The following is a 144,179-nucleotide window of genomic DNA, read 5'->3' as shown; positions in this document are numbered from 1 at the left end:
AAAACAAAATGGATGAATTCGATACTTGGCAACAGAAGTGCCGTTTCTTACCGATCTCTACAGCTTCTGTCCAAAAACAAATCCTGTGAAATTACATCAACACATACTGGCGGAGTTACTGACTAGCTACACGTGGCTAGCTTAGGTAACGAACTAGCTACGTCGGTCACCGTACGCATGACCAGAATGAAACATTGAAGAACCACCAAAAACATACCCCATTAGGAAAGAGGAGGAGTTTGACCATTTTTCGTGACCCAAGTCGACTGTTAAAACTAATTTCCTGCAATTCTACACATTTTGAAATTGCTTATGATGTGTTCATATGCTATCTGGGGGAGCCCCCAACCTGTAGGGTGCCCCAACCCTACAGAGGCATTTGGGGTATGTTATGAATTTTGCTATATGAATTCTGAAAGTATTTTTTTTCATGCGGGGGTGCCCTTTTCTATTTTGAGCACCTTTCAGGGGGAAAGGTCTGTGCATGGCCCTCAGCGCAGGCCTATCTCAGACCTAATTAAGATGAACAGGGACGCACAATGGAAAGGACTTTATTTTTTCCCCCTACTCTTTGAGCCTGTCCCCACCATGCTTTATTTTTTAGAATCTACGGGGGGATCGCTGCAATTAATAATCTCTAATGTAGCATGGATGAGTGCACATACTGTACATCCAGAGATGGATGAATCTAATTAGCTCTCATCCACGTCCCCACTCTCTCGCCAACTCTTTCTAATTCAAGCCTCACTTTTCACAGCCAGTCAACTCTGTATTCTGAATTTAAGTTCTTAATCAAATTAATTGGGTCATTTTTACAGTAGCATGCTGGCATACCAAATTGCCTGAGTCCAGAAGAACACAGCTCCAGACTGAACGCTCAATTACCAGGTCTAAAATAGCCAGGAGTCCAGCCACGCATTGCACAGCACGCCATGCTGCTGATCATAGGGTTTACTGTCTCCAGACAATGCTTACATTCACTGGACATATTGGCAGGAGGCAGGGAGGCGAGGAAGAAGACACATATGACTGCTGCCTGTTGTTGATGTCGGTTAGCATGACTCTGGGAGAGGGGAAGATAACGAACAACAGTGTTCATAAGAAATGATGCCACTTTAATAATGACTTGAGATTGTCCCTCTGTTATTCTGAGAGAACAGGACCTGTGGGCCAGACAGCTAGTTGCCCCTTATTACTTTCACTTCTCCAGTCCTGGCAGATCAGGCAAAGCTTATACATAGGATGTGTAGCCGGTTTTAAAGTGTAGTATTGGCATTTCGTCTAGTGGGTGTGTGCTGTGGAGGACTGATTTGAGTCTGGTTTGACCAAATTGTGTTGACTGGCCCTGCTCCACTCTGCAGCAGTGTGGTGTCCCGTTCTCCCAGAAGTGCAGGCCTGCGTGTTCAGATATCAAGCCTATCCATTTCCTGCCATGTGTTATTTCCAGGACACCGTGCTTCTGAACCCCCGCCTCCCTCCCTCATTCCTCCTTTATTCCTCCCTCTCTTTCCTCATAAAAACGCCAAACCCCAAGAGGGCTGTATAACACTGGCCCCGGCCACTCTGCTCCAATCACCTCCCTCGTGGTGACTGCCAGTGCACGATCCCAGCTTAGCCTGGCCGCCCGTCTGGCCACACCACACTAGCTGTGAGAGCTCAGGTTCTCTGTGGTGTCTACCTACCTCTGGGAGGAGACAAACAAATGAGAGCAGGAGAAAGCACACCAACCAGGATGCTGTCATTCCGTCTAAGGTTTGCCCATGCTGAGGCATAACTCAATGCTCTCCCTGACGTGGCCCATCACTGGTTGCAGGGCTGAAAAATGAATGGACAGGTCTTCCATTAGTGCGGAGAGCAGCCATCATTTCACTGGGCCTGACAATTACTCACGCTCAGGGAGTTGGGGACACACTGGGCTCAGTGTGAAGGAAGGAATTCTGCTTGGTCTACTGGTGTCTGGTGTGATGATACCTATAGTTTAAGAGTGAGTGTCTCTGTGTGCATGAGGAGGAGGCGTTAATGTGTAGGCTATGTGTTTGAGAGAAATTATGTACAGTGGGGCAAGAAAGTATTTAGTCAGCCACCAATTGTGCAAGTTCTCCCACTTAAAAAGATGAGAGAGGCCTGTAATTTTCATCATAGGTACACTTCAACTATGACAGACAAAATGAGAAAAAAAATCCAGAATATCACATTGTAGGATTTTTTATGAATTTATTTGCAAATTATGGTGGAAAATAAGTATTTGGTCAATAACAAAAGTTTATCTCAATACTTTGTTATATACCCTTTGTTGGCAATGACAGAGGTCAAACGTTTTCTGTAAGTCTTCACAAGGTTTTCACACACTGTTGCTGGTATTTTGGCCCATTCCTCCATGCAGATCTCCTCTAGAGCAGTGATGTTTTGGGGCTGTTGCTGGGCAACACAGACTTTCAACTCCCTCCAAAGATTTTCTATGGGGTTGAGATCTGGAGACTGGCTAGGCCACTCCAGGACCTTGAAATGCTTCTTACGAAGCCACTCCTTCGTTTCCCGGGCGGTGTGTTTGGGATCATTGTCATGCTGAAAGACCCAGCCACGTTTCATCTTCAATGCCCTTGCTGATGGAAGGAGGTTTTCACTCAAAATCTCACGATACATGGCCCCATTCATTCTTTCCTTTACACGGATCAGTCGTCCTGGTCCCTTTGCAGAAAAACAGCCCCAAAGCATGATGTTTCCACCCCCATGCTTCACAGTAGGTATGGTGTTCTTTGGATGCAACTCAGCATTCTTTGTCCTCCAAACACAACGAGTTGAGTTTTTACCAAAAAGTTCTATTTTGGTTTCATCTGACCATATGACATTCTCCCATTCTCCCAATCTTCTTCTGGATCATCCAAATGCTCTCTAGCAAACTTCAGACGGGCCTGTACATGTACTGGCTTAAGCAGGGGGACACGTCTGGCACTGCAGGAATTAAGTCCCTGGCGGCTTAGTGTGTTACTGATGGTAGGCTTTGTTACTTTGGTCCCAGCTCTCTGCAGGTCATTCACTAGGTCCCCCTGTGTGGTTCTGGGATTTTTGCTCACCGTTCTTGTGATCATTTTGACCCCACGGGGTGAGATCTTGCGTGGAGCCCCAGATCGAGGGAGATTATCAGTGGTCTTGTATGTGTTCCATTTCCTAATAATTGCTCCCACAGTTGATTTCTTCAAACCAAGCTGCTTACCTATTGCAGATTCAGTCTTCCCAACCTGGTGCAGGTCTACAATTTTGTTTCTGGTGTCCTTTGACAGCTCTTTGGTCTTGGCCATAGTGGAGTTTGGAGTGTGACTGTTTGAAGTTGTGGACAGGTGTCTTTTATACTGATAACAAGTTCAAACAGGTGCCATTAATACAGGTAACGAGTGGAGGACAGAGGAGCCTCTTAAAGAAGAAGTTACAGGTCTGTGAGACTTTATATTTTTTTATTTCTTTAATACTAATAATACCCACCGTTCCTACACTTTGGGGTGGGGAGGCATAGAAGAAAAATTACAGCTTAAATTACTATCGGTCTTTCACTTATTACATTTTGTTATTATGTGATTGCACTTGTTGTGTATATAGAAAATAATTATAAAAACTGATATATACTAATGGTTAGCATAGATGCTGGAATTAGCACCATACAAGACTGTCCCTGACATCCCTATACTTCCAATATTTCCAAGATGGCATAGGAGTCAGACGTCCTTTGTCCTCGTCTTTACATATTTTCTTTGCATAACTTTTTATACATTTCTTTCTTCTAAAAACTCAACTTCAAAACACTCTCCTGCAACCCGCCTCACCAACTTAAATTTTTTTTATTATCCACAACAGAAGCTAGCCAGAAGCTAGCCAGTTCACTGGCTAACGTTAGTATTCAGCTAACCACGGTTGGCGGTCATCAGCTATCCTTAAGCTCGAAAAGCTATCGCCAGTTTTGCATAACGCGACTCCGACTAGAGCATACCGGACCTATTTTCTCTCCATATCCCCGGATTTCTACCGCAAGCTGTGGACATTTACACCTGGAACTTGCAGCTAGCTAGCTGCTATCCGAGTGACTATTGGCTTACGTCGGTCCCGGAGCAAACATCAATTATTCCGGAGCTAGCCAGCTGAAGAGTTTCATCAGCCACTCCTGGGCTACAATCACCTATCCGGACCCATTTTACTGCCGATAAGGAGCCCCACCGGGCCTTCACGACTGGACTACCGACGTTATCTGCCCGAGGGAGTTATCCAACTGGCCCCTCCGTCGCAACGTATCCTGAACGCCCATCTGCGGCCCGCTAATCGTTAGCTGTCTTATCGGCTGCTATCTGAATAGGTCTATCAGACAATTTTCTTGGGTCACTATATCTAATTTGCCAATTGGATTGGTCCCCTCTACCACACGGAACCCCACTAATCTACCGACGGAAACACACGAGGTGGCTAAAAACAGACCTCCATCCTTTGCCAGCTTGCTACCCACGGCCCGGCTAGCTGTCTGAATCACCGTGACCCCAACCAACCTCACTACTCACTGGACCCTTATGATCACTCGGCTAAGCATGCCTCTCCTTAATGTCAATATGCCTTGTCCATTGCTGTTCTGGTTAGTGTTTATTGGCTTATTTCATTGTAGAGCCTCTAGTCCTGCTCATTATACCTTATCCAACCTTTCAGTTCCACCACCCACACATGCAATGACATCACCTGGTTTCAATGATGTTTCTAGAGACAATATCTCTCTCATCATCACTCAATGCCTAGGTTTACCTCCACTGTATTCACATCCTACCATACCTTTGTCTGTACATTAAACCTTGAAGCTATTTTATCACCCCCAGAAACCTGCTCCTTTTACTCTCTGTGGACGTCCTAGACGACCAATTCTCATAGCTTTTGGCCATACCCTTATCATACTCCTCTAATCCTCTGGTGATGTAGAGGTGAATCCAGGCCCTGCAGTGCCTAGCTCCACTCCTATTCCCCAGGCGCTCTCTTTTGATGACTTCTGTAACCGTAATAGCCTTGGTTTCATGCATGTTAACATTAGAAGCCTCCTCCCTAAGTTTGTTTTGTTCACTGCTTTAGCACACTCTGCCAACCCGGATGTCCTAGCCGTGTCTGAATCTTGGCTTAGGAAGACCACCAAAAACTCTGAAACCTCCATCCCTAACTACAACATTTTCAGACAAGATAGAACGGCCAAAGGGGGCGGTGTTGCAATCTACTGCAGAGATAGCCTGCAGAGTTCTGTCCTACTATCCAGGTCTGTACCCAAACAATTTGAACTTCTACTTTTAAAAATCCACCTCTCTAAAAACAAGTCTATCACCGTTGCCGCCTGCTATAGACCACCCTCTGTCCCCAGCTGAGCTCTGGACACCATATGTGAACTGATTTACCCCCATCTATCTTCAGAGCTCGTGCTGCTAGGTGACCTAAACTGGAACATGCTTAACACCTCAGCCATCCTACAATCTAAGCTTGATGCCCTCAATCTCAAACAAATTATCAATGAACCTACCAGGTACCACCCCAAAGCCGTAAACACGGGTACCCTCATAGATATCATCCTAACCAACTTGCCCTCTAAATACACCTCTGCTGTTTTCAACCAAGATCTCAGCGATCACTGCCTCATTGCCTGCATCCGTAATGGGTCAGCGGTCAAACGACCTCCACTCATCACTGTCAAACACTCCCTGAAACACTTCAGCGAGCAGGCCTTTCTAATCGACCTGGCCCAGATATCCTGGAAGGATATTGACCTCATCCCGTCAGTAGAGGATGCCTGGTTATTTTTTTTTAAATGCCTTCCTCACCATCTTAAATAAGCATGCCCCATTCAAGAAATGTAGAACCAGGAACAGATATAGCCCTTGGTTCTCCCCAGACCTGACTGCCCTTAACCAACACAAAAACATCCTATGGCGTTCTGCATTAGCATCGAACAGCCCCCGTGATATGCAGCTTTTCAGGGAAGTTAGAAACTAATATACACAGGCAGTTAGAAAAGCCAAGGCTAGCCTTTTCAAGCAGAAATGTGCTTCCTGCAACACAAACTCAAATAAGTTCTGAGACACTGTAAAGTCCATGGAGAATAAGAACACCTCTTCCCAGCTGCCTACTGCACTGAGGATAGGAAACTATGTCACCACCGATAAATCCACTATAATTGAGAATTTCAATAAGCATTTTTCTACGGCTGGCCATGCTTTCCACCTGGCTACCCCTACCCCGGTCAACAGCACTGCACCCCCCACAGCAACTCGCCCAAGCCTTCCCCATTTCTCCTTCTCCCAAATCCAGTCAGCTGATGTTCTGAAAGAGCTGCAAAATCTGGACCCCTACAAAACAGCTGGGCTAGACAATCTGGACCCTTTCTTTCTAAAATTATCTTCCAAAATTGTTGCAACCCCTATTACTAGCCTGTTCAACCTCTCTTTCGTGTCGTCTGAGATTCCCGAAGATTGGAAAGCAGCTGCGGTCATCCCCCTCTTCAAAGGGGGGGACACTCTTGACCCAAACTGCTACAGACCTATATCTATCCTACCCTGCCTTTCTAAGGTCTTCGAAAGCCAAGTCAACAAACAGATTACCGACCATTTCGAATCCCACCGCACCTTCTCCGCTATGCAATCTGGTTTCAGAGCTGGTCATGGGTGCACCTCAGCCACACTCAAGGTCCTAAACAATATCTTAACCGCCATCGATAAGAAACAATACTGTGCAGCTGTATTCATTGACCTGGCCAAGGCTTTCGACTCTGTCAATCACCACATCCTTATCGGCAGACTCGATAGCCTTGGCTTCTCAAATGATTGCCTCGCCTTGTTCACCAACTACTTCTCTGATAGAGTTCAGTGTGTCAAATCGGAGGGCCTGTTGTCCGGGCCTCTAAAAGTCTCTATGGGGGTGCCACAGGGTTCACCAAAGCCCCATATACTACCCACCACTGCGACCTGTATGCTCTCGTTGGCTGGCCCTCGCTTCATACTTGTCGCCAAACCCACTGGCTCCAGGTCATCTACAAGACCCTGCTAGGTAAAGTCCCCCCTTATCTCAGCTCGCTGGTCACCATAGCAGCACCCACCTGTAGCACGCGCTCCAGCAGGTATATCTCTCTGGTCACGCCCAAAACCAATTCCTCCTTTGGCCACCTCTCCTTCCAGTTCTCTGCTGCCAATGACTGGAACGAACTACAAAAATCTCTGAAACTGGAAACACTTTTCTCCCTCACTAGCTTTAAGCACCAGCTGTCAGAGCAGCTCAGTACATAGCCCATCTATAATTTAGCCTGAACAACTACCTCTTCTCCTACTGTATTTTTTTTATGTATTTTGCTCCTTTGCACCCCATTATTTATATTTCTGCTTTGCACATTCTTCCACTGCAAATCTACCATTCCAGTGTTTTACTTGCTATATTGTATTTACTTCGCCACCATGGCCTTTTTTGCCTTTACCTCCCTTATCTCATCTAATTTGCTCACATTGTATATAGACTTATTTTTCTACTGTATTATTGACTGTATCTTTGTTTTATTCCATGTGTAACTCTGTGTTGTTGTATGTGTCGAGCTGCTTTGCTTTATCTTGGCCAGGTCGCAGTTGTAAATGAAAACTTGTTCTCAACTTGCCTACCTGGTTAAATAAAGGTGAAATTAAAAAAAAGACAGAATAATAAATTATATACAAATAGTCATAGATATAATACATGATAGACAGTATACACAATAAATAATTGTATCTGATACATTACTCTACTTGGGATGTGCAGAAAAGACATGCCGTGCTGTGAGACTGTGTGCACGCGTGTGTGTGAGAGAGTAATGGACAGAGAGTTAGAGCAGGTTGGTCAGAGGGGGGGATGAGTAATGTAATCGCTTGATGGACTCAGTATTCTGGTGGTGAATCCTGAAGCTTGCCAAGGTGTTTATACTTGCCATGCATTCTGGAAATCAGACTGTTACCATCTGTTCATGTTTCCTTTACTGGTTCCCTCTCTTCCACAGAGAATGGTAGAATCAGGCTGGAGAAAACTCAATGCCAGTCGAAACAAGGATGCATCTTAAAATAGAGACTCCAGCAGCTACACAGACTGATTTAGTAAAGTGGCAAGTAACTACTGGTTACATGAAGTGGAGCTTGTGTTGTGTTTGTTGGATGACTCTGAGAGGGAAGATGACAGGCTGTCACCACTGTGTCATCTCCCCACCACTGAACATTTGAATAATGCATTTATAACACAGGGCCGACATTGTAAACAGTTGCATGTGATACATGAATGTACCACATTGTGCTGGCTGCCTGCTGTACTGCCACCTCTTGCTTCGCTGTGGAAAGTTACAGAGGATATGCTTTTAATCTTGGCTGAGGATCACACAGTTGCTTGGAACGCTATATTTCTTCCTCTACAAAATACTGTAGCTCACATGCATGGATCTTATTTGCCAATTTTCCATTCTGACTCCGTGCACCATAAAAGGCAAATGCCCTTTCTCTTCTCCTCCATATAAACAAATCTTGGTGCAGTGGGTATACAAAGCATAAAACCCAGCCTTTGGACAAAGCTGAGGCTGGAAATCCGCTACCGACCCGGGACCTGCACAGCATCGCACACTATTACACAGAGCTCTTCACGGATCCACGAATACCCGAGAGGGTCCAGATCCAGAATTCTAAATAATGTCACCATTCTGGGTCAGATCTGATATGATTGTCATGGTTCTCAGGTATGTAATTGTAACTGACTTGTCTGGAAGGATCCATACACTATAAATCCGAACACGACTGCTGCAGTAGAGAGTGAGAGAGAAATTCTATAATTGTACATATTTATGCTGCAGCTCTTTGCTTCTCATGTGTGTAGCCTGTTGGCCAATCAGAAGTAAAAGCGGCAATAGGCTACATTCATAGAGCCACCATGTGGTGCAAAGGTTAGGAGATATTTCATCAATGTAAGATGTAATTAAAATTATGGAATAGGCTACAACAACCAAATTTGTATGTTATGTTTGTTATGGTTACATAAGACAGAAGGTTACTTAAGGCAAACATTAAAAGGAGGGTGGTTGGTCAGGGTGGATGGCTAGACATAATGTGAACGTCTAGCAATCCAAAGGTTGCGTGTTCGAATCTCATTACGGAAAACTTTAGCATTTTAGCTAATTAGCAACTACATACAATTTAAAAACATATTTTACATCTACTTGGCATGTTAATTAACCCTTCCCCTAACCGTAACCCTTTAATCTAACTCCTAAACGTAACCCCTAACCCTAACTCCTAGCCTAGCTAACGTTAGCAACAACAAATTGGAATTCGTAAAATATATGAAATGGATGATGGACATCCACAAATTAATACATACCATACGAACACATCATACTAAATGGAGTGTCTCGGATTTACGCACAGAATAATATGAAATGCTCTGAGACCAGGTTGTGCTGTTGATATTCTGAATGGACTTGTTTGTAATCGTGTAGGACGAGAAAGCGCATGCATCCTCAATTAGCCTAGCTAGCTAGCTAGCCAGCTAGCTTAACTAGCTTCTCCCAGTTTGATGCAGTCAAGACAGGTACTACATAATCATATTGGATGCTAAATAACCTAGCTATGGCAGCTATTAAGCTACTATAGTGCGATTTGGCTTTGTTGGTTGTGGTCTCTCGTCTATCCCTCCTCCCTGTTCCCCTGTTCCTGTGTCACTTGCTCACAGTCACAGACAGCATGGCTCCTCTCTCTACCCCTCTCCCTCACACTTTATGAGTTTAAAAATGTTTTTTTTCTGCTGCTTCCCCCACTCAGACCGGGTCTGGAGCTGACCAGGTCTTTACGGAATGGGTCTAGTTGTCCTAGGGTCCGTTCGGAATGGATCTGTCACACCCTGATCTGTTTCACCTGTCTTCGTTATTGTCTCCACCCCCTCCAGGTGTTGCTTGTTTTCCCCAGTGTATTTATCCCTGTGTTTCCTGTCGCTCTGTGCCAGTTCGTCTTGTATGTTTCCAAGTCAACCAGCGTTCTTCCTGTTCTTCTGCCTTTTGCATTCTCATTTTACTAGTCCTACCAGTTTTGACCCTTGCCTGTTACTGGACTGACCATTCTGCCTGCCTTGACCACGAGCCTGTCTGCCATTCTGTACCTCCTGGACTCTCATCTGGTTTTGACCTTTTTGCCTGTCCACAACCATTCTCTTGCCTACCCATTTGGATTAATAAACATTGAAAGACTCCAACCATCTGCCGCCTGTGTCTGCATCTGGGTCTCGCCTTGTGCCTTGATAGATCTCTATATTTAACACATTTATTTGTGCATATTTTGGAGTTTGGATGGGAAAGCCCCAGGTCCATTTTGAAACGGGTCCAACTTTTTGGACCATGAAGGCCTCTACTACAGTCCCCCCAAACCTCTGCCTTTTTCAATATTCAATGTGATTTTATTAGCTTGTCTTTGCCAATTTCTTGCGCCACCCTTGGTGGTGGCCAATAAGTGGGACCATGGTTTTTAATAGAGATGATTGATGCAGCTCAGCCTTGGCACGGCCCCATATCCCTCCTCTTCTCACTCACGCTGGGTTATTGCACTCTCAGCCAGGGAGGAAAGACTGGGCAGTTTGATGTACTGTATTCCACTCATCTCCATCTGGGGAAATGAGTGAGAGAGAGAAAGACAAAGGGGAAGGAGGGGGGGGGGGGGGGCACTGTCTAGCAACTCCATTAAGGAATCAGTGTCCAATCTCCTGGATTGCACCTCCTGACCTGACACACCAAATCCCCTATTAAATAATTTAACAATTGATTTTATTTTTCTATGTTCCCCTCCCCTAACTGGCTTATTGACTCTGGTGTGCTCTGTGGGAAGGCCTGCCTTTAAATTGGCTAAAGGGGAGCTTAACTGCTTCTGATTGTTATTAGAAGATGCAGAATCTCATTTATTTGTTCTGGTGAAATGCACCATGGGTTATGATCAGGTCTGTGTCTTTTACAAGGGTTTCCATGGTCGGATTAGAGATGGTGCTCAAATTCTCGGCTCATAATGTTTCACCTGAAGATTTACACCATTAAACGAGAGCAATAAAATGTCTGAGTTTAATGGATGCGCAGCCTGAAACGCTTGTTCTCATCACGTCGGGATGGTTTTACCCCTTCTTAACCCCCCCTCCACAAGCAAACACACACACACGTATTTAGGACTACTCACAAAAACATACCTTTCGTGTACCATGCTTTCTGACATCATTGCACAGAAGTTAGACTAATGAGTTTGGAATAAAAAAATAAAAAATCACTTAGTGACTTACTCCTTGAAAGAAGTACACTTGAAATTTTACCAACTACCTGAGACCGTACATTGCATTGCACTGCAATGCCATCAGCCAGAGGGAATGCCTCCTATGAAAGCTATCCAACTGCCCGTGTTGCGCCAAATGGAAGCGTACAAGAATTAACAAGTTAAAATGTTCGATATTTGATGCACACATTCATTCTATTTTATGACTGAAAATATTGATTAAAAAAGTAGATATTGGTTTGTTTCTAGTGTAGCAGGTAGAATGCCATAATGATGCGACACAAATGGCAACGCAACGGCTGTAGTAAAATTCTTCTGTAAAGTGGAACAACCATTTCAGTAATGGATTCAATATATCCAAATAACAGATGAAGAGTTTAGAGTTTTTATTTTTGTGTAACATTCAGTCATCAGATGGCTTCCAACATTGAAAAAACCTTTAACTATTCTGAAGAACCTTAGTCACTCCAAAAGTGAACCATCCACCGTCAAAGGAACCCAGCGGTTGCGCCCCTCCCTCTCATACCCTCACTACCATCTCCCACCACCCCCCTCCCCATCTGTCGCTCCCCGAGCCGCGACACAGGATTTGCCACACCAACTCACCCTCGCAGGAGCTCCACCCACACCTGCACAGCCAACCAACCAGGTAACACATACTGGTGTCTACCACGACAACAGCCAATAACGCTCTGTTTCTTCACAAACAGCCCAATGGCCAAGTATGTCTAGTTCTGCAGGGTCTCCTACCAGTCAAAAGAGTTCTCGCTCCTTTGCATATAGATTTTTGCACTACATAGATGCTTCACAAATATAACCGTATATCATGTTCTATAACTAATCAGAATGTGGTATAACTGTTATGTAACCAATTTATTGTTCCCCAATTTATCCATTTTCTTTAAAGAATAAAACCCATTTAGATGATTGTGACACATTTATATATTGCTTACAAAGCCTATATATGAATTTATGAAACATTCGTAAGAACTTCAAATAAAGCAGAACCGAGTTCTCTCAGGAACCTTCAATCAAATCAAATGTATTTGTCACATGCACATGGTTAGCAGGTGTTAATGCAAGTGTGGCGAAATGCTTGTGCTTCTAGTTCCGACCATGCAGTAATATCTAACAAGTAATATAACCTAACAATTTCACAACAACTACCTTATACACACAAGTGTAAAGGAATGAATACGAATATGTACATAAAAATATATAAATGAGTGATGGCCGAACGGCATAGGCAAGATGCAGTAGATGGTATAGAGAACAGTATATACATATGAGACATATCGGTCCCTTGAGAGACTGAAGAACTAAGGAATAACCATTTAAGAACCTTTTGTTCTCCAATGGACTACAGGCTAAGAAACCCAAGAGCACAAACAAAACAAAAATTACATTTCAGTTGCTAGGTACTGTATAAGATATGAAAATCTGGATAGCGCACAACCCTAGTCTACACTTTCTCTGATCTGCAATTATTCTGTTGTGTACATAGAACTTTACTGCTCTCCAGTCCCTGTTTACTAGTGCATGGGGAGAAGCAGCAATGCATTTCTCACAGTCTTGTTTTCCAGGTGTTTTTCCTATTCGGATAAAGTTCATCAAGGAATCTTCAACTGCATCTTCCTCTGTTGACCAATACCTTTTTGTTCCTTTGGCACCTTTGGAAAGAGATTACATTATACATGACTACATTATGCCACAACCATTTAAATAAAGGTTGACTACAATACAGTATTTGAACCTCTCTATTAACTCTACAAGGTTGCAACTGTATATGCAGAGTGTGTTGAGGTTAAGTTAACAATCCCAACTAAATAACTACATAGATAAGTGTGTGGGAGAAGAATGTGCAATGCTGACATCAAGGCAGGCTCAATCTGTATGGAATCTAAGTCCAACAATCTGTTTGCAATGTAAACCTTTTAATAAAAGCAATAAGTATTAAATCAAGGCCTCCCCCAAGAGAAACAATGGTAATCCTTCTGTGTTAACATCTATCCTAACACATTCATTCCAGATCTAATGTTTTGACTTGTGACCAATCCAAACTGAACCATTCTGTGATGGCATGCACTAACTGATGAAGACAGAATTGATCTGGACCTAGTTGGACCATATGTTGACACTACAGAGTGAAAATGTACTGACTTAAGGCAGCAGGAAACATGTTTACTGTGTGAGCCTCTCTTTTGTCCCAGCTTTTCCTTGGTTATTGGCCCAAATCACTGACATCTTTCCTTGAAAACATCAGTGGAAATCATGTCAGTTTCACCCAATCCAACTTCCTATCCTATGAACCGATCCATAAGCGATAACTGTTGGAGCAACTCAAAATGCAGGTTTATAACAGCTGTGCCATTCAAGCCTATTGAATATGGTATAAGAGGGATGGCTACAGCCACCCAAACCCTACAGGTTGATACAGCCATGTAGTGAGAGGGGAACACGCAATACAATGCTGAAATGAAGGCTCCATCAGGGTGTATCCTAACCTTTTTCACACCACTGTACAATCCAAACTGAACCGTTCTGTGCTGGCATGGTTGGAAGTACACTAACTGATGAAGACAGAATTGATCTGTTGTGAAGGGTTCTCAAATAATTAAAGAGCAGCAGTAAAATAACTGGTACAGAGTCAATGTGCGGGGGAACTGGTTATTCTCTTATAAGTATTTGCATATCGCTTCTTTCTCTTGTTCTGATTCTCCAATCGAGCTGTTTTCTTCTGAGGAACTTCTGCATCTCGTTAGTCTTCTTGTATTGCTTCTTTCTCTTGACTCCTGCAAATTTATCTGAACTGTCTCCCTCTGAGACTAAATCAACGTGTTTACTGCTGTCCCCCCTTGTCTTTGGTTCTGAAAATTCATCCGAATTGTCTTCCTCTGATGATCCTGATGACCCTGGGACATAATCATCTTCACTGTTGTCAATGCTGGTTATTGAGTCAGTCTTGTATCCAAGCAGAGCTTTGGTCAACTGTATTGAGGAAAAAAAGTATCAGGATAACTAGACAGATAAAAGTATTTGGACACCAGCACATTTTGATTAGTTATGACTCTGGGCCGTCTACTTTAGATTTTGTTATAATACAATGAATATGGGATGGAAGTGCAGACTTGCCAATCTTTCATTTACAAAGCTGATTCACTAGAACTTACAGTATGTGTTGGTGATGAATGACACTTTAACTTACGTATATGCTGGCTGTTCTGATCAATAGCGGTGCATCATCCAACACATGGACTATCGACCCAGAGGTACTGGCAGCCTTGTTGTCTGACATCTAAGGATACAACAAAATTATTTTAGTAATCTGCAAATTAGGCAATAGGATATGAAAATGATTCAACCATCCCCAATATCCTCATTCTAAACAACGGACAAACCTGAGCTTCAGGATGTTTTTAAATCCTATTTGCATTTACCCTCCCCTAGACCCCTGGTTTCAATATGTGGAATAAAATGTAATGATAAATGATTTCAGGTTTGTACTGCTGTGAAGACATAGGCCTTAACATCGTCATTTTGGCTTTGCAAAAAGCATGAAGATAACTCATAATAAACTTTGGTTGCTGATGTTCATATCTTAAATAGTCTAATGGACAAGTCCCTATAAGCCTTTGTCAGGAATCAGGACTAGGTTAATAAAGCCAATGCAACTGCATGTTTTACAAATGGTAGGCTATCTTATGATAGGACTAGTTATAAAATGACATTATAGGCCAACACTGTACACTATAGGCCTATTTCTTTGCCGGATTGGATAAGGTCTGCAATTGTCTTGCCTAGTGTGGCAAATTGGCAAAACATGGCCTGGTCATGGATGAGAAGCACATTTTCAAAATGGGGTAGAACTGAGGGAACATAAGGCGGACTCCAGGATTTCAGCTTCCTGTATTAGCCGTTGTAATCCTCTTGCCCTTGCTGCTTTTATTTGTAGATACTCACCCCAACAGGGAGTTATGGGGAGGGATGTATAATCAAAATGTAAAAATTGTCTGCTTAATGCTTTTGAGGGAGCAGCAGAAAAGTTTATCCAACCTGGGCCCCCTTGCTAGAATTGGTAGTTGTAGCACTTGTATTAGCCATGTAATAGCAGCAGTGTTGTAGTCGAGTCACTAAAGCATAAGTCAGAGTCAATTCACAAGACCCTATGGCTAACTCTGAGTTGAGTCAAAGTCACCAATGTTTGGGTCATGAGTCAAGTCACAAGTCCCTTTGGCTGAAAATCCCTTGAATCCCTGTCCAAGAGTTCAAGTCTTAGACAATGGCCCCACATTAATTTAATATTAAGTTATTAACCCAGTCAGATAGTGGCAGGAGGAATTTGATCAATCATTTTTGATATCCCCTTTCTTTCTGTGCCAACAAATGTTTATATGCTACTGGTGAACCCGATTGTCAGCTCGCTAGCTAATCTGGTAACATGATTGAACATGGTGTAGCTGCACAGCTTCTCTATCTTTGATGTAGTCTAAACAGAAAATGACAGACACAGACAGACAGACTTTTATAAACTATAGTGAAGTCAGATAGTTGTGGCTAATGTTAACATTATGTGGTCAACTGATCTTAGATCTGTGAAAAGGTCTAAAGCAACATCAACACGTTTTTATGTCAAATCAAATCAAATTTCATTGATGTTATTGTGGTAGCGAAATGCTTGTGCTTCAAGCTCCAACAGTGCAGTAATATCTAACGAGTAATATCTAACAGTTTCACAACATATACCCAAAATACACGTAAATCTAAGGAATGGATTAAGAATATATTTACATATGTCAGAGCGGCATTGGACTAGGATACAGTGGCATAGTATAGAGTACAGTATATACATATGAGATGGGTGATGCAATATTTACAAACAATTAAAGTGACTAAGAAACCGTAGAATAGTATAGAGCACAGTTTACACATATGAGATGAGTAATGCAAGATACGGAGACATTATTAAAGTGGCTAGTGTTTAATTTCCTAAAAGTGGCCAGTGATTCCTAATCTATCTCTATAGGCAGCAGCCTCTGATGTGCTGGAGATGGCTGTTTAACAGTCAGTGGTGTAGTATAGAATACAATACAGTATATACATATGAAATGTGTGATGCAACATGTAAACACAATTTAAAAGTGACTAAGATACAGTAGAATAGTGTGGAGTGCAGTTTATACATATGAGATGAGTAGATGAGATGCTAGATACGGAACATTATTAAAGTGGCCAGTAATTCCTAATCTATGTCTATAGGCAGCCGCCTCTGATGTGCTAGTGAGAAGCTGTTTTTAGTCTCTCGGTCCCAGCTTTGATGCACCTGTACTGACCTCACCTTCTGGATGATAGCAGGGTGAACAGGCAGTGGCTCGGGTGGTTGATGTCCTTGATGCTCTTTTTCGCCTTCCTGTGACATCGGGTGCTGTAGGTGTCTAGGAGGGCGGGAAGTTTGCCCCCGGTAATAAGTTGGGCAGACCACACCACCTTCTGGAGAGATTTGCGGTTGTGGGAGGTGCAGTTGCCATACCAGGCGGTGATACAGCCCGACAGGATGCTCTCAATTGTGCATCTGTAAAAGTTTGTGGGGGTTTTAGGTGTTAAGCCAAATGTATTTGTTCAAGAAACACTACACTACAGTAACAAAAAAAATATATATAATTAACTAAATTGATTTGGAGGCAGCAGCCAATAAAGATGTATACACCCCTCATCCTGTCGCCGGCTTGCTGCCTTTTCTCCAACCAATCGCGCCCTCCAAACCATAGGCCTAGGCTACCACCAAAACATGATATTTTTGAGTATTGTCTAACCAATAAGCCTACAAAAAATGGACACTTGAATATTAGCTAAGAATCAAATTGTTGGTGTGTACTTCTGAATTTATGCTATGGAGAGTGGCAAGACCAATCATTTCAGTGTATTAGCTAGAGGAGCCACACTAATGGCAGCTGTCCGAAAGGATCAGAGTGGGAATATAAAAGACGGAGACAAACATAAATGAACAGGCACTGCAAATTGACAAAATAGCTTAATTGTCACCCTAAATGCATGACAATCACTAGTGGAAAGATTTCTCAGAAGAGTGGAGGCTGTTATACCAGCAAAGGGGGGCCCAGTCCATATTAATGTCCATGATTTTGGAATGAGATGTTTGATGAGCAGGTGTCCACCAATAGGCCTACATGCTGACAAAATGCACCATATGTGTGGCCTGCAAACGTACCATTCTGGACCTTCTAAGATGTCGGAATAGACCCAAATGAATCAAAATGATTACATAAAAAGGACTAGTCTCAATGCAGTAACAGTGATTTTGGTATTGCCAGAGAAATTATGTAAATCACCCTAAAACATACAATTTAGGTCAACAGCGTAGATTGTACGTAGACAATACTGTTTTGATAATGTGTTGAAGCCCAGGTAGAATAATTTTCTGGTCAAAGAATTTGGCCCATACATTTCTTATATGACTAATCAATAGCGAAAGCACAGAATGGTCTTGTGTTATCTCCTTATAATAAAGCCTATCAGGCACACTGCAGTAGATATGTAAAGTGGTGGTCTAATCCATTATGTCCGTTATGTGGCTTTGCCCATTGCAACGTTTGAAAATTAGGTGGATACCTTGTAGAACTAGTTAAGCTACATGATTTCGTCAGACAGGCCTGCAGCATTGACTGGCTAAATAGGTTGACTCTATAAATGTTACATTTACGCCATTTAGCAGATGCTCTTGTCCAGAGCGACTTAAAGTAGTGAGTATACACATATTTACAGTTGACATTTTTAGTAATTCAGCAGACACTCTTATCCAGAACGACCTACAAGAGCAATTAGGGTTAACCGCCTTGCTCAAGGGCACAACGACAGATATTTCACCTTTGTCAGCTAGGGTATTTGAACCAGCAACCTTTCGGTTACTAATGCTCTACTAATGCTCTAACCACTAGGATACCTCTGGGGAGAAGAACAGTTAAAATGGTGACAGTTTTAGAAGTCATCATTGTGAGCTGTACAGTAATATGGGTTGGGCCTCTCTGTTGATAAGAGAGCGGCATTCTCTTTCATTTATTTACAAGGCAATTCTGCAAAAACGTTGTTTTTATATTACTTCAATACTAAACTGAACATTCAGTAAATACCAGACTCGCTCTCTGGACTGGTTGGCATCAGAGTTCCGGCGGGTTTCCTCCCTATAGGGGGCTCTTGATGTTCTCTGCAGTACTGTATGTTCTCCATAGGGGGTGCTAGCTGGTTCACCATTTTGGGGATCCCAAGTGGCGCTGCGGTCTAAGGCACTGCATCTCAGTGCTAGAGGCATCACTACAGACCCCGGTTTGATCCCGGGCTGTTCGTGATCGGGATTCCCATAGGGCGGCGCACAATTGGCCAAGCGTCGTCCGGGTTAGGGGAGGCTTTCATTGTAAAATAAGAATTTGTTCATAACTGACTTGCCTAGTTAAATAAAGGTTCACATTTTTTCTCTCAAATTAAGGTATAGCAGGTCAAATACACCCACCCACAAAAATACCACCTTTTAAGGACCCTGACATTTTTATTTGATTTACAAACCAGGCATATTAGCATGCTATTTCCAGGCAATTACTGTGGTTTTCATCGCGAGGACCATTTTTTTAACCTAAATTGTCCAAAGGCTCTAATATGGAAGATGTTTATGCAAGTGGAGGTCCCAATATGGTCTCAAAAACAACACACACACACAATCCAACCAAACTCTTTCAACCCAACCAACCAACCCAGGTCTTCCAAACCAAGTCAGCCAACCTCTAATTGAAAGCACTGTGAGGCATTTGAGCAGAGAGAAGACAGAACTTGGCTGCGTCTCTAACTGGGGACATCTGTCTAGCTGTGCATATCATGCCTCCTGCCTCCAAAGACCTTGCTGTTTTTAAAGGGACAACTATCTGCCTTCCTGATTCCCTAATCCCCTCTCTCTCTCTCTCTCTCTCTCTCTAGGCTAATGTCTGTGTTGTGAGCAGTGTGTTCAGACTTTACCATGGTTAACCACGGCTCACAGTCTCTTTCTATCTCTCTGCTCTCCAACAGGCTACACTCGTAGGGCACATTCAGATTTTGGGGGCACTAGAATTTAAAGAACAATTTTAATGGTTTTCCACCATGAGTAGCTGAAAATCTCTTCAACATGTTATACAATCATACGTTTCGGCACCTATTGCCTTTTGTCAATTCATGTACCTCAGTTGGTCCGCAAAGTTACTTTTTTAAAACTTTTATTTTGTAGGTATTTTCTTAAAACTGCATTATTGGTTAAGGGCTTGTAAAGTAAGCATTTCACTGTAAGATCTACACCTGTTGTATTCGGCGCATGTGACAAATAAAATTTGATTTGATTTGAGGTTGTGGCAATATTCTTGTAAGTGTGCGCTCCCATCCAGAAGTAATGGAACTCTACTTCTGCCCCACTGGGTCCCTTGTCACTGGATTAACCCCTGGCTATTCTGCAACAACAGAACTCAGGGAGGGGCTAAAGGGTCAGGATCCTGGATACAAGACTGACCCTTGACCTGTTGACCCAGGGGTGTTCTGGGACAGGGCTGTTGACACCACCCTTGTGGGGGAGGGATAAGCATACTGGTCACAGGGGCAAGAAGGGTTCAAACCAGCCAGGCAGGAACACAAACAGCCATGGAGGACAAAAATCAGACATGGCTGATCAAATGGTCCAAAGCCCCTGTAACCAGACACACGCTGTAGTGACTTAAACGTCTATGTAAATCATGCATTCATGTTATGCTATTGTGGTGGCAGAATTTGACAAGTTTTTCACAAGACTATGCTTAAAGCTATGCTGTGTGGGGGAATCTGCACTCTAAAAAGAGATTCAAATGTTCTTTCAAGCCTCTCATGCTTTAATCATTCGTGTTGCTTTTTGCATGCCTCTCATGAGAAAAAAATACTTGAAAATCTATTTTTGAGCACCGATCCCCCACACAGCATTTGATGCTACTATTTTCATCCACACACCCCAAGTTCTGAGTGAAGTGGTTTCAAGAACTTTTGCATTTTTAATGCTTGATCTCAAGTTACCATTCAGCCCATGTAGTTCAGCCAGAAGTGCTTACTTGGACAAATATATAAATTCATTGTTCAAACTTTTTGTTTTTGCTTTGCACAGTACAACAAAACTATAGAAAAAAATATATACGGTATATATTATTTTTTCCCCCAAACTGGGAGTAACCGCTTACTCTGATCTCTTTTCATTTCACTGAATTGTGCTATGTATTAATCAAAAAGTCCTATTTTTTAATAGCGCAGTTGAATGACAAAGAGTGGAGCCATCCATTTGATCCAAACAGGATGCACAACACCAGCACCTGATATAATTGGCTGTATTTCATTCCACGTCAGCCATAAAGTGGGCACCAGATCGTTTATGACCTCGCCCTTGCCAAAGCATGCATCTCCATAGGTTTTGGTGTTACGTGTGTTTTTGCTTCCCCATGCTTCACTTGTGCCTGTGAGCTCTAAAGTGGCAAATAGCCTATCGCCACTGATTAATTTGTGTCCCCTGGGACTGGCTTGTATCACTGTGGGCTATCAGCGCATACATTACTCAGTTTAAGAGAGAATGATTATCACCATTAACAATTCAATTATCTAGTGTGGTGGGTAGTAGTGGTAGCAGAACATCACTGATAGACAGAGGGTGATACAAATACACACCATTATCAAACACACACACATAACGGGGGGGGGGGGGGGGTATAAATAATATTTATTTAACTAGGCAAGTCAGTTAAGAACAAATTCTTATTTAAAATGACAGCCTACCCCGGATGACACTGGGCCAATTGTGCACCGCCCTATGGGACTCCCAATCACAGCCAGTTGTGATACAGCCTGGAATTGAACCAGGGTCTGTAGTGACGCCTCTAGCACTGAGATGCAGTGCCTTAGACTGCTGTGCCACTCGGGAGACCAAATATAATATAAAAGGATCAAAGGATCTATTACAGTATTGTGGGTCTGTTCTGTTCCAGGCTACTGCACCCACTCAGCTGGAGAGGATGTCTTGCTCTTAGCTGGTACATTGGAAATCAATACCATACATCATAGATTTAAAAATGCAACATTTGAAGAAGTCAAACGAGTACGAAGAAATCTCTGTCTGTGGACACCTTCATCTAGACTGTCCTCTCCTATCCTCAGTTCAGTGGAGATGACGGAGAGGAGGAGACGAGGAGATGAAGCCAATTGTCCTGTCCTCCTTCTGTAGCTTCTTGCTGACTTTGAGGTTATGGTGCCCCCTAGAGGGTGGTAGTAAAAACAGAGAGAACCAATCTGCCTCTACTCCCGGCCTTTGTTTAAATACCACATTAATCCCGATGACTGATAACTCATCCTCATGAATAATTATGGACAGTTATACTGATAATGACTGGCCTTTCAAACCCACTTTAATCTATTCAAAGAAATGCTATGTGTCTCAGCATTATCTATTTTTGTCCTCATAATTCAGTCCTGAAATATTGTTTTGGCCTGTTGACCTTTGTTTTCTTTAAAGGTGAAACAACTGTATTAATGAATTGTGCAATACATTTTCATTAACTGTATCTTCATCCTAGCTCATTCCCACAGTTAGAAATATATTTGGATCAATAAAGTTTACTATTTTTACGTGACTTCTCTTGGAGGGGAGGCAGACTCATATCTACACTGGTTAATTCTTCAACAATAATCTGTAGCTTTGTGCTTAGTCAATGTCACAGACACATTCTATCATTATTGGGTTCCCTAAATAATTTGTAGACGTGTTGCCTACCCTGACAGTCACAGCTTTATACTAAAATAAGATGCCAGAGAAAGGAGAGAAGGCTGCACTATCCACGCTCTCTCTATTTATTACTCTCTCATTCCCTTCCATCTCTCTCTCATTCCCTTCCATCTCTCTCTCATTCCCTTCCATCACTCTCTCATTCCCTTCCATCACTCTCTCATTCCCTTCCATCTCTCTCTCATTCCCTTCCATCTCTCTCATTCCCTTCCATCTCTCTCTCATTCCCTTCCATCTCTCTCTCATTCCCTTCCATCTCTCTCTCATTCCCTTCCATCTCTCTCTCATTCCCTTCCATCTCTCTCTCATTCCCTTCCACCTCTCTCTCATTCCCTTCCATCTCTCTCTCATTCCCTTCCATCTCTCTCTCATTCCCTTCCATCTCTCTCTCATTCCCTTCCATCTCTCTCTCATTCCCTTCCATCTCTCTCTCATTCCCTTCCACCACTCTCTCATTCCCTTCCATCACTCTCTCATTCCCTTCCATCACTGTCCCCTCTCTCTTCTCCTTCTCCCTTTTCCTCCTCCCACCCTCCCTCAATCCAATTTTCTTCACCTCCTCCCACCCTCCCTCCCATTTTCTTCTCCTACCCTCCCTCCTTCCATCCATCCCATTTTCTTCTCCTCCTCCCACCTTCCCTCCCTCCATCCATCCCATTTTCTTCTCCCTCCCTCCGTCCCTCCCTCCCATTTTCTTCTCCCTCCCTCGATCCCATTTTTTTCTCCCCCTCCCATTTTATTCTCTCTCGCTCTCTCTCATGATGATGATGTGCTCCCTCCCTGTTGGCTGATGATTATCAAGGCAGTGTGTTGCTGTCTCAGCTCTGAGCTATATCAGACACCTCACCAGTCTCCACAGAACCCCCTAAAGGGGTGTCAGATCACCCTCATCCTCTTAGCAAAGATGTCCAATACCTAACCCAACAATCTACCCTCTCCATGTCACAAGGGACCACCACACATGCAGTAACACAGTGTTCACACAGAGTATTGCCTTGGCTGAGGATTACAAAAGATGTCTCCAACAGTTGAATGTAGCCTAGGTGATATTTAAAATATCAAAATAACTATTCTGCGTTGTCTTATACAACTACCTGGAAACTCATAGCAATGTGAAGTGTCCAATAATATAAAAAGTAGAAATGGTCTACATTGACATTTATGCACTATTTTGGGCAACTCATCTAAATGCTTCCCTCTAAGTCAGAGAAAGTGAAAACAAAAATCATATTTTAGGCCTCCTAGCATTTGTCCACATAAGATTCAGATCATACTTTGGTCAGCTTCTCAGAAAACCGCTCTGTGTTGAAAAATGAGTCTATAGAGACTCATAGCTCATAATCAACAGAGTGAACAAGGACAGCAGGCCTGTACTTAGCCTAGGTCCCTCAAAACCCAAAGGTCGTTAAGAGGTTTCAAGGCATTCAGAAAATCAAGAACTGGCTCAAATGACTTATTATATACAGTGTACACAAACCTTGCTTTTGCACCACAGACCCTAGCGGTTTTGGGTGTACCAATCCTGGCTGTAAACACCAGGCGAGCGTTAAACTGACTGACTACACTGTGAATACCATGCTGGTCCTGGCATGGCTACAGCTTGCCTTGTGTTCAGAACCTCTGCCCACACACTGAGACAAGCAACAGTTCATAAAGTCCAACTATTGCCACAAGAGGGTGATCTGGTTCCAGAGGCTCAGGCTGAGGAAAGAGTGGTAGTAATGAGCATTGTCCTTCTTTTCTCCCATGGGAATTTTTGTAATTACTCTTCCTGGGGTCCAAACACATTAATTATATTACCTATAAAACAGTACATCATATAACATTATTACACCACTACATATCTACAATACAAAAGGTACGTAAAATACCACTATACAACAATATTACAATGTACGTGTGTGTAGAATGTGTGTGCTAGCACTTATATGCGTATCTGTACCTTTTGTGTGTGTCCCTCCACAGTCCCCGCTTTTCCATAAGGTGTATTTTTACCTGTTTTTTTACATCTGATTATACTGCTTGCATCAGTTACCTGATGTGGAATAGTTCCATGTAGTAATGGCTCTATGTAGTATTGTACGCCTCCCATAGTCTGTTCTGGACTTGGGTATTGTGAGGTGACCTCTGGTGGCATGTCTTGTGGAGTATGCTGGGTGTCTGAGCTGTGTGCTAGTAGTTTAGACAGACAGCTTAGTACATTAAGCTTGTCAACACTTCTTACAATAACAAGTAGTGATGAGTCAATTTCTCTTCCACTGTGAGCCATGAGAGATTGACATGCATGTCATTAATGTTAGCTCCCTGTGTACTTTTAAGGGCCAGCCGTGCTGCCCTGTTCTGAGCCAATTGTCCCTCTTTGTGGCACTTGACCACACTACTGAACAGTATTCCAGGTGCGACAAAACCAGGTGCGACAAAAGGACTTCCAAAAGGACAACCATCTGGGCAGCACTCCACCAATCAGGCCTTTATGGTAGATTGGCCAGATGGAAGCCACTCCTCAGGAAATGGTGCATGATAGCCTGCTTGGAGTTTGCCAAAAGGCACCTAAGAACTCTCAGACCATGAGAAAAGAAGATTCTCTGATCTGATGAAACCAAGATTGAACTCTTTGGCCTGAATGCCAAGCGTCACTTCTGGAGGAAACCTGACACCATCCCTACGGTGAAGCATGGTGGTGGAAGCCTTATCATGCTGCAGGCATGTTTTTCAGCGGCAGGGACTGGAAGACTAGTCAGGATTGAGGCAAAGATGAGCAAAGCAAAGTACAGAGAGATCCTTGATGAAAACCTGCTCCAGAGCACTCAGGACCTTAGACTGGGGCGAAGGTTCACCTTCCAACTGGACAATGACCCTAAGCACACAGCCAAGACAACACAGGCGTGGCTTCAGGACAAGTCTCTGAATGCCCAGCCAGAGCCCGAACTTGAAGCCGATCAAACATCTGTGGAGAACCTGAAAATAGCCTTGCAGCAACGCTCCCCATCCAGCCTGACAGAGCATGAGAGGATCTGCAGAGAGGAATGGGAGAAACTCCCCAAATACATGTGTGCCAAGCTTCATGCACAAGAAGACACGAGGCTGTAATTGCTGCCAAATGTGCTTCAAAAAAGTACTGAGTAAAAGGTTTGAGTACTTCTTTAAATGTGATATTTCATTTTTGTGTGTTTTATAAATTAGCAAAAATTTATAGAATCCTGTTTTTGCTTTGTCACTATAGGGTATTGTGTGTAGATTTATGAGGGGAAAAAACAATTTAATCAATTTTAGAATATGGCTGTAACCTATCAAAATGTGGAAAAATTCAAGGGGTCTGAATATTTTCTGAAAGCACTGTACATTAAGTTACTTACATTGTGTCTGCCATCGCCCCTGGGATAATGTACATTTGATGCAGCATTATGACAACTCAGCGTCACAATGGAGGCTGCACCATTGAGAGCATCCTGACTGGTTGCATTACTGCCTGGTATGGAAACTGCTCAGCCACCGACCGCAAGGCACTACATAGGGTAGTGCGTACGGCCCAGCACATCACTGGGGCCAAGCTTCCTGCCATTCAGGACCTCTATACCAGTCGGTGTCAGAGGAAGGCTCTAAAAATTGTCAAAGACTACAGCCACCCTAGTTATAGACTGTTCTCTCTGCTACCGCATAGCAAGCGGTACCGGAGAACCAAGTCTAGGTCCAAAAAGCATCTTAACAGCTTCTAACCCCAAGCCATAAGACTCCTGAACAGCTAATAAAATGGCTACCCAGACTACTTACATTGTCCCCACTTAACACTTATTTTTCTTAAAACTGCATTGTTGGTTAAGGGCTTGTAAGTAAGCATTTCACTGTAAGGTGACAAATAAAATTTGATTTGTTTTGATTAACTGAGCTGGTCTTGGGTCATTGATAAGTCATTGTCTCAACGCAGCCTTGAAATGTGTGGACAGAGTCCAGGAGAACAGATGATTTGGATGGACACCTGTAGAGTATCTTCTGTTTCCAGAAGGTGTCAAAGTTATCTATAAAAGTGATTCCAACAGAGCTACAGTAATCTTTTAGCCAGGTGTGTAATGCCAGTAGCCTGCTGAATCTTTCACACCCACGGCCCAGCGATGGTACCGGACCTGAAATTATTGTCCGCTTTTTGGAATCTTTCAGTACTAGAATCAGTTCTTTAAAATCAATTTTCAGTTGTTCTGAGCTAGCCCTCCTGATGTTGTTTGACCCCACATGGACTAAGACAGTGTCAGCTCCCGGCATCTGTCGTGGAAAGGTTGTAAGCATCCTTGTAATGTTCTTGTGCTCCTGGGTAGCACAGGGTTTTTGCACTGGGAAACGAGATGTTTCTCGCCATAGAGCTGCCGATGATGACAGCTGGGGAAAAGCTGAGGAGGTCCAGCCGTTCTTTCGCCTCGAGTGGTTTAGAAGACCCCTCAAGGACCTAAGGGTGGTGGGGCCCTATGGACCTGAGACGGGTGTAGTATCAATCATGGATGATGAATGGGACAGTTTCTCAGGCAGCCTCAAGTTCTGATGAGGGTGGGAGCTCTGAGGTTCTGAACCCCGGCAGAAGCCACTGGAGAGGGAGACAGAACAGAGGACGAAGGCGCAGGTATCTCCGGATCTAATCTCGAAACGGAAGCCCCAAAGGAAGAAGGCACCGGAACCTCTGGATCCAGGGTGGGAAAGCCGTTTCTGGTCTGTGTCCAGTCCGGGATTAACATATCCATAACACTTCCATGGCGAGTGACATATCTCCATGGCTGTTTGGTAGGATCAAGAACAGGAACATCCCCCAAGTCATCCGATCACCAGGGAAGGGGTAGACCGCTTCGGGAGGGATCCCTGCAGAGTACTGGCCAGTCGGCTGTGGAGAGCTGACACGGCGACAATACTTCCATCAGACCAGAGCGGCATCTGCCTACTGAGGTAGAAGAAAAACAAAAAGTAGGCGGACGTGGATTCCCCAGTAGCTTGTGTCAGGTTCGCTACTTGTTTGCTTAGAGTAGCCACTTTGCCCTTGTAGTCCTCTGCAAGCAAACAGTTGCTACATTGAAAGTCCGGGTGGTCCACATTGTCCCGGAATAAAGCAAAGTAAACACAGCTCCTGCAGCGTTGAAAACGTTCAATAGCGACCTCCATTTGAAACAGCTGAGCCAGCTAGGCCACAGAAGCTGTGTTTCTGTGTCTCTCTCTTTACATGGAATCTGTCAGGATCCCGGGACAGATAGTAGCGTACACAGCAACTGAGCCGCGGGACCCAAAATCCAACCTCCCCTCAAAAAAGTATATAAAGTCACATCTTGACAAAAACAATAAACCGATAAACTGAGGTCTCTCGTTCAGCGTTCAACAGCGAATCAAGAAGATACAGGAGGTTAAAGGTGAGAGATACTGATGTACATGCTAGAGATTATATAATTTGTGTTATTGTGATGTCGTGTTTGATTGATCACGTTTGATTGAGGCTGTGTAATGGAGGAACAAAACACATCTATCAATCGTGGACAATAAATCAGTCAAACTTTGGACTTCAACCATTACCTCAGAGATTGACGTCTTTCTATACAACCATAGCCCATTGCAATGCACTGAGACATACGGTAACTCTTCCTCTAATATTTAGTCAGGACACAGGGATACCACCCCAACTCTTATTATGATGATGGATAACCCACCCAGAAACAAGATAAAAGATTAAAGCAAGTGTACACAGACAGACAGACAGACAGACATGAACCACCACACACAAACCAGTTGGGTGAAGATCAGCTGAGGGGAGGACTGCTCAAAAAAACATTCTGGAACGGAGCAAATGGAATGGCATCAAACACATGGAAACCATGTGTTTAATGTATTTGATACCATTTCACTTATGCCACTCCAGCCATTACCACAACCTGGTACGGCAACTGCACCGCCCTCAACCGCAAGGCTCTCCAGAGGGTGGTGCGGTCTGCACAACGCATCACCAGGGGCAAACTACCTGCCCTCCATGACACCTACAGCACCCAATGTCACAGGAAGGCCAAAAAGACAATCAAGGACAACAACCACCCGAGCCACTGCCTGTTCACACCGCTACCATCCAGAAAGCGAGGTCAGTACAGGTGCATCAAAGCTGGGACCGAGAGACTGAAAAACAGCTTCTATCTCAAGGCCATCAGACTGCTAAACAACAATCACTTACTCAGAGAGGCTGCTGCCTACATGGAGACCCAATCACTGGCCACTTTAATAAATGGATCACTAGCCACTTTAAACAATGCCACTTTAATAATGTTTACATATCTTACATTACTCATATCATATGTATGTACTTTATTTTATACCATCTATTGCACCTTGGCTATGCTGCTCGGCCATCGCTCATCCATATATTTATATGTGCATATTCTCATTCATCCCTTTAGATTTGTATGTATTAGGTAGTTGTTGGGGAATTGTTAGATTACTTGTTAGATATTACTGCACTGTCGGAACTAGAAGCACAAGCATTTCGCTACACTCGCATTAACATCTGCTAACCATGTGTATGTGACCAATAAAATTTGATTTGATCCTCCCCAATTAAGGTGCCACCAACCTCCTGTGGTGTAGATCCACCCACACCCCCTGTTCCAACATCAGCAGAATGTGACTGATCGTCCTCTGTTTTTTTTTTTTTCATTCAATTTTTGGGGTTCGTTAACTGGTTCTGTGAAACCAAGGTTTGGTCCTGCCAACAGTTCCTCACCCACCCAGATTCCACTGGCTGTGCATATGTCACCACCAACTGGGTGAGATCATTGCCCGCTTTCTGCGTAGACTCACGTGACATTATTACCAATAGAAACCAATAACAAAACATAGCCGTGCGATCCAGACTTGGGTTTTGCTGAAAAGTCCAGGATAAAAGGACTTTAAACTGAGAACAGAGACAATGACTTTGCTGTAATGTCTTGGAGTGTCTGGACAGTTTTGGGTGGTGTTCCCTTCTTTTTTGGTTTGACAGCTTCCAATTCCATTTTCTCACCCTCTCTGTAGACGCACACACACGCAAGCACACAAGCACAGACGCACACACAATACTTTCACAACCCACCCATGGGCATGTAACACACATCCATATATAATTACCAATTTTCCAAAGTAATGGCATAGGAATGGTGGCCCACCCAAAACAGAACTGGAAACAAAAAAAGGGACATACAACATGGAAACTTTGTTGCTATGGTTAAACAAAACAAACTGTTGAGTGTGAACCGTCTGTCTGCTCCGTTGTCTCTGGCTGTTCTCCAGTACAGGCTTTCAAAACACACAGACATGCTCAGGGTTCCTCTCGGAATCTAGTTCAAAACAAGGATGTGGGGAAAAAGAGAAAACAGGCTTGTATACAGCAGGGTATGCAGTGCCTGTTGTGAAACTGATGAGTAGGGGCAAGAGTTTACACCGACCATGTGACCTGACTGGTAAAAACAACCCAACCGATGAGCACGAAGGGACCAGAGGAAGCAGTGGCGTGTGCAGATACCTCGTGGCTCCCTGTAGGAACATGTGGCCGTGCCAGACGGAAAGACTCATTCCTCTTTCTCTTCCTCCTCTTTTCCTCTGTGTGTCATTCCCTCTCGAGAGTGCTCCTGTCTTTCAGGCCAGGAGTTCGGTCAGCAGTCCAACCGCTGGAGGAAGTCAGTCTCCTCTCTTTCTTCTTAGACCCCCCCCCCCCCCCAGAGAGACACAGTATGCCCTGGGGGTCTATTCCAGATATAGTTTTAGTCAGGGGAACTACCTAATAACTACCCACTAAGAAGTTCAGCATTTATCTCCAGGATAATCTTCAGATGTACTGTATATACTGTTCCATTCAGCTGTGTAGAGGTGTTCTGCATATCTCCAACAGTATGAGGTCTGCAGTGCCTTGCGGTCGAGCAATTGCCATACCAGGCAGTGATGCACCCAGTCAGGATGCTCTCGATGGTGCAGCTGTAAAACCTTTTGAGGATCTGAGGACACATGCCAAATCTTTTCAGTCTCCTGAGGGGGAATAGGTTTTGTCGTGCCCTCTTCATGACTGTCTTGGTGTGCTTGGACCATGTTAGTTTGTTGGTGATGTGGACACCAAGGAACTTGAAGCTCTCAACCTGCTCCACAACAGCCCCGTCGATGAGAATGGGGGCATGCTCGGTCCTCTGTCCTGTAGTCTACAATCATCTCCTTTGTCTTGATCACGTTGAGGCAGAGGTTGTTGTCCTGGCACCACACGGCCAGGTCTCTGACCTCCTCCCTATAGGCTGACCCGTCGTTGTCGGTGATCAGGCCTACCACTGTTGTGCCATCGGCAAACTTAATGATGGTGTTGCAGTCGTGCCTGGCCATGCAGTCATGAGTGAACAGGGAGTACAGGAGGAGACTGAGCACGGACCCCTGAGGGGCCCCTGTGTTGAGGATCAGCGTGGCGGATGTGTTGTTACCTACCCTTATCTCCTGGGGGTGGCCCGTCAGGAAGTCCAGGATCCAGTTGCAGAGGGTGCTTAGTCCCAGGGTCCTTAGCTTATTAATGAGCTTTGAGGGCACTATGGTGTTGAACACTGAGCTGTAGTCAATGAATAGCATTCTCACATAGGTGTTCCTTTTGTCCAGGTGGGAAAGTGCAGTGTGGAGTGCAATAGAGAATGCATCATCTGTGGATCTGTTAGGGCAGTATGCAAATTGGAGTGGGTCTAGGGTTTCTGGGATAATGGTTTTGAGAATTGCCATTTCAGTTAGTTCAGTTTAAAAGTGTAATTTAGTCTAGGATTAGGTTTAATCTGTGCCCGCGAAACCGCCCCTATAGTATAGACTATTTTTTTGCCTTTTATGAATGTGTTATTCAATGCATTTTTATTTTTTATTTTTTTATTTCACCTTTATTTAACCAGGTAGGCTAGTTGAGAACAAGTTCTCATTTGCAACTGCGACCTGGCCAAGATAAAGCATAGCAGTGTGAACAGACAACACAGAGTTACACATGGAGTAAACAATAAACAAGTCAATAACATGGTAGAAAAGAAAGAAAAAAAAAGAGAATCTATATACAATGTGTGCAAAAGGCATGAGGTAGGCAATAAATCGAATAATTACAATTTAGCAGATTAACACTGGAGTGATAAATCATCAGATGATCATGTGCAAGAAGAGATACTGGTGTGCAAAAGAGCAGAAAAGTAAATAAATAAAAGCAGTATGGGGGGTGAGGTAGGTAAATTGGGTGGGTAGTTTACAGATGGACTATGTACAGCTGCAGCGATCGGTTAGCTGCTCGGATAGCAGATTTTTAAAGTTGTTGAGGGAGATAAAAGTCTCCAACTTCAGAGATTTTTGCAATTCGTTCCAGTCGCAGGCAGTAGAGAACTGGAAGGAAAGGCGTCCAAATGAGGTTTTGGCTTTAGGGATGATCAGTGAGATACACCTGCTGGAGCGCGTGCTGCGGGTGGGTGTAGCCATCGTGACCAGTGAACTGAGATAAGGCGGCACTTTACCTAGCATAGCCTTGTAGATGACCTGGAGCCAGTGGGTCTGACGACGAACATGTAGCGAGGGCCAGCCAACTAGGGCATACAGGTCGCAGTGGTGGGTCGTATAAGGTGCTTTAGTAACAAAACGAATGGCACTGTGATAAACTGCATCCAGTTTGCTGAGTAGAGTATTGGAAGCTATTTTGTAGATGACATCGCCGAAGTCGAGGATCGGTAGGATAGTCAGTTTTACTAGGGTAAGTTTGGCGGCGTGAGTGAAGGAGGCTTTGTTTCGGAATAGAAAGCCGATTCTTGATTTGATTTTGGATTGGAGATGTTTGATATGAGTCTGGAAGGAGAGTTTGCAGTCTAGCCAGACACCTAGGTACTTATAGATGTCCACATATTCTAGGTCGGAACCGTCCAGGGTGGTGATGCTAGTCGGGCGTGCGGGTGCAGGCAGCGAACGGTTGAAAAGCATGCATTTGGTTTTACTAGCGTTTAAGAGCAGTTGGAGGCCACGGAAGGAGTGTTGTATGGCATTGAAGCTCGTTTGGAGGTTAGATAGCACAGTGTCCAAGGAAGGGCCGGAAGTATATAGAATGGTGTCGTCTGCGTAGAGGTGGATCAGGGAATCGCCCGCAGCAAGAGCAACATCATTGATGTATACAGAGAAAAGAGTCGGCCCGAGAATTGAACCCTGTGGTACCCCCATAGAGACTGCCAGAGGACCGGACAACATGCCCTCCGATTTGACACACTGAACTCTGTCTGCAAAGTAGTTGGTGAACCAGGCAAGGCAGTCATTAGAAAAACCGAGGCTACTGAGTCTGCCGATAAGAATATGGTGATTGACAGAGTCGAAAGCCTTGGCCAGGTCGATGAAGACGGCTGCACAGTAATGTCTTTTATCGATGGCGGTTATGATATCGTTTAGTACCTTGAGCGTGGCTGAGGTGCACCCGTGACCGGCTCGGAAACCGGATTGCACAGCGGAGAAGGTACGGTGGGATTCGAGATGGTCAGTGATCTGTTTGTTGACTTGGCTTTCGAAGACCTTAGATAGGCAGGGCAGGATGGATATAGGTCTGTAACAGTTTGGGTCCAGGGTGTCTCCCCCTTTGAAGAGGGGGATGACCGCGGCAGCTTTCCAATCCTTGGGGATCTCAGATGATACGAAGGAGAGGTTGAACAGGCTGGTAATAGGGGGTGCGACAATGGCGGCGGACAGTTTCAGAAATAGGGGGTCCAGATTGTCAAGCCCAGCTGATTTGTATGGGTCCAGGTTTTCCAGCTCTTTCAGAACATCTGCTATCTGGATTTGGGTAAAGGAGAAGCTGGGGAGGCTTGGGCGAGTAGCAGCGGGGGGGGCGGGGCTGTTGGCCAAGGTTGGAGTCGCCAGGAGGAAGGCATGGCCAGCCATTGAGAAATGCTTGTTGAAGTCTTCGATTATCACGGATTTATCGGTGGTGACCGTGTTACCTAGCCTCAGTGCAGTGGGCAGCTGGGAGGAGGTGCTCTTGTTCTCCATGGACTTTACAGTATCCCAGAACTTTTTGGAGTTAGAGCTACAGGATGCAAATTTCTGCTTGAAAAAGCTGGCCTTTGCTTTCCTGACTGACTGCGTGTATTGGTTCCTGACTTCCCTGAACAGTTGCATATCGCGGGGGCTCTTCGATGCTATTGCAGTTCGCCACAGGATGTTTTTGTGCTGGTCGAGGGCAGTCAGGTCTGGAGTGAACCAAGGGCTATATCTGTTCTTGGTTCTGCATTTTTTGAACGGAGCATGCTTGTCTAATATGGTGAGGAAGTAACTTTTAAAGAATGACCAGGCATCCTCAACTGACGGGATGAGGTCAATATCCTTCCAGGGTACCCGGGCCAGGTCGATTAGAAAGGCCTGCTCGCAGAAGTGTTTTAGGGAGCGTTTGACAGTGATGAGGGGTGGTCGTTTGACCGCGGACCCGTGGCGGATACAGGCAATGAGGCAGTGATCGCTGAGATCTTGATTGAAGACAGCAGAGGTGTATTTGGAGGGCAGGTTGGTCATGATAATGTCTATTAGGGTGCCCATGTTTACGGATTTAGGGTTGTACCTGGTGGGTTCCTTGATGATTTGTGTGAGATTGAGGGCATCAAGCTTGGATTGTAGGACTGCCGGGGTGTTAAGCATATCCCAGTTTAGGTCACCTAACAGAACAAACTCTGAAGCTAGATGGGGAGCGATCAATTCACAGATGGTGTCCAGGGCACAGCTGGGAGCTGAGGGGGGTCGGTAGCAGGCGGCAACAGTGAGAGACTTATTTCTGGAGAGATTAATTTTTAAAATTAGAAGTTCGAACTGTTTGGGCATAGACCTGGAAAGTATGACAGAACTTTGCAGGCTATCTCTGCAGTAGATTGCAACTCCTCCCCCTTTGGCAGTTCTATCTTGACGGAAAGTGTTATAGTTGGGTATAGAAATCCCAGAATTTTTGGTGGCCTTCCTAAGCCAGGATTCGGACACGGCAAGGACATCAGGGTTGGCAGAGTGTGCTAAAGCGGTGAGTAAGGCAAACTTAGGGAGGAGGCTTCTGATGTTGACATGCATGAGGCCAAGGCTTTTTCGATCACAGAAGTCAACAAATGAGGGTGACTGGGGACATGCAGGGCCTGGGTTTACCTCCACATCACCCGAGGAACAGAGGAGTAGTAGGATGAGGGTGCGGCTAAAGGCTATCAGAACTGGTCGCCTAGAGCGTTGGGGACAAAGAATAAAAGGAGCAGATTTATGGGCGTGGTAGAATAGATTCTGGGCATAATGTGCAGACAGGGGTATGGTGGGGCGCGGGTACAGCGGAGGCAAGCCCAGGCACTGGGTGATGATAAGAGAGGTTGTATCTCTGGACATGCTGGTCTCAATGGGTGAGGTCACCGCATGTGTGGGGGGTGGGACAAAGGATGTATCAGAGGTACGGAGAGTGGAACTACGGGGTCCATTGCAAACCAAAACAATGATAATGATAACTAGCCTGAACAACAGTATGCAAGGCATATTGATATTTGAGAGAGACATACAGTAAGGCATAAAGTGATTGCAGGTCTTGATTGGGAGAGCTAGCTAAAACAACAGGTAAGATAACAGCAGCAATAACAGGGTGCTAGTCTAACACAGCAACAACAGGTAAAAATGGCGACGACTAGGCAGAGAGGGTCGGATTAACTACACACAGATCCTGAGTTAAAGCACAGAGCCGACAGATAAAACACAAATAAACAGAATGGAGTACCGTGAATTAATGGACAGTCAAGCATGCATCAGCTATGTAGCCAAGTGATCATAGTGTCCAGGGGGCAGCCGTAGATGGAGCAGGGAGGCCTCCACTAAGCTAGCACGCGGCGTTTAAAGTTAGTAGCCCGGGGGGAGGTCTGCTCAGACGGAGGGGGTCTGCTCAGACGTGGTCGTGTCGACAGAGAATCCAAGCCGGATGGCGGTGGCGAAAGAGAGGTTGTGAATTGTAGAATTGTGTTTGCTAACTGGTGCTAGCTTCGTGGCAGTGGCGCTAGCTGCAAGCTAGCTGTGAGGATCAGAAGTAGTGGCTCAGGGATTACGGCAGGAATCCGGCGTTGTTGTCGAGAGACAGTCCGATGCTGGTAAATTGGTGAGTAATATCCAGGCTAATAACAGGGCTGGTGTCTGTGCAGAAGGTAAAAGCTACTAGCAGCGGCAAAAAAAATGGCTAAATTAGCTTGTAGCTGATTTAGACCAGTTGTGATGGATTGGCAGGGCTCTGTGTCGGCAAAAAAAGGTCCAGTCCAATTGGCAAAAAGAGGTATTGTAGCCCAAGAATTCGCTGGTAGACCTCTTCGGCTAGCCGGCAGATGGGCCTAGCTCGAGGCTAGCTCAAGGCTAACTGGTGCTTGCTTCGGGACAGAGGCGTTAGCCAGCAGTAGCTACTCGGTTGCAGTTAGCTAGCTGCGATGATCCGGTGTAATTGTCCAGAGCTTGCGTCAGGAATCCGGTGATGTGGTGGAGAAAATCAGTCTGATATGCTCTGGGTTGATATCGCGCAATAAACTGGTTGATATCAGCTGTTAAGAAAAATGGCTATAGTAATAAAGGCCAAATTCAATATTTTATCAAATAATTTTCATACATTTTTGGGACACCTAAATGGGTCCTAAAATTCTAAGTCAAATAGCTTAATGATCCAAAACAATTCCATGTCAGTTTAGAACACTCCCCCCCCCGACTTAGATTTACCGGGGTTAATGTCTTTTATTGTGTATTTCACTGTAATATTGATTGGTGTATGAGTACACTTCACATACAATTAGATTTAATTAGAGACAGTGTGAGAAAGACGATCCATGCATGATCCTCATGTATATCCTATGACTATATAACCATGGAAACGAAACTCTCTCTCTGTCACAAGACACTATGATTCGATTTCTTGATATTAAAACCACATGGGTTCCACAGGCTCAACCCTGTCTCATCTGACCCTGAAGTTCACATTAACCTCTCAAGCATCTTTTCGAACAATTAACAGGCTATTAATTATGTCCCTCCTCTAGCCTTCTCTGATAGGCTACTGTGCTCACTTACAGTCATTCCAGACACTGAACCAAGCAAAACTGACAAAAGCCCCAGTAAATAATTAAGCCTCCCTCTCTACCAAAACCATGATAGTGCAATGTGTGTTTGATTGGATTGACCTTATAGCTTCTTTATAGCTCCCTATGAAATTAAGTTCAAATCCCAGGGGTGTTGGAGAATGTGTAGGTTACTTCGTAGCGCTTTTCCCCACACTCTTAGAAAAAAGGGTTCAGAGAGTTCTTTGACCTTCCCCATAGGAGAACCATTTTTAGTTCTAGTTTGAACCTTTTTTAGTTCCAGGTAGAACCATTATGGGTTCCATGTAGAACCCTCTGTTGAAAGTGTTTTACATGGAACCCAAATAGTTATCAGGAACCAAAAGGGTTCTAGCCAGAAGCAAAAAGGGTTATTCAAAGGGTTTTTCTATGGGGACAGCCGAAAAACCCCTTTAGGTTAGATAGCACCGTTTTAAACCTATTACCATGCTGAAGAAAACAGCATAAACCAGCATATGCTGGGGGCTATAGTGCTGGTTTTGCTGGTGACCAGCCTTCATTGTGCTTTGTACACTTGCTGACCAGCTTATGCTGGTATGCTGGTGATATCATAAGCTGGCCACCAGCAAAACAACCATCAAACTGCTTAATCATTCAAGACAATAAATTACATACACTGAGTGTATTGGGCATGGACTACAAGGTGTCAAAAAAGCATTCCACAGGGATGCTGGCCCATGTTGACTCCAATGCTTCCCACAGTTGTGTCAAGTTGGTTGGATGTCCTTGACCATTCTTGATTCACACAGGAAACTGTTGAGCACTCAAACCGGTGCTCCTAGCACCTACTACCATACCCCATTCAAAGGCACTTGAATATTTTGTCCGAATGTCACACATCCACAATCCATGTCTTAATTGTCTCAAGGCTTAAAAATCCTCCTTTAATATGTCTCCTCTTCATCTGCCCTGATTGAAGTGGATTTAACAAGTGACATCAATAAGGGTCATAGCTTTCACCTGGATTCACCCTGTCAGTCTATGTCATGGAAAGAGCAGGTGTTCATAATGTTTTGTACACTCAGTGTATATCATAAGTCCTAGTTTTTCCCTAATATAGTTGCTGCCACATCAGCCTGCAAGTCACATTATGTTGGCTTGCAAAGCACTGTTTAACCTTCCAAGGTCGATGTCCACACACCTGAGGAAATCAATTAGCATAATACATGCGTCTCAATCCACCGCATCCGTTTATGTCGAACTTCCACTTCCGGGTCTTTAGATTCAAATTAAAATAACAAAATGATTCTTGTTATGACCTTCTTAAAACAATTCCATATAGCTTAGTAGAACCCACCCTCACCTGGCTTAGTCAGGGTTTATGGGTTTATTCCTATTGGAATCCTGCCAGAGTGAGGAAATCCAACAATTGAAACTTTTATTCAGCCACAATCTCCATTCAGAATGACTGCCTGGTTTAGAGAGGTCAATTGAGACCACTTAATCCATTGAAATAAAAAAAGTATTAAAATTAAAATGTATTCACTCACTACTGTAAGTCGCTCTGGATAAGAGCAACTGCTAAATGACTAAAATGTAAACTGGAACAACCATTTCAGTAAAAGGTGCAATAAGTCCACCTAACAGATTGGATTAGTTTAGAAAAATTTGTTATTTATCTTTGTGTAGCATAAGATTCCAAATTCCCAATCTGGCCCTCAACCATCACGGTCACCTAATAATCCCCAGTTTACAATTGGCTCATTCATCCCCCTCCTCTCCCCTGTAACTATTCCCCAGGTCGTTGCTGCAAATGAGAACGTGTTCTCAGTCAACTTACCTGGTAAAATAACGGTAAAATAAAAAAATAAAAAAAAATTAATGGATCAATATCTTGTTATGGCTGCAGGGGGCGTATTGAAAAACTGGAAAATATGTGCCAATTTTCAAACGGCCTCTTAATCAATTTTTGCTCTTACAATATGCATATTATTAGTACTATTGGATAGAAAACAGTCTCTAGTTTCTAAAACCGTTTGAATTATTTCTCTAAGTGGAACAGAACTATTTTTACAGCCCATTTCCTATCCGGAAGTGAGATTTCCAAAATCGATGTCGCTCTTCAAGACCTTGTCTATAAAAGGGCATGTCACTTAGGACTGTAGAAACACGTCATACGCCTTCCTCTGGGTGTCATGCGGAAGTGAGAGCAGAAATGACTTGATTATCTCGTCCTGGGATTGAACACAACCTCTTGGAGTGAGACTTGCGCACTTAATTTTATTTTCTGGGCGCGAAGTAGGACCTGGACTCGGCTCCTGGAAAACACTCGTTAAAGGTGAATATGATCTCTGGCTTCGATTTTATTTGATACATGTCACAATATCATCCTAAAGTATGTTTTTTCAATATAGTTTCATTATATTATTGAAATTTATTCTGGACTTTAGACGTGATGCGACGCAAGAATTGGTTCAAGAACGAGAGGTTAGCAACGCACGGCCAGTGTGCTTGCTAATTCAAGAGGGAAATCGTTCGTTCTGGATCGAAATAAAGACGTTTCTGAACAAAGGACCCCTTGGAGAACATTCTGATGGAAGATCAACAAAGATAAGGACCCAATTTGGGATGCTTTTTCATATATCTGTCGAACTGTGCTATGCTACCGTTTGACTAGAATCAATGCTGCTGTGTGCTAGCTATTGTAGTAAGCTAATATAACGATATATTGTGTTTTCGCTGTAAAACACTTCAAAAATCGGAAATATTGGCTCTATTCACAAGATCTTTGTCTTTCTTTAGCTATCCACCATATATTGTTCTGAAATGTTTTATGATGTGTAATTAGTAGTTGACGTTGGTGTCTGTATTTTCTCTGGCTACTCCCGTGCGATTTCTGACTGTAGCTATGATGGTAGCAGTAATGTAAAACTGATTTATAGCTAAAATATGCACATTTTTTGAACAAAACATAGATTTATTGTGTAACATGTTATAGGACTGTCATCTGAGGTAGTTTTTTCTAGGTTATTTAGGTTGGTTCTAGGTTAGTTAGGTTGGCTTGTGCATGCTACTTGCATCCTACTTGTGCTGTGAAAAATGTCTGTCCTCCTTTTTTATTTGGTGGTGAGCTAACATAAATATATGTGGTGTTTTCTCTGTAAAACATTTTAAAAAATCGGACATGTTGGCTGGATTGACAAGATGTTTATCTTTCAAATGCTGTATTGGACTTGTTAATGTGTGAAAGTTAAATATAAAAAAAAAATAGATTTTGAATTTCGCGCCCTGCACTTGAGCTGGATGTTGTCATAGGTGTACCGGCGACGGGCTGCAGCCATAACAGGTTTTAAACATGCAAAAAAAAAACAGATATTGGTTGCTTGACAACTCAAACTTAATTCTTCTGCAGCTCCATGTTCGCCATTGTACATACTTCAGACTGAGACTGCCATTGTTTAAGTTATTTGTGGTGGTGTACAAACCAACTCAGAGTATCAAAGTCAATGACGAATTTTCAAAACTGCACTTTACCCACAAATGCTTTCTGGATCTGGCCCAACCAATCAGTTTGTGGGACCAATCAGAATGGTTATGTGTTTGCATTTTAGTAACCTAACGTAAAATAATTAAAGAAACGCTTCCAACTAGATCCCCTACATATTGGTCTTGACTAGAATAAAAAAATCTGTCAGGGAAGGTCTCCTCTGCAGTGTTCAACCAATCCAGTAAAAAAATATATAATAATTGTTTATTATGGAAGAGGAGTTAAGATGGAGTGTCGCCCTTGTTAGCGTCCAAAAGTGGAGGTCGCGTCAGTCTCTTTCCATTTCCCCTAAAAACCAGAACATCTGGTTGCTGGGTACTCAGCAGAGGTTAGTACTCAGATCCAGACTCACTGCAGAGAAAAAAACTGACGTTCGTATACGTGGCGTAGCCAGAAAAAGATATCGAAACAAACAATTATTAAACTATAAATGCAATAGAGATTGCTGGGAAATGGGAAAATGATGGGTGTGGGTTTGCCAGCTAGACCATAATGGTCAGACCAGCTTGACCAGCTAGACCATGCTGGACCAGCATAGCTACGTCCGACTTTGTGATCAGAATTTACACCTGTTGCACCAACCAAATATACTACTAGTCATAGCTAAGTCCAGCTTAAGCAATGTGCGTTCATGAGATTTGAAGCTTCATAATGACGGTTGCTAGGCAAGTGCCTGTTGCTAAGATTTTACCATCCTCGTGGCAGTTCTAATCTTTGGGAGGCATGTTACATTGCCCATCACTTCGCAAAGCCCACCACCTTGCACGTACGTTTTCTTAACCAGAATTGAATGGATTCATTTAAGAATTACTCGGAATGAATAGTACTGAATTATGAAAATATTGGAATAAAGCAGGCTAATGCCATTTAAAGTGGAACTGACAGTGTTTAAGAAACATGAAATCTTATTAAAATATGTTCATATACACCCCCAGGAAGAATGACAATAAAAATAAATACATTCTGACAAGCGAGCACTTAGATATGGTAATTTTCACATTGTCATAAATTCATAGAATGTTTGGGAATAACCTTTCTAGGACACGTGTTCCGCTAGCGGAACCCCCCCCCCCCCCCCCCAACATTCCGCTGAAATTCAAAAATATTTTTTAGAAATATTTAACTTTCACACATTAACAAGTCCAATACAGCAAATGAAAGATAAACGTCTTGTTAATCTACCCATCGTGTCCGATTTTAAAATGTTTTACAGCGAAAACACAACATATTTATGTTAGCTCACCACCAAATTCAAAAAACACAGCCATTTTTGCCAGCCAAAGATAGCTTTCACAAAACCCAGAAATAGAGATAAAATTAATCACTAACCTTTGAACATCATCAGATGACACTCATATGACATGTTACACAATACATTTATGTTTTGTTCGATAATGTGCATATTTATATCCACAAATCTCAGTTTACATTGGCGCCATGTTCAGAAATGCCTCCAAAATATCCGGAGTAATTGCAGAGAGCCACGTCATATAACAGAAATACTCATCATAAACTTTGATGAGATACATGTTTTACATATAATTAAAGATACACTGGTTCTTAATGCAACCGCTGTGTCAGAGTTTTAAAAAAAACTTTAGTAAAAAGCACACCATGCAATAATCTGAGAATGGTGTTTTTGTAGTTGTTTTAGGATAATTGCCGAAAATAACTTAGAGTTAACGTCACATTCTGATTTTTTTAAGCATGTATGTATTGAGAAAAAGCACATAAAAGTATTTTTTCACTTTAATTAGCTATCCATAATTTTTCCTTGACTGAAGTATAAAGCTCTACGTCCATGTGAGAAAAATACATTATGACACTTTCCATCCACCAGATGGGACTGATTTGAGAAAAGTACCTACTTTGCCAAAACCCCATTTGTTTAATAAATAAATAAAAACAGTAATAGTCACTACACTTTCCAAACCACAAAGGCTGGATTAAAACGTTTTCTAAAAAGGAATTTATAAAACTGTTAAGAACAAATTCTTATTTACAATGACGGCCTACCCCGGCCAAACCCTAACGATTCTGGGCCAATTGTGCGGCACCTTATGGGACTCCCAATCATGGCTGGTTGTGATACAGCCTGGATTCAAACCAGGGTCTGTAGTGACACCTCTAGCACTGAGACACAATGCCTTAGACCGCTGCGCCACTCAGGAGGAACCAAAAGGAGTTGGTGGGCTTCTGGAGGGACTGACTGATTGATGTCGAAGGTGAGTTTACCTAGACATAGTAGTAGTAGGTTTTATTGTCAAGTTTGCTCTCATAAACTTAATTATACACCAATTTACAATCACAGATATTAGTGAACTAGTAAAATTCTACACTAGCATAAAAGTTGTAAACAAATTCAATGTAACTTTGGTGACTATGTAAGTACTTTTTAAACCTCCGGCTTTAGGCTGGATGTGTCAATGTGTAGTCCATACATGTATCATCTATGAGGATAATTATTGTTTTACCTCATTTAGCCATTGTTAGGTTCTAAATGAACCGAGTGAAACTCACAGATAATTAGTAAAGCTCAAATCAAGTCTACTCACCCAAAGGATCGAACAGCTGAACAGACAAAGACACTATGCCACCAGCACAAGTATATATACCCCCATTTGGGTGAAGTATCCTCCTTCTCTCTAACTTTATTGCCAGGCAGGAAGTTAAGTGATAAGGACAATAAACTGGTCCTTCTCCCTTAATGTGACCTGACCTGACCTAGGCCCCTATTCTTCACTAAACTACATCTCTCCATCCTTATCAGTGCCTGCAACCATGTGATCGCCTTTCCTTTACTCAATACATTCCAAGCTTAATTGCCTCCACAATATACATTCCTCCTACAGATAACCATTAACTTCTGGTTTAGAAACCAGACTATGGCACTCAATATTTCAAGTTTAGGAGTCAAAACCCATCACCATGAAATTCCTAGTTTAAAAGGGGCTACCTTCTGAAAGCTGTGTAATTTTCAATACATTGACATTGTGGGCCAGCCCCCTAGCAACTTGAGTTTCATCCAATGAGCTTCGGCCCCACATCATTTGAGTAACAGTTATCAAGATGCACACACAGCGGAGAGATAGAGAAAGCAATGACATCCTGCATATATCTGAACAGATATGACATAATACACAATTTTAGGGGACACGTTTAGGCTCTTGGGTGCTACTTTCAGAACTACTGGCAAAAAAGTATGCAAATCTAAATGAGAATCTTTTTAATATAATACAGTTTATCATAAGCAATATATACAAAACAACAATAACACAAAGACAAGGTTTGGAAAATACAGGATTACTTGGGTAGACATTTACCTGACATTTTTGTCATTTAGCAGGCGCTTGTATCCAGAGTGACTTACAGGAGCATTTAGGTTGAACTGCTTTGCTCAAGGGCTCATAGATAGATTTTCACCTTGTCGGCGCAGGGATTTGAACCGGTTACCTTTCTGTTACTGGACCAATGCTCTAACTGCTAGGCTACCTTAATTTGTTACGCTGTGGTAAATAGTATGTGCATTGATCAGTTTAGTGATGTATGGGATTGGAGAGTTCTGATAGCGGCCTGTCCGTGTTATGGGACTGTTCAGTTTGTGGCTGTTGCGGGTTACCAATCCAGAGACGTGCTGTCTGCATGGAGAAAGCCAGTTTACAAACTGGGAGCTATGCATGGACTTAACTTCTCTAAGATAGGGGGCAGCATTTTCACGTTTGGATGAAAAGCATACCCAAATGCAACTGCCAGCTACTCATCCCCAGAAGATAAGATATGCATATTGTTAGCAGATTTGGATGGGAATCACTCTGAAGTTTCTAAAACTGTTTTAATCATGTCTGTGAGTATAACAAAACTTATTTAGCAGGCGATTCCCCGAGGACAAACCATTCAGAGTTCTCTTTTTTGAGGTCAGTCTCTTTTCAATGGATGTTCATTGGGAATACAGATTTCTAATTGACCTTCTTGCAGTTCCTACCGCTTCCACTGGATGTCAACAATCTTTAGAAATTGTGTGAGTGTTTTTCCTTTGTGTAATGAAGAAGTACGACCATTTTGAGTCAGAGTCACTTGTGTCCTGTTTGTTCGAGGCACATGACCAGAAGGCTAGCTACAGTTTGTTTTAATCCTGTATTGAACACAGATCATCCCGTCTTCAATTTTGTTGATTATTTACGTTAAAAAATACCTAAAGTTGTATTACAAAAGTAGTTTGAAATGTTTTGGCAAAGTTTACAGGTAACTTTTGAGATATTTTGTAGTCAAGTTTCACAAGTTGGAACCGGTGTTTTTCTGGATCAAATGCGGCAAATAAATTGACATTTTGGATATATATATCGACGGAATTAATCGAACAAAAGGACCATTTGTGATGTTTATGGGACATATTGGAGTGCCAACAACAGAAGCTCGTCAAAGGTAAGGCATGAATTATATTTTTATTTCTGCGTTGTGTCACGCCTGCAGGGTTGAAATATGCTTCTCTCTCTTTGTTTACTATGGTACTAACTCAGATAATAGCATCGTTTGCTTTCGCCGAAAAGCCTATTTGAATTCTGACATGTTGGCTGGATTCAAAACCAGTGTAGCTTTAAATTTGGTTTCTTTCATGTGTGATTTAATGAAAGTTAGATTTTTATAGTAATTTATTTGAATATGGCGCTCTGCATTTTTACTGGCTTTTGGCCAGGTGGGACGCTACCGTCCCACATATCCCAGAGAAGTTAATGTGAGGCAGATCTGGTCCTCCGTCTGTTATAAAGATGATTGTGTTGAGGGCTTCACGATAGCTGGCGTATCATGGTTAGCAGATGTTTTTGCGAGTGTAGCGAAATGCTTATGCTTCGAGATCCGACAGTGCAGCAGTATCTAACAAGTAATATCGAACAGTTTCACAACAAAACCTAATATCTAACAAATTCCACAACAAAACAATCTAGTAAAGGAGTGGGATAAGAATATAGAAGTATAAAATATATGGATGAGCAGTGACAAAGCGGTTAAGATGCAATAGATTGTGAAGGATACAGTATATACATATGAGATGAGTAATGCAGATATGTAAATATTCTTAAAGTGGCATTATGACCTGCCCAGGATTATTATGTGGCAGTATGACCTGCCCAGGATTATTATTCAGCACCAGTTGACCAGTCAAGGTTTGAGTGAGGCCAGGGTACCAGGCAGGGATTAAGTAGTTTGGAGTTGTGTCTCAGCCACATGACACGTGATTGAATTGAGATATTGACTGCAAACGAAGTGTTCAAAAAAACATATCAATTGTGTATGTTTTGTACCTCAAAAAGCACTTTACACTGACTGAATGGTTGCTTCATTTATCATTTTTCTTTTGTAGGGAGAGACGCATTCATCAAGCCAGATGAGGGGAGAAACCATCACTAACTCTTGAAGATGTACTGGTTTTTGCCACTGGGGCATCAAAGATCCCACTGTTTGGATTTGATGAAATGCCAACCATCAAGTTCCTACACAAAGCAATGTTGCAGGAACAAAAAATAATATTTCCAAAGGCCAACACATGTGTGTTAAACTTGTGGTTCCCTGTGCATGCCACTTGTGAGGACTTTATGAAGTGGATGACCTCCGGTATCCAACAGTCACCAAAGGCCTGAAAGAGGCACAGACAATCTGGGGTGCTGGCATGCAAGCTTGCGAACAACAGTCTATATAGAGGGGGATAATGGAGAAAAAGAGGAAAATGCGTGTTTCTTCATACAATTAATTGGATCTTAATTGATCACTTTTCTGTAGCTTTTTGTTGTGGACTACACATTATAAGATGTAAATTGTGTGTTAATGTTCAAGAAGGACGAGGACGGGATTTAGCCGTTCTACTTAGCTAAATGGCTTATGACCTCAGTCGTGGTTCTCTGAGGGCGTAAAGTGGCTGTCTTTCCACAGCAACTATGAGGTTGGAAAGTACTGTGCTCACTCGGACGGGCTAGGTTCAGGCTCTGCGTAAGTCCACAATGGCACAGGCAATGCCTACAAGGAGGAAGCCAACAAACAGCAGGCATTGTGATTAGAGGTCGACCGATTATGATTTTTCAAAGCCGATACCGATTATTGGAGGACCAAAAAAAAACAATACAGATTAATCTGTCGATTTTAAAAATGTATTTGTAATAATGACAATTACAACAATACTGAATGAACACTTATTTTAACTTAATATAATACATCAATAAAATCAATTTAGCCTCAAATAAATAATGAAACATGTTCAATTTGGTTTAAATAATGCAAAAACAAAGTGTTGGAGAAGAAAGTAAAAGTGCAATATGTGTCATGTAAGAAAGCTAACGTTTAAGTTCCTTGCTCAGAACATGAGGACATATGAAAGCTGGTGGTTCCTTTTAACATGAGTCTTCCATATTCCCAGGTAAGAAGTTTTAGGTTGTAGTTATTATAGGAATTGAAGGACTATTTCTCTCTATACGATTTGTATTTCATATACCTTTGACTATTAGATGTTCTTATAGGCACTTTAGTATTGCCAGTGTAACAGTATAGCTTCCATCCCTCTCCTCGCCGCTACCTGGGCTCGAAACAGGAACACATCGACAACAGCCACCCTCGAAGCAGCCACCCTCGAAGAACTACTCCAAGACTCAGACTTTGAAACGCTATTAGCGCGCACCCCGCTAACTAGCTAGCCATTTCACAACGGTTACACCAGCCTAATCTCGGGAGTTGATTGGCTTAAATTCATAAACAGCAGAGCTGCTGGCAAAACGCACGAAAGTGCTGTTTGAATGAATGCTTATGAGCCTGCTGGTGCCCACCATCGCTCAGTCAGATTGCTCTATCAAATCATAGACTTAATTATAAAATAATAACACACAGAAATACGAGCCTTAGGTCATTAATATGGTCGAATCCGGAAACTATCATCTCGAAAACAAAACATTTATTCTTTCAGTGAAATACGGAACCGTTCCGTATTTTATCTAACGGGTGGCATCCATCAGTCTAAATATTCCTGTTATATTGGACAGCCTTCAATGTTATGTCATAATTATGTAAAATTCTGGCAAATTAGTTCGCAATGAGCCAGGCGGCACAAACTGTTGCATATACCCTGACTCTGCGTGCAATGAACGCAAGAGAAGTGACACAATTTCAACTGGTTAATATCGCCTGCTAACCTGGATTTCTTTTAGCTAAATATGCAGGTTTAAAAATATATACTTCTGTGTATTGATTTTAAGAAAGGCATTGATGTTTATGGTTAGGTACACGTTGGAGCAACGACAGTCCTTTTTCGCGAATGCGCACTGCATCGATTATATGCAACGCAGGACACGCTAGGTAAACTAGTAATATCATCAACCATGTGTAGTTATAACTAGTGATTATGATTGATTGATTGTTTTTTTTTATAAGATAAGTTTAATGCTAGCTAGCAACTTACCTTGGCTTCTTACTGCATTTGTAAGGCGGGCTCCTCGTGAGGCATCGGGTTAGAGCGTCTGACTAGTTAACCGTAAGGTTGCAAGATTGAATCCCTGAGCTGACAAGGTAAAAATCTGTCGTTCTGCCCCTGAACAAGGCAGTTAACCCACCGTTCCTAGGCTGTCATTGAAAATAAGAATGTATTCTTAACTGACTTGCCTAGTTAAATAAAGGTGTAAAAAAATAAAAAAAATAAAAACGGAAACATTGGCGTCCAAAATTACCGATTGTGATGAAAACTTGAAATCGGCCCTAATTAATCGGCCATTCCGATTAATCGGTCGACCTGTGATCCCCTCTGGATGATCTCCTCCAATCAGTGCAGCATTGGAAGTCACATTACTATGACAAGTACAATAAAAATAATTATAAAAATCATACACAACATTTAATAAACTCTTCTCACTTACATGTTTGGTGAATTTGGTGGTTCCATAGGGGGGGGGGGGGGGGGGGGAGAGAAATCACAGCTGTCTCCATACCCAACTAAGGTGTGTGTGCGTCTTTGTGTATAATAATGGTGTTTAAATTCATTTTTATGTAGGCTAATTGACATATTCATGGTATTTATTTGAGGTGAAAGTTGTTGGTGAAGTTGTAGTTCTGAATACACAAATCATGGTTGCTGTTGTTGAGATGGCAACAAAATACACAAACCTGGCATGCAAAACAACATTTAATTTCAATATCGTTCACCTAATACCTTTTTTGCACTATGGGTTAGAGCCTGTAAGTAAGCATTTCACTGTAAGGTCTACACCTGTTGTATTCAGCGCACGTGACAAATAAACTTTGATTTGAACTTCGGTTAAGGTAAGATTCAGGGTTTGGTTATGGTAAGTGTTGGATCTTGATTAGTCATTTCTCTGGCCGAGCGTGTCCTTATAGTCTCTCCCTGTTGAGACATATTGCTTGATGTTGTTGATACAGGAAAGGGGAAAATAAAGTTTGATTTCGATTCTAAATGTTTTTCTACACAACTGATTCCTGACCTCTTCGAACCTCAGTTATTGCCTGCATGTAGTGTAGAGTGCCACCTAGTTATGAAAATGCTTCATTAGGTGGACTGTTTACTACTCAATCAAGTCTGCCATGTTAATCAAATTTACAACATAAAACAGGCACTGGAGGTTAGTGGCACCTTAATTGGGGGGAACAGGTTCATGGTAATGACTGGAGCGGAATCATTGGAATGGTATCAAATACATAGTTTCCAGGTGTTTGATGCCATTCCATTTGCTCTGTTCCAGCCATTATTAAGAGGCATTCTCCCCTCACAAGCCTCCTGAGAAAACAGGGTATTAAGCTGATATGCTTAATATTCCAACAAGTATGAAAAAGACCCTAGACATATCTATTTCAAGAGATAATTAAATAAAAAATAAATGAAAGCTATATGTACAACAACTAAGATATTACTTTTTTACTTCAATATTTTATCAAAAACAGCTATAATAATCAACTCTCAAACCACTTTTGAAATAGTCTATAGAACCATGCATTGCCGGAAGAGTTAACACCATATTAAAACCAGAGGTGCCTAAGGCATTAACTATTTCCTTGTAAGAAGTGTATTTATTCCCAGTGTATACAGTTGATGTCGGAACTTTACATACACTTAGGTTTGAGTCATTAAAAACTTGTTTTTCAACCACTCCACAAATGTCTTGTTAACAAACTATAGTTTTTGGCAAGTCTGTTAGGACATCTACTGTGTGCATGACAAGTAAATTTTCCAACAATTGTTTACAGACAGATTATTTCACTGTATCACAATTCCAGTGGGTCAGGAATTTACATACACTAAGTTGACTGTGCCTTCAAACAGCTTGGAAAATTCCAGAAAATTATGTCATGGCTTTAGAAGATTCTGATAGGCTAATTGACATCATTTGAGTCAATTGGAGGTGTACCTGTGGATGCATTTCAAGGCCTACCTTAAAACTCAGTGCCTCTTTGCTTGACATCATGGGAATACCAAAAGAAATCAGCCAAGACCTCAGAAAAAAAATTGCAGACCTCCACAAGTCTGGCTCATCATTGGGAGCAATTTACAAATGCCTGAAGGTGCCACGTTCATCTGTACAAACAATAGTACGCAAGTATAAACACCATGGGACCACGCAGCCGTTATACCGCTCAGGAAGGAGACGCGTTCTGTCTCCTAGAGATGAACGTACTTTGGTGCGAAAAGTGCAAATCAATCCCAGAACAGCAAATGACCTTGTGAAGATGCTGGAGGAAACAGGTACAAAAGTATCTACATCCACAGTAAAACGAGTCCTATATCGACATAACCTGAAAGGCCGCTCAGCAAGGAAGATGCCACTGCTCCAAAACCGCCATAAAAAGCCAGACTATGGTTTGCAACTGCACATGGGGACAAAGATCGTACTTTTTGGAGACATGTCCTCTGTTCTGATGAAACAAAAATAGAACTGTTTGGCCATAATGACAATTATGTGGATATATTGAAGCAACATCTAAGACTTCAGTCAGGAAGTTAAAGCTTGGTCGCAAATGGGTCTTCCAAATGGACAATGACCCCAAGCATACTTCCAAAGTTGTGGCAAAATGGCTTAAGGACAACACAGTCAAGGTATTGGAGTGGCCATCACAAAGCCCTGACCTCAATCCTATAGAAATTATGTGGGCAGAACTGAAAAAGTGTGTGCGAGCAAGGAGGCCTACAAACCTGACCCAGTTACATCAGCTTTGTCAGGAGGAATGGGCCAAAATTCCCCCAACTTGTTGTAGGAATCTTGTGGAAGGCTGCCCGAACCATTTTTCTCAAGTTAAACAATTTAAAGGCAATGCTACCAAATATTAATTGAGTTTATGTAAACTTCTGACCCACTGGGAATTTGATGAAAGAAATACAATATGAAATAAATCATTCTCTCTACTATTATTCTGACATTTCACATTCTTAAAATAAAGTGGTGATCCTAACTGACCTAAAACAGGGATTTTTTACTGGGATTAAATGTCAGGAATTGTGAAAAACTGAGTAGAAATGTATTTGGCTAAGGTGTATGTAAACTTACAACTTCAACTGTACCTACCAGTGTGTGCTAACATTTGTAGATACAAGCCAATAAATCCCTCTGCCATCTGGTTTTGGAACAACATTTCCAGATATTGGAAGACACAAAGCAACTACTGTAAACTGTTTGGCTGGATGCATAGTCAACAGAGACAGTAGAAATCATCTCAGTAGCTAACTTCCCAACTATGGACATAAGAATTACAAAAATCAAGGTTTATTATTAGCCATATGTCATATGGGTTCATGATCTAATTGGTCAAGGAAGTGTCTCATTCTATTTGTATTATATGTTATTAGGGTGTTTAAATTCTTTATTTGGTCTACAGTGGTTGCTCCACTAAAAGTTTAGTGATTATGCTGCGGGACTTAGAGGTAATTTGTGGTTTAGTACGGTACCCTGCATCACTACTTCATTGCTCCAGACCAGCGCAAGTGTGAGTTAGAGCACTGATTATACTTTGAGTCATGAGGCGCTACTGTGTCTCTATTACTGTAGCCTACTCCCGACCAGTCACGTTGTACAGCGCCTTAGTGGCGAGGTTCAAGGCACGAGGGCATGGGCCGCAGAGCCGCTCACAGAAGTCAGACCTAGCCAATGGGGAAGGGAGGAGGAGGAATGGGGAGAGGGGGTGGACCCCACCCCACCCCACTGGGTTGCACAGAGCAACGCTTTAAGGGGAATTGCACTAATAATGGCGCTGACTAGGGAAAAGTTCCCACTGTTATTATTGCCAGTCTGCACGTTCAAACTAAAACAATGTAACTAATAATGGCGCAAAAATGCCCCTTAGAGATGAATTCAGAGGGCAGATATTATTACATATTAAAGCATTAGACCTCTCACTAAAGGTGTCACTCAAAAGTTATACTTAAATCCAAACTGGATTTAACTAAAAATGACATGAAAAGCACACACTTGTAAATCCCAAACTCTAAAAGTAATTGGAAAGGTAGATACAAATTATTTGTGACATTGTGGTTACAATAAAGAATGTAAACAAGATATTAACAGTAATGATGGACAGCTGATGTCATTTTGAAAACAGGTTTTCAAACACTTGTAGCCAGATTAGCAGGACAATAGACTCTTTATAGCCCGGCTACTGTAGGTGTGAAAGTCACACATTTCCAGTACTCGTCACCCAGCCCAAACTCCACCCTTAACCCAGTCACCATTCAAAAACGAGCTGTTTATCTAAAAAAAAAATGACATTGAGACCAAAGAGAACAAACAAAATGGACATTGTTTTCATCAAGCCAGCTGTTTATGGTGCTACCCGTTCCAAAGTTAGGACCATAACCACGAGAGGACTTGAAAATGAGCCGGAGCGGAGAGGATAACCAAAACTTAAAGGTCTTTTGGTTTCAGTGCATTTTCTTAAAAAAAATATTTAGTGTATCAATGTGTAGGCATACTGTGTAATAAAATGGATAATTAAATAAAGGTTCAATTAAAACAAGTTAAAAAATGTACTAAAAACATGAATGTGTTTTTGCATAGCATACAACCATGCCAACAACCATCCGTGAAGATCATTTGACAAAGGGCTGGACAACGGGCCGCACCGAAAAAAACTCATGGTTGCCAAGAAAGCAGCTAGTTTCGCTTGATTCTTAAAATGTGTACGCAGCATTTGTGTGTTGGAGTCATTTTTAATTCTTAATTTATCTACCGTTTCTATCATCGGCCACTGTAATAGATGGGGGCTCAGGGAGGTACCATTCTGCTCATCTGATGAAGGTGCACATGGATCAGATTCAAACTTTGAAGACCGAGATCGAGTCATTGAAGGCAGACCAGGAGAAAGAGAAACATTATCTATGTGCAGAGATACGAGCGACAGCTGAAGCATTGGTCCAGAGCCAGGCGGCATTGTCGGGGAATGACGCGTTGAAGAGGGCGAGGAATGAGGTGGAGTCACAATCCATACCAGGCCCACTTGTGAGCTCTAGAAGTCCACCTCCGACAGGCAGAGTCAACATACCTGGTGGGTTCATCATGTCGTCGGTTCACCCTGACATTTGTATTCCTCTTCTGACAACAGAACTTGACCAACTGCTCACCAGGCACAGCAAGGGCCGTCCGGACCGTTATGCTGTTCTGCTATAACCTAATAAACAAATGCAGGTGGCTTATATCTTCAAAATGCTTTGTTATCCAAATGTAAAAGCATATACTGTACAGTACTGTATTTCTTCAACACCATCTTTATGCTTTCGTTAATAAAATACTCTTTCAAAATGCCGATGTTTATCTAGTTATGGATCCGTAACGAATTGCTATGGGAATAAATATCACTGAATTACAGAAATATTGGAACAAAGTTGTCTAATGAAGGTAACAAATTGTTTCTTACTGGAAAATAGTTATTCAAAACACACACGGTCACGTTGTACAGCACCATTATGGCTATTAGCAGGTAGCTGGAGAATAGACTTGCCTATGAAGAGTGTAGGGGGAGAATTCTATCGTTAAATTTATTTCTTAGTTAGGTTGGCTGTATCACAACCGGCCATGATTGGTTGCAATTTCAGTTTAATCTACCAGAAAAGACAAAACAAATCATACAAAAAAACTATTATTATTCTGTATCACATCCGACTGTGATTTGGAGTCCCATAGGGCGGCGCACAACTGGCCCAGCGTTTCTCTCCCTCTGAAAACAAAAATAAAAGTTTTGGCCTTTACAAATATTATTTTGGCCTTTCTTCAGATTACAATTGCTCACTATCATTTTAAAAAAAATGAAATAACCTCCAAAATATCGTTAAATATTATCAGGTTGATGGCACAGTCATATAGCCTGGGACCTACATAAAGCTGAGTGACTCACTCACTCATGGCTTTGGATCAAGCCGTGCTCCTAAACCTTAGTGCTGCTTTTGATACCATTGATCACCACATTCTTTTGGAGAGATTGGAAACCCAAATTGGTCTACACGGACAAGTTCTGGCCTGGTTTAGATCTTATGTCGGAAAGATATCAGTTTGTCTCTGTGAATGGTTTGTCCTCTGACAAATCAACTGTACATTTCGGTGTTCCTCAAGGTTCCGTTTTAGGACCACTATTGTTTTCACTATATATTTTACCTCTTGGGGATGTCATTTGAAAACATAATGTTAACTTTCACTGCTATGCGTATGACACACAGCTGTACATTTCAATGAAACATGGTGAAGCCCCAAAATTGCCCTTGCTAGAAGCCTGTGTTTCAGACATAAGGAAGTGTATGGCTGCAAACGTTCTACTTTTAAACTCGAGCAAAACAGAGATGCTTGTTCTAGGTCCCAAGAAACAAAGAGATCTTCTGTTGAATCTGACAATTAATCTTGATGGTTGTACAGTCGTCTCAAATAAAACTGTGAAGGACCTCGGCGTTACTCTGGACCCTGATCTCTCTTTTGACGAACATATCAAGACTGTTTCAAGGACAGCTTTTTTCCATCTACGTAACATTGCAAAAATCAGAAACTCTGTCCAAAAATGATGCAGAAAAATTAATCCATGCTTTTGTTACTTCTAGGTTAGACTACTGCAATGCTCTACTTTCCGGCTACCCGGATAAAGCACTAAATAAACTTCAGTTAGTGCTAAATATGGCTTCTAGAATCCTGATTGGAACCCAAAAATTTGATCATATTACTCCAGTGCTAGCCTCCCTACACTGGCTTCCTGTTAAGGCAAGGGCTGATTTCAAGGTTTTACTGAAAACCTACAAAGCATTACATGGGCTTGCTCCTACCTATCTTTCCGATTTGGTCCTGCCGTACATACACGTACGTTACGGTCACAAGACGCAGGCCTCCTAATTGTCCCTAGGATTTCTAAGCAAACAGCTGGAGGCAGGGCTTTCTCCTATAGAGCTCCATTTTTATGGAATGGTTTGCCTACCCATGTGAGAGACGCAGACTCGGTCTCAACCTTTAAGTCTTTATTGAAGACTCATCTCTTCAGTAGGTCCTATGATTGAGTGTAGTCTGGCCCAGGAGTGTGAAGGTGAACGGAAAGGCACTGGAGCAACGAACCGCCCTTGCTGTTTCTGCCTGGCCGGTTCCCCTCTCTCCACTGGGATTCTCTGTCTCTAACCCTATTACAGGGGCTGAGTCACTGGCTTACTGGTGCTCTTCCATGCCATCCCTAGGAGGGGTGCGTCACTTGAGTGGGTTGAGTCACTGACGTGGTCTTCCTGTCTGGGTTGGCGCCCCCTCTTGGATTGTGCCGTGGCGGAGATCTTTGTGGGCTATACTCGGCCTTGTCTTAGGATGGTAAGTTGGTGGTTCAAGATATCCCTCCAGTGGTTTGGGGGCTGTGCTTTGGCAAAGTGGGTGGGGTTATAGCCTGCTTGTTTGGCCCTGTCCGGGGATATCATCGGATGGGGCCACAGTGTCTCCTGACCCCTCCTGTCTCAGCCTCCAGTATTTATGCTGCAGAGTTTATGTGTCGGGGGGCTAGGGTCAGTCTGTTATATCTGGAGTATTTCTCCTGTTTTATCCGGTGTCCTGTGTGAATTTAAGCATGCTTTCTCTAATTCTCTCTTTCTTTCTCTCTCTCTCTCTCTCGGAGGACCAGAGCCCTAGGACAATGCCTCAGGACTACCTGGCATGCTGACTCCTTGCTGTCCCCAGTCCACCTGGCCGTGCTGCTGCTCCAGTTTCAACTGTTCTGCCTGCGGCTTTGGAACTCTGACCTGTTCACCGAACGTGCTACCTGTCCCAGACCTGCTGTTTTCAACTCTCTAGAGACAGCAGGAGCGGTAGAGATACTCTCAATGATCGGCTATGAAAAGCCAACTGACATTTACTCCTGAGCTGCTGACCTGTTGCACCCTCGACAACCACTGTGATTATTATTATTTGACCATGCTGGTCATTTATGAACATCTTGGCCATGTTCTGTTATAATCGCCACCCGGCACAGCCAGAAGAGGACTGGCCACCCCTCATAGCCCGGTTGCCCTCTAGATTTCTTCCTAGGTTTTGGCCTTTCTAGGGAGTTTTTCCTAGCCACTGTGGTTTTACACCTGCATTGCTTGCTGTTTTGAGCTGGGTTTCTGTACAGCACTTTGAGATATCAGCTAATGTAAGAAGGGCTATATAAATACATTTGATTTGATTTGATCATGTTGTGGGGTGCTTTGCTGCAGGAGGGACTGGTGCACTTCAGAAAATAGATGGCGTCATGAGTCAGGACAATTATATGGATATATTGAAGCAACATCTCAAGCTGTAATCCTTCGCAGAGGAATGATCTAGTGGTATCTTGTTGCCATACACATAATTGTCAACAGAAACTGGTTACCCGATTTTGTCTTCGGTAACGGTCCAACACAATCAACCACCACATGTTCGAATGGTTCACCTATGACAGGTATTGGACAAAGAGGAGCGGGAGGAATAACCTGATTTGGTTTTCCGGTTATCTGACATGTGTGGCATGTCCGACAGAACTGAGCCACATCTTGTTTTAAACCCGGCCAAAAGAAATGGCGAAGGATCCGATCATAAGTTTTTGTGATTCCTAAATGACCGGACCACTGGTGATCATGAGCAAGGGATAACACATTTTGTCGAAAGGCTGTAGGAATCACTATTTGGTAAACAGCATTCCAATCTCCGCCCGCGTCATCATGGGATGTCCATTTACGCATGAGGAGATTACCATCAATGAAGTAAGCCACGTTCTTCTTCTTTACATCTTCCAATCTTCCAACACTAGAAAAACATTTAGCAAGTTTGATGTCAACCTTTTGGTTAGCAATAAGCTGCTCACGAGTGACTGGTAACTGTATTGCATCAGCAATAAGTTCAACATTCTTTGCTTCTTTCCTGGGCTGTTTGTCAGAGGTGATCAGCTTCCCAGAGGTAGCACACAACCCATCCTCTTGATCAACCTCTTTGAACAGAACAGTGTTCGACAAATCTATCACGTCACCCTCTTCTCGTGCCTGAGCACGAGTGACAGCACAAGCAGGGAACACATGTGGATAACTCTGTGCCAGCTCATTGGAGAGAGAGTGGTCACTTTTATCCATTACTTCTAAAACGGGTACTACCTTTCCTCCGGCAATATCGTTACCCATTATAAAGGTCACACCTTTTACTGGCAACATAGGACGTACCCCCACTGAATATTCCACTGATTAACTCAGTGTACTTTCACAAAGTGCAATGGCACTGGGACAAAACCCATTTCAATACCCTGAACTAACACACTGGAACCACAGTATGTATCGTCGGATAAGGGCAACACATCAGACAATATAAACGACTGCGCCGCACCAGTATCTCTAAGGATTTTAACCGGACGCTGAGACGCTTCGTCATTCGCTAGGGACACAAACCCCTTAAAAATGAACGGTTCATAACTACGGTCGGGGACTGGGTCTTTTAAACTACATTTACCCTGAGGCACCTGTTTCGTTTCAGACCTCACAACCGTACGAATTAGACCAACACCTGTTGGTGGCTTGGCACGAAGAGGCATCCCTTGTTTACGTTTTAGCAGGAAGCAATCATTAATCATATGCCCCACCTTATGACAATAGAAACAGGGACGCTCATTTTTCTGGCGTGCTTGATATATTGCTGGCCGACTAGGGCTATAAGTAGGCAATTCAGTAGCTCTACTCTCAGTATGAGCCGAAAACACACTCTTGTGCGTCAACACAAACTCGTCTGCCAACACAGACGCTTCTGACAGGGATGATACTTTCTGTTCGTTTAGGTAAACTACAATGCGTTCAGGTAAGCAATTTTTAAACTCTTCCAACAAGATTAACTCCCGGAGAGAGTTGAAATCAGTTACCTTACTGCAGCATGCCATTTATCAAACAGATTTCCCTTGTCTCTAGCAAATTCCACATAAGTCTTACTAGAAGACTTCTTATGAGACCTAAATCTCTGTCGGTATGCCTCAGGCACAAGCTCATATGCACGAAGAACAGTAGCTTTGACCACCTCATAATTCAAACTGTCTTCCAGAGGTAGCGCGGACAAAGCCTCTTGGGCTTTACCAGTTAATTTACACTGAAGTAATAGGCACCATACCTCTTCAGGCCATTTCAATGCTACAGCTATTCGTTCAAATACACAAAAATAGGAGTCAACCTCTGACTCTCTGAACAAAGGTACTAAGGCAATCTGCCTACTAATGTCAAAAGTGTTGGAAGCTACAGCTGGTGAGGACACCTCACTAACAGGCACAGCAGGAACGAAGGCTAGCCTCGCTGTCTCTGCCTCCAGCTCCATCTGGCGCATTTTGAACTCCATCTGACGTTGTTCTTTATCTGCCTCAATTTTACACATCTCCAACTGCCGCTGTTCTCGCCTTTCCTCCAAATCTAACTATCCTCGTTTTGCCTCGATTTTACACATCTCCAATTGGAGAGTCTCCCGCCTAATTTGGGCTCTCTCTTCCGCCTCCAGTTGGAACTGTATGGAACGGACATCCCGCCTGGCATCACCGGTTGACTGTGGAGAGAGTGGATCAAAACGGGGCAATGCGGCTGGAGCTTTAGCCTCGCCCTCAGACACCACTGGGCTTAAAGGAGCAGCAACATCCCCTACAGGGGTTGTAGGCTCAGGCAGCGGTAATACAAGCACCTGCTCTTCCAACAAAACATTCAACACTAGTTGTTTAACCTCCGCTTTAACTAAACTCGGTGGAATCGATACCGAATAATGGTCAGCCAAGGTCATTAAATCTACTCTACGACATCTATCAAAAAACTCCCACGAAGGGTTATCCAAAAAGGACTTCAAATCAAAAGTAGCCATCTTGAACTACCACACCAGAGCCAACAAAATAGCAAACACTAATGCTACTTCAACTATGACGCTCAACACTGAACTAGACCACTAAAACAATCTGCACAAGCGGCATGGGTGTCAGTAAAGACAGATCCCGGATGAGCCCCCACTTATGTTACGAATCCCTTTGGCCCGACAGTCTAGGGGTGATGGTAATGGGACCCGTAACATAACTCATGCAAATTATAATAGTGAAAACATAAGTGAAAAACAAAATAACCACGACTACTAAGAACTACCGTCAAACACTCAAGGTTTATTTATAAACACACAGTAATGTGGGGAGCAGGAAAAGGGGCTGAGCTGGACCCAAGGAATGAAACAATAATAATCCAAAAACACCCCTAAGATAGACTAGCCTATTGCAACAACCACTAACTAACTAACCAATAAACACAGGGGGTGGTCCGCCCAGCTCTAACTAGTGTTTTTAACAACGTTTACCTACGGGTAATGTATGCCCATGGGCGACTTATCTGGTTACCCCCTTTTCCCACCATTAAAAAAACACTCAAACACCAAAACCAAAACCATACTCACAGGTGGGGACAAAGTGACATGTAGATGCAAAACAAACACGAGATCTACAGACATATGACATTGACAGAGAGATTGAGCTGGGGAGAAAACAACTGACAGGGGTTTTAAACCAAGGGAAAGGGACTGTGATTGGGTAAGGAAAAAGGAGCAGGTGTCTTCCGATTAGCGACTGATTGATGACTGATTGGGGAATGATGACATACTTCCAAAGTTGTGGCAAAATGGCTTAAGGACAACAATGTCAAGGTATTGGAGTGGCCATCGCAAAGCCCTGACCTCATACCTATAGAAGATTTGTGGGCAGAACTGAAAAAGCGTGTGTGAGGAGGCCTACAAACCTGACTCAGTTACACCAGCTCTGTCAGGAGGAATGGGCCAAAATTCACCCTTGTGGGAAGCTTGTGGAAGGCTACCCGAAATGTTTGACCCAAGTTAAACAATTTAAAGGCAATGCTACCAAATACTAATTGAGTGTATGTAAACTTCTGACCCACTGGGAATGTGAAAGAAATAAAATATGAAATAAATCATTCTCTCTACTACTATTCTGACATTTCACATTCTTAAAATAAAGTGGTGATCCTAACTGACCTAAGACAGGGGATTTTTACTAGGATTAAATGTCAGGAATTGTGAAAAACTGAGGTTAAATGTATTTGGCTAAGGTGTATGTAAACTTCCGACTTCAACTGTATGTGGTAGTGGTGGAGTAGTTGCCTAAGGGAACATGGTCTGTGAATGTATTGTAATATTTTTTTAACTGCATAAACTACCTTATTTGGCTGGACTCCAGGCAGAGTAGCTGCTGCCTTGGCAAATACAAATACAAATACTCCACACACAGAAACTCATACAAGGCCCTCCCTCACCCTCGCTTTGGTAAATCAGACCGTAACTCTATCCTCCTACTTCCTGCTTACAAGGAAAAACTCTAACAGGAAGTACCAGTGATGCGCTCAATACAGAAGTTGTCCAATGAAGTGAATGCTAAGCTACAGGAGTTAAACTTGCTACAAGAGTAGCAAGTTTAACTTGCTACAAGAGTTTACCTCGTCAGTCACCGGCTTCATTAATAAGTGCATCGACGATGTCATCCCCACAGTGACCGTACTTACGTATCCCAACCAGACACCATGGATTACAGGCAACATCCGTACTGAACTAAAGGCTAGAGCTGCCGCTTTCAAGGAGTTGGACTGTAATCTGCATGCTTATAAGAAATCCCGTTACGACCTCCGACGAGCAATCAAACAGGCAAAGTGTCAATACAGGACTAGATCAAATCCTACTACGCCGGTTCTGACGCTCAACGGATGTGCCAGGGCTTGCAAACTGTCATGAATTACAAGGGGAACCCAGCCGGGAGCTGTCAAGCATCACACGCCTTGCAGATGAGCTAAATGCCTTCTACGCTTGCTTTGAGGCAAGCAACACTGAACTATGTATAAGAGCAACATCTGTTCCCGATGACATTCACAAGGCCGTGGGGTTAGGGTTAGGATACCAGGATGCGTACCAGGATGCGTACTTAGAGCATGCACTGTCCAGCTGTAAGTGTCTTCACTGACATTTTCAGCCTATCCCTGACCCGGTCTGTAATACCAACTTGTTTCAAGCAGACCACCATAGTCCCCTCACCCAAGAACGCCAAGGTAACCTGCCTAAATGACTATCGCCCTGGAGCACTCACATCTATAGCCATGAAATGCTTTGAAAGGCTGGTTATTGCTCATATTAACTCAATCATCCCAGACACCCTGGACCCACTCCTATTTGCATACCGCCCAAACATATTCATACATGATACAATCTCTATTGTTTATCTGCTCTCATCCACCTGGACAAAAGTAATACTTATGTAAGAATGCTATTCATTGACTACAGCTCAGCACTCAACACCATAGTCACCAAGCTCAGGACCCTGGGACTAAAAACCTCCCTCTGCAACTGGATCCTGGAGTGTAGGCAACAACACATATGCCACGCTGACCATCAACACGGGAGCCCCTCAGGGGTGTGTGCTTAGTCCCCTCTTGTTGTACTCCCTGTTCACCCACAACTGCGTGGGCGTGCACGACTTCAATACCATCATGAAGTTTGCTGATGACACGACGGTGGTAAGACTGTTCACCGATGACGATGAGGCAACCTATAGGGAGGAGGTCAGAGACCTGGAAGTGTGGTGTCAGGACAGCTACCTCTCCCTCAATGTCAGCAAGACAAAGGAGCTGATCGTGGACTACATGAAATGGAGGTGTGAGCACGCCCCCATCCACATCGATGGGGCTGTAGTGGAGCAGGTTGAGTGCCTCAAGTTCGTCAGTGTCCTCATCGCTAAGGAATTAACATGGTCCACACGCAGCCACACAGTGGTGAAGAGGTCATGCCAGCACTTCTTCACCCTCAGGAGGTTGAAAAGATCCTAAAAAAGTTCAACAGCTACACCATTGAGAGCCCAGTACATCACTGGGCCTGAGCTCTCTGCCATTCAGGACCACTATAAGGCTGCTCTCGAACGGCTAGATGTTCTTTACCATTCGGCCATCAGCTTTGCCACCAATGCTCCTTATAGGACACATCACTACACTCTATACTCCTCTGTAAACTGGTCGTCTCTGTATACCCATCGCAAGACCCACTGGTTGAGGCCTCACTCCCCCTTATCAGAGATATCTACTGCAGCCCTCATCCTGCACATACAACACCTGTTCTGTCAGTCACATTCTGTTAAAGGTCCCCAAAACACACACATCACTAGGTCGCTCATCTTTTACGTTCGCTGCAGCTAGCGACTGGAACAAGCTGCAACAAACACTCAAACTGGACAGTTTTATCTCAATCTCTTCATTCAAAGACTCAATCATGGACACTCTTACTAACAGTTGTGGCTGCTTTGCATGATGTATTGTTGTCTCTGCCTTCTTGCCCTTTGTGCTGCTGTCTGTGCCAATAATGTTTGTCCATGTTTTGTGCTGCTACCATGTTGTGCTGCTGCCATGTTGTGTTGCTACAGTACCATGTTGTTGTCATGTTGTGTTGCTACCATGCTATGTTGTCATATGTTGCTAATCTTTCTATGTTGTTGTCTTAGGTCTCTCTTTATGTAGTGTTGTGTTGTCTCTCTTGTCGGGATGTGTGTTTAGTCCTATATTTTTATTAAATTTTTATTCTATTTAATCCCAGCCTTCTGCCTTTGGTAGGACGTCATTGTAAATAAGAATTGGTCCTTAACTGACTTGCCTCGATAAATAAAGGTTAAATGAAATAAATAAAACAAATACATATTTACCATGCGGGGTCAGAGGAAGGCCCAAACAATTGTCAAAGACTCCAGCCACCCAAGCCATAGACTGTTCTCTCTGGTAATGCACGGCAAGTTGTACCAGTACACTAAGTCTGGAACCAACAGCACCCTGAACAGCTTCTACCCCCAAGCCATAAGACTGCTAAACAAGACTGCTAAATAACTAATAAAATGGCTACACGGACTACCAGCATTGACCCTTTTTTGCAATAACTCTCTTGCACTGACTCACTCACTCACTCACTCACTCACTCACTCACTCACTCACTCACTCACTCACTCACTCACTCACTCACTCACTCACTCACTCACTCACTCACTCACTCACTCACTCACTCACTCACTCACTCACTCACTCACTCACTCACTCACTCACTCACTCTCTCACTCACTCACTCTCACACGCTGCTGCTACGGTCTATTATCTATCCTGTTGGTTAGTCACTTTAGCCATACCTATAAGTACACTACCGTATAAGTACACTACCGTTGTGGTCACTTAGAAATGCCATTATTTTTGAAAGAAAAGCAAATTTTTTTGTCCATTAAAATAATATAAAATTGATCGGAAATACAGTGTAGACATTGTTAATGTTGTTAATGACTATTGTAGCTTGAAACGGCAGATTTTTTATGGAATATCTACATCGGCGTACAGAGGTCCATTATCAGCAACCATCACTCCTGTGTTCCAATCGCACGTTGTGTTAACTCATCCAAGTTTATCATTTTAAAAGGCTAATTGATCATTAGAAAACCCTTTTGTAATTATGTTAGCACAGCTGAAAACTGTTGTTCTGATTAAAGAAGCAATAAAACTGGCCTTCTTTAGACTAGTTGAGTATCTGGATCATCAGCATTTGTGGGTTCGATTACAGGCTCAAAATGGCCAGAAACAAAGAACTTTCTTCTGAAACTCATCAGTCTATTCAAGTTCTGAGAAATGAAGGCTATTCCATGCGAGAAATTGCCAAGAAACTGAAGATCTCGTGCAAAGCTGTGTATTACTCCCTTCACAGAACAGCACAAACTGGTTCAGCCAGAATAGAAAGAGGAGTGTGAGGCCCCGGTGCACAACTGAGCAAGAGGACAAGTACATTAGAGTGTCTAGTTTAAGAAACAGACGCCTCACAAGTCCTCAAACTGGCAGCTTCATTAAATAGTACCCACAAAACACCAGTCGCAACGTCAATAGTGAGGAAGCTACTCCGGGATGCTGGCCTTCTAGGCAGAGTTGCAAAGAAGAAGCCAAAAGATTCAGATGGGCAAAAGATAACAGACACTGGACAGAGGAAGATTGGAAAAAAGTGTTATGGACAGACAAATCTAAGTTTGAGGTGTTCGGATCACAAAGAAGAACATTCGTGAGACGCAGAAGAAAATAAAAGATGCTGGAGGAGTGCTTGACACCATCTGTCAAGCATGGTGGAGGCAATGTGATGATCTGGGGGTGCTTTGATGGTAGTAAAGTAGGAGATTTGTACAGGGTAAAAGGCATCTTGAAGAAGGAAGGCTATCAATCCATTTTGCAACGCTATGCCATACCCTGTGGACGGCACTTAATTGGAGCCAATTTCCTCCTACAACAGGACAATGACCCAAAGCACAGCTGGGGAGCAGGTAGCCTAGTGGTTAGAGCGTTGGATTAGTAACTGGAAGGTTGCAAGATCAAATCCCCAAGGTAAAAATCTGTTGTTCAGCCCCTGAACAAGTTCCTATTCTGTTCTTAACTGACTTGCCTAGTTAAATAAATAGAAACTATGCAAGAACTATTTAGGAAAGAACAGTCAGCTGGTATTCAATCTAATGGAGTGGCTGGCACAGTCACCGGATCTCAATTCTATTGAGCAGTTGTGGGAGCAGCTTGACCCTATGGTATGTAAGAAGTGCCTATCAAGCCAATCTAAATTGTGGGAGGTGCTTCAAGAAGCATGGGTTGAAATCACTTCATATTACCTCAACAAATTGACAACTAGAATGCCAAAGGTTTTCAAGGCTGTAATTGCTGCAAATGGAGGATTCTTTGATGAAAGCAAAGTTTGAAGGACACAATTCATATTTCAATTAAAAATCATTATTTATAACCTTGTCAACAACTTGACTGTATTTCATATTCATTTTGAAACTAATGTATGTTTTCATGTAAAACAAGGACATTTCTAAGTGACCCCAAACTTTTGAACTGTAGTGTACATAGCTACCTCAATTTCTTCGTACACATCGACTCAGTACTGGTACTCCCTGTATAGAGCCATGTTATTTTTACTGTTTATTGTTATTCACTGTGTATTTATTTTTGGAATAGGACCAGTAAGTAAGCATTTCACTGTTAGTCTATACTTGTTGTTTTACGAAGTATGTGACAAATAACATTTTATTTTCCTGGACCAGACACTCACCTTAATACACCTCTTAGTGTTAGTTATCTTTCTGAAAAGAGAGTGTGTGTGTGTGTGTTTTTGTATACAGCTGAGCGAGAGCATAATGGGTTAAAACAGCCTATGGTTTAATTTAAGAGCAGTGACATCGTCTGAAGAGAGGAGCAGGGCTGTTGGAAGCCCTTCCTGACTGGAGCTCCTTACCAGGCTGGGCTGTAACCTGAAGCAAAGGGGGGGGGGGGGGAAAGAGAAAGCAACAGAGGGAGAGAGAAAGAGTGTGATGTCAAACCAGCTGAGCTCAGAAAGTAAACAGAGCTTCAGACTGCAGCATGCTTTCTGCGGTATGGGGACTGCAGCTGGGGGAAAGCCACGGGGGGACCCCTACGCTCCCTCACACCGGCACCCACCACTCCCCCAGGACTCATGGATCTTCCCTCTTCATCACCCTCTTCATCCTCATCTCCCTGTACCAGGGGCTAGCATGGCCCTACGGTAAGAGCCCCTGCAAAATCAGATATGTCTCTCTCTGTCTCTCCACCCTTCCTCCTGTCTTTATCTCTCCTTCTCTCTTTCTCTTAAAGGGCAGAAAGGCTTTCAGAGTGCCTTGTGAAAGAAGAGCCATACAGTGAGATGTTAAGTAGAAGCTTTTGTAGAGGGAGGAAACAGAGTTTGTTGTTGGTTTGACTTAAAGAACCTGCTGTGGGATCCTGTATGAGTCAACCTCTTGGTGTTTTAACTTGTTATTGTCCACTTAAGAGTCATCACGCTCTTTCTTTCCTCACCCATTACTTATTGTGCAACATGATTTCACATCTGCTGAGCACTTTAAATTATTTAATTTCAACTGACCATCTCTTATCTGAGATATGTGCTGGATCCCAAACAAAGCCACACATTCCTTGTAAATAGATGGAGCCGTTCCGAGCCTGCTTATCATCCTGTTAAAAATTTGGCAGTCTGTGTCTATTGACAGAGTGTTGTGGATGAGGTCTGCTCAGAAGCATCTGTCTATTGGCCCTCGTGACCATTTGAACCACTGCAGGGTGTGTATCATATTGGAGTGAATAATGCAGTCTCTGCTGATGTGTCTACCATACGTGTCTCTCAGAACTTTCCAGTGAACTACACAGAGACTTACTAACTATAACTAACACCTTCGGGTGTTATGGCAGTACAACAAAGCCTAATGTAAAACGTTTTATGAGGTAGACTACAACCGTTTTAAATGCCTGTAATGAAGATACCTCCCTTCGGCGATGAGAGATGTGCCAGAGTTTACTACTTACCTGATATTAAACAGCAATTACAGCAGTGAGGCTGACTCAGGCTATTTATTTACCAGTCGCTTCAAATTCCTTATACAATCAGTTAATGAAGGATGAAATCGGGTTGAGCAAAACAGCAATCACTATGGAACTGTGCCTAGAGGGAAGGTTGTGGGTTTGATGGTTTTTCTTAAAGAGTAGAAGTGATTACACACTGGAGCCAAGTATTTGGGGTGAGGGCAGTGAGAGAGAGGAAAGAGAGGAAACTTAAGAGAGCGAGAGACAAAGAGAGAGACAAAGTGAGACAGGGGGGGCAGGAGAGAGATATAAAAACAAAGACAAAGACAGATAAATCTTGTGAGAATCCTTAACTCTAAGGCTCAAGCTGAGTTCAGTCAGCAACAGGCTGCAGGCTGCCTGGACATTCTTTCCTGTTGACTGTGGGGTTCGCCCTCCACTATGCTTCCAAAGGACCTCTGTACTTCTTACACAATTTCTACTCTCCAGTCAGTCAATGACAGCTTATTTGGCTAAGATCCCCAGGAGGCTGGTTTAGGCTAATGGGTAGTTAGCAGTCGTAAATAGAGACCAAGGTCACTGGCAGATGGAAGAGAGGGAGAAGGGAGAGGGATAAAAGGAGAAAGAAGAGGGGAGAAATAAGAGGGAATAGGGGAGAGAAGAAAAAAGGGGAAAGGGTGAGGGGAAAGGGCAGAGTGGAGGTGAGAGAGGTGAGAGGAGAAGAGTGTCAAGTTGGCATAAATGGGTCGGGAGACAGGCGCAGGAATGCATAATAGTTTTTTTTATTAAGCCCAAATGACGGCGTGCCGTGTAAAGGCACGGGTGCGAAGACCAAACAAACACGTGACAAAACACAGGGTAGAAACCCAAAACAAAAGAGCGAGGAGTACGTCAAATAAATAGCACATGCGCACAATGATTAACACATGGGACGAGATCCTTAATCATCTGCGCAATCCACAATGGCACGAAAGCCAAAACACACAGCACAGGTACTCACACGCACCATGGACATTGTAACAATAATCGAGCGCACAATGGAAACCAAAGGGCACACTTATACAAGTACTAATCAGTGGGAATAGGGGACAAGTGTGCGTAATGAAAGTTCTGAAGGGATCTGTGACAAAGAGAGAGTGATGGGAGAAGGATATGGAGAGTCTGCCTGAAAGATTAGTGGAATCTGTGTGGGTAGCTGGACAGGTAGGATGACTGACAGTGAAGGTGAACAGGTGGTCACGTGTCAGGTGACAGAGGAATAGATGAGACTGAGGTAGGAATTCCTTTAACCATAAAGTGGTATATTTACTGAGTAGTCTGTGCTGCATAACAAAGGAAACAAAATAACATGTATCCAATCAAATTCATAATCACAAAGATCAAATCCTAACAATCATTCATTATTAACATAATTAGGGAATTCAACAATCCAGTTCATTTAGAAGTCAATTGTAATCACCCGTGAGTCATTTAGGCTCTTAACTATTTATCATAAATCATGAAAGAATACAAACAGTGAATGGTCATTCAATCTATAATCCCCTTTAGTCTGATATCAAAGTCGATCAGATAGCAAACAATGACGTTTTTCATTTCACCCTTTCAATTGTCTTCATGTGTACATGTAATTAATTTAATTACATATTAACCATATCGATTGCATAATTGGCCTATGAGGATCCGTAGGGCCGCGATCATTGACAATTCACATTACACCATATGTTTGAAGCGTGCGCTCCAAGCCGCGCTCGGCGGTAATAACTATAAACAATAACTGATGGCCCACTCTCCCGATCGCAACAGATAGTTCAGATGAAAGGTAACAGAGTCGGTGGACTTACGTGGATTCATGGACGCACAGAACTTCTGGAGCAGATGGAGTTAAGGAAGAGAAAGCAGCGAGATCAGGCGATGGCGTTTTCCTCCTTTAATGTGGATGAGATCTGTCGGTCATTGCCACCTGACCTAATAAAGCGCCCCTGGCCCAGCTGAGTAAGTGGCCATGAATTAAAGGATTATTCCACCAACTCCATGGGCCTTTTCTACAGCCACCCTGGAAATTTGTTAAATTCCACACTCCTCAAAAAGGCTCATTGCTCCCCGTCCTCCGTCATCTCAGGGAGAGGAATTAGTCGAGCAACTGGCCGGATATATGTCCGGTTCTTTATCTGGATCTCCACTGATCTAACGCGATCATCGGTCCCAGGCATGGTCTTAGTGATACGTCCCACCGGCCAGGATGCTCGAGGCAACTGAGGGTACACCATCATTACTACTTGGCCAGTTTCCAGGCTGGCCATTTCTCTCCGCCATTTCCCCCTGTGCTGTAGGCTTGGTAGGTAATCCCGAATGAATCGGGCCCAGAAATGGTCAGCCAAGATCTGGCTGTGTCGCCACCGGCGTCTGCCAACGAGGTTGGTATCAGCATACATGGCTTGAGGAAGTGACGCATCTCGGCGTCCCATCAAGGGCATATTCGGTGTAACCGGATCGGGGTCAGCGATGTCTGCAGAGAGATATCCCAAGGGTTTGGAGTTCAATATCCCTTTCACCTCTATCAGGAAGGTCCGCAAGACAGTTTCAGTGACAGTTTGGTCCCCCAGGACGACTCGTAAGGCCGTTTTTACAGATTTGATCTCTCGCTCCCATGTTCCTCCAAAATGAGGAGCTCGTGGAGGGTTAAATTTGAATAGGATTTGTTGGTCCATCAGCTGATCCTGGAGGCTGGGTTCCATGGCTTGGAAGGCTTCCTCCAACCTGGCTTCTCCTGCCTTGAAGTTTGTGCCTCTGTCAGCCAGGATCTTGTAGGGTTTCCCCCGTCGGGAGATAAACCGCCGTAGGGCCATGAGGAATGCTTCAGTATCCAAACTCTCCAGTAGGTCCAGGTGGACACACCTAGTCGTCAAACACTTGAATAGAATGCCCCAGCGCTTTTCCACTCCATGACCTAGCTTGATCGTCAAGGGGCCAAAGCAATCTACTCCTGTTGACCAGTAGGGTGGTTTGAGGAGGCGCAAGCGAGCAGGGGGTAAATCTGCCATTTTGGGCACAGTGGCTCCGGCCCTCCATTTCTGACATTCTACGCAGGCGTATTGGTGCTTACGAATGGCTCCTCGTCCTCCAAGTATCCAGTACTTCCGCCTCATCTCCCCATAGACCCTCTCTGGCCTTGGGTGGAGAAGCTTTTCATCATAACTCTTGATGAGGAGCCTGGTAAGAGGGTGTCTGGAGTCAAGGATAGTTGGGTGGATAGCATCGGGGTCCAAAACTTCTGCTTGGTGCAGCCTCCCTCCGACTCTGATCACTCCAAGGATTTGATCATATTCTGGGGCGAGAGAGAGAAGACGGCTCTCCTTAGCAACTTCCCTACCAGCTTTCAGAGCTTTTAGCTCCTCAGGGAAGCTAACTGCTTGTGCATGCTGAAGGAGTAGTGTCTCTGCCGCGAGGGAGGTGGGTATAGAAGCCACCCCATCTGAGGTCTGGTTTGTGGCGGCGATCAGATCGGGCAGTGTTTGGGATTATGCTAGGTCAGGGAGAGCTGTTGTTGGTTCCGTAGAGATGCTGTAGCATTGGGCGGACTTCCTTAACTCATGAGCTTCAGTTGGTTGCGGAGGAGCCGCACGCCTGGGGGCTGTCGGCCACTCGTTCTCTGGTTGGGACAAGAATGGTGGTCCCAAGCTCCAGCGATGGGGTTGAGCCAGTTGCTTAAGGGTTTTACCGCGAGTAACGTCATCAGCAGGATTGTTTATGCTATCAACATACCTCCAGTCCTGGACTTCTGTCAGGTCTGGGATTTCCGCAATGCGAGTTCTGACGAACACCTTATACCTGCAGGACTCCGATGTGAGCCAGGTCAATACAGTGGTCGAATTACTCCAGTTGATGACCCTTTGGATTGGCAAGGTGAGCTTGGCTCGCAAGGTAGAGGCCAACTGGGCTCCGGAAAGGGTCAGCACTGAGTTCCAGCCTAGGCATTGACAACTGCTTCCTGGACCTGGCCATGACAAAGGAGACATGGGTGTGTCCTGCCTTATCCTCCACTCTTAGATAGGAAACAGCCCCATAAGCTCGCTCTGAAGCGTCACAGAACACATGCAGTTCCAGGCATGATCCCAGTTGGTCAGCACAGGGTGGTACATAACATCTTGGCATTTGGACTTCAGAGAGCTCCGATAACTCTGTTTCCCAACAGATCCATCGTTCCACTAGGTCAGCCGGGTGGATCGGTTCATCCCAGTCCCTCTTGGCCTGCCACAGGTCCTGGACTAAGACTTTGGCCCGGTTTGTGTATGGCAGGATATACCCAAGGGGATCGTATTGACTGGCCAGTGTCCAATAGATGGTGCGCAGAGTGGGGGTTTCGGTACTCAGGGCTGAGCGGTGCTTGTACCCAAGGGTATCCGGTATGCAGCTCCATCTCAGTCCTAGAGTGGGCTCTTGTGGGTTAGCACCAGACTGTGGTAGCCATAGTTCACTGCTACTGGACCTGGCTTGTGGCGGGAGGTGCTGGATAACCTCTGCGCTGTTACTCGCCCGCTGTCGGACCTCAAATCCCCCTTTGGACAGCTTCAGCCGTGGATGGGATGCTCTGTAAGCAGTTGTCCACATAGAAGGCATTTTCCACTGAATCCCATACGTCTGCGTCACTGTCTGGGTGCTCCCGTGCGTGTCTCTGCAGAACGTATATGGCACAGCAAGGACTGCAGGTGGTGCCAAATGAGAGTACTTGCCATTCAATAGATGGTGGGCTCTGCATCTCGTTCCATATCTCGCCATATGAACTGGAGCAGTGTGGTGTCGGAAGGCAGTAGACGAATCTGATGAAACATGGCTTTGATGTCTCCACTGATGGCTGTAGAGTGCTGCCGGAACCGGAGAAGGACACCGAGCAAGGAAGGACCTAAGGTTGGTCCGGGGAGTAGACAGTCATTCAGGCTTTGACCAGCAGCTTGGAATGAACAGTTGAAGACAAGTCGGTACTTCCCACCGTGTTGCTGGATAACATGGTGAGGGAGATACCAGGATTCGCTGAGTGGGTTTCCCTCTTCATGAGCGGTCACTTTTGTGACATAGCCTGCCTTCACAAGGTTATGAATCTCCCGGTTATGAACTTCAGCAAGCTCAGGATTCTTCACCAGGCGTCGCTCCATTCCACGCAGTAGTGGGAGTACAGCCCGTATTGTGGTTGATGAGAAAATGTTGGGGAAATTGAGCGTTTGGAAAATAGAATATCATATTGTCTGAAAGAGTTCAGTTCAAGTCTCAAGTTAACAGACCAAATGTCTAAAACAAACGTGCAAATTTCAGGCTCCTGTTTGACCTAGATTTCAGTATACATTTTTACACACGATACACCATTTAACAAAAGTGGATAATAGAGAAACGGGTGTATGTATTCAAACGGGCTTGTGGTTTCTTATCGGACAGATGTTTATTTAAAGCATTGCAGAGGTTGTCCATGGAGACCTATGTTTGGGATCAGGATCCATATGTGTGAACAGAGCTACAGTATCCCCAACACACTCCATCCCACATACTGTACACCACACAGGAGGTTGGTCGCACCTTAATTGGGGAGGATGGACTTGTGGTAATGGCTGGAGCGGAATGAGTTGAATGGCATCAAATTCATGGTTTGATACCATTCTATTTCCTCCGTTCCAGCCATTATAATGAGCTGTCCTCCCCTCAGCAGCCTCCACTGGTACACCACAACCCCCAGAGTAGTTTCCTTTTCCACGGCCGCTAAATCGCTCAGACCTCAAAATATTAGACATCTGCAGCCAGGGAGCACAGAGTCAGCATGCACACACAAGCGCACACACGCACACACTACAGCTATTCTGCTCTGCGTACGGGGACAATTTGTTTCGTAGCAGATGCAATGTGTCATCTTATTGATAGTCAATGTTTCCTGACACAACTGTTTATTTATTACAACTCAGACAAAGAGCCTGACACAACAGTGGTGAGGCCACAAGACACACAGCTCCTGAATCACAACACTTCCTGTGACATAAACACATGTAGCCATCAACAAGCGGCAGCAGAGAAATATGGAGATTTTTAACAGCTATGACAGAGCCCTGAATGCAGACGGCATTAATCTCTGATACGACACTCACTGCTCAGCAAAGCTCAGCGCATGAGTTCTCTCGCTCGCCCACATGCATGAACACATGCATTAACACATGCATGAACACACGCATTAACACATGCATGAACACACGCATTAACACATGCATGAACACACGCATTAACACATGCATGAACACACGCATTAACACATGCATTAACACATGCATGAACACACGCATTAACACATGCATTAACACACGCATGAACACACGCATGCCCGCGCACTAGCTCTCTGTGGTTTCTGACTCTATTGTGATCTTAATGGTCCTCAGTTGTAGTAGCAGGCTTTATATAAGGAGGCAGTCTACGGTAAGGTGCCATTTTTAGAGCAGAGGACAGGGTATAGTTTTTTTGGGGTGGGGGGGTAGGTACAGTACTCACAGCTGTGCCTCAAAGCATTTGGATGTGAAATCAGAGATGAGAGGAATGAAAAGAAGTGTGTGGACTTTTTATACACAACAGATAAAGAGACTGTAGAGCAACCTTGAGTTTGACCCAAAAATAGACATTTATAGGGGGACTGCCATGAGTTGATATGAGTTGGCCTGCTGCCAGGGCTGGATTGCATGCTGGTTTATGGTCAATATTAGGATTTTGGCCAATATTTTTTTTGTGTATCAGTCAGAGCAGCTACATATTGTACGTGGTGTATCAGTCCATATGGTTTGTCCTTTATATGCTCCTTGTGTTTGTCTGATAGTTTATGACCTTTCTGACGGTCTTGTTGCTGTGTGAGACCTGTGGCATAGAGGGGGCAGTAAGGCAGCAGGGTAGCAGGGCAATAGGACAGGGCTCAGATACAGACATATCAGAACCTCTGTAGGAGGACTGTCTGAGTGTATATTCTGCTCCCAAAAACAATGATGTCAGCATCTGGATCCACATCAAAGCCGGATGGCACATGTTAACAACCTTACAACCTGTGTCTAAACCCAGTAATGGGATGGGGTGGGGGATGATGTTTTAAGCGGAAAGTGGGTCTCCTCTCTCCACCATCCACCAGGTGACAGGGTTTCTTTGAAGATGCTCAGATTATTGCTATTTTGGTTTCCCCGGCTCCTTGACATTCTTGTCGGAGCACATCTCCCACAACATCTGGGATGGAAAAAACAGATACCAATTACATAAGGCAAGAGAAGCCACACAAACTGCACAGTGATCGGCATGCCTAGCCAAAAGCCTGGAAAATAACTTACCGGGGAGTTTTCTATTTGTTGGTGTGTTTTTCTTTTTTCTGTTCTAAGCTGTGAGCAGTTAGCACAATTGCGTAGAGCTAGCAGGGCTGTTCACAAGCAACCCATTCAGAAATAGTCTGTAGGCTATGTGAGGAAAGAGACAAAGACAATATCACAAAACATGCAAGCATGTATTTCTTAATCAAGCTTGTTGTGTGGTAAGGGGTTGTGTGGAATATCAGTGCCATGGGCAGGAGAGATTAATCCAAGCACAATCCATATCAGGTTGTTACAATGCACCGGTGTGGTTGTGGGCAGATCTGCATAATATTTGCATAAAGATAATGGCCTCATACTGTGATTGCCTGTGCACATAGAAAGGGAGCCAAAGAGACTATACAAGATTATGCAAACACAAACATGAAACCGGTGCCTTCAGTTCAAAAGAGGGCAAAAAAGGTAAGATTGACACATTCAAAGTCCAGACAGACAGTCTCAGGTTCAATATTTAATGCCTAAAGAAAAGAGCTAGGAGAGAAAGGAGTGTAGGAAAGGATTTGGTAAGTCTGTGCTATTTCCCTCACACTCTCACAATTATTTTGTCAGGCTTGGCAATTGCAGAAAACACCTAATTTAAAGATAATTAGTTTAAAAAATGCATGCCGTAGGAAATTCGCACACATTTTTGCAGGGGTGAAAGTAGATCTAATATCTTCCCGATACGGGGACCTCCTAAGTGTACGAAACATTTTTATAGGCCTAATCATAGAATTAGGCTATATATAACCCTATTAATTAATTAGGAACTCTGTGGGCCTAAAAGTAAAGATTTGTATTAGACTACGTTTTAATGTGTCATAAACACAACCAGTCATGAGGTTTTCATCTGATTGTCAAAGAATTCCTTCAAAAGGCTCATGTAGGATACCCGTGCACAGAGGTGTGTTCAAAATATAGTTGAGATTTTTTTATTTAACTAGGCAAGTCAGTTAACAACAAATTCTTATTTATAATGACGGCCTAGGAACAGTTGGTTAACTGCCTTGTTCAGGGGCAAAACAACAGATTTTTACCTTGTCTGCTTGGGGAATCGATCTAGCAATCTTTCAGTTACTGGCCCAACACTCTAACCACTAGGCTACCTGCTAGTGCTTATAAGTTCTGACACTTGGTAGGCAATTTGTTAGTCAACTTGCCTATAATTAGATACATACAGTAGACCTACATGTTACGTCCGTCGTCGGAATGAGACCAAGGTGCAGCGTTGTAGGCGTACATATTGAATTTATTAAACGAACACCAAAAAAACAAGAAAGATAAACGACACGTAAAGTAATGTAGCGCTAAACTAGCAACTAACAAAAACAAGATCCCACAACAGAAAGTGGGAAAAAGGGCTGCCTAAGTATGATTCCCAATCAGAGACAACGATAGACAGCTGCCTCTGATTGGGAACCATACTCGGCCAAAAACAAAGAAATAGACAACATAGAATGCCCACCCCAAATCACACCCTGACCTAACCAAATAGAGAAATAAAATGGCTCTCTAAGGTCAGGGCGCGACACTACAGTTTCTCTTCTGTCATTATTACTTGAAGCTAGTCTAGAATACTACGTAAATAAAGCCTTGCTCACCAGAATATTGTCATAAATCAATAGAATGATCAATGTATCATCAACAACCTAGTTGACATCTTTAGCCTAAAGTTTTCCCTTTCTCTGCTTCTCTCATGGAGCAAGAACGTTTAGGGACTGGGGAGATTTCCCTTGCAAAAATCTGTTTCTCTGGTTTTAATAAAATGAAAAGCCGTGAAAACGATCCAACATGTTTCTGATAACATTTCAGTTTGTTTTGGATGCATATTTTCTGGGGTTGAAAATGAAATGCTGTCAGCTTTTATGTCGCTGAAAGAAATTGCACATTTAGGCTACACAACACTAGTGCCAGAGTGTGAATTTCACCATGACATTCAGGGGCCTCTATTGAGACATGCAGTTTAGATGCTGGAATTCTTTGGGAGTGGACCAACATCCACAAGTTAGACACATTTTTAAAGTGATTTGTTTGACAATTAGATGAAAATATAGGCCCAAAAATAAACGTTAGAACGTTTTCACTGCGGTAAAAAAAAAGGTTTGCTCCCTATACTTTCAATGTTTTTTCAGAAAAACATGGGTAAATGGCGTTTACTTGCATTTACCCTCCACTAGGCCTATACCACTACAGGTAGCCTACCCCTCTTAGCTGAGGCAAGTTTACACACATGAACACACGCAGAACAAGTAGCGTACATTCAATATAATACATTAGTTGAATTAAAACATGTTTTACACCCTAGTTAATATGTTGTCCATAATTCATTAATTAATCCGTGGAGTCTTCACAGATCATGTGACATAAAACACTACTTTTCTTTCCTTACATTAATGATATTTATGACAGTATTGTTTGTCATTATTAAGCATTTAACAATTGAAGTAGAACATTGGAGCCTGTACGAATCATATATCTTGGATATCTGGGAAAATGCACTATAAGTGTAGGCTAACTAAGCAACACTATGTAACATTTCATTATGTTTTGCCGACAAAACTGTTCTCATGGGCGCACAAATCCAAAATAATGTAGACCTATGCCATTGCAAAATCGAATGCTTCTAACCGAACATTGACATCTTCTAACCGAAAGAGTCACCTTATAGGCTTACTGTCATTAACACATAGCCTACTTGTTGGATAGATTGGATGCAAATTGCTGTCTAGCTGTAGGCTAGTTGTCCAGTGATATTGTCCACCATCATCAGCTGATCCAGGAAAGAAAATAATAAAGCTAAATAAATGGTCTACTACACTGAACAAAATAATAAACACAACATACAACAATTTCAAAGGTTTAAATAAATGAATTAGGCCCAATGGATTTCACTTGACTGAGAATACAGATATACATCTGTTGGTCACAAAAGGTAGGGGCGTGGATCAGAAAACCAGTCAGCATCTGGTGTGACCACTCATCTCCTTCGCATAGAGTCGATCAGGCTCTTGATTGTGGCCTGTGGAATGTTGTACCACGCCTCTTCAATGGCTGTGCGAAGTTGCAGGATATTGGCAGAAACTGGAACACGCTGTTATACAAGTCAAATTAAATCAAGCTTTATTTATACAGCACATTTCAGACGTCGAATGCAACGCGATGTGTTTTTTACAGGAAAAAATGAATAAAAAACGATGAAAATAATAGCTGAAATATTTACTACACAACAAACATAACATAAAAAACAAAGAATGACACAAACTTAACAAATAAAAAGCACCCTAAGGAAAGCAAAGCAAAAAATATGTGTTTTAAGATCTCTTTTAAATGTGTCCACATTTTCAGCCCCCCTCAGGTTCTCTGGCAAGCTATTGCAGAGGCTGAGGACATAATAACCAAAGGCTGCCTCTCCATGCTCCTTGGTTCTTTGGGATAGTTAAAAGGCCAGTGCCAGAGGACCTGAGGGACCTACTGGCTCCAAAACTTAAAAGCATATCTGACGTATTGGGGTGCCCAATCGTGTATGGATTTAAAAACCAATAGAACATATTAAAATGAATTCTAAAACTTACAGGCAGCCAGAGTGCAGACACCTTAAAACTAGTGTAATGTGTGCTCTCCATCTGGTCTTGGTCAGTACCCATGCTGCAGCATTCTGTATGTTTTGCACTTGACCAATGTCTTCCCAACAATGCTCAATTGGTGACATGTATGACGAGTATGCAGGCCATGGAAGAACTGTAACATGTTCAGCTTCCATCAATTGTGTACAGATTCTTGCGACATGGGTCTGTGCATTATCATGCTGAAACATGAGGTGATGGCAGCGGATGAATGGCACGACAATGGGCCTCAGGATCTCATCACGGTATCTCTGTGCATTAAAATTGGCATTGATAAAATGCAATTGTGTTCATTGTCCATAGCTTATGCCTGTCCATACCATAACCCCACTGCCACCATGGTGCACTCTGTTCACAAAATTGACATCAGCAAACCGCTCACCCACACGACTCCATAGACACTGTCTGCCATCTGCCTGGTACAGTTGAAACCGTGATTAATCTGTGAAGAGCACATTTCTCCAGTGGCCATCAGAGGTGAGCATTTGCCCACTGAAGTCAGTTACGACGCTGAACTGCAGTCAGGTCAAGACCCTGGTGAGAATGACAAGCACGCAGATGAACTTCCCTGAGACGGTTTCTCAGTTTGTGCAGAAATACTTTGCTTGTGCAAACCCACAGATTCATCCGCTGTCCGAGTGTGCTGGTCTCAGACGATCCCACAGGTGAAGAAGTCCGGATGTGGATGTCCTGAGCTGGCATGGTTACACGTAGTCTGCGGTTGTGAGGCCAGTTGGACTTGCTGCCGAATCTATAAAATGAAGTTGGAGGCGGCTTATGGTAGAGAAATGAACATTATATTCTCTGGCAACAGCTCCGGTGGACATTCCTGCAGTCAGAATACCATTTGTACAATCCCTCAAAACTTGAGACATTTGTGCATTGTGTTGTGTGACAAAACTGCACATTTTATAGTGGCCTTACATTATCCCCAGCACAAGGTGCACCTGTGTAATGATCATGCTGTTTAATCAGCTTCTTGATATGCCACACCTGTGAGGTGGATGGATTATCTTGGCAAAAGAGAAATGCTCACTAACAGGGATGTTGACAAATTAGAGAGAAATACTTTTTTTGTGCGTATGGAACATTTCTGTGATCTTTTATTTCAGCTCATGAAATATGGGACCAACTCTTTACATCTTGCTATTATATTTTTGTTCAGTGTACTTAGGGCCATGGATGGCACAGAGAACACCAGTATCCGTGCTCCAACCTGAAAAACAAACCAATGAGCGTTCTAAACAGTTCACTGACTGTCACAACTTCTGCCGAGGTCGGTCCCTCTCCTTGTTCGGGTGGCATTCGGCGTTCGACGTCACCGGTCTTCTAGCCATCGCCGATCCACCTTTCATTTTCCATTTGGTTTGTCTTGTTTTCCCGCACACCTGGTTTGCATTCCCTCATTACTCGTCTTGCATATAACCCTCTGTTTCCCCCCATGGCTGTGTGTGGAATTGTTATGTGTAAATGTATGTGTACTCCAGCCTGGTTTGCGCCAGGTTATTGTAACCCTTGTGTGTTTAGTTTTCTGAGTGCCGTGTTTTGTTCGCCTCAATAAAGGGCTCCGTTTGCTACGCATTTCTGCTCTCCTGCGCCTGACTTCCCTGCAGCCAGTTACGCACTCCGTTACCCCTGGCCAAAGCAAACAAATCAATGGATTAATCTAATGCATTGGAATAAAGGCATAGGCTATTTTTATCAAACGCATGGCAAACAACTGTCGGAAATTAGTAATTGCAATGAAAATCTATGCTAAAGGAGCTCAGCTGAAGCCGAAATGCAGCACTACTGTGCTCTCGAGTGGCGCATTGGTCTAAGGCACTGCATCTCAGTGCTAGAGGCTTCACTACAGACACCCTGGTTCTAATCTAAGCTGTGTCACAACTGGCTTTGACTCGGAGTCCCATAGGGCAGTTCCCAGTGTCGTCCGAGTTTGGCTGGCGTAGGCCGTCATTGTCAGTAAAAACTTGTTTGCTACTGACTTTCCTAATTAAATCAAGGTTAAATAAATTGAAAAACTACTGAGTAAACAGGTTTAAACCATGACAGAGAGATGGGGGTGTGTTTATAGGGCAGTAAGCCATATCTCTCTGCTTTGCATAATACCTGCTCTTCAGGCACATGCCAATGCACCAACAAGCAGATGTGCTGCCACTAAGGCCTGGCAAATAGTCATTAGTAGAGGAAGGGGTTGGGCTCCCCTCAGAGATACTGTATGTGTTGTGCATTCCTGCATGGTCCAGCACTGACAGAGAGAACCCTTTTCGTCACACATTTATCAGCAGAACTCTGTCTCAGTAAACACAGTCTGTCTCTTTACACAGTATAAACACAATATAAAGGAGATAGAGCAACTAGCTCTCACAGTCTCACGTCAGAATTAGACGTCATGTTTCTCAAACAGCAAATTTCAAAATCGTTGCAAATGTCAAATTTTGAAGAGTTTAAGTTTAAATGTAGGCATTAACAATGACATCTTAAGGTTAAGCGTTAACTCCAAATGGTTAAGGTAAGAGTTAAGTTTTGGAATAGGCTTAAAATAAAAAATCTCAAAAACAACATTCTATCACTCGATTCCAATTTGCAACCTTTGGAATCAGAGGCAGATGCTTACGCCCATCTACAACGCCCTACCTAACCGAAACCTACTTGAAGGTAACAGCGCTCACTGTTGCCCCTAGTGGCCGGTTTCCACGTCATCTCCCGACGCCCTCAGACATGGATGGACGTCGAATACTAACTTGTATCACAGGTGATGTGGCTGGATAGAGACCAACAATTCAGAAGTTCGGCTTCTCACCATCTAACGAACATGTCGGAAGGGGTAGTAGTTGATGGAGTTTGGTATGAGGGTTTTGGCGTGGATGGTGGTCTGTGAAGCCATCCCCTGGTCATGGACCGGGGAAGCGAGCTGGCCTCCCGGTAGTGTCAGCCCCCAGTTGTGAACTGTGGTTGTGCTGAGCCTGCTGGCAGGGTCAACCCCCTGCCGTAGGCAGAGGAAGTGTTTGCCCTCTTGCTGGCGGGGACAGTCTCTGGTAGTGGCCCGAAGTGGAGCTGGCACCCCCAAAAGGAACATCCAGCCAACTGGAGGGGTAAGTAGGGGTTTTAGACTTCTGTTTGTTGAATGAGCGGGAAAGCGGTCGTGGGCGCTTTCCGGGCATGAAGATGTCTGGTGGCTGGATTGTTTGTGCATTGGCCAGATGGTGATGGTGGAAGTTAGCCTTGTTGTGGGGGAAAGGGGTGTAATCCCGTTGTGATTACACCTGGGGCGCACAAGGGTTTGTTGGACATATCGGACGTGTATTGTGTTTGAGCGGATCCAAGTGTTTTAGGCTTCAGATGACCAACGGCCGAGGCGCTTGATAATGGCAAGGTAGCTCGCCACATAAGCCATTATGTTGTGCCATGATAGCAGCTCTGATCCAGAAGAATTGGGAGGAGTAGAGGTGAGCAGGGTAACCGGCATGGGAGATGGTGGTCTTCAGGTGTGCCTGAAACCAGTGTCTGGTGATGGGGTGGCCTCTGTCTGTTATGAACAGAGGCTCGTAAGGGGAAGAGTAAAGGGCGTGGTAGTGGAAGTAGGAGGAGAGGGAGGAGAGGGAATGGTTTCTGGGTCGAGGATGGTGAGGTCAGAAAAACAAGGTTGGTGGGTTGGACTGAAGATGTGTGCAAGGGTTGTGAATTCCGAGCAACGGAGGAACCCAAAGAAAGCAAGAGTGAAGATAGCTTCCATGGTCCGGTTGGTGTGGAGAGAAACGAGTCCTATCCTGAGAGTGGTGATGCAGGCAGAGAGGATATCAAAAGGTGATGGGGAGCCGGGTGAGTGCGCTGGAGGGTTGTTGCCTCTTGCGGTGGACCCTCAGTAGAAGTGCAGTCTGGGATGTGTGATGGCTGTGCAGGGGGAGCCATGTAAGACTTTGAGTATGAATTGCAGACAACTGAGGTAGGTTCTAATGGTGGTGTAGGGGCAGAGGTGCTGGTGGGCGTACGTGACATAGGATGGGATGGTGGGAAGGTCGAGGTTGGGGTAAGCAGAGTGCATGCTGGTGGTGGAAAGTTCTGAAGGAGTTCCATGGAGTCCGGTAGGTTTGTAGGATGCTGGAGGTGATGCCATGGAGGATGGTGGCTCTGGTTTGCTGGGTGAGTGTGTTGATGTCCAGTCTTGGTTATCGGAGGGCTCTTGACCTGAAATGCCGTGGTGGGAAGGGGGCTCAGGCATTCCCATGACGAGAGTGGCCACAGCAAGTGCAGCTTGTCAACCTGGCAGGAACCTGGGACCGGTTGCATAAAACATCTTAAGTGTTTCGCTTAAGGATATAGCTTTCAGGAATGATTTCAAGGAATTGTTTAAGGGCGTTACATAGAGCCCATCAAATGTTTTCCTTAGGAAAGGGCATACTTAAGGGGTTATATGGTAATTTGAAGGCAAAAAGAGTCTCTGGTTACCATGGATACGACCTGATTCGTTGACTGAAAATCTCATCAAGGAGATCATATTTATTTAATTTACAGAGTAGGTACAGTGCATTTGGAAAGTATTCAGACCCCTTGACTTTTTCCACATTTTGTTACATTACAGCTGTTTTCCCTCATCAATTTACACACAATACCCCATAATGACAAAGAAAAACTGTTTTTTGGAAATGTTTTCAAAAACAAAATTGAACAAAAAGCGGAAATTTACATAAGTATTCAGACCCTTTACTCAGTACTTTTTTGAAGCACCGTTGACAGCGATTACAGCCTTGAGTCTTCTTGGGAATGACGCTATAGCCTTGGCACACCTGTATTTGGGGAATTACTCCCATTCTTCTCGGCAGATCCACTTAACCTCTGTCAGGTTGGATGGGGAGCATTGCTGCACAGCTATTTTCAGGTCTCTCCAGAGATGTTCAATCGGGTTCAAGTCCGGTCTCTGGCTGGGCCACTCAAGGACATTCAGAGACTAGTTCTGAAGCCACTCCTGCATTGTCTTTGCTTTGTGCTAAGGGTCGTTGTCCTGTTGGGAGGTGAACCTTTACACCAGTCTGAGGTCCTGAGCACTCCGGAGCAGGTTTTCATCAAGCATCTCTCTGTACTTTGCTCCATTCATCTCTCCCTCGATCCTGACTGATCTCCCAGTCCCTGCCGCTAAAAAACATCCCCACAACATGATGCTGCCAAAACCATGCTTCACCGTAGGGATGGTGCCAGGTTTCCTCCAGTCATGACGCTTGGCATTCAGGCCAAAGAGTTCAATCTTGGTTTCATCAGACCAGAGAATCTTGTTTCTCATGGTCTGAGTGTCAGGACCCGGTTACGAACTCGGGTCTCCGGTGTGAGAAACAGTCACTTAGCAAACTGAGCCACTAATAGTCGACAGAACCCAGAAGATGAGGCAGACACAGCAGTACTTGAGACGGTGTTTTAACAAAGAAAAAAGGAAAGTACTTCAGGCAAAAATATAAATCCACAACGTCAAAAGTAATTCCAAGAGAAAAAAGGTAATCCTCCAAGACAAAAGGTAAATCCACAAGGTGGTAGATACAGCAGGGAAAAAACCTCAAAAGGTCCCGTTTGGCTCAGTTGGTAGAGCATGGCGCTTGCAACGCCAGGGTTGTGGGTTCATTCCCCACGGGGGGACCAGGATGAATATGTATGAACTTTCCAATTTGTAAGTCGCTCTGGATAAGAGCGTCTGCTAAATGACTTAAAATGTAAATGTAAAAGAAATAATCAAAAATAAATAAACAAGAACAAAAACAGAGTACCTCAAGAGAATCCAACTGGAGTAACAAATGTACACAGCATTGCTGGGGTTGGGTGCTAACATTCAAACACAGCGCAAAGAACTGAGGAAAACTAAGGGTTTAAATACATTCAAGGGAAACGAGGCACAGGTGCAAATAATAACTGGAAACAAGGGAAAACAAAAGGGTCAAAAAAGCACAATGGGGGCATCTAGTGGCCAAAACTGGAACAATCCTGGCCAAATCCTGACACTGAGAGTCCTTTAGGTGCCTTTTAGTACACTACAAGCGGGCTGTCATGTACATTTTACTGAGGAGTGGCTTCCATCTGGCCACTCTACCATAATGGCCTGATTGGTGGAGTGCTGCAGAGATGGTTGTCCTTCTGGAAGGTCCTCCCATCTCCACAGAGGAACTCTGGAGCTCTGTCAGTGACCATCGGGTTCTCCCCCGATTGCTCAGTTTGGCCAGGCAGCCAGATATAGGAAGAGTCTTGGAGGTTCCAAACTTCTTCCATTTAAGAATGATGGAGGCGACTGTGTTCTTGGGGACGTTCAATGCTGCAGAAATGTATCGGTACCATTCCCCAGATCTGTGGCTTGACACAATCCTGAGTTTTGCTCTGACATGCACTGTAAACTGTGGGACGTTATATAGACAGGTGTGTGCCTTTCCAAATCATGTCCAATCTATTTACTTTACCATAGGTGGACTCCAATCAAGTTGTAGAAACATCTCAAGAATGATCAAAGGAAACCTGATGCACCTGAGCTCAATTTCGAGTCTCATAGCAAAGGGGCTGAATACTTATGCAATATGGTATTTCTAAAAACCTCTTTTTGCTTTGTCATTATGGGGTACTGTGTGTAGATTGAAGAGGATTTAAAAAAAAAAAATCTATTTTAGAATAAGTAACAAAAAGTGGAAAAAAGGGAAGGGGCCTGAAATCTTTCTGAATGCGCTGTAGCTAGCTAGCCAGCTAGCTTTGTTGCCATGGATTGTGCACCTTCCATTGTTTAGCTAAAAATGTCCTCCTCCTAAAAAGATTCCTCCTCCTCGTTCACCACTATCACCACCACCAACAGGATGTCCTGCTCTGGCTGCATTCAAATACTAAAGACAAGCCCATATATTAATTAAATGTGTCATCTGAAACTTATTAAGCTCTCCTCCCGAAACTGTGTTATAAACTACACTAAATGGGGCAAGCGATAATAAACTGTACACCCATGGCACTCCTGAGATCGTATTATATGATATCCTGACATATTAAATCATATCATATATATGATACACTGTGGTATATTGTTTTGATATCACATGAATGTGCATGGGGCAGCTTACCATTTGAGACCACAAAGCATGAATTTCACTATCTCTAGAGGTCGGAGACGATGTGTCGATTGATATGATGACAATGCCAGACCAGCCATAAAACCTGTTGACCCTTTCTTGTATTTGCTGTAATGGCCTTGTTTATAGCTAAATAAAAGAGACTTTTATCTGTAGGTTCTTTTCAATGTGTTACCACATTTAATAGCATAAATGCCATGTTACAAACGACATCCTAAGTAGCCATGTTCCCAACTGCCCTCATGCTTTAGTGGAAGTAACAATATTAATTAACCTATTAATCCCAGTTGCCCTGTAGGCCAATATAAATTACAGTATTTCTAAAAATATGAATGGATTTTTTTCATTTAAATCATTATTTTAACGAGTAATATAGTTTTTGCATTCTGAAGTTGCTACTCAATCAGCTGGTCGTTAAACTGTTCTCTTCTCATGTTTTGACCCAGTCGTTAATTCTAATCATTCTATTCATTCGACGTTGCTACGCTGAACAAATCTTTGGCATGTAGCTAGCTAGCAGAGATTCAATGATGATGAGAGACAAGAACTTCAATAAATAATTGAATACATATCCAATAGGCGTACATAGGCCGCACAACGCTGGTTAATGAATTAATGAAATTCTGAGAGTTTAAAGTTTCCATGGTGAATTATTTGTTTCATGTTCATTGTTGGGATAGCTATCGTACTGGCATTTGTGAAAGTATACTGTGCTGCACAGGTCATAGAGGCAGACAGGTAGGTTTATACCACCCCCAACTGTTGCAAACCAAACAGTAGCATGGAAAAATAATGTGTACACGCTTTTTTCCCCAAGGAAGATGAAGTTTATGAATTTCCTGCGTGGGCTGCGGGACAGGGGAATTTTGAGATTAAAGGCCAGTTTATAATTGGTCTAATGACATGTCTGTAGACAATTAGAATACGACAAGTGTCACTGGTCAAAACGCATTTCATTTATACTCCGGAATGTCTGTAGACCGTCACTGCGATGGTCTTCCTTGTCACACAGATATGAAAAAAGTATATTGTTGTGGTTATCGGACGGCCACAGCAACCAGACCAAATCCTCCTGTGCAGGCGTTCTAATATTCTCAGATATAATTATCCACTTTTATTTCATCACAGTGTGGCAGTGAGTTATTTTCAGGAAGCTCAACATTACCTTGTAAATAATTAAGATGTTGAGGGTTTATTTTCCTCTAATAATGAATAAAAGTAGCTAAAGTTAAGACATTGTCAGCTATGCTCACTATTTGAAATGGCTAGCCAAGTAGCTAACTAGATGGACTGTTAACCAGCCTTAACACTTCATGGTATTTTGCATCCAGGATCCAAACAACCCGTTTTATAATCTTGTGTAATCCACTTTATTCTTTAAACATATCAACGAGGATGACTATTTGACAGTTTTTACCGCCCTAGCGTCTGTACTGCTGTACATTGCTGTAGATCAGTGAGTGTAGCAGATGTGAGTCTGGGTGGAGTCCAGGTCCATAACCACGGGGGCTAGATTAGTCTACACAGACACTTAAAAGATGCCATAGAAATCACAGGCTCCAGTCACTGTCGCCTCCACCATGGATCCCCTCCAGACTGCTGCTGGTAGTGCACTTAGTACTGAGCTCTGCAGAATATGAGGCAAGGACAAAGTAGACCTTCTACTGTACTTCTTATAAAAGCATAGGGTTCATTGTTGCTACCTTGCCGTCTAACCTCGATGCGTGAATAGAAAAACAAACTGGATACGTGAAAAGATATTCAGCCACTGCTGGAGGATAAATGGAAGTTGGTCAAATTGTCAAAACTGGATGCTGTAAGGCTTGTTGGCTTAAACAAAATACACAAACAGGTCAGAGACAAAAACATTTAACACGGTTATTATGTTCATTCTGTGGAATGTGGCCATTTACAGTGAGCATGCCTCTGATGCGGTCTGGTTAAATGTATGAGTAATTGACTCCAGTAACAATGCTAGTGAGGCAGGCTGAATGTGGAGTTTTCTCAAATATCCCTACATGCTCTTTAAACCATTTATGCTGAGGTCTTAAATGCAGGGAGAGACAGGGAGGAAAGATAAGTTAAGAAGAGAGAGCAAGAGAGAAAGAGAGAGAGAGAGACACGGTGTGACTGTGGTGAGGGTCATGCGACCAGAGCTGGTGTAGAGTCTCTTGCGAACTCCATGCTTCTGATCCTCGAAAACCTGGCCCAGGTGACCTCTCCCTCCCCACAACCCGGTCCATCAGCCACCCTGGGGAGCGGTCGAGGCGTGGGTCACCCCCCCTCTCATTTGTACTTCTCTTATGCTATCTCTCTCAGTTGCTCTCCCTGTCTCTTTCTCTCTCTCTGCCCCCCCCCTCTCTCTGCCCCCCCCCGCCTTCTCCAAACGAGGCCATGCCGAGGAGGATGCTTGTGGTTTTCAGACTAGGAAATCCACAAAAATGTCAATATAAATAGACACTATGAGTTACTCATTTTTAGTCAGGGAGAAGCAGACAGCCGGTGAAATCTGAAAACATCATACAATACAGAAGAGACGAGTATGGATGAGAACAAGAATACTAGGCCACATGTGTTTTGAACACATAAAACCATCTGGGGGTTATTGAAGGGGAGGGAAAGGCTTGTTGAGCAAGGGGCTGGTGTTTACATGAGTAATAGCATCATACTGGAATTATACTGGAATCCTGAGGTCATAGACATTATGTTAATAATGCATGCCCTGTGTAGACTACACCCTGTTTAGACTGTTTAGACCCTGTTCTCACTGAGTAGAACATATTGTTTTGTTGTTTTACAATTGCCATAACCCTTCTTTTCAGGGTTACCACAGCAATAATACGTCAGCCAAAGAACAACGGATCCAAAACAAAGAGAATTGCAAAATCACTCATTGATTTTTCCAAACAAAGTATGAAAGCAGCACCATTAATCTTCACTTAGCACTGCTAATACATTTGACCTGGCCTCTTATGTAATCCATTCTCAGAGTGATTAATATAGAACAGTATGCCATTCCTACACTGTTCTTGGATGGCAAAGATTAGATTCTTAAGGAGAAGTGCAGATCTTCCCAGGAGTAGAATATAATTTATGAGTTCATTAATGTTACAGGGCCAGAGAGATGTGGGAACTGTAGGGAGAGATATCTAATGGCATTCCAGGACATCTGTACATCCTGTCCAGCTGACTGTCCTCAAACAGACTCTCACAGATTAATCAAAGCCTCAACACTAAGTCACATACTCTGTGTGTGTATGGGTGTGTGTGAATGTGTGGGCTAAAACACAATAACATACTGCTGAGGTTGTTACCATGACAGACCTGCACAGCAACAGGACTTCGGGTTAAAAAGAGGAGCCAGAGAGCTTCCTAATGAATTGAACAGTTCAGGCCTCATTGGCTGAATTTACACCTCATATGAAAACTGGAAACATGTATGTTGAAGTCTTCAATGCAGGGAGAGACAGGAAGAGAAGATTAGTTAGAGAGAGAGAGAGCAAGAGAGACAGAGAGCAAGAGAGAGATACTTTTTTTACTAAATGAATGTTCCTCATCATTTCTGGGTAACAATTAAGTTTCTTAATGTGATTGTTTTCAATTAAAATGGTTAGAAAAAAACTTCAATATTTTGTTAGCAAAGAGCAATTTCTTAGCAAAGAATTTGCTAGGACTATCTAGGAGTGGTCTGAGCGGGGGGCCGATTGAAAACTAGCTGTTATTACCAAATTAATGATGTCTGATGTAAAAGAAAATTACAAAACACACACAGATGAGCAGGCAGAGGAGGAAAATATGGATAGGATGTCCCCATTAAGTAAATTCATTTTGTAAATACAACTCCGGATCCAGTCTTCTCCATCACCCTCACTTTAATAAATACCAGCTATAGGCTGTCAGGATAATGGAATAGTTCCAAAAACTCCAAGCTAAAACATTCAATTATTTGAAAGTGTCTGACTTATGTATTTGACCCTGATGTACTGGTTGGTTCCCAGACTACAGGTACCTATATAACCACTGTCCGGGCCCAGAGTGGAACGTCATGTGTCGGGGCTGCTGTGAGTACGACGTGGTCCGCTGTAAGTGTCCCCTCCAGGGCACCCCCGTTGGCTACGCTGTGCCTTGCTGCCGCAATGCCCTCAACGAGTGTGACCCCTGCATCATCCACCCAGGTAAACCTGTCCAACACACCACCATGCTGGCTCAAAACCTGGGATGTCTATTCATTCTGGTTCTTTTGTCTGGTAAACCCATGGAGGACTGGTTGAATGCATTCCTGCATGCTGTGTATTCGATTTTATTGACAACATGGTCAGATACATTATACCTTGGTGCTGGATTTGTTAATACATGTTTAATTTGCAAAAATACACAGTATATGAGGTCAATCTACCAGTACATGTCTGAAATGTCTGTCCCTACAGTATCCGTTAGATCCAGCATCATGTCTTGACTGATGTTGTAGCCTCTATGCCATCTGCCTCCAAGGCTCTGTTATAAGCCTGGCAGACATACAAGAGCAGTTGTCAGAGCTGCTAGGAGTACTGGGTGGAGGAGTCAAGCGCAGAGAGCAGGGTTTCAAGAAAGTGGATTTATTTTCCAATAGACAGGGAAACGATCATGCCCTAAACACACGGGCGCATGAAACGACGAGTCCAAAAACACCGGACTAAACTGTCCCGAGAAAATAATAAAATCCACATCACAATCCAACACCAAATAACAGAATACAAGCCCGCACAACAGCCAGCGGGCTACCTGCCCTTAAATAGCCTACCCACCAAACTAAACACAAAACAGGTGCACCCAATCAGCCCAAACTAACAGAAACAAAAAATAAAATAATCGATGGCAGCTAGTAGGCCGGTGACGACGACCGCCGAGCGCCGCCCGAACAGGAAGAGGCACCATCCTCGGCGGGATTCGTGACAGCAGTGTTATGTCACCTAGAGTGAAATGAAGTGAGTTTCGGCCAACCACATTAGAGAGTGATGCCTGAACGCAATTATTTTCCAGAAAATAGAGAGCTACATATTGAGAGACATTGTACAATCCATTAAATTGACTTTTACTTTCGTTGAGTGCATCCCTCTGTCATGGAAATTACCGCCAGGGACACCTGAAGTCAATCTTAAATTAATCATTCTTTATTAACAGCAAGCTGGAGAGGTTCCAACAAAATCAATGCATGCACCATAGTACACGTCGGTCAGGAGCTCCCCCGGGCAGTCCCGTTAGTTCTCTTATATACTGCTTACACAGGCAAGTTATATTTGCATGATTTTGCTAATTCATAATTGATTAATCATTAACATTTGGTTCATGCATGTGACCGACCAATACCTCGTGAGCAGTGCTTAATTTGAGTCGGATCCTTCCGGAACAAGATCTGGCACCTCTCCGTTTTGGACTGTTTTATTCCGGAACCTAATTGGCCGGATCCGGTACCACTTGTGGCATGAAAAATTACTATCACTTTTTGCAATGTACAAGACCAAAGTTCAAGTTGTGGTGCCTCTTCGTTAATTCTCCTGCCCCTCACAAAAAAACATAATGTGAAAAAGTTGATTTTCAGCCTGGGCCTAATATTCTATGAGTTGATTTGGGTTAGGCCGGCCCAGGTTTATGGTTTGCGAAACATTGTAATGCTTTTTTTCTGATAAAAACTAGTTCATTGCATCCGCCATGGAGCCCAGTTTCATAATATTTCCCAGCTGCTTGCCGTTGTTTTGAAGTAATCACAAAAAAACAGACCTTATTTTAGGGCATTCTTCACCCTGCCAGCTCCTATTAGTTCTATTGAGCACCGTGGCACCAACTCGCCTTCCGAAAGTTCTATTCCCCACTTATGGTTCTACGTCACAATGCCTGCTTCACTATTGCTGGCAATGAGACCTGCTCACGTTGTTTATAGTTAAAATGTAACTAACCAAAAAATTACTCATGGAACTCTGAGGTCGTCCCATTGATTCCTATAGGGGAAATATAGGCATGTCTGTCTGTTTCGCCAAATATCTCGCAATGTGTATATTTAGATTTTTTCAAGTCAGACACCATTTTAATCATGAGAATCTCCTTTTTTTATTTATGTAAGTCTGGGCAGCGAGCTCGGTTGTCATCAAATGCTAGCCCCAAAATACTTTTTGCCCTTGGAACACTGAGCTCACCCCATTGTTTTCCTATGGAGAGGAATGCCGGTCTATTTCGCCAAACATCTCACAATGTGTATATTAACATTTTTTCAAGTCAGGCACCATTTTAATCAGGAGAATCTCCTCTTTGTAACTATATAACTGTGTGCAGCGAACTCATTTGTAATCGATCACTAGACCAGAAATAGTCAGAAGTTTTCATTTTTTCCCTACTTTCTCATTACGCAGACATAAGCACAGTTGACATATTCCTTTTAATTAGAAATGACGCCAACAAAAACAATAAACAATACAAAACAACCGTGAAGCTTAAGGGCTATGTGCCACAAACAAAGTAAACTTCCCACACAGAAAGGAGGAAAAAGGGCTACCTAAGTATGGTTCCCAATCAGAGACAACGATAGACAGCTGTCCCTGATTGAGAACCATACCCGGCCAAAACATAGAAATACAAAATCATAGAAAACAAAAACGTAGAATGCCCACCCCAAATCACACCCTGACCAAATCAAATAGAGACATAAAAAGGCTCTCTAAGGTCAGGGCGTGACAATTTCAAATACAGTCGAGGGAAAACACAGGTTGGAAAGCAATGACTCCTGCTGAAAAGAGAAGACTATACTGGAAGGCTACCGAAATATTTGATCAACTTCCAAATATTGTTTTACAAAAGAGAGCGGGTAGGCTTTTGGCACGAGCGCATCAACAATCGCCAGTGAAACTGGAAAGCATTTTTTGGACTATAATTTCATCCTCATATTGTAGCCTACAATATAATGTCTCCACACACCTAGGCTCAGGCTATTGATGGATTCAAGACAATGTTGTTTTTATTGATCTCAGATTCTGAGATTGTCAGTGCCATTTCGATCATTTGTGCAGTATTAAAAAGGATTCTGCCAAAGTCTAAAGTAAAATGACGTAGAATTGCATGAAATGTGTTTTTAAAAGGCCAACAATTTCCTGGACCCTTGGCTACTAAAAATGTTCCTCATGTGTGCAACTTCTGTAAGTGCCTCTACTGTACTCTACTGCTCTATGCCACTACCGCAAATGCAATGATATGCATGCAACGCTATATAATAAAATAAAATAAATTCCCATGCTTTCTGATGCCTCAGAAGTCCCCAGGTCACCCCCCTCTAGCACTCACTTTTGTTCCGGCACCTTCTGATTTACAAATTAAGCACTGCTCAAAAGGCTTCTTCTCTCCAAGCTGAGACCTTGAAACTGAGACACCCCCTTTGGTTCTCAAAACAATGTTCTGGGCGTACTGCCAAATTGCTTATACCGATTGAGAGGATTCCTCCCAGGCACGATCAATCAGTCAGTTGCATGCATCGAATTGGTTATGAGAAAAGCACAAACATAACATTTTCCTTCACACCTCTATGTTTGCTCTCCTGTTGTGTATTTACTCTGTGTGGGAGGTCTGTTGACAATAACAAGGTTAATACAGCATAAATAACCTAAGAGAAAACATATTGCTGAAAAAGCACAATGAGTAGATATAATATTTCACCACAAGTTGTTGCATGAATTATTGCCCAATGGGAATATGCTAATACTTTCTCTTTATCAACATATATTCTTCATCTGCTTCATCTTCACATCACATGTACTCCTCGGCCTGAACTATTGGCCAGACACCCACACATTATTGACAGATACACACGCACGCGCATTCCTTTCCACTCGGAGGATACTGTATGGAGGAGGAGACATGCTAAAGTCATGTGATGTTTACACTGATACCTGTTGGTGTTTATTTGTCCTGCTGCTGCATCTCTGACACCCATATCTCTGACTCCCAGCCTGTCCTCAGGATGTCTGCACTGCAGAGCACCACAGAACCCCCAAAGTGAAAATATATCTGAAACTCAGTCCTTCTGGGGGTTTTCTGGACATTTCTATTTCAGGAAGAACACATGTGTTTTTGAGGTTTTGTTACCCTGGTACAGTAGATGATGAGCCTGATGAGTTTAGCAGGACTGAGCTAAAGAGCAAACAGGCACTAAGGGGAATACAGTAGAGGTATGTGGCTGATTGTAACCGAACAGTCATTGGGAACGGTCAAACCAAGACTGTGACTGAATGCACCACCCTTATGGTGAAGAGGTTTTAGATGTTTTAGTGTTCAATCAGCACTATATAACCTCTCACTCTTTGTCTCTTTCTCCTCGCATTCACCCTCTTTCTTTTCTTTTCTTTCCTCTCCTCTCTCTGTCTTAGGTTGCAGCATATTTGAGAACTGTAAGGGGTGTAACAATGGGACGTGGGGGCCCAGAGATGATTTCTTCGTCAAGGGGAAGTACTGTGCTGAGTGTCGACCCGGCTGGTCAGGTGGTGACTGCTTGAGTGAGTTCACTCCTTCTCCCATATACCTCTACCCACATTACCTCCCAGCATGGTTACGGGTAAAACTCACCCTTAACCACAGATCTAGGATCAGTTTACCTTATTCCCCCAGTTCAAACAAAAACCATCAGGGGGATTAAATAATATCTCACCCTGTATCAAGGTTATAGGCAACTTCTACTAGCTTCCCTTCCATGCCTTCTACCTACAAGCCAGTTAATTAAACTGAACCAAAATAGAAATGCAACATGCAACAATTTCTAAGATTGTGCTGAATTACAGTTCATATAAACAAATATGTCAATTGAAATACATTCATTAGGCCCTAATCTATGGATTTCATATGAATAGGAATACAGATACGAATCTGTTGTTCACAGATAACTTTAAAAAAGAGGTAGGGGTGTGGTTCAGAAAAACAGTCAGGATCTGGTGTGACCACCATTTGCCTCATGCAGCGTGACACATCTCGTTCTCATAGTGGATCAGGTTGTTGATTGTGGCCTGTGGAATGTAGTCCCACTCTTCTTCAATGGCTGTGTGAAGTAACTGGTTATTGCCGGGAACTGGAACATACTGTCGTACATGTCAATCCAGAGCATCCCAAACATGCTCAATAGGTGACAGTTCTACTGAGTATGCAGGCCATGGAAGAACTGGAACATTTTCAGCTTCCAGGAATTGTATACAAATCCTTGCAACATGGGGCCGTGCATTATCATGCTGAAACATGAGGCGGATGAATGGCATGACAATGGACCTTAGGATCTCGTTACGTTATCTCTGTGCATTCAAATTGCATACGATAAAATGCCATTTCGTTCGTTGTCTGTAGTTTATGCCTGCCCACACCATAACCCCACCGCCACCATGGGGCACTCTATTCACAATGTTGACATCAGCAAAGCACTCGCCCACATGACGCCATACACTTGGTCTGTGGTTGTGAGGCCGGTTGGACGTACTGCCAATTTCTCTAAAACAACATTGGAGGCTGCTTATGGTGGAGAAATTAACATTATATTCTCTGGCAACAGATTTGGTGGACATTCCTGCAGTCAGCATGCCAATTTTACGCTCCCTCAAAACTTGTGACATCTGTAGCATTGTGTTGATCATTATATAAGGTTCACCTGTGTAATGATCATGCTGTTTAATCATCTTCTTGATATGCCACAACTGTCAGGTGGATGGATTATCTTGGCAAAGGAGAAATGCTCACTAACATGGATGTAAACAAATGTGTGCACAAAATGTTAGATAAATAAGCTTTTTATGCGAATGGAACATTTCTGTGACCTTACATGTTGTGTTTATATTTTTGTTCAGTGTACTATAGGAGAGACGTCTGGCACAACCGTATGTTAGGTGGATGAAACCCAAATGCCGCAGGGTTTTATCATTCAATGAGCTGAAATGACAAGTCAAGACACTGTTAATCAATATCCCGGAATCTCACAATACCATGTGATATGTCATGTCTGGAGTATAGCTTTAACAATATTCAAATAACAAAATGTGCTGTGAGGCACAGGTAGAAAGACTTTTCATCAACAGCAGAAACTTGGCATGTATTTGCGGCTCTAGGCCGCAGGCCTGTGGTTTTTGCGTATTTTGTATATTTTTTCCAGCCTGCAGTTTTAATTTGTCTCCCACTTGAAATGTATTCTTTTTTTCATGTATTTTGTATGTGCTATCTAGAAACTAAATGGGTTCTTTGGCTGAACCCATAGGAGAACCCTTTTTGGTTCCAGGTAGAACCCTTTACCCAGAGGGTTCTACATTGAACCCAAAAGTGTTCCACCTGGAACCAACAATGGTTATCCTATGGGGACAGCCGAAGAACCCTTTTGGAACCCTTTTATCTACGAGTGTATACCATTTTCTTACTATGTAACTAGTAACCAACATGCAATTCCTCAACTCTACAAGGCAAAAACATACAGTGTAATTTGTAAACATTTCTAAAAATATAATTCCACTTTGACATTATGGGGAATTGTGTGTACTGTAGATCAGTGCCTTCAGAAAGTGTTCACACCCCTTGACTTGCCGGACTACAATTGATTTAATTGTCATTTATTGTTAACGATCGAGTGGAATAAATCATACATAGTGTATACACATTGTTGTCCTTAAGCCATTTTGCCACAACTTTGGAAGTATGCTTGGGCGGAGGTAGCGGTCCTGCTGCTGGGTTGTTGCCCTCCTACGGCCTCCTCCATGTCTCCTGATGTACTGGCCTGTCTCCTGGTAGCGCCTCCATGCTCTGGACACTACGCTGACAGACACAGCAAACCTTCTTGCCACAGCTCGCATTGGTGTGCCATCCTGGATGAGCTGCACTACCTGAGCCACTTGTGTGGGTTGTAGACTCCGTCTCATGCTACCACTAGAGTGAGAGCACCGCCAGCATTCAAAAGTGACCAAAACATCAGCCAGGAAGCATAGGAACTGAGAAGTGGTCTGTGGTCACCACCTGCAGAATCACTCCTTTATTGGGGGTGGCTTGCTAATTGCCTATAATTTCCACCTTTTGTCTATTCCATTTGCACAACAGCATGTGGAATTTATTGTCAATCAGTGTTGCTTCCTAAGTGGACAGTTTGATTTCACAGAAGTGTGATTGACTTGGAGTTACATTGTGTTGTTTAAGTGTTCCCTTTATTTTTTTGAGCAGTGTATATCCACATAATTCTCTTTCCTCATGATGCCATCTATTTTGTGAAGTGCACCAGTCCCTCCTGCAGCAAAGCATCCCCACAACATGATGCTGCCACCCCCGTGCTTCACGGTTGGGATGGTGTTCTTCGGCTTGCAAGCATCCCCCTTTTTCCTCCAAACATAACAATGGTCATTATGGCCAAACAGTCCTATTTTTGTTTCATCAGAACAGAGGACATTTCTCCAAAAAGTATGATCTTCGTCCCCATGTGCAGTTGCAAACTGTAGTCTGGCTTTATTAATGGCGGTTTTGGAGCAGTGGCTTCTTCCTTGCTGAGCGGCCTTTCAGGTTATGTCGATATAAGTTTCCTCCAGCATCTTCACAAGGTCATTTGCTGTTCTTCTGGGATTGATTTGCACTTTTCGCACCAAAGTACGTTCATCTCTAGGAGACAGAACGCGTCCCCTTCCTGAGCGGTATGACGGCTGCGTGGTCCTATGGTGTTTATACTTGCGTACTATTGTTTGTACAGATGAACGTGGCACCTTCAGGCATTTGTAAATTGCTCCCAAGGATGAGCCAGACTTGTGGAGGTTTGCAATTTATTTTCTGAGGTCTTGGCTGATTTCTTTTGATTTTCCCATGATGTCAAGCAAAGAGGCACTGAGTTTTAAGGTAGGCCTTGAAATACATCCACAGGTACACCTCCAATTGACTCAAATTATGTCAATTAGCCTATCAGAATCTTCTAAAGCCATGACATAATTTTCTGGAATTTTCCAAGCTGTTTGAAGGCACAGTCAACTTAGTGTATGTAAACTCCTGACCCACTGGAATTGTGATACAGTGAATTATAAGTGAAATAATCTGTCTGTAAACAATTGTTGGAAAAATTACTGGTGTCATGCACAGAGTAGATGTCCTAACTGACTTGCCAAAACTATAGTTTGTTAACAAGAAATTTGTGGAGTGGTTGAAAAACGAGTTTTAATGACTCCAACCTAAGTTTATGTAAACTTCCGACAACAACTGTATATTTTTTTACATACATTTCTACACTAATATATATTGATTAGATACTGTAAGTATTCAACCCCCTGCGTCAATACATGTTAGAATCACCTTTGGCATCGATTACAGCTGTGAGTCTTTCTGGGTAAGTCGCTAAGGGATTTGCACACCTGGAGTGTAAGATAGTTTCCCATTATTCTTTTAAAAATTCTTAAAGCTCTGTCAAGTTGTTAACCATTGCCAGACAGCTATTTTCAAGTCTTGCAATAGAGTTTCAAGCGAATTTCAATCAAACTGTGACTAGGCCACTTAGGAATATTCCATGTTGTCTTGGTAAGTAAACACTTGGCCTAGTGTTTTAGGTTATTGTCCTGCTGAAAAGTGAATTTCTCTCCCAGAGTCTGGTGGGAAGCAGACTGAACCAAGTTTTCCTCTTGGATCTTACCTGTGCTTAGCTCTATTCTGTTTATTTTTACCCAAAACAAAACTATATAGCCCTTGCCAATGACAAGCACACCCATAATATGATGTAGCCACCACCATGCGTGAAAACACGTACTCAGTCATGTGTTGGATTTGCCCAAAACATAACACTTTGTATTCAGTATTACTTTAGTGCCTTATTGCAAACAGGATGCATGTTTTGGAATATTTTTATTGTGCATAGGCTTCCTTCTTTCCACTCTGTCATTTATGTTAGGATTGCAGAGTAATTACAATGTTTTTGATCCATCCTCAGTTATCTCCTATCACAGCCATTAAACTCTGTAACTATTTTAATATCACCATTGGCCTCATGGTGAAATCCCTGAGCGGTTTCCTTCCCCCCTGGCAACTGAGTTAGGAAGGGTGCCTGTATCTTTGTAGTAACTGTGTATATAGATACACCATCCAAAATGTAATTCATACCTTCACCATGCTCAAAGGGATATTCAGTGTCTCCTTTATTTTATTTTTACCCATCTACCAATAGGTGCCTTTCTTTGTGAGGCCTTGTAATACCTCCCTGGTCTTTGTCGTGAAACACACTGCTTGACTGAGGGAAGTTACAAATAATTGGATGTTTTGGGTACAGAGATGGGGTAGTCCTTTAAAAATCATGTTAAACACTATTATTGCACACAGAGTGAGTCCATACAACGTATTATGTGACTTGTTACTTTACTTCTGAACTTATTTAAGCTTGCCATAACAAAAGGGTTGAATACTTACTGACTCAAGACATTTTAGCTCTTCATTTTTAATTAATTGGCAAACATTCTAAAAACATAATTCCACTTTGACATTATGGGGTACTGTGTGTAGATTTGTGTCACAACATCTCAATATAATCAATTTTAAGTTCAGGCAGTAACACAACAAAATGTGACCGACCTCGGTCTTATGTCGCAAAATTTGAAATTGTAGTTTTTACATTGGATAAAAGTAGAGACTCAGAACTAGACAATGGTATATCATACACTACAGTTGAGGAACAATGTAAAAGTAATTCTGCTTTGAAAGTTGATACATTTGTAACCTCACTTGAATATTTTGGTAAACCTACTGGAGAGCTCTCCTTTGTCTACACACATTCAGCATCGTTCACACCCTCTTAAACCTTAGTCCCACCCATCTCTTTAACTTCTTATGGCTGCAATCCCGCTAACGGGATGATATGACAACAGCCAGTGAAAGTGCAGGGCGCCAAATTCAAAAAACAGAAATCTCATAATTAAAATTCCTCAGACATACATGTGTCTTATACCATTTTAAAGGTAATCTTGTTGTTAATCCCACCAAAGTGTCCGATTTTAAAATATGCTTTTCAGCGAAAGCACTACAAACGATTATGTTAGGTCACACCAAACCACAATAAGCACAGCCATTTTTCCAGCGAAATATAGCAGTCACAAAAAGCAGAAATATATCTAAAATGTATCACTAACCTTTGATGATCTTCATCAGATGACACTCATAGGACTTCATGTTACACAATACATGCATGTTTTGTTTGATAAAGTTCATATTTATATAAAACAATCTGAGTTTACATTGGCGCGTTACATTCACTAGTTCCAAAAACATCCAGTGATAGTGCATAGCCACATCGTTTCAACAGAAATACTCATCATAAATGTAGATGATAATACAAGTTATACACATGGAATTATAGATATACCTCTCCTTAATGCAACCGCTGTGTCAGATTTCAAAAAAACTTTACGGAAAAAGCAAACCATGCAATAATCTGAGACGGAGCTCAGAACAATAGTAAAATTAGCCGCCATGTTGGAGTCTACAGAAACCAGAAAATACATGATAAATGTTTCCTTACCTTTGATGAACTTCATCAGAATGCAGTCCTAGGAATCCCAGGTCCACAATAAATGCTTGATTTGTTCGATAATGTCCGTTATTTATGTCCAATTAGCTACTTTGGTTAGCGCGTTTGGTAAACAATTCCAAAGTCACAAAGCGCATCCACTATGACGTGACGAAATGTCCAAAAGTTCCGTAACAGTCAGTCGAAACATGCCAAACGATGTATTGAATCAATCTTTAGAATGTTGTTAACATACATCTTGAATAATGTTCCAACCGGAGAATTACATTGACTTCAGTTGAGCGATGGAACGGAGCTGCCTCTCACGTGAACGCGCGTGTTCAATGCGTGGTCACCTCATGGCAGTGGTGAATCATTCCTGTCTCCTTCGGCCCCCCTTCACATTAGAGTCATCAGACAAAGTTCTATTGACTGTTGACATCTAGTGGAAGCCGTAGGAAGTGAAAACTCATCCATATCTCGCTGTAATTTCAATGGGATCTTGGTTGAAAATCTACCAGCCTCAGAAAAAATCCAAACAGGAAGTGGAACTTCTCAGGTTTTTGCCTGCCATATGAGTTCTGTTATACTCACAGACATAATTCAAACAGTTTTAGAAACTGCAGAGTGTTTGCTATCCAATACTAATAATAATATGCATATATTAGCAACTATGACTGAGGAGCAGGCCGTTTACTCTGGGCACCTCTATGCACCTTTCATCCAAGCTACTCAATACTGCCCCTGCAGCCATAAGAAGTGAGGCCAAGTACTAAACAACCAAAGATTTCAAGACAGGGCTGGTTTATACTATGTCTATTGACAGTTGTTGCAGTGAAATCATGAACATGCTATTGTTGTCCGACATCAAACTTGTCGTTGTCGTTTTGAAAAAGTATAAACACAAAAACTACAGGCTGCATGACATCAGCAGCCTGGTGGTACAAAATAGCATAACTCCTGTAGTGTATTTTAACACCAATAAATCCACCCGTTTAAAAATGTATTTAGTGTATCTCAATCTAGCAAACCAGGCAACTAAAAGCAACTTTTCTAAACAATGTTTTGGTTTGTTTTTAGCTTGTTAGCTAGCTAGCTAATGTTAAGTTAGCTAGCTAGCCAGTTCAAATAATGACCATGCCGTATAGCTGACAACGTCTTCACTTTAGCTCATTTGTCTTCATTATTACAGAAAAATAAACTCACAACAAATCATTATTTACAAGTTAATGGCGAGCCATTATTTTTTACAGAAAATAGCTTACGGGTGTGAGTGTGACAAAAGAAAAGCAGAGCTTTCTACCGGAGAATTTTAGAAGTTGGACACTGTCTCATTGACCTAATGTTATATTCTAATTTGACTTTGGTGCAGGTCACATTCTTCACATTACCGTCTCTGGTAAACACATACTATTTCAAATAAAATCTAAGTTGATTTGTCACATGCACAGGTTACAGAAGGTGTAGTGAAATTGTTACTTGCATAGAAGAGTATTTTGTTTAGACATGTAGCTAGCTAGCTAAATAATTAACCATAATCCCAACTCATAACGTTACAACCCTGCATGAATCTTCAGGTAGCCAACCATTCAGGTTCAATGTTGGCTAGCTAGCTAACATTAGGCTATAACTAGCAATGCAAATGGCTCTGCGATACAAATAATATTACTAGACAGATCATACACGTAACATTAGCTAACGTGCCAGCCAGCTAACATTAGCTAGCTAGCTAACAGTATGTTTTAACTTCAAATGAAATTACTTTCTGACAAAATTAGAAAGTATAATATCTGAAAATGTAGCTAGCTAGACTATCTTAACCGTATACATGGATGGACCGTTCTCCCTCTCTGTCATGAATGCCATGGTTGCCTTAGTTTGAAGATGTAATCCGGAGCCAGGTGTTTTATACAACAGCCTTCTGTGTGTTCTCTTTTCATCTCCCTCTGCGTATTTGCAATCAAATGGCAGAACTTCCTTCATACCCTTAGCTATCATACTCTAAAAAAGTAGTGAGGCGCGACATACACCTAGTTCACTGAAATGAGTCACAAATGTGGAAAAAGTCAAGGGGTGTGAATACTTTCTGAAGGCACTGTATGAGCTACACAACACAATGATTTACTTATATTGAACAGAAACTGGCCAAATTATGATTCAAATGATCAACTAGTATGCTGTCTTACAGTAACATATAATTACATCAAGAAATGAATAGCCTATTGCATTGCATAATTATGTAAAGTGTGAACTCTGAGTGGTTCTTTTCCTGTTTACAGAGTGTGGAGGAGTGATCCGTAAACGTCAGGGCCACATAGTCCTGGAGAGTTACCCGACCAACGCTCGTTGTGAGTGGACTGTTCATGTGGACCGAGGATTCACCATCGATTTCAGGTGGGTGTGACCAACCATGTATTTGACCTGGGTTGTCTCTGAACTTCAAGACCGAGTTAGTTCACTGAACTTAAAAACCTCTACGGGATTGGTGTCCCCATACCGGGATGGTTGAGCTAATGTGCGCTAATGTGATTAGCATGGCGTTGTAAGTAACAGCAAACTTTCCAGGACATAGACATGTCTTATATGGGCAGAAAGCTTAACTTCTTGTTAATCTAACTGCACTGTCCAATTTACAGTAAAATTACAGTGAAAAAATACCATACTATTGTTTGAGGAGAGTGCATAACAAAAACATTTTTTATCAATTGATACATTCACCTCTGAAGGTAAATAATGTACTTACATTCAGTAATCTTGCTCTGATTTGAATCCTGAGGGTCCCAGTGATAAAATGTACCACGGTTTTGTTTGATAAAATCAATTTTTATATTCAAATGTAAAATTCTACAGAACCCCTGCTGCCTCCGGCTCCACACCTATCCCGCCTAGCCATCTAGATGTGTGAAAGTTAGTGTATAAGCTAATGATCCATCATGTATGACATTCCCAGGAGTGTGTAAACTTAAATGTTATATTACCATACCATTTTTGTATTTTCTCTATAGTTATGTACTTATTATATTATGGCCTTTCTCTTGCATTTCAAAGATGATGGAACAAAAAATATTTGGAAAACTCATGTTTTTTTGTTTGTATTATCTTTTACCAGATCTAATATGTTTTATTCTCCTACAGTCATTTCACATTTCCACAAACTTCAAAGTGTTTCCTTTCAAATGGTATCAAGCATATGCATATCCTTGTTTCAGGTCCTGAGCTACAGGCAGTTAGATTTGGGTATGTCATTTTTTGGCGAAAATTGAAAAAAAGGGTCAGATCCTTAGGAGGTTTTAATTTAAGCCTGGTGTTGCTAAATGACAGCTAGTTCTAGCTAGTCTAGCATTGTGAAACAATAAGTGTCACTTCGTCATATTTTCCTCTGACATGAAAAGGCTAGACTTTGGCCTCTCTGGTGACCATCTGTAATAGTTATTAATACTTGACCCATTTAAGACTAGGTTGGAACCACTCATAGTCTTGAGGAAAGTCATTGCATTTCATTTATGTGATGTATTTTTTTATGTGATGTATTTTTTTATGTGATGTATGTGATGTATTTTTTTATGTGATGTATTTTTTTATGTGATGTATTTTTTTATGTGATGTATTTTTTTATGTGATGTATTTTTTCCAAAATACATAAAACTTTGAACAGGCAAGCATATATTTGAGGGCTTTTATCATAAAAAAAAGCCACATTGAATATTGAGCTGCATTCAGTCTGTTGGCACAATACGTATTACATACAGTAATAGCTTTCTGTGTTAAAATAAACAGATCCATAGTAAAACATTAGCATTTTTCACATACACATAAAGTTCCAGGTTAAACTACACAACCATGTCAAGCTCAAACAAGCTCCATGATCAGATGACAAATGCGTCTGCAAGTACAGTAAAGAAATAAAACAGGTTTCCAGGCCCGCTTGGGCTATCGTCACACGACATGGTCTATTGACAGAAAGAGATTGATGAAATATCTCCAAGTGAAGAAATAGGGCCTCATACTGCTGTTTTATGTATTTTATGACATACAAGCCACATAAACCATGAATGAAATAGTGCTCCTCTCTGTTTCATGTTGCTCTGCTCATAGTTGGACTAATGGAAAGTTATGAGTTTTGGCATCAGCCAGCTAAACCTTACTGGCAGGGCCATCTTCTATTTATTACTCACTACTCTTGGCTACATCACGCTTATTTATTGCCGTACTAATGACGGACAACAACAGACTCAGCGAGTTACACAGCAACACACGCTGCACGCCAATACTTTTAAGGCCCTAAGATATTCCTGAAAACGAAAACCCAGGTTCAATTAGCACAAGCCCCCCTTTTTTATTTTTTTAACTAGGAAAGTCAGTTAAGAACAAATTCTTATTTTCAAAGACAGCCTAGGAACAGAGGGTTAACTGCCTTGTTCAGGGGTAGAACAACAGAGTTGTACCTTGTCAGCTAGGGGATTCAAACTTTCAACCTTTTCGTTGCTAGCCCAACACTCTAACCACTAGGCTACCCTGCCGCCCTTGACCTAAGAGACTTTGATAACACTTAGGGGAACTTGGTATTGTGACAAAGTCTGATTTAAAATATGAAGTAAAATTCTCCTTTGTATGTTGAGCCAAAGATCTTAAATCTACCAATATAGATTGTAAACTCACATTGCATCCAAATCCTTGTTCTCTGTATTCCCTGTACTGTTTCCAGCTGGCATCACTCACTGTTCTGTCCCAACACAAATCCAAGCATGTTCATTAAAAGGATATACACCAATATGTTTCTCTCACCAATAATCCTATTCCTTTAAACTCCAATTAAAACAGGTCCCAAACCCACACAGACCTCTGGATGACCTTATATTCACAGAGAAAGCTGATGAAGCGTGGTGGGAGTTGACATCAGTGTATTCACCAATCATACTATTTAGCTTGGCAGTGTGACATTTTGAGTTAATAAGCAATCAAACATAAATGACACATCAACAACTTACAATCAATCACTTACAATCAGACCAGTCACACGTTTGTATTTGATGACTGATTCTGAAGAATGAGATGAAATGTTTACAGGCATCAAACACACATACCATACATTTGTCACTGTGTTCAAAATATACAACTCTGATGGAAATCTGTGGGGATCCATATTGAGTGTTATGTGCAAATGTACTCTTAAATTTAGGGTGAACACGTCAAGTATCCCTAAGATGTTTCTAATAGCACTGAAGCTTGACTATTAATATAGCGTCTGTTTTCTATAACTGGACATGTGTTAAACATCCGTCGTTGTAAAATGTATGTCTAAAGTATGTTCTGTTTTTGCAGTCCGTGTCACTAACAATTGTATCGTCATATCTTACATTTTTCACCTTAGCTCAAGTGCATTATTGTCCCATTAGTTCCATACAGTAACAGTTGTAGCTTTGTTGCCTCAAATTGGACAGCATTAGACATGATCTCAGCTGAAAGCCTTGCAGATTTATTTTTTATAACGACTGAGTCAATTTGTTTTTAGCATTGATCTCTTTTGCAGGCGAGGGAAGCATAAAAAAAGATGACTGTATGAAAAAGTACTCATCAGTGTTGCCTTGGTAAAAAGATTCCATATCCGTAATAGATTTCACTTCCACCACAATGGGAGGAATTTAAACATTCAATTCTCACCTCCATTTAAAAGGAAGTGGGTTGTGCAAAGTAGTGGAATCACTGTTCCAATCACTACTGCTGGCTGTAGTAAAAGTCAGGGGTGTGAGATGGTGCCAGCCAGGATGGCAGAGCCAGTAAAGCCAGGTAGGCGCTCCCTCAGAGCGCTCCAGTAAAACAAGGGCTCTAGCAGGAAAGAAAGAGACGTCTCCCTACTTAGAGTCAAGGGGGGCAACGAGGTGCAATAACACACCATTTACATCATGTTTACCATATATACCAAGAGAGAAACCTCTTAATTGGTTTTAAATGGAAAATCCAGGCCTGGCTACTGCAATGAAAACTTTCTGGCTGAAATAAACAGAGGAGTGACGGGATGACTGAATGGTATATGTGACTAGCTGAAACAAACTGTGCCAATTGGCTTCCGTATACACACCTTATAAATGTCACTGCAAGAGAATAGGTACGTTGTCAAAATACATAATTTTTTCACTTGCAATGTTTTAGCTGTAGACACATCTATTTCCAGGTTTATTGAAGGTGTGGAGATCAATTTATGTGGATTTGTGTCGCAAACCAACCCCCAAAGCCTATACTCCCATTAGTACTTCACATTGAGGTAAACTGTCAAAACCACTAAATAAACTCAGTTGACCTCTGCTACAGGTACAATAATTTAGAACAGTCTCCCCAAGCTACTTCTAACCACCTCCCTCCCTCTATCCCTTCCTCTCCACCCACAGGTTCATGATGCTGAGCCTGGAGTTTGACCATTCCTGTCGCTACGACTACATCGAGGTGCGTGATGGTGACAGTATCAACTCTCGTGTGATTGGTCGGTTCTGTGGGAACAACAGGCCTGCTCCAATCCAGAGCTCTGGCAACTCCCTACACGTCCTGTTTGTAGCCGATGGCTATAAGAACTTCGACGGCTTCTTCGCCACCTTCCAAGAAAGCTCAGGTAGGAACAGTACCTCCCAGAGTAGATTTAGTACCGAAAGTTGGCAAATTGATGAATAAGATCTGGGAATATATTGTGGTTTGCAAATATCCCATCATAAGTTGGGAAAGTTTAGAAAAATACTTGAGGGGTTCGGTAGCAACCTGAATGTTAACTTATGGCTGTTATGATAACTAAGCAGAGCACACCCTTATCAAACTCATTCCAGGGAATCCCTGCTTGGCAGCCTAAGAGAGAAACCACATAAGTACCAACTTAACCTGTCACTCAGCTCCTCATTCAAACCCAATCACCATGAACACACATGGTAACACAGTACTCCAAGCACTCCACTCAAGCCAAAAAATACTTACCACAGGCTACTGTACATTTTGGGGATGGGTGTTGGAGAGTAGACATGAATTTAAACACCAAAGTATTTTCTCACCTATATACAGTTGATACATTTTTTGCCATATCCCCAAAATAAACAATCCACTACAAACTTTGACTGTATTTCAGATCAATACTCAGGACAGATCAATGGTTCCTCTCCTGGTCTCCTTTGATTAGTGCAGATGAAGGGTGGGAGCGAGGAAAGCCTGCAATTATTTGTATATTTTTTAACTACTGTTATGTAGCCCATGTCATGTGTCTAAGCATCCTGTGTGTTTTCAGCATGCAGCTCCTCCCCCTGTCTCCATGATGGAACCTGTATCCTGGACACGTCCCACTCCTACCACTGTGGCTGTCTGGCTGGCTACACTGGACAGAGGTGTGAGAATGGTGTGTACACTAAACTTTGGGTCAAACTATTCACAGAGGTGATGTGACTTGTGTTACTGGTGTCTTCCAGCTGTATAGTACAGTTAAAACAAAGACCTCAGACAACAAGCATGCAGAGTATCTATGTTGGAATTCTCCCATGACCATCTCTTCAGAGAGTCCCATTAGTGCTTACAACAATAAGTCAATCACTGATCATCTCCCTATTCCCTACTGGCCATCTCCCTATTCCCTGCTGTCATCTCCCTATTCCCTGCTGTCATCTCCCTATTCCCTGCTGTCATCTCCCTCTCTAGCCCTGTGCAATCAGCACGAACATGAGCTGTGTCCCATGTCGACAGATGGTCAATAAACCACTATGACCACCTGACAGAATTCTGACTTCATGAAACTGCACCTCACCATCTGAGTTTACTGTATGTATGGATAGTAAACATCTTGGAGAGAAAGACCGACCCAGAGCGAATGACGAGAGCGAGAGAGAGAGGCAGAGAGGAAGAGAGAGTGAGAGAGAGAATGACAGATATGGGCAAATGGAAAATAAGTGAGCAAGACTAAGCTAGGCTAAGCTTCCCTCAGCCCATCTGAATCTGGGTCAGTCACCTGCCTGCCAACCAAACCATGCCAGGCAGCCCTCTACCTCGTCCTGAGAGGGCTCCAACAGGGCCCTGTATAGCTGGAGCTCCTTCTGTCCACAGCTCCACCACAACCCTGCTTCTTTATGGTCGTTTGGACTCAGGCCTAGGTTTCCTTACCCAGCATCACACCCCTCCACCCGCCCCTCTCCTCCCCCCGGACCCTGTGAAAAACAGCCCGGGCCAAGAGCCTTGTAATTTTTTCAGGGCTAAAATTGAGTCTATTCAACTAATGTTGAACAAAACTGCTTCTATAATATGAGGCAGCTTTTCCATTGGATGAGAGGAGATCATAAAACGCATAGGAGAAGTGGAGGGATGGAATTTCATCCATCTGGTATTCCCGTGAGGAGGGATGGACTGCTCATTTGTGAGGTAGATTTAGGATAACACTAATGTCGTATACAACCTTTGTTAGAATAACATGATTTCAAGAAAGGATTCTTTCCTAACTCTCTGTATATGTCCGATGCAGTCTTTATTTTAGACTGAGAATATTGAACCATAGTTTCCGAGATGTTGGCAGGACTTAGTGGTGAATTAATTGTGCTTCTTTAATCATAACATCCTCTGTTAGCATTCCTTCATAATGGCACTATGACTCATCCAAGTAGAGAGAGCCCAGTGGGAGATATACTGGCGGAGACAGACAGACAGACAGACAGACAGACAGACAGACAGACAGACAGTATATGACATATATACATATATACATATATACAGATATACAGATATACATATATATATATATATATATATATATATATATATATATATATATAGACAGACAGACAGACAGACAGACAGACAGACAGACAGACAGACAGACAGACAGACAGACAGACAGACAGACAGACAGACAGACAGACAGACAGACAGACAGACAGACAGACAGATATACAGACAGACAGACAGACAGACAGACAGACAGACAGACAGACAGACAGACAGACAGACAGACAGACAGACAGACAGACAGACAGACAGACAGACAGACAGACAGACAGACAGACAGACAGACAGACAGACAGACAGTGGTATGGGAGGACTTGGGTGTGGGCAAACAGAGGACATGATTGGTTCTCAATTCAACATCCCTATACATTTTAGCTGTATTTCCAATAAGAAAATGACTCAATAGGGTTGTGCACGTTTTTTATTTTCCATGTCTGGAATTCCAAGCGAATTTCCCCTGTCCCGTCCCACGTGCGGCTCAACTGAAGGGTGGAAACACTGGATGGCAGGGAGACAGTGATTATAGGGAGGGTTCCTCTGATGGTTTTGGACTACACTGCTGTCAGACCACGGCCAGAGAGAGGGAGAGAGGCATGGGGCGGGTCCTGCAATGCTGTGCCCCAATAGTCACAGTAAGGCCAGAGTGATATAGAATGAACATAATAAGTCTGTGTAGGTGTGTGTAGGTGTGTGCATGTGTTTGTGCAGACATGTGTGTGATTGGTATTTAGCTTGGTTCCAGATCAGAGAGAGGAGACCCAATGGTGAATTACAAGTTGATGTGTGCTATTTGTGTCAATCAAGTTCTCTATTTCACAGTCGGGCATTGTTTACTTGGCTTGGCTCATCGTACTCTAGCAACTCCATGTGGCGGGCCAGGCGCCGGCAGGCTGACTTCGGTCGTCAGTTGAATCGTGTTTCCTCCAACACATTGGTGCAGCTGGCTTCTGGGTTAAGCGGGCGGGTGTTCAGAAGAGCGGTTTGGCGGGTCATGTTTCGGAGGATGCATGACTCGACCTATGCCTCTCTCGAGCCTGTTGGGTAGTTGCAGTGATGACACAAGATTGTATTTGGATATCACGAAATTGTGATATCCAATTAAATAAGAATGTGTGAGGAAGGTTGTTTATATTTCAGTGTGTGTGTGTAGCACTACATTCTGAGGTCTCCTAATGACTTTGTACATATGCTTTTGTGTCCTTCCAGTTGTAGGGTGCAGGAGGCCCCCAGTACCTGTCCATGGCTCCACAGAGGGGATATTCCATCACTCAGGGACGCGAGTCACGTTCCGCTGTGACCCTGGGTTCGAGCTGAGGGGGATCCGCACCGCCATCTGCCTCCAGGATGGCACCTGGAGCGCCCCTGCCCCCCAGTGTGGTAAGAGGCCAGAGAGAGAGGGGCACAGCACAACGAACAATTTAGATGCTTGGTGAAAAATCCAACCTGATTGACCTAAAAGACCTTGACACTGTAGGTTTGTTTTATACAATACCATTTGAGACATGTTAACACAACAGCTCCTCTAAGGAATAAACATATTTACAACTCATCTGCAAATTCAACAGTGTCTGACAATCTGACTCCCAGCATCACTGGTCCTACATGTTATCTGTGTTCCTCTGCAGTGCCTATGGTGAAATTATGTGCCATCCCAGCCAAGCCTGTCCATGGAGACCACTTCCTAGTGTACGGGCCCAATGATGTCATCATAGCCCTGCAGTACCTGTGCTACCGGCCCTACAAGCTGAGCGGGACGCACCAGAGGACCTGTTTGCCCAACAACACCTGGAGCGGAACACCCCCCACATGTGGTAAAGGTTAGGATCAGAGCAAGGCATGATGGGAATCAGAGTTTGGAGACAGTGGGAACAGGTGTTGATAGACATCAAAGGTGGACCTACTATTATTAGGAATGACTATGACTACATGACCAGGCAATTGATAATATTTCACTAGTAGAATGTGTACAACCATTCAGAATGGTTAGCCAACTGTATAACAACACTTATTTCAATCCAGAAATTCACTTGTTTTCTCTCTTTTTTTCTTACAGTGAATAATACACTTGCTGAACCAGGCAAAGACAAAGGAAATGACAAAGCAAGAGATAGAGAAAAGGACAAAGAAAAGGATGCAGAAAAAGAGAAAGACACTGACAAAGACATTGAAAAACCCAAAGACAAAGAGATAGACTATAATACAGGTATCAAAGAGGACGTGGCTGGTAAAGATCCAGACACAGGCCTGAGGAACACAACAGTGGACGGTAAAAAAGATGGTAAAGATAAAAACATAGACATTACTCTGGTTAACATCCCAGGACGAAACGAGGATAAAACGAGTGACAAAGAAAAAGAAACTGGGCTAGATAAACCTACTGGAGGTACCAAGGATAAAGTGGACAGTAAAGAAACTGATGACATTGTAAACACAGTGGAGGGAGAGAGAGAAAATGACGTGGGGAAAACCACCACAGACATAGATGGCAGTCCAGATACTGGGGGAGACACAGACGTGATACGGGAGATAGGAAAGACAACAGAGATCCCTGAGATAGTGGTGGTGGTGGAAGATAAAGGACAGGAGGAAGAGAAGAAGAAAGAGGAACCAGTAGATAAAAGCAGTGATCCAAACATAGTGGATCCTAATGACTTAAAACCAAGGGGAGACACATTTGCCATAGATTACACTGAGTTAAAACCAAGGGGAGACACATTTGCCATAGATTACACTGAGTTAAAACCTAGGGGAGACACATTTGCTGTAGAGTACACTGTTACGGATGTGTTTGGCACCAATGACATAGAGCAGGGTATGAATACAACAATGTCTAAAGACATTGTGAAGATTTTTATTCCAACTAGAAACAACAACACACAGTTCACCCCATATTCATCAGGAGGTCAGGAAACCGAGAAGCTGGTGGAAAAGCCACACAAAGATATCGGAGCAACTAAAGATATAGGCTCAACTAAAGATACAATGGCAAGTACAAACAAACCTGAAGAGGAAAATACTGGAAAAGATTCTGACAAAACAACTAAAGAGGAGTCTGATGATGAGAAGAGAGAAAACCAAAGCATCAGTGGTAAGACTCAGAATCACCCCAAACACTTCAGATGCATGTTGTATGATACACTGCATTATTGAAACAGATATTATAATGACCCTTAGCATCTTACATTTTGTTCTCCACTCTCTCGCTCGCTCTCCACCTATCTATCTTACATTCTGCACCTGGTCTATTTCCTCTCTCTTCCCTCCGTCTCTCCTTCCAGAGGAGAGATGTCCCCCTCTCCCACAGCTCTACCATGGGTACCAGCAGGTAGTGCCAGGGCTGGTGCCAGAGACCGTGGATTTCTTTTGTAATCACTCCTACGCTCTGAGTGGTGACGCCAGACGCACCTGCCAGCCTGGCGGCACCTGGGGGGGCACTCATCCCCTTTGTGTGAGAGGTAGGCACTGATGTGTGTGTGAGTTTTTGTGAGTCCATGCGAGCGTGCATGCGTGTGTGCCTCTACTTTGTGATTATCAACAAGGGACACACTGTAGCACCTGTCAGTTGAGCACTATTTTTAGCAGCCTCTAATCAACCCAACATTGATAATGAAAGCAGCTGCCAGCCTGTCAGTAGGTATTAATGGGAACCCTGTGTGTGTTTGTCTGCAGCCTGCAGAGAGCCCAAGGTCTCAGAGCTGGTCAGACAGAGAGTTCTGCCTCCACAAGCTCCATCCAGGTATGTCTAACGACGTATAATATATTATGTTACAGAGCACACATAATAATACACATTATATACATTACATGAATTCCAGACGTAAGCATTAACCAACACTATACTGTATATCCACATTGCCATTGAAATCATCATATATCAAAACCACATACATAAAACGTATAGTATATGTGCATAATCATATATCAACATCATTGGCACACCACACGAGAGGGACCATAAACACGATGTACTGTATGACCCTGATTAATGCACACATCACAACAGAAGACTTAGCTCTTTTTTGTGTGTGACAGAACCACTTTACCACGTGAAGCCCACATATAAATTACGGAGCGGCTGCGGATCTGACTTTTCCTGGATCTTTCTTCCCAACAGCTAAAGGTCCCACAGCTTCTGTGCATGTGTACGATTCTCTACTTTAGGCACAGTCTCTAATCTCTACTCGTAGAGAACGGGCTATTCTGGCAAATGGTGCTCGATCAAAGTTGAATCAATATCTGCAAGATCACATAATGATAGATTGTACATAACAGAACCGAATATAATAGCATACTGTAAATGTAACGTTACTATAAGACCAAAAACACCACCTCATTTCCAATGAGATTTTAGGATGATTTTGCGAATGGTCGCATTTTTCTCTCATGCGCGCATAACTAAACAGTGTGCCACCAGGCAAAATATGTGCATTGATTGAAACAAAAGACAGGTAGGCTATGCTACAGTTTGTTTACACTACCTGCTCTACAATTTGCTCACTGTACGTCATTCAAAACAACACTGTACAGAACTAAGAAAATCATTCACAATTGACAGTGAGAAATGTGAAGGGCGAGTGACCACACATTTTTTGGGACGTTAAGTAGAGGTAAAGAAACACATGCTCAGAACGTGATACAGATCTTTCCGGGGTTCCAGGGGGGGCGGGACGGGGGTGGAACGGGGCGGTTACCTACAGATCCGCAGCCTCTGCCTATAAATTAACCATTTAAAAACCTAAAAATAGTTATAATACTGCTAGCCTCTTTAGGTACATTATACACTAGTTTGTTTCTGTAAAGGCATCTCAATGGACCCCTCTCATCTCTCAGGAAGACCCCTGTGCATAAGCTCTACTCATCCTCTGGGTTTGTGAAGATGTTCCAGTCTGTCGGTCCCACCAAAGTTCCCCCAATGCTATCCCAGCTGCACCAGGGGTTCCACCACCTCCACACTCACATAGCGTACGAGTGTGCCTCTCCCTTTTACCAGCACTCAGGCAGTGCACGCCGTACCTGCCTCAAGACTGGCAAGTGGAGCGGACGTCATGTCTCCTGTTCGCCAGGTGAGGGCAGCAGAGCCACATTACTTGATGTATATCTTAATATAAGGGAAGGTTTGTCTTGCCACCTAGGCATGCTAGAATTGTGCTTTCAAACCACACGTAGACACTAAGCAATCAAGAAAATTGGATTGAAAAAGTAATATTCCAGGGTGTGTGTGTGATGTGGAATAAGGTTTCCAAACAGTATCAAGTGTTGTTTTATCACTTTGGCAGATCTGAGGTTTAACATCTTCCTTCCTCTTCTTTCCCACCCTTCTCACGCCCGGCCACACTTTCCTCTCCTCCACCCTTGTCTCTCCATCCTTCTCTTTTCCCAGTGTGTGGGAAGCACCCCACATTTGACCCCCAGACCCCGGCAGAGTACCATTGGCCCTGGCTAGCCGCCATCTACCAACGCCCCACCAACGGAGCAGGGACCAAGCTGGACAAGAAGGCCAGCCTTGCGGGGTCACTAAAGAAGGGGACTGGAGCTGAATCAGGTGCTGGGGCTGGATCCCAGGGGCAGGATGAGGCCTCAGGCTGGCAGCTGGTGTGTAGCGGGGCCCTGGTGAACCAGCGGAGTGTGGTGTTGGCAGCCCACTGTGTGACTGAGCTGGGGAAGCTGTACCCTCTGGATGCAGCCACGGTCAAGGTGGTGATGGGAAAACACTACCGCAGTGACCTCCGAGAGACCAAGGGCCTGCAGCATCTCAAAGTAAGAGAGGGGATGGAGAGGGCTTAAGGGTGGGGAGTAGAGAGTGAGAGTGGCTAAATGGGTTAGTGGGTGGGGGTGGGTAGTGAGAGTGAGTTTGGAGAGGAGTAGGGAATGATGAATGATGTGGTTGGCTGAGACCACCTGTATTCAGCCACACACTGCAATGATTAGACTGAAATACAGCTATGGTGTACAGTTCACCACACATGATGTTACACACTATAAGTACATTTTCAAGCCTTATGAGATGGTAAAAGCTCAAGGTCTACATCTATATAATACCAATGGCTGGGTGGTTTTGAACCTGTGTCCAATTAAAATGTATAATTTCACAACCATGACATCATGTCTACTCCATCTAGCCATGTAAAACAGCCCCGTGTTTTATTTAACGTTCAGTCATTGAATAAGTGCCAGAAAGCTACTTTGACCGTAAGTAAACACCAATGTGGTTGTGCGACATGGCTAGTCTGGATCTAACTAACATATACAGTAGCGTATTGGCATTTTGCAGTATATTGTAAATAATATGGTCTAATGGTACATTATGCGCTTTATAAAGGGCTGTCAATTAATATACACCACATTACCAATAGTATGTGGACACCTGCTCATCGAACATCTCATTCCAAAATCATAGGCAGAAATATGGAGTTGGTCCCCTTTTTGCTGCTATAACAGCCTCCACTCTTCTGGGAAGGCTTTCCACTAGAACCTCACTTTGTGCACAGGGACATTGTCATGCTAAAATAGGAAAGGGCCTTCCCCAAACTGTTGCCACTAAATTGGAAGCACAGAATCGTCAATAATGTCATTGTATGCTGTAGCATTAAGATTTCCTTTCACTGGAACTAAGGGCCTAGCCCGAACCATGAAAAATAGCCCCAGATCATTATTCCTCCTCCACCAAACTTTACAGTTGGCACTATGCATTGGGGCAGGTAGCGTTCTCCTGGCATCCGCCAAACTCATATACATCCGTCAGACTGCCAGAAGGTGAAGCGTGATTCATCACTCCAGAGAACGCGTTTCTACTGCTCCAGAGTCCAATGGCGGCGAGCTTTAAACCCTCCAACCGACGCTTGGCATTGCGCATGGTGAGCTTAGGCTTGTGTGTGGCTGCTCAGCCATGGAAACCCATTTCACTAAGCTCCCAACAAACAGTTATTGTGCTTATGTTGCTTCCAGAAGCAGTTTGGAACTCGTTAGTAAGTATTACAACCGCTACATGCTTCAGCACTCGGCTGTACCGTTCTTTGAGCTTGTGTGGCCTACCACTTCGCGAATGAGACGTTGTTGCTCCTAGACATTTCCACTTCAGAATAACAGCATTTACAGTTGACCGGGGCAGTTCTAGAAGGGCAAAAATGATGAACAGATGAACAGACTTGTTGGGAAGGTGGCATCCTATGACAGTGCCACGTTGAAAGTCACTGAGCTCTTCAGTAAGGCCATTCTGCTGTCAATGTTTGTCTATGGAAATTGCATGGCTGTGTGCTCAATTTTATATCTGTCAACAACGGATGTTGCTGAAATAGCTAAATCCACTAATTTGAAGGGGTGCCCAAATAATTTTGTGTATATATCTAGTGTATGTGCACATGATTGAGGAGTGTGAGTGAGTTGCCAGGTAACAAGCGAAGCTAACCACTGACAGCCAAGCTGTCACCCTGCTGTTACGTTTGGCACAGGATCTCTCTTTTTTTGACACCGCCTTTCTCTCTCTATTCTTTCTCTTACCATCCCTCCTCTCTATCTCTGACAATTCCTTCTTCATTCTGACTATCCCTTCGCTCCCTGACCATCCCACCTGTACTGTTTCTTTCTCTGACCAGTCTATTTTCTCTCACTCCCTGATAATAATTTATTTCTGTCTCTCTTCCCATCCCTCCTATTTTCCTTCAGGTGGCCTCAATCTCTATCCACCCCAACTACGACCCCCTGGTTCTTGACTCAGACCTGGCAGTGATCAAGCTGCTGGACAAGGCTCGTATCGGGGAGAAGGTCCTGCCCCTCTGCCTACCTGATACCCAGGGGGGAGAGGTGACCTCCAGAGAAGGGTTGGTGATGGGCTGGGCCCCCCTGCCAGATCCCCGTATCGGGGAAGAGGAGCAGGCCAGGGTGGGTGTGCAGCACCTGGCCGACGTGGTGCCCTGCGAGCAGCAGTATGCCCGTAAAGGGGTGCCCGTGAGCGTCACGGACAACATGCTTTGTGGCCGCCAGCGACCCGACTACAGCCCATCTAACATCTGTCCCGCGGACACAGGGGGTATCCTGATCCTTCCTGCCCAGACAGGCTCCACCCAGGACCCCTCTCTTGCCTCTCCAGGGTGGCGGGACAAGTCCAAAGGGGAGTGGCGGCTGCTGGGGTTGGTGAGTTTTGGGTATGACCAGGGAGAGTGTGACCCAGACCTGTTTACAGTGTACACACATGTGGCCAACTTCAAAGACTGGATAGAGAGCCATATGAAGTGACATCACCAGGATGTGACTCGCCCTGTATCTCTCTTTTATCTCTTTCGCCCTGTATCTCTCTTTTCCTCCCTCTCATCAACCAACAACTCAATCTTTTTCTTCATCATTATTCCCCCCCCTGTGATCAGTGAAGATGAGAGTAACACTGGACTGTACAGTGCTCTGAGCTGACTTTAGGAGGCCCTAACACAAACTGATCAGGTAGAGCTGCCCTCCACTCAGCACAGTACTTCAGTGTTCAGGTTTTACCTTAAATTTGGTGTTAGACTTGAAAACAACCTGAAAACCAGTTCCCTGGGAAAAGCTGGTTTTCATTGTATTCTTTGATATGTATATATAATGTAATGTATTATTATTATGGCTCTGCACGTGGTTCAAGGGATGTACATATTGTATAGAAGGACATAAAAGTCATGTTGTTTTTAATTAAAGATATGTGGTTGTGTGTCAAGACACGGCGGTCTGAGTTGTTCATCGACTGTGGTTCTGTGAGCTTTCATCCAGCATTAATTCAAAGGATACCATGTGATTCTACTAAATAGAGTTGAGAGAGAGAACCTGGTGCTTGCTATGTAAATCAGACAGCCATTTGGCTAGGGCCAGAGAAAGCCTATGAATTAATCCAGATCAAGTATAAACAATGAAGGGCTGCAATCGAACACCTGCAAATTGAAGTCATTAACAAAATAATGTATGTGCCTACACAGTTAATAATGTGTGTATAACACAGTTAATAATTTAAGTGTTGACCCCTCTGCAAGCATCTAAAGAGAAAATGTGGTAAGTAATCGATGGAGAAAGTGTAGTGTGAACATTTAGCCACAGGGTGGCAGTTTTAAAACGTCAATTTATATGGATTTATGTGGAGGGATGCTCTGGTATTGGTATTTTGGTATTTTATTAGGATCCCCATTAGCTGTTGCAATAGCAGCAGCAACTCTTCCTGAGGTCCACACAAAACATGAAACATGACATAATACAGAAGATGAATAGACAAGAACAGCTCAAGGACAGAACTACATCAATTTTAAAAAGTAGTTCTACATATCAATACATACACACAAACTATCTAAGTCAAATAGAGGAAACAGGCTCAGCCCAAAGCTCACAGCCAGAGGGATTGGGTATTCATACACACCAAAATGGTACTAACTCCACTTTCTCTCTTACAATGTCCACAACATCTACAAAACATGAAGTCAGAACTAGCCCACAAGCCCAGCACAGTTTTTGATCAGCTTGTACTTATCATGACCATATTTGTGTGATGTGTGTGATGTACTGTAAGTGTGTGTGTGTCCATTGTTCTCTGCTATACATTGCAGCACATCTACCTTCGCCCACCTTGCTCTTTCTTCTCACACTCTCTCTCTTGCACACACACACACACACACACACACACACACACACACACACACACACACACACACACACACACACACACACACACACACACACACACACACACACACACACACACACACACACACACACACACACACACACACACACACACACACACACATTCAGACACACACACACACACACAGTGTCTGAAAGATGAACAGATGAAGGGGTATTTCTACCACATTGGGGGAACTGCTGTGTCTGTGATTGTGTTATAGGCGCTTGGGTTATGAGTCATGAGGATTCTGGGAAGGAGAATGAGCTGGTGTTACTGGCGATGCTTAGGCTGGGGTGCCATCATTGTGATAGCACTTCAAAGCTTATGAAGAGTAAACAACCAACAATTGCATATACTGTTAGTGATTCAAATACAATAGTGGCCTCATGGCAATGTGAAATGGAAATGGCAGTGAGATGTCCATCTTTCATTGTACAGGAATAGGAAGCATCTTGGGAGGTGTCTACAAGATTGCATTAGCAAGCTGAAAGACATCATTGTAGAAAATCTGCTCTTGCCAACAATTACATTCTGACCATAGCCTTCCCTTGGACACTCACTGCCCTGATAGGAATAGTCTGTACAAAGGAAACTTGGAGGGAGATCGAAGTTCAAGAAAATCTTTTGATGGACGGCATCCTAGAGACAGTATACTTTCTCTTTCACACAGGAAGAAGATTTCTGAGTTTTTCTGTCCCCTTTCTCCTCCTGTTTAGTGGAAATGGACAAGGGCCTCATTTAGGCCCTTAATTCCCCTGGGGAGAGAGCTCTTCTACCCCGGCTGGAAGCAGACGTATTCTCAGGCCCCTGTTAGTTCACAGGTCAACATCAGTATAGCCGGCCAACACTTCACCACAACTTGACTGTTCTGCTGGGAACTAGAGAATGACCCTGAGACCAGTGGAAAGCACCTGACAATGCTGAGAAAAGTGCTGCGATGAGGGCTCTATAGAGTGTTTGCACTGAAGAGGCAGAGGGGCAAGGCACTTGACACCTGACGTAGGCCTACACAAAATGGCCGTTCACAGTCCAGTTTCACAGTCAAACCAAGCTGTACTACGGATGTCGCTAATGCTGCGTGTTCTTTAGATCCGCCTTGACTCACTCGTTGGAGACTCCAGGGAGAGGGAATTAGACAACAAAGAGAACGCCTTCCTTCCTGTCGACATGAGAGAGACGTAGGACTAGTCTTGTGATGTTCTCAGGGTTCTGCTGTGTCCATGGAGACCGTGCATTTACATTTAACCTCCCCATTGGTGTTCTGTGACGTGTTTACGTCCCCTCGCTATCACTACCACACAGCCCACATACACACACACCACCACCACACCCACACCCACCCCCACCCTCCTAGCCCCTGATCTACTCACCCTGCCTGCCTGCCACCCCATCCTCTCTTGCTCCCCTCTCCATCTCCATGTCCACCCTATGCATAGCTATGAGGGGCTTTAGGCACCAAACAGAACACATATATTATTCAGTCCTATACATGCGCAGACACATATACAGTACTTGCACACATAAGCACCTATATTCACATACTACTGTGTACATACACACACCCACACACACCGATTCGGTAGTGTATTTAACTTCTTGTCAATACGGGGGCGCTGTTTTCACTTTGGAAAAAATCGTGCCCAAATGAAACGGCCTCGTACTCTGTTCTAGATCATACAATATGCATATTATTATTACTATTGGATAGAAAACACTCTTAAGTTTCTAAAACTGTTTGAATTATATCTGTGAGTAAAACAGATCTCATTTGGCAGCAAAACTTCCGTCGTCGACGGCGCGCGAGGGAGCTCGACATTGTCTTCTGAAAAGCGTTCGGTATACACGGCGAATATCTCCGGCTCTGATTTTATTTGATACATATGATAATAACATCATAAAGTAGGTTTTTTCAACCGAGTTTTATCAGTTTATTCAACGTTTATTGGGACTTTTGGAGTTTTCCGTTCTTTGCGCCAAGAGAGGATGGGAATGTTAGCAACCTTGGCTAGCATTGTGGCGCGAATTCGACAGAAATGGACATTCTAAAACCAAACAACGGTTTATTCTGGAAATAGGACTCCTTGTACAACATTCTGATGGAAGCTCAGCAAAAGTAAGACCACATTTATGATGTTATTTCGTATTTCTGTGTAATATGTTGATGTCTATTCTCCGCCGTGTTGGTGAGCACTGTCTCACAATAACCCAAGCTGTATGTTGTGGTAAAGTTATTTTTAAAAATCTAACACAGCGGTTGCATTAAGAACCAGTGTATCTTTAATTTGCCATACAACAAGTATTTTTATGTAAAGTTTATGATGAGTTCTTTGGTCAGATTAGGTGAGTGTCTAAAATATCTCCGGACATTCTGGGGAAATGTTGCTACGTATTCACAATGTATAACCACGATTTGCAGCTCTAAATATGCACATTTTCGAACAAAACATAAATGTATTGTATAACATGATGTTATAAGACTGTCATCTGATGAAGTTGTCCAAAGGTTAGTGATTAATTTTATATCTATTGCTGTTTTTTGCGAAAGCTACCATTGCGGTGAATAAATGCGTTTGTGTGTTTGGCTATTGTGGTAAGCTAATATAATTCTACATTGTGTTTTCGCTGTAAAACACTTCAAAAATCGGAAATATTGGCTGGATTCACAAGATGTTTATCTTTCATTTGCTGTACACCATGTATTTTTCATAAATGTTTTATGATGAGTATTTATGTATTTCACGTTGCTCTCTGTAATTATTCTGGCTGCTTCGGTGCTATTTGTGATGGTAGCTGCAATGTAAAACTATGATTTATACCTCAAATATGCACATTTTTCGAACAAAACATAAATGTATTGTATAACATGTTATAAGACTGTCATCTGATGAAGTTGTTTCTTGGTTAGTGACTAATTATATCTCTATTTTGTCGGTTTTGTGAAAGCTACCTATGCGGTGGAAACATGGTGAAAATATGCGGTTGTGTGTTTGGCTATTGTGGTTAGCTAATAGAAATACATATTGTGTTTTCGCTGTAAAACATTTTAAAAATCGGAAATGATGGCTGGATTCACAAGATGTTTATCTTTCATTTGCTGTATTGGACTTGTGATTTCATGAAAATTATATTATATGATATCCCTGTCCCGTTAGGCTAGGCTATGCTAGTCAGCTTTTTTGATGAGGAGGATCCCGGATCCGGGGGGGTGATGAAGTAGAGTTAAAGCCCAGTGTGTGATTTTATGATCACTCATTTATTTGCAGGCCTCTGACGAGGTGACCAGGCGGAGGTGACAATGTGATTTATTGGAGCTTCGTTTATTTGGCTTCCACTACAGCAGAAACCATGCAATGGATTCTGAAGCTGGTTACTGCTTCTCAGAGAGAGAGAGAGAGAGAGAGAGAGAGAGAGAGAGAGAGAGAGAGAGAGAGAGAGAGAGAGAGAGAGAGAGAGAGAGAGAGAGAGAGAGAGAGAGAGAGAGAGAGAGAGAGAGAGAGAGAGAGAGAGAGAGAGAGAGAGAGAGAGAGAGAGAGCAGCTCCTGACTTGTTATAACTTTTTGGTTGTTAAGAGTGAGATTGACACGATTAAATTAGCAAAAATGTATAGGTAATCAAATTGTACAACTGAAGATCAACACAGGAGGAAAAGATTGACAGAGAGTGAGTTAAAAGACCAATCTTCATCATGATAGCTAGCCAAATTCAAATCTGTCAGCTAGCTTACCGTCTAGCTCCAACTGTTTACTGGTGGTAACCTTAGCAACATGGCCACTGAGGCAGCGCTAGCAGCAGCAGCAGAGACTGAGAGAACCCCCCCCCCCCTTTTTTTGAATATCCAGCAGAAATCACATCAGAGAAGGGAAGAATCAATTTTAAACACAGAATTCTGAGGGAGAACCCAGAAACTTTGTTTGCTGACTGCTCACAAAACAAGACTGTTACAAACCTGTTATTTGACACAGACCACACTACTGCCTGGCATACAGCTGTAACCAGTCATTTCAGCTATACCACAAAGAAAGGCATCCGCAAAGGAAGGCAAATCCACATTTTTGAGGACAGCGATAAGGACCAGGAAAACAGGTTTCTGCCGGTAAACATGTACCACAAGGTGTGCACAATATGGTGCCCAAAAACACAGGATGCACTCCACATCCTGTCCCAGCCTGACTTTGGCACATCAGGCCACATTATTATTCACACCGGCACCAACAACCTGATAGAGGAGCAGGAGAGAGTAGGCAGGATGTACACAGTGTTTTTGGGCACCATATTTTGCACCCCTTGTGGTGGGGGAAGAGTTTATCCTCTTGGATGAATTTCCCATTTGAGTCAATGAGGATGGCCAACTCAGTGGGTTTTACCAGATTAGTGCGTTCCTGATCTGGGGCTGGGGTACACAGGGCCTGTGTACATGGAGGGGTGTGTGGGGATGTGTCAGGGGGGGAGGCAGAGAGCTTCTCTCTGTAGTAGGTGTCCCCATGTGAGCATCCTTGTTGATTGATGGCAGCATTCATGCAAAACTGAAAGCGCGAACCACTGCTTTTAATCAGGGCAAGGCGACCGGAAACATGACCGAATACAAACAGTGTAGCTATTCCCTCCTCAAGGCAATCAAACAAGCTAAGCTTCAGTATAGAGACAAAGTAGAGTCGCAGTTCAACGGCTCAGACACGAGTGGTATGTGGCAGGGTCTACAGTCAATCATGGACTACAAAAAGAAAACCAGCCCCGTCGCGGACCCCATTTTCTTGCCCACAGACAAACTAAACAACTTCTTTGCTCGCTTTGAGGAAAATACAGTGCCACCAACACGGCCACCTACCAAACCCTGCGGGTTAACCCTCACAAGGCTGCCGGCCCAGACAGCATCCCTAGCCACGTCCTCAGAGTATGCGCAGACCAGCTGGCTGGTGTGTTTACGGACATATCAATCAATCCCTATCCCAGTCTGCTGTTCACACATGCTTCAAGAGGGACACCATTGTTCCTGTTCCCAAGAAAGCTACGGTAACTGAGCTAAACGACTATCGCCCCGTAGCACTCACTTCCGTCGTCATGAAGTGCTTTGAGATACTAGTCAAGGATCATATCACCTCCACCCTACCTGACACCCTAGACCAACTCCAAATTGCATCGTCCACAGACGACGCAATCACAATCACACTGCCCTAACCCATCTGGACAAGAGGAATACCTATGTAAGAATGCTGTTCATCGACTGCAGCTCAGCATTTAACACCATAGTACCCTCCAAACTCATCATTAAGCTAGAGACCCTGGGTCTCGACCCCACCCTGTGCAACTGGGTCCTGGAATTTTTGACGGGACGCCCCCAGGTGGCGAGGGTAGGAAAAAACATCTCCACCCCGCTGATCCTCAACACTGGGGCCCCACAAGGGTGCGTTCTCAGCCCTCTCCTGTACTCCCTGTTCACCCATGACTGCGTGGCCATCTATGCCTCCAACTCAATCATCAAGTTTGCAGATGACACTACAGTGGTAGGCTTGATTACCGACAATGACGAGACGGCCTACAGGGAGGAGGTGAGGGCCCTCGGAGTGTGGTGTCAGGAAAATAACCTCACACTCAACGTAAAAAAACAAAGGAGATGATCGTGGACTTCAGGAAACAGCGGAAGGAGCACCCCCGTATCCACATGGACGGGACAGTAGTGGAGAAGGTGGAAAGTTTTAAGTTCCTCGGCGTACACATCGCGGACAAACTGAAATGGTCCACCGACACAGACAGCGTGGTGAAGAAGGCGCAACAGCGCCTCTTCAACCTCAGGAGGCTGAATAAATTCGGCTTGTCACCAAAAACACTCACAAACTTTTACAGATGCACAATCGAGAGCATCCTGTTGGGCTGTATCACCGCCTGGTACGGTAACTGCTCTGCCCACAACCGTAAGGCTCTCCAGAGGGTAGTGAGGTCTGCACAACGCATCACTGGGGGCAAACTACCTGCCCTCCAGGACACCTACACCACCCGATGTTGCACACACATCACAGGAAGGCCAAAAATATAATCAAGTACAACAACCACCCGAGCCACTGCCTGTTCACCCCGCTAACATCCAGAAGTCGAGGTCAGTACAGGTGCATCAAAGCTGGGACAGAGAGACTGAAAAACAGCTATCAGACTGTTAAACAGCCATCACTAACATTGAGTGGCTGCTGCCAACATACTGACTCAAATCTCTAGCCACTTTAATAATAAAAAATTGGATGTAATAAATGTATCACTAGTCACTTTAAACAGTGCCACTTTATATAATGTTTACATACCCTACATTACTCATCTCACATGTACACCTGTATATGCTGTACTCTATACCATCTACTGCATCTTGCCTATGCCGTTTGGCCATCGCTCATCCATATATTTATATGTACATATTCTTATTCATTCCTTTACACTTGTGTGTAAAAGGTAGTTGTTGTGAAATTGTTACATTACTTGTTTGATATTACTGCTTGGTCGGAACTAGAAGCACAAGCATTTTGCTACACTCGCATTAACATCTGCTAACCATGTGTTTGTGACCCTACGTTGGCAAAAAGAGCCTTCACTTGGCCAACGCACTGAAGAGTTTTGTGAACGATGGTGTGCTATACTAAATAAATGTTCATTGGACCTGATGACCCTGATCATTGAACAACTTAAAAATGATATTTTCGAGATCGCAACCTCAGTTGAAAATTCAAGCAAGCTCTACGAGACGAGCTTAATGACCCTAGTAACGCTGACCTTCAGACTAAGATTACAACCAAACTGAAGGAGAGGAAAATCAAGTATAATCGCGATTTGGAAGATAAGAAAAATTGACTAATATATCTCTGGCGAGACTCTAAGCACAAGAAACCAAAAAACAGGACGAGACAAGCCGATGACAGACGCCGAGTGCCTCTGTCAGACCGACTATCCACAGACAGCGCTATCTCTGGCTCCTCTACCACCGGTGAGCGTTTTTTTCTACAACAGAGGGCGGGGACACCGGGGACAACGTCGAGGCCAACACCCCCAGCACATAAGAGGGTTCGACACATACGTCGGGGGAAGAAGAAATCCACTACCACCCCGCGACACCTATCAATTGAGACCCAGGACGAGCCCACAGTCCAACAGGAGCTAAATGTCTTCAACTTATCAAGTAAGACCCTGACATCCGCTCACCTCAGTGTTCTCAATAAGGGGTTAACATTTGTACCCACTGCATACATGAATGACTTTGATGTCCAGATAGATCTATTCATGTTTTTCCGTAATCTGAAATTGCGTGAATTCTTTGATAAGAGTGAAACTTACATGACTCCACTTGAAATGTCCTCCTCAGTGAGATGTATACATAGGTCTACCACGCTAATCAATAGACTTACTTGTCCTACCGTGAGTCGAGGAGGAGATGGCGCCATTAAGTAAGTGACTTACTGAAAGACAGACAGAAACACAAATCCTATGATAACCTGAGTAAAGACGAGAGAATGGCTCTTAAAAAGTCAGATCCTTCAATTATCATAAAAAAACGTGACAAAGGAGAAGGAATTTGCATACAAAACAAATGTGACTATGTGAATGAATGTCGCCGACAACTATGTCATGACGTTGCCCTCTTTGGACACCGCGAGCACCATCCCCTTACCTCGGCACCATCTCTCTCGGTCTCCTACAACCAGGCTGCTGCGGTCAGAGAGGTCGTAAATTCCTAGGGAAGATCCTGCCTCATGGCCAGACAGTATAGAGAGAGAGTGAGTGTCATAGAGAGAACAAAGGAATTTCTTCCACCTCACATAACTGGAGAACCGAACGACGTTTATGTTCTGGAGAAGGTATAAAAGATTGGTGAAGAATCCAGCTACGAACTGGTCCGTTTGGTACCATTTTGTGAAACTCATGGGAAACAATACGGCCACATTACCATAACGCTGTTTATACAATAGCCTCAGATATGAGGCTTACATCTAATTGTTTTATAAGATGAATGAGTGAGGATGATACTGTTTGTGAAATTGTGTAATGTGATTTTGGACTGTTTAATGAAGGAAACTCCAATTCCCTTTGGAGTTTAACTAAATCAGAGGACCGCCCATGAGCACAGTTATCCGTCCTGGGACAGGCCATTTTCTGCTCTTCCGAATAAAATCCCATCCGGGATTTCTATCACCAGACCGAGCTTACCTCAATTACGAGATGGCTAAAGGATGCAGATCGAGCTAACCTCAATTTCGAGGGGGCTAAGGGTTGAGACGAGACCAGTACCTCTATCATAGAGGGAAATAAGGTTTAAGTAGATTGCTGAATCTTTTCACCATCCCACGTGGTTAAACTCTTAGACTTTCGATACCGAAAGAATAAGAACAAGTCTTTGATAATAATTACTAGTCTGCAGATAGGAATTCGGTCTCATTGAACGCGAAGACCGACAACCGCCAAAACATCTATTCTATAACGACATGAATGAATGTCACTCTGAACTATCCATTCTAACCACGACAGAGAGAGAGAGAGAGGGCAGACAGACTCTCCAACAGAAACAAACTTCTCAACAGAGATCCCGACGACACACTGAGCGTAAATATATATATTGATTGCAATAGTTCCCAAATGAGTGAGCGTTCATGTGCAAAGGATTAGCATTTCAATTGTTATAATTATCACTCTGTCTAACAAGCCGCCATGCCGGGTTGGTCCACTAGGGCACATCCGCTATCATTTCCTTGTAACCATATCTACTGTTTGTTATGCATTTCTGTGAGTACTTAGTTAGTAAATAAATATTTTAAGTAAATTGATGTATGGATGACTCATAGTGAAGACTGGGTTCGTGTAGACAACCATCAATTTATGACGTTTGGAATGAGACTGACGTGAGGTAAATAATAATTCATTAATTCGAAGACTAATTGATCAGATATAAAAATATCTGAAAGTTATATTAGGAAAATTATAACTTTGTAATATGAATATTTTCCTTGGTGCCCCGACTTCCTAGTTAATTACAGTTACATGATTAATCAGTTTAATTGCGTAATAATAATTACAGAGAGATATTTCATAAACAAGTCTTCAGTTTTAATGATGCCAAAGACACGACAACTATCTGAAGGTGACTTCTACCGCAAACTGAATTGTGACCCTACCCTGGAATTCCAGCATAATATCTCATCCACAGTGGAAAGCTGTTTGTAATCAGGGCAAATCAAGAAAAAAGAAGTTGAATTTCTATGTGTGAAATTTCCCAAGATACCAACTTTCTATACAGTCGCTAAATTACACAAACAAGTGTCTCCTCCTCCAGGTAGACCCATTGTAGCAGCAATCGACTCTGTGACATCCAATATTTCTACATTTGTGGATTACCACATTAAACCGATGGTTGAGAATCTCCAATCTTATTTCTAAGACACTAGTAATATGATCTCATTGATAGAGGGCTTAGGAAGGATACCAGAGGGCACCCTGCTGGCCACTTTTGATGTGGCGAGCTTGTACACTAACATCCCACACACTGGAGGCTTGCAGGCGCTACAACACTTCCTTCAGCAGAGAGCCTCTACCCTTGCTCCATCCAATGATTGCATCTTACAATTTACTGAACTGGTATTATCCCATAACTACTTTGTCTTTGAGTCAGACTTTTTCCTTCAGATTCGGGGTGTAGCCATGGGCTCCCCTTTTTCCCCCAACTATGCAAACCTGTATGTGGGACAAGTTGAAGAAGCACTCCTTTATAAAACAGAGACACACCCCTTACTTTCCAAAATACTTCTATGGAAGAGATACATAGACGATGTCTTTGTGCTCTGGGAAGGAAGTCAGCAGGAACTAAATGAATTCCAACCTCTACTAAACGAGAGCTCTGAATACCTCAAATTCACCATGCAGACTGATGAGAGAAAAATAATCTACCTGGATTTATGGATTATCAAAGAGAATGATGCATTACACACAGACTTATACACAAAGCCCACAGACCACAATACCCTGCTATATGCAGATAGTATGCATCCCCTTCCCCTCAACAATGTTCTACCATATAGCCAGTTATTCAGGGTTAAACTAATCTGTGGCCACCAGTCAGATTTTGACAGCAATGCAAAAAAAAATGACAGATAAATTCAAAATGAGAGGCTACAAGGACAAAACTCTTGATGCTGCAATAATGAAAATATCTCAAAAACAAAGAGCGGAATTACTAAAAACTCAACCAAAGAAACACAACGCAACCGTCTTTGGCACCAAGTACACCAAGGGTTCGGAGAAAATGAAAGCAATCCTGAAAAAGCACTGGCATATTCTGCAATCAGGCAAAACAATCGCACATCTCTTCAAGGAACCCCCACTGGTGGTCTAGAAGCATGGTCGCAATATTGGAGATAGTTTGGTGAGATCGGACATGCCCCCTGAGCCCACTCAGACACTCTTGACACCTATCCAAAATGGGAGCTATAAATGTGGCTCATGCGCACAGTGCAATAGCACCATAAAAACGTCTTTCTTCAGACACCCACATACAGCTCGAAAGATCCCTGTTAGGGGTATCATCTCATGCAAGACCAAGGGAGTAATCTATCTCATCACCTGCTCATGTTGAAAAGCCTATGTAGGACAAACGAAAAGACAATTAAAACAACGCATAACTGAACACCACAGCTCAATCAGATGTAAGAACATTGACTATCCAGTAGCAGCTCACTTTGTTGAAGCTATCCATCCCATCTCCTCGCTCAAATACACAGGCATTGAGCCTCCCTTTGTAGAGATAATACTACTACAAAGGGAGGCTTACTGGATATCCTATCTAAAAACATTGACCCCTAGTGGTCTGAATATTGACTTTGATCTCAGGCCCTTCTTATGAACACATTTTCCTTTATGAACAAGTCTTATAAATTGAAAACATATTTTTACAGCTTATTAGCATATACCCAATATGTTCCCCCTGTTGATGATGTTCATTATATATTAAGGTTCAACCAATATTGCAGTTATCAAAAATGAAATATGAAATTATTATGCGAAATGGAATGAAACAAGAATGTATACAATATTCCATTATGTTTCTATAAGATAACAATAGCATAATATATTTAATATGCCATATACTCTTTATTAACAGTTTCACAAATATAATTTTAATTAACTTAATCATTATGAAACACCCCTCACCACTGTCATTGGTTACACTAATTGCACTGTGCGTCTACATCACCTGGTTCAAGTATTCATGACATTACCTTGAGGAAGGCACAGTGAAGCCGAAATGTTGGTAAATACCCATTCAATTGCTGGGAGATTATACATGGAGTGTGCAACTTTCTTTATTTTGATAGTTTATAGTTTATTCGCCGTTAGTCAGCACCTCCACACAAACTATTATTCTGGGTGTGCTCATGTTTTTTATCTACAAATCCGAACTATAAATCTAATTGATCCCCTCAAAATTGGTAAATATCACATTTGGTTAAAACTGAAAAAATAACTTTTACTGACAGAAAAATATGTGTTCCTTTGCGCAATATATATCCCCCCTCAGAATCCCCATATTACTCAGGGGAGATCTTCCCCACCCTTGAGGAAGAGACGTGCCATTTCCAGGCCCAGGGAAATGTGCTCATCTGTGGGTACACAAATGCGTGCACAGGAACACTACCTGATCTAACGACCACACGAGGGGACAGCTTTATTACAGGCCATACTGTTTCTAACTGTCTTCATCTCCCCATAGAAACAACAGTCACAGCACCGTCAACAAAAACACAAGGGATCTGTTGCAGCTCTGTAGAAGCCTGGGTCTGTACTTTGTCAATGGTAGGTTATGGGGGGACTCTTTGGGGAGATTCACCTACTGCTCACCTCTTGGCCACAGTACAGTAGGTCTATATGAATACAGACATTGACCCATTCTCTCTCAGCTCATTCACTGTCAAGCCACTAACACCTCTGTCTGATCACAGCCAAATTACGTTGTTCCTCTAAAGAACAGACATGAAAACAACCACACATTCACAGCCCAGTAAGCTGTACAACATCAGAAATGCATACAGATGGGCCCAAAACAGCACAGAAGAATACCAGAAAGCAACCTGTAACCAAAATATCCAAACAATCTTACATAACTTTCTGGATACCACATTCACTCACAGCAGTAAAAAACATCAACTATAATTCAGGCAAATGGCAAAAGAAGCACAATTGAAATTGATAATTGATGCAGATTGTAAAATTATAAGGAAAAAACTTAGAACACTATCCAACCAAAAGCACAATAATGGTGAATTACGCCTTCATTACTGTGAGACTTTAAAACTACATAAACGTACACTCAGAACCAAAAAAACACAGTACAACAGCAAGCAGCTGACACTAATTGAGGAGTCCATAAACACAAACAACTTCTGGCAAAACAAAAAAAATCTAAACAAGAGGAATTAGCGATACAAAATGGTGACATATGGACAACTCATTTTAAAACACTCTACAACACCTCTCAAATTGACACAAACGCAGAACAACGCCAAATTCATGAGAAGTTGAATGGATTAGAAAATGCTATAAAGGACAATCAAAATCCATTGGACTCCCCAATTACTGACCAGGAGCTCTATAAGAAACTTCAGGCCCTCAAATTTAAAAAAGCATGCGGACCTGATGGCATCCTAAATGAGCTGCTCAAACTCATTAGTGCAAAATTTCAATTGGCTATATTAAAACGGTTTAATTTGATCCTGAGTGTAGGTTATTACCCTGACATCTGGAATCAAGAACTCATAGCCCCAATCTTTAAGAACGGAGACAAGTTTGACCCTAACAATTACAGAGGCATTTGTGTGAAACGTAACCTGGGGAAGGTTTTCTGTACTATTATAAATGTAAGAGTTCTAAACTTCCTTAATAAGCACAATGTCTTGAGTGAAAGCCAGATTAGATTTATACCAAAACATCACCCGACTGATCATATTTGCACCATACACACCCTGATAGATAAAGATGTCCACCAAAATAATACCAAAATATACGCTTGCTTTATCGACTTCCAAAAGCATTTGATTCTATTTGGCATACGTGACTGTTCTACAAAGTTATTGAAAGTGGTGTAGGGGTTAAAACATATGACATAATTAAATCAATGTACACTGGCAATACGTGCAGCAATACAATTGGCAAGAAAAGAACAGAATCCTTTAACCAGGGGCGAGGCCTTTGCCAGGGTTGCACTCTTCAATTTTTACATCAACAAATTGGCCACTATTCTAGAAAAATCCTCAGCCCTTGGTGTTGATCTCCACAATTGAGAGGTTAAATGCCTACTCTTCACAGATGACCTATGCCTGCTGTCACCCACAGCACATGGCCTACAGCAGAGCCTGGACCTACTAGAGCAGTACTGCCAGACCTGGGCCCTGGCAGTAAACCCCCAAAAATACTAAAATAATTGGTACAAAATATATAGAGTACTGCACACACTACAATTACTGTAACGGCAGCCTTCCCTCTCTTCACTAGAAGAGAGAGTGTAGCAGGGATCGGACCAACACGCAGCGTAGCCAGTGCTCAACATGTTTAATTAAACGAAAACAGTGAACACTTACAACGATATAAAACAACAAAATGTGGCAAACCGAAACAGTCCTATCTGGTGCAGACAAAACACAGAGACAAGAAACAACCACCCACAATCCCCAACACAAAACAAGCCACCTATATATGATTCTCAATCAGGGACAACGATTGACAGCTACCTATGATTAAGACCCATATTAGGCTGGACACAGAAACAGACAAACTAGACACACAACATAGAATTCCCACCCAGCTCACGTCCTGACCAACACTAAACAAGCAAAACACATAAGAACTCTGGTCAGGACGTTACAATTACTTAGGTTTAAAAATAAGCTCAACTTGACACCTTAATGAGGCAGTGAATGAACTGAGAGAGAAAGCACACAGGGCATTCTACGCCATTAAAAAACAAATTCAAATTGAAATACCTATTAAAATTTGTCTAAAACTAATTGAATGTGCCATTGAACCAATTGCACTTTATGGCAGCGAGGTGTGGGGTCCACTTGCAAAACAAGATTTCATCAAATGGGACAAACACCCCATTGAAACCCTACATGCAGAGTTCTGTAAGATTCTCCTACATGTCCAGAGGAAAACTACAAACAAAGCATGCAGGACAGAATTAGGCCAATATCCACTAATAATAAAAACTCAAAAAATAGCAATTCAGTTTTGGAAACATCTGAAATACAGTGACCCCCTCTCATATCATTACCAAGCCCTGCAATGCCAAGAGCTGAGCAAAGAAAAGTGTCCCCTCATCCAGCTGGTCCTGGGGCTGAGTTCACAAACTTGTTCTACTAACACACTGAAGCCTCAGGACCAGAACATTCAATCAATCAGAATAAACCAAATTACAACACAGTCAAAACAAAACTACATTGCTTATTAGGAAACACAAGCACAAAGCAAAATGCAGTGCTATCTGGCCCTAAAGATAGAGAGAGCGAAAGAGAGAGAGCGAGTGTCACGCCCTGACCATAGTTTGCTTTGTATGTTTATATGTTTTGTTTGGTCAGGGTGTGATCTGAGTGGGCATTCTATGTTGTATGTCTAGTTTGTCTGTTTCTGTGTTTGGCCTGATATGGTTCTCAATCAGAGGCAGGTGTTAGTCGTTGTCTCTGATTGGGAACCATATTTAGGTAGCCTGTTTTGTCATTGTGGGTTGTGGGTGATTGTCTATGTTAGTTGCTTGTGTCAGCACATTTCTTATATACCTTCACGTTCGTTTATTGTTTTGTATAGTTTGTTCAGTGTTCTCTGTTTATTAAATTCATGATGAACACATACCACGCTGCATTTTGGTCCTCCGATCCTTCCAACTACTCCTCCTCAGACGAGGAGGACGACGAGTGTGACAGTGAGACTGACTTTTTGTCTTTCTTTACTGAAACATTCTCATTTCATTTAAACAAAACTACCCCCCCCCCATTAAAAATAAAACACCAAAATATATCCTGTACTGCATTCATGTACCATACTCACCTTTCCATCTACCACATGATACAAACCAATATCACAATACCCCAAACAATACCCACTTCTACAACCGTATATCCAAAACATCTTCCCCAGCTATGCAGACAGCCCCCCCAACACACCATATCTCCTGAAACATCTCCACACTTTTTATCATTCTATAGTACTCAACCCTAAGGCGTGCAGAGACCAACCCATTAAACAATAGTAAAGGGTCTGTTATCCCCCCACCTTTGACCCTGTTCCTCCTTGTTAGCCAAATAGCCAACTTCGCCTGAGGAAACAGAAAATTCAACAAACACAATTGGCCTTCTCCTTATTCGAATACCTGTATCCCATTATAAACATCCCAACAGTAAAAACCACCCCTAACCTCCCACACAGACATTCCAACAGAGACATTAACTTCTTGGCTGCAGGGGCAGTATTGAGTAGCTTGGATGAAAGGTGCACAGAGGTGCCCAGAGTAAACGGCCTGCTACTCAGTCCCAGTTGCTAATATATGCATATTATTAGTAGTATTGGATAGATAACACTCTGACGTTTCTAAAACTGTTTGAATGATGTCTGTGAGTATAACAGAACTCATATGGCAGGCAAAAACCTGAGAAACAATCCAACCAGGAAGTGGAAATCTGAGGTTGGTGGTTTTTCAACTCATTCCCTATTGAAGATACAGTGGGATATGGGTCATGTTGCACTTCCTAAGGCTTCCACTAGATGTCAACAGTTTAGAACCTTGTTTGATGCTTCTACTGTGAAGTGGGGCCGAATGAGAGGGGAATGAATCAGAGGTCTGCCAGAATGCCTTGAGCTCGTGACGCTCGTTCACGTGAGAGCGAGCTCTGTTCCATTGCTTTTCTGAAGACAAAGGAATTCTCCGGTTGGAACATTATTGAAGATTTATGTTAAAAACATCCTAAAGATTGATTCTATACTTCTTTGACATGTTTCTACGGACTGTAATATGACTTTTCGTTGAACTTTTGCCTGGACCTGCCCGCGCGTCGTGAGTTTCGATTTTGTACTGAACGCGCGAACAACAAGGAGGAATTTGGACATAAATGATGGACTTTATGGAACAAATCAAACATCCCAATCAGAGGATTCCTGGGAGTGTATTCTGACGAAGATCATCAAAGGTAAGTGAATATTTATAATGCTATTTCTGACTTATGTTGACTCCAACATGGCGGATATCTTCTTGGGTTGTGTTGGTCTCTGAGCGCCGTACTCAGATTATTGCATGGTTTGCTTTTTCCGTAAAGTTCTTTTGAAATCTGACACAGCGGTTGCATTAAGGAGCAGTATATCTGTAAATCTGTGAATAACACTTGTATCTTTTATCAATGTTTATTATGAGTATTACTGTGATTTGATGTGGCTCTGTGTAAATTCACGGGATGCTTTGGAGGCAAAGCCAAATGTAAACTGAGGTTTTTGAATATAAATATGAACTTGATCGAACAAAACATACATGTATTCTGTAAGATGTTGTCCCGGGAGGGTCATCTGATGAAGAATATCAAAGGTTAGTGATTCATTTTATCAATATTTCTGATTTTTGTGACTCCTCTCTTTGGTTGGAAAATCGCTGTATGCTTTCTGTGACTAGTTGCTGACCTAACATAATGATATGTTCTGCTTTCGCCGAAAAGCTTTTTTAAAATGCGTCCTGTGCCTGCGCCCCGCACGTGCAGGGCCAAAGTCACCATACAGCCAGGACGGGTTGTGCAGGCTTTTTGCTCGAGACCTCCAGTGCGCCTCCACGGTCCAGTGTATCCGGTGCCTCGGCCAAGGACAAGGCCTCCTGCATGTCTCCCCAGCCTGGTGAGTCCTGTGCCTGTGCTAAGCTCTAACCCTCCTACATGTCTCCCCAGCCTGGTGAGTCCTGTGCCTTCTCCCAGAGCCAGGCCTCCTGTGTGTCTCTCCATTCCAGTGATGATCCATGGCACAAAGCCTCCAGTGATGATCCATGGCACGAAGCCTCCAGTGATGATCCATGGCACGAAGCCTCCAGTGATGATCCATGGCAAGAAGCCTCCAGTGGTGATCCATGGCACGAAGCCTCCTGTGATGATCCATGGCACGAAGCCTCCTGTGATGATCCATGGCACGAAGCCTCCTGTGATGATCCATGGCAAGAAACCTCCAGTGGTGATCCATGGCACGAAGCCTCCAGTGATGATCCATGGCACGAAGCCTCCTGTGATGATCCATGGCACGAAGCCTCCAGTGATGATCCATGGCATGAAGCCTCCAGTGAGGATCCATGGCACGAGGCCTCCAGTGAGGATCCATGGCACGAAACCTCCAGTGAGGAGTTGTGGCACGAGGCCTCCAACGAAGGACGTCAGTCCGGAGCCTCCAGCAACGCCTTCTAGTCCGGAGCCTCCAGCGTCGCCCTCTAGTCCGGAGCCTCCAGCGACGACCTCTAGTCCGGAGCCTCCAGCGTCGCCCTCTAGTCCGGAGCCTCCAGCGTCGCCCTCTAGTCCGGAGCCTCCAGCGTCGCCCTCTAGTCCGGAGCCTCCAGCGACGCCCTCCACTCCGGAGCCTCCAGCGACGCCCTCTAGTCCGGAGCCTCCAGCGACGCCCTCTAGTCTGGAGCCTCCAGCGACGCCCTCCTGTCCGGAGCAGCCAGAGTCTCCCTCCTGTCCGGAGCAGTGATGATTCCAGTGATGATCCATGGCACAAAGCCTCCAGTGATGATCCATGGCACGAAGCCTCCAGTGATGATCCATGGCAAGAAGCCTCCAGTGATGATCCATGGCACGAAGCCTCCAGTGATGATCCATGGCAAGAATCCTCCAGTGGTGATCCATGGCACGAAGCCTCCAGTGATGATCCATGGCACGAAGCCTCCTGTGATGATCCATGGCACGAAGCCTCCTGTGATGATCCATGGCACGAAGCCTACTGTGATGATCCATGGCACGAAGCCTCCAGTGAGGATCCATGGCACGAGGCCTCCAGTGAGGATCCATGGCACGAAACCTCCAGTGAGGAGTTGTGGCACGAGGCCTCCAACGAAGGACGTCAGTCCGGAGCCTCCAGCAACGCCTTCTAGTCCGGAGCCTCCAGCGTCGCCCTCTAGTCCGGAGCCTCCAGCGACGACCTCTAGTCCGGAGCCTCCAGCGTCGCCCTCTAGTCCGGAGCCTCCAGCGTCGCCCTCTAGTCCGGAGCCTCCAGCGTCGCCCTCTAGTCCGGAGCCTCCAGCGTCGCCCTCTAGTCCGGAGCCTCCAGCGACGCCCTCCACTCCGGAGCCTCCAGCGACGCCCTCTAGTCCGGAGCCTCCAGCGACGCCCTCCTGTCCGGAGCAGCCAGAGTCTCCCTCCTGTCCGGAGCAGCCAGAGTCTCCCTCCTGTCCGGAGCAGCCAGAGTCGCCCTCCTGTCCGGAGCAGCCAGAGTCGCCCTCCTGTCCGGGGCCCGCTGCGAGGGTCCCCGGTCCGGGGTCGGCGGTAAGGGTCCCCGCTCCAGAGGTGCCACTAAGACTAAGGTGAAGCGGGGTCCACGTCCCGCACCAGAGCCGCCACCGCGGTGAAAAGCCCACCCAGACCCTCCCCTGTAGGTTCAGTTTTTGCGGTCGGAGTCCGCACCTTTGGGGGGGGGGGGGGGGGGGGTACTGTCCCGCCCTGACTTAGAGATCCTTTTTATGTCTCTATTTTGGTTGGTCAGGGCGTGAGTTTGGGTGGGCATTCTATGTCTGGTGTTCTATGTTGTGCTTGTTTTGTATTTCTATGTGTTTGGCCTGGTATGGTTCCCAATCAGAGGCAGCTGTCTAATGTTGTCTCTGATTGAGAACCATACTTAGGTAGCCTGTTCCCACCTGTGTTTGTGGGTAGTTATTTTCTGTTTAGTGTATTTCGTCACCTTACAGAACTGTTCGTTTGTCGTTTTTGTTGTTTTGTTCAGTGTTCAGTTGTTTAATTAAAATATGAACACTTACCACGCTGCACCTTGGTCCTCTTCTCCTTCTCCCGATGACGTTCGTTACAGACACGTGGAGTTATCAAGCAGTAACAGGGAGAGCTAACACAAGTAGTCAGGTTTCAGGCAAGGTTATGACTGTGGTTCACCCGACCACCTCTGCTACACTGCATTTACCTTTGATTTAGGCTACTCCATCTCTCCACAACTACCACAGAAATTGATACATTAACTGACATTTCCGATTAAGGCAACAACGTGACCCACTGAAATTGGTGAGCAATTGATTTAGAATTTGGTCGAATTAGCCTGCTGAGTTAAAGAAGGCAGTGGCTTTGGGAGTTTTTAGATCTCAGGCAAGGCTGCTTTTTACATGAGCGGTGTTCACCAAATAACCGCCAGTCATTCTAAACCCCCAATATACCCTTCACTGCTTCAACAGAAAATAGTGAACTTGTTGACTTCTTGTCACTACAGGGAGTGCTGTTTCAACTTCGACATTTTGCGTCTCCAAATTAACTTCTTGCAACTATAGGGGGTGCTGTTCCGCATTAGCATTTTTTGGTCTCCAAATTAAACGGCCTATTGCTCAATTCTTGATCGTACAATATGCATATCCTTACTAATATTGGATAGAAAACACTGTCTAGTTTCTAAAACCGTTTGAATTATGTCTGTGGGTGACCCAGAACTCCCTCTACAGCAAAAATCCTGACATGACTTGCGAAGGTCTGAGAATTATCCTCTGATCTGGGTTCAGTTTTAAAGCCTGTGTATATCCTATGGCTGGAATTGAACTGCACCCGCCTTCCCCTGGATGTCAGTAACCAATGAGAAGTGGAATGGTCTGTCTACGTAGCTGTCCGAGGTTATAAAGCCGGATGGAACGAGAGTACCTTTCTTTGTCTCGTTCGTCATGGCGCCTGGCAAGAAGTCAGGATGAAATTTTGGAACGCTCAGTTATCGACCAGAGATGTATCCGTCTGTAATTTAATTAAATATAGGTGTTAGAAACATCATAAGGATGTTATTTGAAACCGATTTATATCAGTTTATGCGAGTATAGTGCTATTTTTCTGAATTTCCTTTGTATCTAGTTTGAGGATTTGGACATGTGTGTGCGACATAGCTAATGGTAGCAGCTAGTTCCAAAGGTGAAGAGGACGTTTTACAACAAAGCAACTATTCTTTTGAAGAAAAGACACATTGCCCAAGATACTGATGGAAGCTCGTCCAAAAGTAGGAACTATTTATGATGTTATTACGTATGTATGTGGAAAAATGTCATAGTGTTTGCGCGCCACTTTTGCAGGCACTGGTCTGGCTGCAACGCACACTATATGTCAATAACGTTAATTTTAAAAATCTAACATAGCGATTGCATTAAGAACTAATTTATCTTTCGATTGTTGTCCAACTTATATTTTTTAGTCAAGTTTATGAATAGTATTTTTATAAGAATAGGCGCTAATCCAAAATGGCGCCGGCCAGAATACATGCAATGTTTGTAGTGATTACATAGTATAACCACGATTTATGCTGCTAAATATGCACATTTTCGAACAAAAGCTATATGCATTGTGTAATATGATGTTACAGGTCTGTCATCTGATGAAGTATATCAAGGTTAGTCAAATTATATATCTTTTGTTGGGTTGTTACGATCGCTAACATTTACAGCTGGTAAATGCGGTTGTGATTCTGGCTATTGTGGTACGCTCATATAATGCTATATTGTGTTTTCGCTGTAAAACACTTAGAAAATCTGAAATATTCTCTGGATTCACAAGATCTGTGTCTTTCGATTGCTGTAGGCTGTCTATTTTTCTGAAGTGTTTTAGGATGATTCTTTTGGTAATTGACGTCGGTCTCTGGGGTCTCTGTAATTATTCCGGCTGCTTCCAACGCTATTTCAGATTGTAGCTGCAATGTAGAACTGTGATTTCTACCTGAAATATGCACTTTTTTCTAACAAAAACTATCCTATACCATGAATATGTTATCAGACTGTCATCTGAAGAGGTTTTTTCTTGGTTAGTGGCTATCAATATCTTAGTTTAGCCGAATTGGTGATAGCTACTGGTGGAGAGAAAAAATGGTGGACAAAGAAATTGTGTATTTTGCTAACGTGTTTAGCTAATAGATTTACATATTTTGTCTTCCCTGTAAAACATTTTAAAAATCTGAAATGGTGGCTTTATTCACAAGATCTGTATCTTTCATCTGGTGTCTTGGACTTGTGATTTAATGATATTTAGATGCTACTATCTACTTGTGAAGCTATGCTAGCTATGCTAATCAGTGTGTGGGGGGGTGGGGGGTGATCCCGGACCCGGGTTGGTGACTCGTGAGAAGTTAAACTGCCTCGTACTCAATTCTTGCTCGTACAATATGCATATTATTATTACTATTGGATAGAAAACAATCTCTAGTTTCTAAAACCGTTTGAATTATGTCTGTGGGTGAACCAGAACTCTTTCTACAGCGAAAATCATGACAGGACATGCGAAGGTCTGAAAACTAGGCTCTGATCTCGGATCAGTTTTAAGCTCTGTGTGTGCCCTATGGATCGAAATGAACTGCACCCGCCTTCCCCTGGATGTCAGTAACCAATGAGAAGTGGAATGGTGTTTCTACGTATTTCTCAGAGCTTATAAAAGGGCAAGGAACGAGGTGCGCTCCCTTTTCGACTTCCGCCATTACGCAACGCAAGACCCCAGGATAGCATTTTGAAACGCTCAGTTATCGGCCTTAGATATGTCCGTCTGTAATTTAATTCGGTATAGGTGTTAGAAACATCATAACGAAGTTATTTGAAACCGATTTATATCAGTTTATGCGAGTATATTGCTATTTTCGGAATTTTCGTAGTATTGCGTTTGAGGATTTGGACATGTGTGTGCCACGTAGCTACTGTTAGCTGCTAGTTCCGAAGTTGAAGTGGACGTTTTACAACAAAGCAACGATTCTTTTGGACAAAAGGACACCTTGCCCAAGATTCTGATGGAAGCTCGTCCAAAAGTAAGAACTATTTATGATTTTATTCCGTATTTATGTGGAAAAATGTAAACGCATTTTTCGGCCAATATTGCGGCACTAGTCTGGCTGTAACGCACACTGTATGTCTAGTAACGTTAATTTTAAAAATCTAAATCAGCGGTTGCATTAATAACTAATGCATCTTTCATTAGCTGTCCAACCTGTATTTTTTTAGTCAATCTAATCGATAAATAATCGTAAACTTAGGTGCCCTTCCAAGATGGCGCCGGCCAGAATGCATGCCATGTTTTGACTGATTACATAGCATAACCACGATTTGTGATGCTAAATATGCACATTTTCGAACAATCTCTATATGCATTGTGTAATATGATGTTACAGGACTGTCATCTGAAGAATTCTGAGAAGGTTAGTGAAAAAATGTATATATTTTGGTGGTGATAACGTTATTGCGCTTTTTGCCTCGAATCAATGCTGGGGTGATGTTAGCTCATGTGGTATGCTAATATACGATATATTGTGTTTTCGCTGTAAAACACTTAGAAAATCTGAAATATTGTCTGGATTCACAAGATGTTGGGCTTTCATTTGCTGTACGCTGTGTATTTTTCAGAAATGTTTTAAGATGAGTAATTAGGTAATACACGTTGCTCTCTGTAGTTATTCTAGTCGCTTTGGGTGAGTTTTGTGATAGTGGCTGCATTGGTAAACTGTGATTTATACCTGAAAAATGCACATTTTTCAAAAAAAACATATGCTATACCATAAATATGTTATCAGACTGTCATCTTATGAAGTTGTTTCTTGGTTAGTGGCTATATATATCTTTATTTAGTCGAATTAGTGATAGCTACTGATGGAGTAAAAAACTGGTGGAGTAAAAAAAGTGGTGTCTTTTGCTAACGTGGTTAGCTAATAGATTTACATATTGTGTCTTCCCTGTAAAACATTTTAAAAATCAGAAATGATGGCTGGATCCACAAGATGTTGGGGTTTCATTTGCTGTATGCTGTGTATTTTTCAGAAATGTTTTAGGATGAGTATTTTGGTAATTGACGTCGGTCTCTGTAATTATTCCGGCTGCTTCCAACGCTATTTCAGATTGCAGCTGCAATGTAGATGTCACGACTTCAACCGAGGCAGGCTCTCCTTCCCGTTCGGGTGGCGCTCGGCGGTCGTCGTCACCGGCCTACTAGCTGCCACTGACTCTTTTTCCTCCCCCTCCTTATGTGTTTATTTGTATCACCTGTGTTCAGTTAATTGTTAATTAGTGTGGCTTTATTAGTCAGCCAGCCCGGACGCTTCTTTGTGCGGGATTGTTTCATTGTGGCTTTTGGATTTCGGGAGTGGATGTTATTATTGTGGACTGGGTTTGTTTATCGTGTCGTTGGACCGTTGTGTGTGACACCCAGTACGTCCGTGTTGGACATTGTGTTTGCAAGTTGAGTATTAAAAGACTCAACATATTGAAGCTCTGCTGTTCCTGCGTCTGACTTCGCACCTCCCGACACTCAGATCGTTACAGAATCCCGCACCGAAAATGGAGTCAGCAGGAGCAGCAGCCAACCCTCTCCCATCGATGGAGGAACGGGTTCTCCACCACACCACCGTCCTCCATCGGATCGGATCAGCCATGGACCAGATGATGGAGAGAATGGAGCGATGGGAGAGGAGTGGGCTCCTCTCTCCACCTTCGGCTCCCCTTCCTCAGGACTCTCCATCCCCCGGCTCCAGCGCGCTCCGTCTTACGCTCCCAAGGGATTATGATGGAGCGGCGGCAGGGTGCCAGGGGTTCTTACTCCAGCTGGAGCTATACCTGGCCACTGTTCGCCCCACTCCCTCGGGAGCGGAGAGGGTGAGTGTCCTCGTCTCCTGCCTAACGGGTCGTGCTCTGGAGTGGGCCAACGCAGTCTGGAATGGCCCGGACTCAGCGAAGGAGCACTACCCGGAGTTTACCCGTCGTTTTCGTGCCGTGTTTGACCACCCCCCAGAGGGCCGAGCGGCGGGTGAGAGACTATTTCATCTCAGGCAGGAGAGGAGGAGCGCACAGGATTTCACGCTGGAGTTCCGGACCTTGGCCGCAGGATCAGGGTGGAACGACAGGGCCCTTATTGACCACTACCGGTGTAGTCTCCGGGAGGACGTCCGCAGGGAGCTAGCGTGTCGGGACATCGCTCTGTCTTTGGATGAGCTTATCGACATGTCCATCCGACTGGACAATCTGCTGGCTGCCCGCGGGCGTTCGGAGAGGGTCCTGTGCGTTCCACCACCCAGCGCCCCGGCTCCCATCCCGATGGAGTTGGGAGGGGCCGCGCCTAGGGGTATCGGAGGAGGAGGCCTCCCCTGCACCAGCTGTGGTCGGAGAGGACACACGGCCGATCGGTGCTCGGGGGGTCTGTATGGGAGTCGAGATGTCAGGCGGAACGCTTCTCGATCACCCCAGGTGAGTCAGCACCAAACTCACTCAGAACCCCCTGTCGGTCACATGTTTGTCTCAATTTTTTTCCTTGATTTTTTCCCCTCTTCCCAGCATAGGGCACTAGTCGATTCAGGTGCAGCTGGGAACTTTATGGATCGCGGACTCGCCCGAGAGTTGGGCGTTCCGCTCGTGCGGATAGATTCTCCCTTTCCCGTGCACTCCCTAGATAGCCGACCATTAGGGTCAGGGGTGGTCAGGGAGGCCACAGTTCCCCTGGACATGGTGACGCAGGGGAATCATAGGGAACGTATCAGTCTCTTTATTATTGATTCGCCTGCGTTTCCAGTGGTGCTGGGTATTCCCTGGTTGGCCCGGCACAATCCCAGTATTTCGTGGAGACAGGGGGTTCTCCAGGGGTGGTCAGAGGAGTGTTCTGGAAGGTGTCTGGGAGTTTCCATTGGTGCCACGTCGGTGGAGAGTCCAGACCAGGGTTCCACGGTGCGCATTCCCCCCGAGTATGCCGATTTGGCAATCGCTTTCTGTATAAAGAAAGCGACGAAATTACCACCACATCGACCGGGTAGGGATTGTGCGATAGATCTCCAGGTTAACGCTGCGCTTCCCAAGAGTCACGTGTACCCTTTGTCCCAAGAGGAGACGTTGGCTATGGAGACATATGTCGCGGAGTCTCTGGGACAGGGGTACATTCGGCCCTCCATCTCACCCGTCTCCTCGAGTTTCTTTTTTGTGAAGAAGAAGGAGGGAGGTTTGCGTCCGTGTATTGATTATAGAGGTCTAAATGCCATCACAGTGGGGTTTAGTTACCCACTACCTCTCATCGCTTCGGCGGTGGAATCATTTCACGGAGCGCAGTTCTTTACAAAACTGGACCTCAGGAGCGCGTACAGTCTGGTGCGTATTCGGAAAGGAGACGAGTGGAAAACCGCATTTAGTACCACATCGGGCCACTATGAGTACTGCGTCATGCCGTATGGGTTAAAGAATGCTCCAGCTGTTTTCCAATCCTTTGTAGACGACATTCTCAGGGACCTGCACGTGCAGGGGGTAGTTGTGTATATCGATGACATTCTGATCTACTCAACTACTCAAGCCGCGCATGTATCTCTGGTGCGCAAAGTGCTTGGCAGACTGCTGGAGCATGACCTATACGTCAAGGCTGAGAAGTGTGTGTTCTCCAAACAAGCCGTCTCCTTCCTGGGTTATCGCATTTCCACCTCGGGGGTGGTGGTGGAGAGTGACCGCATAAAGGCCGTGCGTAATTGGCCGACTCCAACCACGGTGAAAGAGGTGCAGCGGTTTTTGGGTTTTGCCAACTACTACCGGAGATTTATCCGGGGTTTTGGTCAGGTAGCGGCTCCCATTACCTCACTGCTAAAGGGGGGCCCGGTGCGGTTGCGGTGGTCAGCGGCGGCGGACGGAGCTTTCAACAGGTTGAAGGCTCTGTTCACGGATGCTCCCGTGTTGGCGCACCCGGATCCCTCTTTAGCATTCATAGTGGAGGTGGACGCGTCCGAGGCTGGGGTGGGTGCCGTGCTATCACAGCGCTCGGGTACGCCACCAAAACTCCGCCCCTGCGCTTTCTTCTCTAGTAAGCTCAGTGCAGCGGAGCGTAACTATGATGTGGGGGATCGGGAGTTGTTAGCGGTGGTCAGGGCTCTGAAGGTGTGGAGACACTGGCTTGAGGGGGCTAAGCACCCTTTTCTCATCTGGACCGACCACCAGAATCTGGAGTATATTCGGGCAGCTCGGAGACTGAACCCGCGTCAGGCAAGGTGGGCCATGTTTTTCACCCGGTTTAGGTTCACGTTGTCCTACAGACCCGGTTCCCAAAACGTAAAGGCTGACGCACTGTCTCGCCTTTACGACACGGAGGATAGGACCACCGAGCCCACTCCCATCATCCCCGCCTCGAGGCTGATAGCGCCAGTGGTATGGGAGGTGGACTCGGACATCGAGCGGGCGTTACGGGCGGAACCCGCGCCTCCTCAGTGCCCGGCGGGCCGTAAGTACGTACCGCTGGGTGTTCGGGACCGACTGATTCGGTGGGCTCATGTCCTACCCTCCTCGGGTCACCCTGGGGTGACGAGGACAGTGGGGAGCCTTCGGGGAAGGTATTGGTGGCCTACCTTAGCTCGGGACGTTAGGGTTTATGTCTCCTCCTGTTCGGTATGCGCTCAGAGTAAGGCTCCTAGGCACCTTCCTAGAGGGAAGTTGCAACCCCTCCCCGTTCCACAACGGCCATGGTCTCATCTGTCCGTGGACTTCCTGACCGATCTTCCCCCTTCTCAGGGAAACACTACGGTTCTGGTAATTGTGGATCGGTTTTCTAAGTCCTGCCGTCTCCTCCCGTTGCCCGGTATCCCTACTGCCCTACAGACTGCGGAAGCCTTATTCACTCACGTCTTCCGGCACTACGGGGTGCCGGAGGACATCGTTTCTGATCGGGGCCCCCAGTTCACGTCCCGAGTATGGAGGGCGTTCATGGAGCGTCTGGGGGTCACGGTCAGCTTGACTTCCGGTTTTCACCCCGAGAGTAATGGGCAGGTGGAGAGAGTGAACCAGGAGGTGGGTAGGTTTCTGCGGTCCTATTGCCAGGACCGGCCAGGGGAGTGGGCGAGATACATTCCCTGGGCCGAGATGGCTCAGAACTCACTACGCCACTCCTCTACTAATGTGTCCCCCTTTCAGTGTGTGTTGGGGTACCAGCCGGTCCTGGCACCATGGCATCCGAGCCAGACTGAGGCTCCTGCGGTGGAGGAGTGGGTACAGCGCTCCAAGGAGACCTGGAGGGCCGTCCAGGAGTCCCTTCAACAAGCCACTAGGAGGCAGAAGAGGAGCGCTGACCGCCACCGCAGTGAGGCTCCCGTGTTTGTACCGGGGGAAAGGGTCTGGCTCTCGACCCGAAACCTACCCCTCCGCTTGCCCTGCCGGAAGCTGAGGCCGCAGTGTGTAGGGCCCTTCAAAGTCCTGAGGAGAATAAACGAGGTGTGTTATCGATTAAAACTCCCTTCCTATTATCGTATTAACCCCTCGTTTCATGTGTCTCTCCTCAGGCCGGTGGTAGCTGGTCCCCTGCAGGACGGTGAGGTGCCGGAGGTCCCTCCCCCCCCTCTGGACATCGAGGGGTCCCCGGCGTACACGATACGGGCCATTCTGGACTCGAGACGCCGGGTGAGGGGCCTGCAGTACCTCGTGGACTGGGAGGGGTACGGTCCGGAGGAGAGGTGCTGGGTACCGGTGGAGGACATTTTGGATCCATCTATGTTAAGGGATTTCC

The 144,179-nt window shown here is 43.5% G+C and overlaps 1 protein-coding gene across 2 annotated transcripts; it reads left to right on the top strand.

Annotated features, from left to right (window-relative positions):
- The first annotated feature begins 64,395 nt into the window (after positions 1-64,395).
- On the top strand, positions 64,396-115,532 carry LOC139584563 (inactive serine protease PAMR1-like). 2 transcript variants are annotated; one of them, XM_071416567.1, is made up of 14 exons: positions 64,396-64,766; positions 87,613-87,789; positions 92,002-92,127; positions 100,388-100,502; positions 104,495-104,712; positions 105,370-105,477; positions 108,054-108,224; positions 108,473-108,658; positions 108,901-109,935; positions 110,126-110,302; positions 110,517-110,583; positions 111,678-111,910; positions 112,228-112,604; positions 114,510-115,532. In XM_071416567.1, exons 1-14 carry the CDS (start codon positions 64,604-64,606, stop codon positions 115,077-115,079), a joined length of 3,723 nt encoding a protein of 1,240 aa, XP_071272668.1. In that variant the 5' UTR covers positions 64,396-64,603; the 3' UTR covers positions 115,080-115,532. The 2 variants fall into 2 exon arrangements, with proteins under 2 accessions (XP_071272668.1, XP_071272667.1); XM_071416566.1 differs by having other exon boundaries at positions 64,533-64,766; positions 108,473-108,664.
- Positions 115,533-144,179: the final 28,647 nt, after the last annotated feature.

The sequence above is a fragment of the Salvelinus alpinus genome, chromosome 9 (genome assembly GCF_045679555.1).
Source record: "Salvelinus alpinus chromosome 9, SLU_Salpinus.1, whole genome shotgun sequence".
In the NCBI taxonomy this organism is placed as follows: domain Eukaryota; kingdom Metazoa; phylum Chordata; class Actinopteri; order Salmoniformes; family Salmonidae; genus Salvelinus; species Salvelinus alpinus.
The sequence above is the reverse complement of the archived record's forward strand: the minus strand, read 5'-3'. Positions and strand labels throughout refer to the sequence as shown.

Excerpts from the sequence above, each read along its gene's own strand:
- LOC139584563 (XM_071416566.1), top strand. The coding sequence starts at position 64,604 with ATGCTTTCTGCGGTATGGGGACTGCAGCTGGGGGAAAGCCACGGGGGG. Across the intron at positions 92,128-100,387 it reads GTCAGGTGGTGACTGCTTGA|AGTGTGGAGGAGTGATCCGT; the intron begins GTGAGTTCACTC and ends TCCTGTTTACAG. Across the intron at positions 108,225-108,472 it reads CGCCCCTGCCCCCCAGTGTG|TGCCTATGGTGAAATTATGT; the intron begins GTAAGAGGCCAG and ends GTTCCTCTGCAG.